General features: G+C 31.8%; 1 long non-coding RNA gene across 1 annotated transcript; it reads right to left on the bottom strand.

Annotated features, from left to right (window-relative positions):
• Positions 1–17,879: 17,879 nt before the first annotated feature.
• LOC145293362 (uncharacterized) lies at positions 17,880–78,865 on the bottom strand. The gene is made up of 2 exons (XR_013869722.1): positions 78,476–78,865; positions 17,880–18,293 (listed from the first exon to the last, which is right to left on the bottom strand). It is a non-coding gene; the product is annotated as an uncharacterized LOC145293362 (long non-coding RNA).
• Between the last annotated feature and the right edge of the window lie 65,314 nt (positions 78,866–144,179).

Consider the following 144,179-nt stretch of genomic DNA (forward strand, 5'->3'; position numbering starts at 1 on the left):
TGTCCATAGAAACCTTTGAAGCAAATGCAACAATTTAATACTAGTGAGTCGACAAAAAACACTATGTTAGTCGTTCATTATACATATATGGTTTCTTCATAAAATAATGAATATAAAGAATCAGGGAAAGTTGCATCTTTAAATAGGTCTCCGACGAGAAAATAATGCAATGTAGATAAGGTGAGAAAAATATCTCATGCCAACTATATATATATATATATATATATATATATATATATATATATATATATATATATATATGTACATATATATATATACATATATATTTCTACATATATCTACATATATATACATATATATGCATATATATACATATATATATACATATATACATATACATATATACATATATATACACATATATATACATATATATACATATATATATATACATATATATACACATATATATATATATATATATATATATATATATATATATATATGTATGCAAGGTGTCCACAAAGTCTGGCTACATAATCTACACGTTGTCCACAAAGTCTGGCTGCATAATGTAGCCAGACTTTGTGGACACCCTGTATATATATGCATATATATTACTTGCAAATTTAATATCTTCAAATAAGAAGGTATATGTATTGATTCACCCAATATGGATGCCAAGTATATTTATTAAAAAAACATCTAGTGTTTAGAAAAATCATTCCTTTACGAAAGATATTTCGATATTTCCTTGATTCAAGACATTTTGCCAGAATAACTTTTATCGATTACGAATATTTGCTTTTAATTTTTTTAAACTAAAATGCACAAGCACAAGTATACGTTAATCTCTCTCCCTCTCTCCCTCTCCCACACTCTCTCTCTCTTAATCTCTGCATGTATACATATATGCATATATTATTAGCAGTTCCGCCAAGTTTTACTTGGGCCTACTGTACTGTACATAATTTGTGTACATATATATATATATATATATATATATATATATATATACACATATATATACATATATATATATATATATTAAAAATGTGACTCATGTCCTGGTAACCTAAATCTAAAATTTCAACTGTTTAGACCCAAAACTGGCGGAGGAGTTTGGTAGACTATGCAAAGGTCAACTCTTTCAACTTTGACCACTTGGCACGCGGAGTTTCGCCCCCAAACTGATTAAAAATCTTGCTGCATGTCTGAATATCATTTGTGTAAATTTTTAAATGTTTTGCCTAAAAATTTGTTGAATAGTTAGCTAGAGACCGAAACAGTCAAATCTTTGGAACTTTGTACCCTTGGCAGCCAAATTTCCGGCCAAAAACCGATTATAAATATAGCCTTTTGTACTCAATACACCTTATGTAAAATTACCAATGTTTAGACCAAAAACTGGCTGAGTATTTTAGTAGAGAACCCAGAGGTCAATTTTCATGCTAGTCACAATTTTGATCCCTTAACATTTAGTAATTTGGGCTCGAAAATGTTAGATCATGTCCGAGTAATGTACATCTAAAGTTTCCAGTGTTTAGCCCCAAAATTAGCGGAGGAGTTTGGTAGAGTTTTCAAAGGTCAAATTGTTAAACTTTGACTCCTTAACAGCAAAATTTCTGGCCGAAAACCGATTAAAAAGATTTTCCCAAGTTCCAATATCCCTTATGTCAAATATTGAGTCTGTAGACTGAAAATTGATTGTTCGGTCAGAAAATGTACAACACACTGAAACACGCACGCACAGAGACAGACACTCTCACTTTAATAGATATATAGATTTCAATATATGAATATATGAATATATATATATATATATATTATTTCAACATATGAATATATATGTATTTTAATATATATTAAAAACAATTCCATGATGAAGGTCACTGAACACTTATATTACAAAAAATTGCTTAAGCCGATTCTTTTATGCTGCGAGCTGAACTATTTAACGTTCAGAAAATATCTGCGCAGACTAAATATGTTGAATTATGCAACAGTTCCTCTTCTTACATGGTAATATAATTTCCAGGATAATTTCAAGAATGGAATTTTCATTATATTTCTAATTTCAACACAGTCACCGACTTTTACAACGATTTTATACTCATTCTTTCCAAAAACAAGTGTTAATAAAATTAACATTATTCATGAAACAGATATGAATCGTCCAAATATAATTTTACATTTTGCAATAATGAATAATGTATATCAAATTCTAACATCGACGTTGTTTTTTTGTTTTGCTAAAGCAATGTCATTGTTCATAATTACACAGATCGTGCAGCAGTCTCTGACAACTTAGAAAGCAGATTTCAACTATATTCATCAGCATGGTTTCTTTCTAAAGACATACAATATTTCCAAACTGTCTCTAATTATCTGAAGGTTTGTTTTGTAGAACGGTTTTTCTCATACCTCGGAAGAACCCCTCATGTTGTGGTTTCACATCTTTATTGAATGCAAGATGTCTTTATTAGCTCAATCTTTTAAGTTGTTCTTCAAACGGAAAATATTAAATGTAAATCATATCTGGAGGATAAGGTTCGTGCGGATATTTATATAGTTTTGAAATTGTTGCGCAAAAACTCAAGTTTTAGAATAATCATGGTTGCAAACAACGCCCTGAGATGTCGACTCGTTATTGTTGTTGAGGGATCGTGTAAAATGTTATAAACCTTTGAATACAGTATTTTCATTGATAAATGTCTACAATAAACATGTATACACCGTCGTCTAGTATCGTCGACTCTTGCGCTATTTCCCGCAGAATAATTTCTCATTTATTTTTCAGGATATCTTCATAATTTCGCTTTCTCGGATATTAACCATCATTTCGAGTATGTGCGACCGCATATAAACCTATGATACAAACTCTGAATCATTGTTTCCGACAGAGCAGTATTCGAATAGCACATAATAAGGCTTAGATATCTCACAAAACTATCAATATATATATATATATATATATATATATATATATATATATATATATATACACTGTATAAACAAAACCAAGATTTCTAAAAAGGTGTTGATAGCAACAGAAAGTGTATTTTTTTAAAAGTTACAATTGTTTCCATACCAGTTCGATAATTTCAACATTATGGCGTTTGAAAATTTTCACAATCAGCATTTCTTCAGACTTCTTGAATATACTTCTTGAATATACTTCTTGAATATATTTCTTCAGACTTCTTGAATATACACTCTTGGCTATAGAACATTGTTTAAAAAATCCCCTTAACGGAATAGAAGCATGTGAAGAAAAAAATAAAATTTACCCGTGAAAAAAAAACCATTAAAATATTAATATATCACCTAATTTTTTTTTATCCTTATTTAAAGTCATCTCTCTTTGGCTTAAAACTTATTGGTACGTGAAAATTTACTGAATTACACGAACCTAGTAAAACTCAGTATATTACATACAAGTCTATATATATATATATATATATATATATATATATATATATATATAGAGAGAGAGAGAGAGAGAGAAGGAGAGAGACAGACAGAGACAGAGACAGACAGATAGATAGATAGATATTGTTAATTATGAGGCAAATATAAAAAGAGGCAATTTTTAGAGTGTAATAAACTTATTGAATTGATAATTACAAATATTATTCGCTTATTTAAAAATTTCCACATATATTCATGGGTGGTCATATAATATTTTTTAATCCCCTGATCTTTTTTTATGCTTTTAATTAATAGGAACTAGAATTACATAAATACAGTAATTAACTTTCGTTTCGGAATAGAGTTGAAATACTCGTATATATTTCTACAAGAAGCCCTGAAAATTGTTTCTGCCTTGTATTTCATCTCATACATAAAGTACTTCAATAGCTTTTATATCAAACGGCAGAGAAAAATGTGAGGGAAAATATAGTCTGCATATTAAACAAATTCTTTTCTAAACCGATTTTCAAAAATGCATATTCAGCTTTGATTATATTATTATTTCAAAATCCATTTGATTGTAGAATGAATGTGCATCACTATTGAAAATTAAACACAAAGAAGCATTAATAAAACACGATTTTTTATTAGGGGAAAAATGTTATTTTTTCTTAATTCATGTAGTTTACTATGATGACCTCAGTTTAAAATATCTTAAACGATTTTGTTTTGATTTTTTTTATTACAATTTCTAATCATATGGAGCAAAGTAATGTTCATAGACAATATGTTGGTTTATTCTGCGCAGGAAAAAATCACTTAATATGTTGCCAACCATTCCCATGCTCTGTAAGTAAATAATTCTACGAATATATCCCGAGGATATCGGGAAAACATGCCGATAAGAGAATCGCAGATTCAAAAGATATGAATAAATGGCAGTAATATTTATTAAATTGCTAAGTTATCGTTTTGGAAGCAGCAAACTGAAGCTGAAATTATAGATCATGTATGCCAGATAATTATCAATCCTAGGGGGCAGATTTGTTTTGTGTGGTCTTTAATGAAAACGGGATATAGGTTGATTATTTTACGCCTAGGCATGAGACGTTAACGAGTTTAGTGCGCGTTTCCATACTAATAGAAGCATAATAAATGGCGATGAAGAAGTAGAAACCATGCGAGAAAAAAATGATATATAAAAACCAGAAACGAAACCAAGCTTATCAAGTAACAAAATACAATTAATCCACGTTATTTCATCTTAAATTACCATAAGCGCTTACTGAAATTTAAGAGAATAAAACAGAAATGGCATTGTGGGCACGTTACAGGAAAGGAACGATGTCTTGGAATATCTAATGATACTGTGAACCAAGGTAAGAAAACGTTGTTTTCTGATCGATTATCGAGGAAAAAACATTGCGCTGTGTTAAAAGGTTTAGCTGATCATCGACTGGAAGGGAAAGCATTTGATAAATTTGTTGAGCTCATACAAAGACATTAAACCAACACTTAATGTAATTTATGTAAGATCTTTGTTCACCGCGAAGAACAAAAGAGAGTAAATATCTATAAATTGCTTTGTAAATACAGTAATAGAAGATCCCGAATGCTGCAAGTTTGAATGTGAGGACGGTAAATGCATGCATTATTGATAAATCACTGGAAGATAAAAACCGAGGACTGAAATTTATCTAACTTTAAAGCAAGCTGTTAGAGTCACAGTATCAATGAATCAACCCTGAAATATTACAAATGAAAGCAGAAAGCAATTATTCGTAATGAATACGCCATACACAAAAGTACCCACTAAAGTGGAATGCTTTTAATGTGAGAAGCATTTAGATATAAATAGAAATATACATTTATATATAGCACGTAGTTCTATAACATCCCCGAATGCAGGAGTGTTTTTTTTTATCGCAGTCACCTTTGAACTCTAGAAAGGATATTGCTGTCAACAACTTGAGTTTACAAGTAATAAAACTCCCTGAAGACTACTTCCTGAATGTGTAATCGATTATATGCCCGTATCGTCGTCGGTAACCCGGAGTTTTTCGTGTTGGTAGATATAATAACACAGGCGCTGAAGTTAATTTTTAAAATAATGATTTATTACAAAGAGAATAAAAGTCATCGAAATATCAGAAAGACATGTTACTTTCATTCGCTTGCAAAGTAGAAACACATATACATGGATGGGTGTGTCTTCTAAATAGAGATAATTACATAATGTCCTCTCAATAGGGATCAGTATTTCCAGATTGCTTTCGCCAGCTTGGAGAAAAAATATGTCCGTCTGAAACCACGTGGTTTAATTGATTTCCAATAAGCAGTCATCGTTGTCTTTTTAGGATTTATTTATACTGTTCAATCAAAATAGCGATCCTTGTTGTGTAACCACCATTTTACAAGTATTTAGTCTTGAAGGATGCATCTTAGGATGCATTGTGGCTGCATCAGTCCGGGTAGATGCTTACTTAACGAGCTTCAGTAACAGTATTGTTAAAGTATTTGTCATGATTAGGTATAGTAAAATGATAGGCTGGATAAAATAGCACAAGATACTTTTCAATTGATCACCGAATACTGGCTCTAAAGAAATCATATTTTAATTTTCACGGATTAATTTCAGCGATTCTAATTAATTAGAATATCAATTGTCGAAGTCATCTTACTGATCATATTAACAAATAAAATTGGATATTATATTTAGATAACTATAACAAAGAACGTCATCAGCTTATTTGCTGTCCAGGCATCAAGACGTGTATCATCTGTGCATTTTTGCAATATCTTCGACTGCCTACTCTCTTTCTCTATGCCTGTCTGTCTGTCTCTTTCTCTCTCTCTCTCTCTCTCTCTCTCTCTCTCTCTCTCTCTTTCTGGTTATGCGGTGTTTCATTATTGTGTGGTGTAATTCAACGTGCATTCTTATTACCTAGTTATGTTATGAAGGATAGCGACATCTCTAAGTAGCATGAAAATATATGACCAGATAAAAAGTGCATTAGGACAAAATAACAAAATAAAATGATAACGAATAGGAAACATTCGCAGATTCGTAGTATTATATGTATAAACAAATAGAAATGTTATTATGATTATAATTAATACTGACAAAACTAGACTCTGCTAATGAATCGTCCACACAATATATATATATATATATATATATATATATATATATATATATATATAGTAAGTTATAAAATATATATGGCGATTAAGCTACACTGAATATTCCGCGTTTGATCCACTCTAGGATTCTCCAGGCTTTTCTAAAGCCTGAAGCCTGAAGTATCCTAGAGTGGATGAAACGCGGAATATTCAGTGTAGCTTAATCACCCATATTTTATAACTTACTCACTAGTTCTACTTACGTATTGAGCACTGTTGAAGTAAATACTTTACGCATAAATAATAAGTTTACGCATAAATCTATACTTTCGTATATTAATTTATGTGAGTAAATGAAGTTGTTTATATATATATATATATATATATATATATATATAGTTATAAAAGAAAGTTGTAAAATAAAGTTATAAATGAAAATCTGCTACGATTAGTTTTAGCATGCGCTTACAATTAAAAAGTATGACATTTCTATTGGTATGCGCATGCGTAAACTAATCATAGCTAAAACGGTTTTTTTATAACTGCCTTATCTATCTATAAGGTTATCTTAAACCGTAACAAACGCGACCTGAGGGCTAAATATTTTGTTAAATTCTAGCTAATTGCAAGCAAGTAATTTTAAAACCTTTTAAATCAGTAGACACACACACACACACACACACGCACACACACACACACACACATATATATATATATATATATATATAGAGAGAGAGAGAGAGTGTGTGTGTGTGTGTGTGTGTGTGTATCAAAAAAGTTTGCAATCTTTGCTTTCGTATAAGCCGTATCGCCTTAAGAGCTCTTTAGTTACTAGTAGCTAGATGAGCGAAACATGCACATGACTGTGTAGAAACATATTACATATTATGTAAAAACATATAAAGAATATACCTTGCTTTTCCTCGGCATTAAGCACTCTCGTATTGACCTTGTTACACGACATTTAAACTTAACCTCTGGAAAACAACAACCTCATATTATATATATATATGTGTGTGTGTGTGTGTGTGTGTGTGTGTGTAATAGAGAACTAATTCTATAATAATATACATATACGAACTCTGCATGCTAAGTTTATGACATACAAATAATCAAATGTTATTTTTATATAATGGATACATATACAAAAGTGACCAAACTAAATATTTCACACAACATATTAGCACAAAAAAATGCGTTTCGTGATTATAAATGTTCTAATTAATATCAGAGACTTATAAAGTGTATTAAGCTAATTCAATAATGACATTCCATAAATTAGCGATGCAAAGTTGCAGCAAAATATTTTTATCCTGAAAAATGTAAAAATTGAATTAACCATCTTTAATTCCAAAGAAAACTAATTTAATCAAGCAACGCCTTTATCGATTTCAAAATCTAGAATTTTTTAAAAAATTACCATTTTTTTTTCTGATTGTTACCTGCCATGTATTAATTTGGCAATATCTGCATGTGCTTGTATCAGGTTTTCCACAACATAAAATAAATAAAAAAACAGTACTACCGTCCTTGATATCAGGTCATGGGTGAATAAATAATTTTTATTTGTATAGTAAAGATGGCTATAAACCCACCAAGAAATATAATAATTCTCTAATGAATGATAAATTCTACTCCTGAGTAAACAACATAAAATAATGGTACTTTAGCATAATTCTGACATTTTCCAGCAACTAATCTAACAAACCTTATAATGGGGACAAAAATGATGGTCATATTTAATGCTGCCAAGACTAAGCTTCTTCCCTTTAATAACTACAAGAAACCTGCTCCACCATTAAAAGCGATGGCTAATGATGCATTACCTGAAAGTACTTCGTTCTAACCCCTTGACGTTACGTTCACTGTGAGGACATTACCAATGCTGCTGCAAAGTTGAGCTATCTCTACCGTGTTTGAAAGTAATCCACGCCGAAGAGTATACTGCAAATCTACAAGACCAACATTTGCTCGTCTATGTAGTAGTTGTGCTACATTTGGGCCGGTGCATCTGCTACTAGTCTTTCGATCTGAAAGAGGGTTCAAAAGAAATTCGCCATCCTGATAAATACCGTATTATCAGCTGTCCCATCGACGAAATGTTTCATCCCTAATCTCGTTTTACAAGTATTTTAATCGTAAGTACTCCCACAAACTATAAGACCTCGTCTCCTCTCGACGTCAATACACCTGACAGACGCGACGAGCAGCAAAACCTCATCCATACTCACTAAAAATTTCTAGATGTAAGAAAAAATGTCTACTTTGATAGTTTCTTCTCAAGGACTGCTAGACTTTAGAATTCTCAGGATGTGGATTGGTTATTTGTATTATTATTCATCGGACAACTATTCTCATCTTGAGTTTGATTTTCACAACGTTTCGGTCGATATAATCCTCAGTGTGCGCGACCGAAATATACATTTGCGAATTACTTAGGACCTCTATCCAGTAATGCCTTACGGAACAAGAGCACCTACCCCCGCGAAGTAAATAATAAAGTGTTTCGCTCGAAATTCCGTCCAAATTCCCGAGTTTAACAAGATACACCTGAAGAAGGTCGGAGGTTATATCTACCGAAACGTTGTGAAAATCACACTCGAGTTTAGAATTCTTCTCCGGTTTTCTGTTACACTGACACTATTGACATGCCGAAGTCTAAGTGTAATGTAAAAGGACATTTTGCTGCTAAACTCCCTCCAAAGTACCCCTTCAAACTATGCCCCAGATAGTAAACCGAAGTAACATCGAAGTGGCTCTTAGCAGGATTTGGGGTGAAAATGCAAAAAATATTTAGGCTTCATATTTGAAACTGTGAAAATTATTCTGACGCTAACTTAGCTTAGCATCACTTGTTGAAAAAAAAAAGGATTTGTCTGAAAAATCTTAATTAGTTAAGATTCTAATAAATTGATAAGATTTAATTCAATTATGAGATGAATCTGATTGAAATTATTTCTAAATCGACATGCATAATATTCTATTCATGGTGATTGCATTTGAAAGATCATCTTCCATACTACGGTTACCGCGAGCCTTCGACCTTTAACAAGATAGTTTAAAATATATGATTTAACAATGACACGCTAACAACTGTGAATATAGAGCTTAACATAGATTGTTTGTATTTCTTATATACGAATCAGATATTAACGAAAATAATTATTGATTTTGACAAGTATCAACCATTTGATTTTCATGATCATTTTCCTAAAAGCTGAAGTTTGAACAATCAATAAATGATTTTATGAAAATAAGTTTATGTTCAAGACTTGAAAAGATTCTAAGAATATGTTTTCTATATTTGATGAATGTAACAGTCTGTCAGCTAATACAAACGCGTGTTAATTCGTAAAAAACAACTAACTTAATATTCGGAGCCTATAATGAAAACACCAACTTTTGTTAAAAAGTGTTTTCCATAAACCAGCCAATCAAATAGGTAGAAAACTATAAGGCGAATTTGAATTTATGAGAGAATCACAAACCTCGACGCAAATGAAAGCTCACAATGAAAGCACTAACATTTTGAGAAATCGTATACGGCTTCAATCAGTTCAGTAAGAAATACAGACTCAGTAAATGATCAAGTGTGCGACCGATCAAAATGATAATTAAAAAAAATAATTAATAATTTTCAAATTCAACATTCTCTCATGGCTAAAACACAAGGAAAATGAAAGTCAATCATATTACTCAATCTGCCTTTCTCCCCAACAAAAATAAAATAACATATGCATATTAATGATTTATATTGATCTACGTTCCGATAAATGTTGCCATTGTTCACAGCGAGTTGTTTGTATTTTGATATTTCCAACATAACCTCAGTTCAGGATATAGTATAATCCACACCAAAAGTTCCGTGCATCTTTAACACAGCGTGATTGAAAAGTGTTTGACAAATCAGGAAATAAGAATATATGTGACACTCATGACCTAAGCTATTATTAATGCAAAGTGACCTAGAATACAACGGGGTTGATTCTGCTGACTCATGATAGTATACTTCCTAGTCAAGATTTAGTTCCGTAACGCAACACTTGGCGTATTTGTCATGACATCCGGAGACTAGGAGACAAATGATGAATTAAGACGTGTGTTCGATTATATGCCTGCTAATTGATTAAAATATCAATTACTTTGTCGATATAACCTCCGACCTTCTTCAGGTATATCTTGTCAAACTCGGGAATGTGCTTGTCGAACTCGGGAATTTGGACGGAATTTCGAGCGGAATGAGATGTTTTCGTTATATATATATATATATATATATATATATATATATATATATATATATATATATATATATATATATAATTCGATGGGATGTTTATGTTTAATGGCAATAAGTCAGGCACCTGCAGATGATTCTCTCCAACTGACGTTTTCGAAAAAATACGGACTCTGTATCCACTGGTTGAAATATTGCACTAGCTATCCAATTAGAATTAAGAATATAACTGTTTAAATGTAGCATGTAGAGAATGAGAGAAACGAGTGTGAATATTTAAAGCGTCTTCAGTAGTTGAGGAAAAACTGATTAAACTTTCGGCCTCTTGGGATTATGCAAATATTTCAGTTTCGATCATATTTATATTACGGTATTTTGTTCAACTTAAATACTGTCGACTTAATTATTGATTCAAGAGTGTTTAAACTTTAAAATAATGTGTTATTCGTGTTATTTAAAAAAATATATATTGTAAATCCAAACCTCTTAATAAGAATTTAAAGTGTATTTATTGGGCGGCAGTAGATTTATTAAGGAAGAATGTGTACATTTTACTATAGTTTCAACAGCATTTATAGCATTTGTATGGATTATATAAAGTTAAATTGCACAGTTTCTATGATTTCTGTAAATATTTCATTAGGAGTAAATATTAGCATAAAGGGTGCTTTTTCACTTGAAACACATTTTAAATTGGATTGTTATGCTGTTATTTAAGATAAGCAAACACAGTCCTATAAACTTGATCTCAATTTAAAAACTTATCTATTCCATTAATGTATTTTAACTGTTAATTCGCTAGTTGCTGGTGACCAGGACTCTTATTATATCTGAAACAAGATGCATTATAAATATGAAAACTAGTAGGAAGACTTTGAATAGAGTGATTTAGACAGTAAACCTACCATTTATAGAACAGTTAAAATTTAGCGTGCCAATAATTGTGTGTGGGGGGGAGGGTAAGAAAATAATATGTGTATTAATTATTTCTTTTGTCATGTCAATTAGGAAAGTTTACATAGTAAACATGTATAGTTTACATGGTATTCCCATTTACCATTCATTACAAGACAAGTAATTGACCTGTTCATAACGTGTCATTATCTTTCCTTGACGTACAAATAGATGATCGAAATGTTCAGTTGACGAACCTAGTAATGCAGATTTCAATGCAAATATCAGCACGCAGTTGGCCAAGTTGTACGATCAGGAGACGCTAAGCGATTTGATCAAAGACGTGAAACTACTATAGAATCATTAAAGATTCTGGTTGGATAGAAAAATCTATTGCAAAATGAAGCAAAATGACATTTTTTTGTTATGGGAGGACAATTTTATTAGCATATAAATATATAGGAAAATACATTTATATTTCAAATCGCATAATACAAAGCGGCGTAAACGAAAACAAATATAAAAAATTGCGACACTTTTCGAGCACCTGCAAACAGAGTAAATCTGTTGGTAGAAACATTAGGGTAAAGCAAAATATTTTTGTGTTTTTGTGCTTGTGGAGAAATAATAAAACGTGCATCAATTGCTGAGACTATATTGTCGTATTAGAGAAACGTAAGAATTAGTGATCTTAGCTTTATTAATGAAACACGTATTGAAAAAATGAAATCATATAACCGCCTGTTCATATCAAATTCTGATCGAGTAAACGACACGTTGTCATATATAGGAAATATTTTAAATCTAAAGTCGTGCAAATTTTATAACTGAGATATTTGGTCGACATATAGCATCGACATCCATCATTAATCGACATTTATCATTTAATGCCATTTATCATTCATCAACATTTATCATTCATCGACATTTATCATTAATCGACATTTATAATTCATCAACATTTATCATTAATCGACATTTATCATTCATCGACATTTATCATTCATCAACATTTATAATTCATCGACATTTATCATTAATCGACATTTATAATTCATCGACATTTATCATTCATCGACATTTATCATTCATCGACATTTATCATTCATCAACATTTATAATTCATCGACATTTATCACTCATCGACATTTATCACTCATCGACATTTATCATTTATCAACGTCAATTATTCATCGACATTTATCATTCATCGACATTTATAATTCATCGACATTTATCACTCATCGACATTTATCACTCATCGACATTTATCATTTATCAACGTCAATTATTCATCGACATTTATCATTCATCGACATTTATAATTCATCGACATTTATCACTCATCGACATTTATCATTCATCGACATTTATCATTCATCGACATTTATCATTTATCAACGTCAATTATTCATCGACATTTATAATTCATCGACGTTTATAATTCATCGACATTTATCACTCATCGACATTTATCATTCATCAACGTTTATTATTCATCGACATTTATAATTCATCAACATTTATAATTCATCAACATTTATAATTCATCGACATTTATCATTCATCGATATTTATCATTCATCGACATTTATAATTCATCAACATTTATAATTCATCGACATTTATAATTCATCAACATTTATCATTCATCGACATTTATCATTCATCGACATTTATAATTCATCGACATTTATCATTCATCAACATTTATCATTCATCAACATTTATAATTCATCGACATTTATAATTCATCGACATTTATCATTCATCAACATTTATCATTCATCAACATTTATAATTCATCGACATTTATAATTCATCGACATTTATCATTCATCAACATTTATCATTCATCAACATTTATAATTCATCGACATTTATAATTCATCGACATTTATAATTCATCAACATTTATCATTCATCGACATTTATCATTCATCAACGTTTATTATTCATCGACATTTATAATTCATCGACGTTTATTATTCATCGACATTTATCATTTATCAACGTCAATTATAGATCGACATTTATAATTCATCGACATTTATCACTCATCGACATTTATCACTCATCGACATTTATCATTCATCGACATTTATCATTTATCAACGTCAATTATTCATCGACATTTATCATTCATCGACATTTATAATTCATCGACATTTATAATTCATCGACATTTATCATTCATCAACATTTATCATTCATCAACATTTATAATTCATCGACATTTATAATTCATCGACATTTATAATTCATCAACATTTATCATTCATCGACATTTATCATTCATCGACATTTATCATTCATCGACATTTATCATTCATCGACATTTATCATTTATCGACATTTATCATTCATCAACGTTTATTATTCATCGACATTTATCATTCATCGACATTTATCATTCATCGACATTTATCATTCATCAACGTTTATTATTCATCGACATTTATAATTCATCGACGTTTATTATTCATCGACATTTATCATTTATCAACGTTTATTATTCATCGACATTTATAATTCATCGACATTTATCACTCATCGACATTTATCATTAATCAACATTTATAATTCATCGACATTTATAATTCATCGACATTTATCATTCATCGACATTTTTCACTCATCGACATTTATCACTCATCGACATTTATCATTTATCAACGTTTATTATTCATCGACATTTATCATTTATCAACGTTTATTATTCACCGACATTTATCATTCATCAACGTTTATTATTCATCGACATTTATCATTTATCAACGTTTATTATTCACCGACATTTATCATTCATCAACGTTTATTATTCATCGACATTTATCATTTATCAACGTTTATTATTCATCGACGTTTATTATTCATCGACGTTTATTATTCATCGACATTTATAATTCATCGACATTTATAATTCATCGACATTTATCACTCATCGACATTTATCATTCACCGACATTTATCATTCATCAACGTTTATTATTCATCGACGTTTATTATTCATCGACGTTTATTATTCATCGACATTTATCATTCATCGACATTTATAATTCATCGACATTTATCACTCATCGACATTTATCATTCACCGACATTTATCATTCATCAACGTTTATTATTCATCGACATTTATCATTTATTAACATTTATTATTCATCGACGTTTATTATTCATCGACATTTATCATTCATCGACATTTATAATTCATCGACATTTATCACTCATCGACATTTATAATTCACCGACATTTATCATTCATCAACGTTTATTATTCATCGACATTTATGATTCATCGACATTTATGATTCATCGACATTTATAATTCATCGACATTTATCATTCATAAACATTTTTCATTCACCGATATTTATCATTTATCGACATTTATCATTTATCGACATTTATCATTCATCAACGTTTATTATTCATCGACATTTATAATTCATCGACATTTATCATTCATCGACATTTATCACTCATCGACATTTATCATTCATCGACATTTATCATTCACCGACATTTATCATTTATCGACATTTATCATTCATCGACATTTATCATTCACCGACATTTATCATTCACTGACATTTATCATTTATCGACATTTATCATTCATCGACATTTATCATTAACCGACATTTATCATTTATCGACATTTATCATTCATCGACATTTATCATTCACCGACATTTATCATTCATCGACATTTATCATTCACCGACATTTATCATTTATCGACATTTATCATTCATCGACATTTATCATTCACCGACATTTATCATTCATCGACATTTATAGACATTTATCATTCATCGACATTTATCATTCATCGACGTTTATTATTCATCGACATTTATAATTCACCGACATTTATCATTCATCGACATTTATCATTCATCGAAATTTATCATTCATCAACGTTTATTATTCATCGACATTTATCATTCATCGACGTTTATTATTCATCGACATTTATAATTCACCGACATTTATCATTCATCGACATTTATCATTCATCGAAATTTATCATTCATGAAGTCAACGACTGATATCAAATCTTTTGGTTGGAGATCATTTCTGAATGTTGCCCAAACCACAGAGCACATGACTATTAAGATTAAGGAACGTAGCTAGATTTAACCCTTACGGGACGAATACATTATCTATAGCAGAACGTTTCGAAATATAATTCCCCTCCCAGTTAGACTACTTAACACTACTTATTACATTTCTTGACAATTTATTAATTTTCTTACTTTAATATTCACACATGCAAACAGTTGTCTCCACGAAAAACAGGAGTTGGTCTATAAATTTACATAAATTAACATAAATTATGAGTATTATTTACTCCCATCAGCGAAAATTGCATTGGAGGAAATATAAATTGATGCAGTTTAGTGTCTTTGGAAATGCATAAAATAATAAATAATTATATTTCTTATAAGTCAAACATATACCAGGATCAAAGTTTTGAATAAGGCGTGTACAAATTACCCAATTATTTTATCAGTTACCTGATATGAATGTTAATTAATTACTGTAATATTAAACTATATTGAACTTTTAATTGGCTTTTTTCAAATTTTAAAGCAAAAAAAAATCCGATTAAATTGTAAAATGATGCCAGTAAAATATTATCAATATCTATTTTGTTTATTTCAAATTATTTAAGCTATATACTTTCCATATTTGCTAAACACCAACGTGTTTGCGTTTAGGTTGTTGAGTATCAGTTAAAGCAAATTTTGAATTTTTACTTCTCCACAAGCATAACACGCAAAAGTGCTTTGCATTACGCTAATGTTTCTACAAAAAATTACTTTTTACAAGTGTCCGAAAGGAGTCACAATCTTCCCGTTTGCATTCATTTACACCGCTTCGCATAATTAATTTTTTAATATAAATAGATTTTCCTCCCATTTAAATATGCTAATAAACTTTGCCATCATAGATGTATCACGGATCAGCTTTGTTATATATGAAATAAGCCATCATAAACTCAATTTTTTTACCGTTGTATGTGAAATAATAATAATTATAACAATAACAATAATAATACTACTAATAATAATCATAATAATAATAAGACGTGTGACTAGAAGATAATACTTACTGATCTTATTGTAAACAAGGAGAACATATTTGAATTTATATTCAGACAATCTGAATTCCATGTTTTACAGTTGTAAATTGATATATAGACGTCTTTGGTAGGGCGGATATTATTTGTACATACAATAAATTTACTTAGCTAATGCTATTAATTCAAACTCATATTTATTAAAAAGAGATGCGTGTAAAAAGTTAAAATATTAAAAGTTTATCTTGTTTTTATTATGCAAATTCATATTTAGAAAATCATTTTAAATATCTCTATTACATTTATATAGGCAGGAAAATGTGAAATAAATATAAATATCTAAAATAAACGTGTTTGCTAAAAATATTTAATTCATTTAAATCGTGGATACGTTACTTTGCAAGGATTGCATGCCAATACTAACTTTGATATCATGTTATATATCATATTATAAGGATTTTTAATAAAGTGTGTATTTAATTAGATGTTCGTGGTTTTATATTGAATGTTTATTTTAACAAATGTATCTTTAAGAAAATAAAGCCAAAACTCTTAACAGAAAATGTTTTAAAAACGACGTCCAAGGTTTCTATGCATATATCAGATCTTTATTATAATAGAGTTATAATAGTGTTAACAAAACGATTTTAATATGAAAGTGACTAATTTTCTAGTAAAACAAATTTAGAAAATAAATACATCTAATAGAATGCAAAATGATGTCTAGGTCCTTTTTAAATTCACATTTATGGGGGATACAAGTACTTTATTTTCTATGTTGTGTTTATACGAGTTTGTAAAATGGTGGGTTAAAGTTGATGTGTGGCGAGGCAATTTTATATATAGATAAACACGAAAGATTAATATATGCTTGGTTGGTTTCTTTGACAAACTTACATAAAATATATTTGTTGTTGGATGTGTTTCATCCTAGATTTTAATGACAGTATACGTAAAATAATTTAATAACATAAGTTGTTTGCACACTCTCCTAAACGGGACTAGCCAGAACCAACATTTGTCTATGAAAATGGTAAGTTATTACTCACGTCCATAGAATGGATCCTGCGTAGAATATCCTCGTTATCTCCTGCATATTATTTTATTTATTAATAGCGCAGAAAAAAAAACTGTATACATTAAATGAGAATCATTGTTCGATTTTATCTTTCAATATTTTTTTTATTTAAATAAGGCAATTTTATATATGGATAAATTTACATGAGACTCGTGAAAATCAGGAGGGCATTTTATAAAACTGATAATCCTTCGTATGATTAAAGTATTTTATTATTTGTCTTTCTGTTTCATAGAAAACATATTTATTAGTTCTGTCAGTAAACGCTGAAACGTAAAAATGCATTTTTGCTTGATGTTGGTTTATTAATGAGTGATTGATTTGTGTTTTATTTTTATATAGCTTTATTTCGGCCGTCCTCTCCACGAAGTGAAAGAGAAGATTGAGATGATGCGCTTCAAAATTGTGTTCGATTCGCCTTTGTTTTCGGATACGGCCGTGCTCAGGATTGAAGATTTAGACGCACACGCTGAGGAATCGTCCTCTTCCAAAGATTCCTGAAAGATAAAATAAAGAAAATACAACATTCTTTTAGAAATTCAACAAACTCAACAGATTATATTTCAGCCATGTGATTGTGAATACTAAACACAACAAATATCGGGATAACAAAACAAGCGTCTTTATCACAATATATAATTAAGTGAATAAGCCCCTTTTATTATTAATGCTATTTATATTGTATATCCTGGTTCCTGTATAGTCACGTAATGAAGTTAACTTTCGTACACTACTCATTGTCTGCCAGTGTAATGTTCAGTTCCAGAGGCAATTCAGGACTTATTGATAATCTTACAATGCGGCAAATAGTGGAACATGTTGCTTGTAATCTATTAATTTGTGTGTGCCATATGTAAAATGTTTATATGCTCATTCGCATACTAACTGGGAGCTAAGCAAAAAATAAAACTACTTCGTTATTCTATTTTTTTTATTTTGGGGGAAAATTTGCATCAAAATTTCACTATTTGTAGCACAGTATACAAGAAAATGTTATTCTCCAAATTCATATTCTTAAACATATATTCGGTGATTAATAAATTGAGAGCAATTAAGAAAGTCAATTGTTGGTCATACTTAAGGTAATCTACAAAGTCTTAGTTTTTCAGTTGTTCGTCGCGATTGATTCTTGTAAGAAAATTATATTATAATAGTATGGAGGCTACACATACGTAAGTGCATTTAACAATATTCGAAAATTTAATAAATATACAAGATACGGCCATTAAATAACATGCCACATTATGACTATGATTACCCTATTGGTAGAATGTTCTAATGACTATTAGTAGAATGTTTTGATGTTAATGTTAATAAAATTATGACTATTAATAGAATGTTCTAATGTGAATGTTAATTAACTATGACTATTAATAGAATATTCTAATGTGAATGTTAATTAAACTATGACTGTGAGTAGAATTTTCTAATGTAAATATCAATTGAACTATGATTGTGAATATTGATTAAACTATGACTATTAATAAAATGTTCTAATATAAATGCTAATAAATCTTTGACTATTAGTAGAATGTGTTGATGTAAATGTTAACTAAACTATGACTATTATTAGAATGTTCTCATGTGAATGTTTTTTAAACTAGGACTATAAGTAGAATGTTCTAATGTGAATGTTAATTAAACTATGACTATTAGTAGAATGTTCTAATGTAAATGTTAATTAATCTATGACTATTAGTAGAACGTTCTAATGTGAATGTTAATTAATCTATGACGATTAGTAGAATGTTCTAATGTAAATATTTATAAATCTATGACCATTAGTAGAATGTTTGATGTAAATCTTAACTAAACTATGACTATTATTAGAATGTTCTTATGTGAATGTTTATTAAACTAGGACTATAAGTAGAATGTTCTAATGTGAATGTAAATTGAACTGTTACTATTTATTGAATGTTTTAATGTAAATAATTATTGAACTATGACTATTAATATAATGTTCTTATGTGAATGTTGATTAAACTATGCCTATTAGTAGAATGTTCTAATGTAAATGTTAATTAATGTATGACTATTAGTAGAATGTGCTAATGTAAATGTTGATTAAACTATGACTATTAGTAGAATGTTCTAATGTAAATGTTAATTAATGTATGACTATTAGTAGAATGTGCTAATGTAAATGTTGATTAAACTATGACTATTAGTAGAATGTTCTAATGTAAATGATAATAAATCTATGACTATTTGTAGAATGTTCTACTTGAAATGTAAATGGAACTATGGTTATCAACAGAACGTTCTAATGTAAATGTAAATTAATCCATGACAATTAGTAGAATGTTCTAATGTAAATGGTAATAAATCTATGACTATTAGTAGAATGTTCTAATGGAAATGTTAATTAACCCATGACAATGAGTAGGATGTTCTAATGCAAATGTTAATTAATCTATGCCTATTAATAGAATGGTTTGATGTAAATGTTAACTATACTATGACTATTTTTAGAATGCTTTAATGTGAATGTTTATTAAACTATGACTATAAGAATAATGTTCTAATGAGAATGTTTATTAATCTATGACTATTAATAGAATGTTATAATGTAAATGTTAATTGTACTATGACTATTAATAGAATGTTCTAATGTGAATGTTAATTAAGCTATTACTATTAGTAGAATGTTTTATTTAAATGTTAATTAATGTATGATTATTAGTAGAATGTTCTAATGTAAATGTTAATTATTCTTTGACTATTTGTAGAAGGTTCTTTTGTGAATGTTGATTGAACTATGACTATCAATAGAATTTTCTAATATCAATATTAATTTAACTATGACTATTAGCGGAATGTTCTAATGTCAATGTTTATAAATCTATGAATATTAGTAGAATTTTTTCATGTAAATGTTAACTAAACTATGGCTATTATTAGAATGTTCGTATGTGAATGTTTATTAAACTAGGATTATTAAAAGAATGTTCTAATGTGAATGCTAATTAAACTATGACTATTAGTAGAATGGTCTAATGTAAATGTCATTAAACTATGACTATAAATAGAATGTCCTAATCTGAATTGTCATTAACCTTCATGACAGCAAAAGTGAAAACAGTCGTCTATAATTCCATCGTTTATTATTTTGTTGATAACCATGTTTTACATTTTGAAAGATTTGCACACGTATTATCTTTCTGAAATTTTTAGATAAGGATTAACAATCTGTGTGGTTTTAATTATTCGGACTAGTGTCCGACTAAAGTGTTATATTTGTAAGGTTTCAATCAATGTGACGTCGGACCTTCTTTTGTCGAACCCAGGAACCATTCTGTCGAATTCCAGAATCTACACAAAATTTTAAACAACATTTTTTTTTAATTAACGAGAATCACATGCTCTGATTTTGTTAGTCCTGACTGGGTCGACGTTCTAAGTTATTTGCAAGTCGTCAAACGACCCCTGGTGTAGTGAATAAAGTAATTAGTAAATTCAGTATTAATAAAATGCTTCACATCATCATCATCATCATCATCATCTGGACGGGCTCCTTGCCCGGACCAATGTCATTCTTCCTCTCCAGAGTTTCCTGTCTTCCATCAGTTCCCTCAGATCTTCAGGTTCACAGTTGGCGTCGTGTGCTATTTGTTGGATTACGTGGATCTAGATCGTCCTCTGCTTGCTCGTCCGTGTCGTGGAGTCCATAGCAATACATCACTCACCAATTCATGCTTGCTCCTCAGACAATGACCGGAAAATCGTAGGCGTCTTTCTCTGGTGGTATTAGATATAGCAGGTAGATTGCCATAAAGTTGCTGCTTCGTGGGATGATTTTCCCAAGATATATTTAATATTGTTCTTAGCATACGGGTGTGTGTGCCGTCTAGTTTTCTGTCCAATCTTTTGGTGAGTGTCTAGGTTGTAGCACCGTAAACAAGGACATACTCTACCACTGCCCTGAGAACTGCCTTTTCAGTTTGTAATCCAGTCTCGAAGTCCATACCGAATGTAGGCCATCCATTGCGGTCCATGCTTTTGAGATGCTTTACGTACAATTGCGAATTGCTTAGACAATTCGTTCGAGTCACAGCGATGGAAGAAGAGCATGTTGACTCGGTGGATTAAATAAAAGATCACGTTCGAGCCATCGTGCAATTCTCAAGTTCGAAAGAAAAAACTCGAGTTCATCACGATACACCTGAAGATAGACGGAGGTAACATCGGCCGAAACGTTGTTTAATCATATTGAAGGTGAAAAGAGTATAGCGAATAATCCACAGAAATACGAAAAACAGATTTACACATTTTTATACTATCTTACTTCCATATTTTATAAAAGTCCCCACAACTTAAAATTTCAATTAATCTTTGCTCCAAGCTAATAAAGTATTGATTATTTAGCTTAGATAATTGTTATCCCCTGGAGACATCAGAAGAAAAGAAATAATTACTTTTTTCCATAAAACACCTTTCATTTGCGATCGATTCCTATATTTACTATTCCATTGATCATTTATATTTGTTTTTTTTTTAAAGTGTTTAGAAGTTATTAAGTGCAGCATTATTGAATAGTTTTATCATCAAAAAATAATCGATAAAAAAGAAAAGGCTATAAAATATTTATACAAATCAATGATTAAATTGTTCCTCATTTATTTCTCTCTTCCCATTTCTTTCATTCACTCTCTGTCTCAATGTGGTTGTAAAATTTACATTCATTATATATATATATATATATATATATATATATATATATATATATACACATATATATATTTATGCCCATGTTACATATATATATATATATATATATATATATTTAAATTTTAAAGATAATATCAAAATACTGTGACAATCTAAGATCGTTATCACCCAAAATAGGAAAAGGGGACCATTCTAAGGAAGGAGGACCAGTGGCCAATCAGGTTAGGTTAAATAAAAACTAACCTGCTCTGGCGCCAAAGATAAAAGCAACCATCATTCTGGGCATCAGTCAGTCAGTTGCTCTTAAGATCCCGTCCAGTTCACATATATGACATGATTTTGTGACTCCGTTATCAACTAGCGATTGTCAATGTAGAGAAAAGAAGAGACATTTCGAAATTCCTCCAATGAACAGGCTTTAGTGTGCTTGTAAAATCTACAGTCATGAACCATCTTTAAAAAGACTCTCTATTGTTTTATTTTGTTTCTATTGCTTGATGTTGGAATTTAAATTGACGTCGACTCGTATATATTATGAGTTAAAAAAAAAAGATTATGCTAACGTTTTTTTTTTAACCAACGGTGTCGTCTTTACCTTTCTTTAGTTAGACGTTGTCATGCGAACTCTGTTTAAATGCACCGATAATTGACGTAACCCTTCTAAAGTTTATAGGAAGCATTTAAAAGTAAAAATCGTGATATAACTAGACTACCCGTGACCCGTTGGGTCGATATGTTATATTAGCTATGGAATTCATGTATGAGTGTGACACTTGTGACGTAAAGAAAATAGTGTTTTTTGACATAATAGAAACATTTCTATGAAAGTATATTAAAATGAAAAAAGAATATAGATAGATTTCTATGAGTCGGTCTGTTTATTATAATTGATTATTTAAAAAAAAATACAGTTACTGAATTATAAGTTGTTGCCCATACTTATCGGTAAATGTGCACTGAACAGATACCATAACACTTATAGTTAAATTCGAATTTTGATATATCTGCTTTTTTTACGTCGTTCATTTCTGTATTACGTTTAAGTTATTTCAAATCCCACTCTTCCCATGTTAAATAATAATTTCGAAATAATAACGTTAATATCTCAGCGTCCCAATGGTTCTTTTGTTTTTCGCGTTTAAATTATCCAAATAAACAATTGTTAATACGGTCTGCTTTTTTTTTATATCGTTCATTTCTGTATTACGTTTGAGTCATTTTAAAACCCACTCTTCCCATGTTGAATACTAATTTCGAAATAATAACGTTAATATTTCAGTGCTCAGGTCATGCGCGCATGCGCAACCGGATGTCGTAAACCTAAAAGTGAGTTACATACATCGTTACAATGTCATTTGAGTTTTATAATGATATAGATTAAACTTTCTTAGAATATTTAGAACTAGACCCCAAGGGAGGACGTACCGATAAATACTAGATATGTTTATGCATGCTTACATCTAAATGATAACTTTAGTGTAAGGAAAAGTAGTATAGAAAATCCAATCTAGTATACCTATAGTAAAATTTTAGAAATAAATCTAAATGTTAACTTTTACAAAACCTAATTCTCTAACAAAATAAGATTCAATTACTATCAAGTTGATCGCCTTGAAAACCTGACAGGTAAAAAAAAACACTATACTATTTTACAAATTATAGTACGGAATTAGTTTACAATACACATCTAACATTGATTGATTCGTTCCCTCCTAACTATTCTAGCATTTAACGATTTAATTTATTTTTTTGTGAAAATACTTAGAAGAAATTTACAGTAAAATAATATTAAGTGTATATGTTAATGCTGACTTCGTAGACTTGTTTAATAAAATAAATTAGAAAGTTTTGGAAGTACGCATATGCTTGTAAGGATTGTTCGCAAGAAACAGAATAGAAATTGCTAAACACTTATTGAAAAGAAAATGTAACACATGTTCAATAAACAAAGTTATAACTTTCTATTGCGTGTTTATTTCGAAGCATCAAACGATTGTTTCGAGTTTACATGTTTGCATATATTTTACATTTCTCTTTCAAGTGAAATTACAATGAAAGCAACAAATAAACGGAAATTTGATATCATTTATATATATATATATATATCTATATATATATATATATATATATATATATATATTTACAAAATATAATGCAGAAATATAGAAACCTATTTTCGTATATCATACTGGAAAATTGATGTTGTTTCGTAATAAATGTTGAGGTATTAATATTTTATTGAATTTCGCTTTGAAGTTTCGTTCAAAGGATGACTTATATACTGTGCAAATTAAAGAAATAAAAACAGTGAAAGGAAATCCACACTTTATTACAGTAATATTAATCTTTTACAATACACAGCAGATTTTATCTTATTGATCAACGTTGTTTATTGGAATCACTCCTGATTCTAACTGAAATATTAAACAAAACTTATTTAAAGTTAGTAATATTTCGTTATGTTATCATATATCTACGTTTGCTTGCATATTCTATAATCTAGGATACCTAGATAAGATGTTCAATTAAACTATTTATCTCATATTTGGAAGCAAAGATAAATCAATGTATGCTATATCATCATCATCATCATCATCATCATCATCATCATCATCATCATCATCATCATGCAGTCCGTCAGTCTTGACGATGACTAGTGCTTTATCCCTCGGTGTTGGCTTAGTCTCACTACATCAACACAGGACTTTCCACATTGGCTTCAAACTTGCTTGCGCAGCTTAGGTGCAGTATCTGTTGCGCACCAGATAGACACCCTCTGAACCTCCAATGCTCATGCCCAGTGGAGCGAACCCGCGACGACTGGCAGCAGAAGAGGCCGCAGCTTCTGACCGAAAGTAATCTCAGCGAGGTAAACAGTCGCCCTATAGTGTAGCTACTATGTCTTTTCTTTCTAGATAAGGTTCCATAGCCTTTTAACCTTTTTTGTACCAATGTTCCTTAAATGGAACATAGTTTTCAACATACTATAGAAATTGTAATTTTGCTTTAAATTCAATTTTTATAAGTTATTTCTATTAAAGTAGCTTCATTTTACTCCAGATTTATGAAAACTTTTATAAATTATTCTTATAGTTAAAATAAATAGAATTTTAAATAGAGCTATAATCACTGTTTTTTCTGGATGAAAATTGGAAGGCCTGAAATAACCATAAAGCAACCTGAGAGAAGTTTTTGATCAAGAGGATATCCTTCAGCAGCAATCAAGGTGTGTATGTATGCTGTTAAAAATATAATACACCTAACAAAAAATTTGATATGAGAAAAATAAAAGAATGTTCCATTTATAAAACATTGGGAGGTTACTGCTCCAAAGGTAGCAACATATATCTTGTATTGTATTACCTAATACTGCACGTTTTATAAGGTATGCACTAAATATTTTTCAAATCATAGATATAAATTTTATATTTCTGACAATATTCATCCTTTTTTTTCATAGATAGATCCTCATAAATTTTATGGAAGAAAGACGCCAAGAGTTTCTACACTTGCTGAAGCTCGTGAGGTAATTGAGCAATCATCAGATCATGCAGCCATTGTTGTGCTGCCTCCTACTGCAGGAGATGCAGCAGATCAAGGAAGTGATATCGACGAAATTCACGAAGACCCGGAAGTTGAGTATGAGCCGGCTGGAGAAATTGAAATAGAAGAAAATACGGAAAGCGAGTCTGATCACGAAATCCTGCCACTTCAAAAAAAAAAAAAGGAAACAGAATAGTAACATTGTTTGGAAGAAGATTGCTATATTGAGCAAACCAATGCAAGTTGGAAATGCCGTTATAGATCAGAAGCTTGACAAACTTGAAGGAATGACACCTTATGAAATTTGGAAGCTAATATTTTCTACCGAAATGTTGCAACATATAGTTTTTCAAACTAACCTGTATGCTAATAGGGATAAAAACATTGAAAAATTCATAATATTAGAACATGAAATGGAACAATTTTTAGGGATCATCTTGTTATCAGGATATCATCTTGTACCACAAGAGAAGCTGTATTGGTCAACCAAGCCTGATTTTCGTGTAGAAATTGTTGCTAAAACTATGAGTAGAAACAGGTATCTTGAAATAAAAAAGTACTCACACTTTGCTGATAATCTGAAGCTTACTGCAGGTAATAAAATGAGTAAAATTTCACCATTATATGATATGATGAATGAAAATCTTGTGTAATTTGGTGTTTTTCACAAACTGCTCAGTATAGATGAGTCAATGGTTCCATATTATGGACGTCACAATGCTAAAATGTTCATCAGAGGGAAGCCAATACGTTTCGGATATAAAATCTGGTGTATTTGCGGCAATGATGGCTTTCCTTATCATATAAACATCTACCAGGGAAAGGAGGATAACCCTGAAAACTTGCCCCTTGGTACTAGGGTAATCAACCGCATGGTAGATGTTATAATGTCGAATACGGATATTACTTGCCACGAATTGTACTTTGATAACATTTTTACAAGCTACAACCTACTGTCTGAACTAGGTGATAAAAGTGTTAGAGCAACTGGAACAGTAAGAGAAACAAGAACATCTAATGCAACGAAAAAGCTCATCTGCAGCAATATTCTCAAGAAAAAGGAAAGGGGAGCTTTTGATTATTGTGATGATGGAAAAGTTTATGTTGCAAAATGGCATGACAACTCAATTGTAACAATCGCAAGCAATTGGGAAAACCATAAGTCTGTTCATAAGGTAAGACGTCGTGTCAAAGGGGGAGAAAAGCAGGTTCCGCAGCCGCATCTTGTACACTCTTACAATAAAGGAATGGGTGATGTCGACCTAATGGATATACTAGCTGAATCTTATCGACCTAGTATACGGGGTAAAAAGTGGTACTGGCCACTCTTCATCAATGTAATAAATTTGTCAGTGATAGCAGCATGGAGGTTTCACTGCAAAACCGATCAAAAAATACTATCTCATTTGGAATTTCGCTGTCAAATCACACTGTGTTTGCTAAAGGCAGGACCACAACGTGGAAGAATATCTATGTCGGCTGGAACATTGCCCGCCAATGTAAGATTTGATGGAATGGATCATACATTAGGGTCCACAACACAAGGGAGATGCAAAGTGTGCAGCAAAAATACTAAACATATGTGCAGAAAGTGTAATATTCGGTTACATGCGGAGAGGGGAAATTGTGTTTTGAAAAATATCATAAGAAACAATGAAAACATATAAAATAAACACTTCTTTTCTTATATTTTAGATCTAGTATATTATACATGGAATTTTATTTTTATAGCTTTATAAGAGATCACTTATTTTACAAAGGAATAAATTGTCAGAATTTCAATGTCGTTCACCTGTAACCTCCCAATGTTCCTTAAATGGAGCACACAATAAAATAAAAAATTGATATTGTATAAAGTTCAAATTTTATATATAAAGTCATTAAGCTATGGTGAACTCATATTTTAAAAATGACCGAAATCGTAAAGCAAATGATATGGTCGGTCCAAAAAAGGTTAAGGAAAACTGCAAGGCAGCAGTAGGATTTTAAGTCAGAGTTCCCATCTCTTAGCCTTTTGCTGTGATAAGGCCCACAAGGCTGTGCTATATAATGCATGTCTTATTATTGTTATATAGTCTTATAATCAGTTACCCTTATTATTCAGCAACGAGTCAATACAATGGAAAAGTTCTTGATAACAAAAATAAAATCGTAAATTTAATGGTAATAGAAATTATAACGACATACAGAATAAACACTATATAAAACTTATATGAAAAGTTCTGAAGAAAAAATGATATATAGTGCTATATTAATGTTTTCTAAGGGAGGTAATTTAAATCAGCGAAGCATACCAAAATTAACAGATTAATATTCTAACTAAATCTTAAGGTTAATATAGACATAATGCAGATTTGTCCATATATGTGCGTGTTTATTTTTTATGTAAGAATGTATTTATTTCTGTATTTTGGTATGTTTGCATGTATAAATGCATTCATGTATTAATATATACGCGTTTTAATCTAATTGTGTATATTTACTTGTACGTGTATATGTATTGTTGTATGTATTCCGAAACAATTTTAGCAATTTATTGAAGGGGCATAATTTGTGTGCGCCTGATTGGCAATAGGGCCTTTTCACAGAATGCAATTACGGCCTTGCTTCATTTTTAACGCGATCAAATGACAGTCAACAGAAATAAATACTTTGTTGCTGAATATATATTTCAATTCAATATATTCGGAATTTTATTACATAATTATTACCCAGTTTTTCATTATTTATTTTTAACATCATAGTCATATGCCTACTTTGGGTAGATTTGTATATAATATTAGAACCATTGCAGATATTTTGCTTATGTGTAGAAACGTTTTATGATATCTTCTTTTATGATATTTCGTTCTTTAAGTAGACCCTAACAAAATATACGATTGCACAAAACGTTTAAAATCAAGCTACATTCTCATATGCCTGGCTATATACTGGCTAAGATAAGTAATAGACGACCTGCTGCTAGAGATTCTACCTTAAATAGTAGCACTAAATTGGATACTTCACAAAATCCGGTGGATTTCTGTACTGTAATCCAGTAAAACCAAGACAATATATTATAATATATATTCGATCTAATTAAGCACTTATAGTTTATTTTTGCTTGCGACCTTGTCTTTACCAAAACTAAATTTACAGTAGTAAAATTAGTGTGACACAAGAGAAATTTAGAGGAACGCTAAGATATCTCGATCGATGCCTCAGTTCAGTCTCGAAAGACAAAGGATACCCCTAGTAGCGACAGCTGCGCGTGTAATTGTTAGGCAAGGGCTGCGCAATCCCCAACCATACCTCTCCTGAAAACGCAATGTTTGAGTCTAGTGGCAAGGCAATATTCAGGACGACTGGAAACAATTCCAATATAAGCGGAGAGCAAATAAAATACTTGGAAGCCCCAAATGGTCACCCATTTAGCACTGACCAGGTTTAATGATGCTTAACTTCGGTGATCCAGCGGGAACCGGTGTGTCAACGTGATTATGCTGTATAATATGCTAAGATATCTACATATCTCTGAAAGAAAATAGTCTCAGTCATAAACAGGAAATATTTGTTGGTTAAGGAATAATTGAGCAAAAAACAAAAGTTAGAGCAAATATAACAAATACTTCTGTACAACTGAAAAATGTATTATCAATATTGTCGTAATTTATTCTCTTCTCAAAAATAACTATGATACTTTTGAAGAATAACAACTAGCGAACTGAGAAAACTATATATATATATAATATACACACGTTAGAGTGATGCGATCGATATTTTGTTACTCGAATCAATACTCATATTTCAGCTACTCTAAAATACTTCCGAACAAGAGCTGCTACCTTTATGATTAGCACGTTTAAACTGTAAGTAAACCGTATTAATTTATTTCTATTTTAAAAGATTCAACCAATGAAAGCATTTATAGATTATGGATTTCTTACTATTTGATTTTACATTCCACATATTAATTACGTTTAAAAGCATGAAATAGTGTGTGATTCTTAAGTAAGTTTACTACGTCTACATCAAAATATATTTTCCATACTCTAGCGATAATTCCAAGGGGCTCCTTGAATTGTTTCTTTCATTAAATATTATATTTATATACATATATATATATATATTTCTACTCTTTAAGTCTTGTGTATAGTCCATTTCATTCGGCTACACTCATATTAATTATTTTTCTTCTCTACATATACTATAAATATCAGGCGTGATACTTCTACTCTCGCTCTCTTTCATAAGTATTATTATGTCATTGGAATTGCCTGGTTTATTCTTTTCAAGCTTTATTCAAGCTCGGTTGACTTTACATCAATATTAATCAATTAGCCTGTCTAACCCAATAAACTCTTCTTTTTGTTGGCTCTTTTCCTTCAGCATATCTCCTTAGTATTTTCAATATTAAGGTCAATGATCATCTTCTGTTTTTACTATAATAATTTTTCTTTCATTTCACCCCCTTCATCTAGTAAAGTCAAACGTTTTCTATTACAGCAAAAGAAAGCCTAATAGAACCGTTAATCTTACTTACATATTCCTGCTAATAATACCTGTTTATGAAGTAGTATTTTACACGGATCACGTTTTCGTATTGATATCAGGTTGACAAGAAAGTTCTTCCAGTTTTCTTTTTACTTTTAAATTCAGATGAGCATATCATGGCTGAAACAACAATGTATTGATCGAAATACGCATAATCAGAACGAACATACTTTTGCCAACGCAAAACGCGTGTATTTATGCCATTAATGTAAAACTGTTGCGCTCTGGAGACAATGAAGTCGTTACAGACTTTTTTGATATCGCTTAGGTTTTTAAAACATTTGCCACGCAGAAAGTTGTCGAAATGTTTGAAAAATCGGTAATCCGTAGGTGAGAGGTGGTGAATAAGGCAAAGTTTCCTAGCTCAAGTTGTTCAATTTCTGCAGGGTCAGTTTAACAAGGTGCGATCGGGCATTGTCATAGAGGATAATTTGGCATTTTCTGTTCTTTCTTGGTGTGGTTGTCGAATTTCTGATGCATTTTCCTCATCTTTTGATAGTACTTTTTCGCCGTAATGGTTTTGCCTGCATTTTAAAAAAAGCTGTAATGAATACGACTGGTTGCAGATCATCAAACGGTTATCCTGACCTTTTTTGATGCAACTCTGGCTTAGGGAATTGTTGTGGAGCTTCATCGGCGTTTACCCACTAAACTAAGCGTCACCTGTTGTTGTAAAAACTCCACTTTTCATTGCAAGTCACAATCTGGTCGAGAAACGGGTCGTTTTGTTGCGTAAAAGAATAGCAATACGGCACTTCATAACGGCTTTTTTTTTATTGTCATTCAATTCGTGAGGCATCTATTTATCAAGTTTTTTTCTGTCTGTCCAATCTCTGGCGAGTGGTCAGAAATCACCGTAACTTTACGTCTAATTCAGGAGTAAGTTGTCAAAGAGTTGTGCGTGGGGTGGCATGGAATAAGACTCTTAATTAATCGTTGTCACCATTGACCACTACGCTCATCACATTTAAGACTCTTTTCGTCGCACGAAATTTCTAAAATACCTATTGTGTTGTGTGTTCAGAGGTGGTTCCTGTGCCAAACGCTTCGTTTATATCGTGAACTGTTTCAGCAGCTTTTCGGCCTAGCTTAAATTGAAATAAGTAAATTGAGCGAATTTGTTTTTTTTTTCATTTAGTATTCAACATTCTGAGAAGATAGCATAATTGTTTTAAACGATTATAATTTAAACGATTAGAGCGATTAACGTTCTTTAAAGTGAAAGTATTATGACGAAAACTTATTTGAAAATACGTAATTTGAAAAAAAAGGTAAAATTCCGCAAGAAAATTCTTATGAACCTTATAAAAGAGAAAGGTTAGAGTTATATATGCATTTATCTATTGAAATCACCGTCAATAAACAGAAACTACTTTAACTGTTTTGAAATAGTAAAAGTAACTGTTTTCATCGTAAAGAGATTTCGAAATGATTTATCGTAATTAAACAAACTGTCAATATTGCCAACACAATTATGAAAAAAGCACTTAAGAGTGAACTTATAAATATTAGGTTTTTCACCACAGCGTCTGTAAATATTTATAGCAAGTCGATGAAAGTAGTAATAAAGAACATGAAGAGAAAACTCTTTCATACTTTTTGCCTTAACCATAATTGTAAAATGCCTGAGCTTGTGAATAAAACTGACATTTATGAATAGATAAATCCATCAACTTCTCCTTTAATCATAATATCTCTAAATGACTTTTGCCAAAATGCGTGTACAATGAATAAAAACTTAATAAAAATAATAATTAAATCATATCTGACATTTTTAAGAGATCAGTAAGTGTACGAACATAGAAAAATTATGATCATTCATCATTTGGTGAAAAGCGTAACTTCGGAACCATTTTATATGTAGATTAATCTAAATGAAAATGGTGTTGTTTTTTTTTTTTGTTTTTTTTTTTGTTATTTACTGCTTACTGTCAACATTTGATCAGTTCATTGATCGTTTAGATACTATACATAAAATAGACGAGTATAAGAGATGATTCGATAGAAATTGAATTATTTAAAATATAAAAACTGATATAAAGACCATGTTTAGATGAGATGAATGAAGGTAGAAAAATGAGTAGTTAAAAGCAGAAAAATTGAAGAGAATGAAATACAGAATATCCATCACGGTGTGTTCCGATGTCAATTAAACCTTAAAGTTAGAAAAGTAACAAGAAGAAAATACAAAAGAAACACGAAAGATTAAATGTAGTAAAGAGAGAAAGAGAACTAAGGGCGAGAAGAGACAGTGGGGAAGGGGTATAGTGTTTTTTTAAAATTACATTGCATTAAGAAATATGTAGACATTTAAAAATACAAGGTGAATTTAGAATAATGTTGGCTTTTTTTTTACATAGGCATAACCACTTATCAGGGCCAGCGACCACTCTAGGATAAGGGTTAAGAGTGTACAGTAGTCAATTGGACATTATAGTAATCGTTAGTAATTGAATTCGGTAAATTTGTTAACTTAAGTCGAACGGCTCATCAAAGAACTTGTTTACATTAGACTTGAAGAAAGTCGGATTGTAGTCAGCTGGAAAGCAGGCAATCAGAAGACAATTCCACTGGCGTGCAGTTCTATGAAAGAAGCTTTGTTCATGGAATTTACGCTTAGGTTTAGGCATAGAGAAAGTGTGGGGGAAATTATTGATGGTGTTTCTTGTGAAAGTTTGGCGAGGGGGCCATAGATTGAAGCTCAGTCGGGCACTTGCCATGAAAATAACAATAAAGCAGAGACAAACTCGCATCATCTCTTCTGTGAGATAGAGGTTGCAGGAAAGAGAAAAGGGCATCTCCTACGAGGCTACGAAATCTATTCTGAACTCTATGAAGGCAGAACAAGTCCTTTCTAGCAGCTCCTGCCCAGATGTGGCAACAGTACTCCATCCTTGGACGTCCCTGGCTCTTATATAAATACAGAATTGCATCAACGGTGAGATATTTACTGGATCGATAGAAGGATCCCACCATTTTTTGTAGGAATTAAGTTCTGAGGTACGAACGGCCACCAATTTGTATGGTTACAATCTTGTTTCTGTATCCATACAACTTTTATGGTTACAATCTTGTTTCTGTATCCATACAACTTTTTGAGTCAATAAATATGATGCCTTATATTGTAAAACTACCCTCATACAATCTCGAAATTCAAAACGGTTTCATTTGCTTTGATCAATTTCTAGAAGTCGAAGGTCAAAAATGCCGCGTCACTTGGTAGACGTACTTGCTTTAAACAACAATAATGGTTGCCTTCCACAAGTTCAGATTAGGGTAAAGTGAGTTCAAATATTATTTTACGAAACAGCCTAGATTAGAAATGTTATATGTTTGGTGTCAGGATTTGGGATCAGTCGAATTGTTTGTCCTGAACATTACTTAATATGTTTCTTGCAACAGCTTTCAGTCAGATTGGTTGGCGATTTGTTTGGAGTAAAAATAAAATATGGCACCAAATTAAAACTGATAAATTTAATTGTTTAATCTTTCATCATGATCGATGACTATTTAGTCTCAACCAATGAAATCGCAACAGACATGACTAATGAAAGCTCCTGGCATCTCCCTTGTCTCTTAAATTTACAGATATTCACCGGAGCTATGGCATAAACTATTTCATCCTACCTGTTACAGATTCAACTGTCGGTGTGTAAACGTCGAACTAAATCCAGACCTAACAGTGAAAACGATTGATGACTTGAAACATCAGCTTCCTATGTCCCGTAGTTTTTTCACTGAGAATTTCAAAGATTATCTATCAAAACCGTTCTCTTATACAGAGTCAACCTTTTGCGTCTAGGATTCGCAATTTTCTGGCACTTTTTAGGGATGTCGGCCTTTCTACTTTATCACTGCTTACATAACGTGTTTGGTGCAAATTGATTTACTCTTGGATGTTCCTGACTGCCCATGTCGTATCTACGCGTTTTAAACCGATTTGCGACACACTGTAGATGCTTGAAGATATCGTTGTTGGAAAAAAAAACAGACAGCGTCGTCTGGACTTCGTCAGATCTACTGAAGATCATGACTCTTCATATTGGTCAAAAGTGCTTTTTTAGGAACAAAAGCAAGTTCAATAGGCCAAGCAGTGATATTAGGCAGTAAGTCCGTCGGAGGAAAGACGGAGAATTAAATCCTAGGTGCTCAGATTCAACGCGGCAAGGTGATGGAGGTTCAGTTTTTGTGTGTGGTATTATTAGTACCAATGGATCAGGGTCTATAGTTTGCTTGCAAGGTCGAATTAACTCGACCAAGTACATAATGTGTTGACTGAGCATTTTCTACTCTATTTGGTCAGAATTTGGATGATAATCCCATCTTAATGTAGGATAATGCTCCCATTTAGACATCTTGCAATGTCAAGAGGTTTCTGGAAGAGCATGACATTCCGTGTTTGGATTGGCCTGCAAAATCTCCAGACTTCAATCCTTTCGAAAATGTATGGCATTACATTAAGTCACAGTTACACAATGATAACATTTCAAATTTGGAAGACTTTGGACAAAAATTAAAGAAAAGTTGAATACCCTTTCCCCTGATTATGGCTGCGGTCTAATTCAAGGAATTCCCACAGGTTTACAGGCTGTCAAATTGCAGAAGGTATAAGCTACTAAATATTAGCTAGTTCATTGTGTTCCTGTGGTATTTGTGTTGCGTTAATGTCCTAGAGTTACATTAAAATAAAAATTTTCCATTGTGCGGACTTTCTTTTCGCCTCCTCAATTTGAACTTATTTTTTAAATTGATGTGAACACTCGAATATTTCAATTAAAAGTCAAATCTCTAATTCCACTCAAAAACTGACGCTCGATTCATGCAAAATTGTCTAAAAGTAGTCCGAAGCATTCAATACGTTTCTTTTTGAATTTTCTAAGTTCAAAACGAGATTTTATTGAATGCCCTTCTTTCCTAATGTTTCACGGCCAAATTCCATTCTTAACATTCACAAGTAAAGACAATCAAGCTTTAGTAAGGTGCATTCAAATTCTTATTGTAGCTGCTTATTTAAACTTTTGATCATAAAATATGGTCAATAATATTATATGATATATAGCAATAAACTACTGAATTCTCCAGAGTCTACGACTATTTTAAATGTCTGTACAAAAAAAATTCTGGAAACTTTTTGAAGGCACTTCGTATATATATATATATATATATATATATATATATATATATATATATATATATATATATATATATACACCGATGAAGACTGAAGGATCGGTCGAAAATTATGTACTTATAAAAAAAGTTTTTTAAATTTTTTTCATAATATTATTTTGTATTCCTGCACGTCACCAACTGAAAACGAATAAAGAAAAGTTATAAGCTTTTCGTATTCTTTTTTATTCATATATATATATATATATATATATATAAATATATATATATATATATAAGAACGCCGCCCGACTTTACTCGGTCATAAAATACGCTTAACTATTAATTTTTAATTTATTTAGGTTACGTACTTATTATTATAGAGAAATGTTTTTCATTATTTAACCGAATATGTAGTCGTGACTTTTGAAAAAATACGCTAAAACATGATAGTTTAATTCATGCAGATATCATATATTTTATTATTGTTCATTATATTGAACTTAAAATACAAGTGAGCTCAAATTTAAAAAAACTCCTATGTCCAAATAGCCAAAACTTGAAAAAAAAAAACTGTAGATCTTCGACCTTTTGCATTACTAGTTTAATATATAATTTTATAGATGATATATATTAGATATGAAAATGTGTATAGATAACATATATATAGATATTAAATATAGATAATTTTATAGATAATATATATATATATATATATATATATAGATAGATAGATAGATAGATAGATAGATATTAAAGTTTGTATTACGTAAGCAGATGTTTTGTTAACCTTATAGTATATATTTTTTATAACATTATGAAAAAAGATTCAACCAGTGTTGCTAGCTGAAACATATTAATTGGACGTTATCTGACCTAATTGTATTGAATTATTGATTTTGCATATTGTAAATTAAGAAAAGGTTTTAAGATAATTATTTTAGTCTGACATTTATATTCGAAAGTAATTTTGAAAGATTTAACTTTTCATTTAGTTATTACTTACTGGATATAATGAAAGCTTCTAAACAAATACACGATTAACAATCGAGAACACTTTAATATTTCTATTAAAATTTTACAAAATTTTTGCTAGTATTCAATCATTTATTTCTTTTCAACGATGTCATTTATTTCTGATCGATATTATAACGGGGGAAGCCTAACAGCAAATTAGATGTATTACTTATTTGTGTACATTTGCTATAAAACCAGAAATTATCGCCGCATTCATGATTAAAATATCGGAAATATAATAATGACCCATATAATATTACGCTTGTCGCTTCGATCGTTTTCATCGTAATTGTATACATATTTAAAATAAAAATGGAATATTCAAAATCGCGCCAACCATTTTTATATTAAATTCTTTTATGAAAATGGAATAATGCCAATCAGCATCTTGTACGTAGAGATCAGAATACTCATAAGTTATTTATCGCCAGCGAATTTATGTTGGGTATGAATACCAGTACTCAAAATTTATTTATCCCCAGCCAGTGTATGGTCGTACAGGTCATAATACTAATAAGTTATTCATCGCTAGCCAGTGTATGGGGGATACAGGTCATCGCCAGCTATTAATCAAATATTACGAATATATAAAATCATGTTTCTTAGGCAATATACATATATATCATAGAGACGAACAAATATGAAAAGAAAAAACAAAAATACAAAGCAAGTTCAATATAATATCTGTTAACACCTGTAGTCCGAACTATTTTATAATTCTCTCCCCTTCTTTAAACAGTGTCTGTTTAAACCAAAGGATTTTCTTTCATTCTTTCTCTTATCAGTCGCTCTGTGCTATTTTTTTCATTTAATTCACTGCCAGTTTAATTGATGCATTGCAAAAAAAAAACACACAATTAGAAGGTCTATGCCTGCTAATATACGATGTATAGCCAATAGCAATATGCGTATCAATATGCTTCAATTCATGAAAATTTAATTTATTTGCATGATTTTTACATGTTTTAACAATTATATTTTTCTTTCTGAAACTTAATAATTCAGTTGTCAATCACGGTAAAAAGGACGATCTGCAGAAAACCATCATCACCACAACCACCATTCATTTCTTGTTTGACCTTTGAAAAATATATAGTACAAAATTTTGTTTAAATTCAAAAATGTACTTTTTTGCTTTTTTTAATTTTTACTTTTTTAAATTTTTACTTACATTTTTTTTTACTTTTTATACTTCTTGCTTATTTCACCTTGGGTATCTTCATTGCAGCCGTTTCGTTATTTAAATGACAATTCTATGATTTTATGTTTTCATAGAATTTTTCTTCTCACCAACTCGTCAGATGCAATTTCTATCCGATGTTATCAACAAAATGTTAATTTATACAAGAAAAACCTAAAATGGCCGACTTGTAACAATGTGATAGGATTTCTTTTCGCCAAACGAACGCACCAGGTTTATCATGTACAAATCAACTTCCTGTAGATAACATCGGATGTAAATCGTATCTGACGAGTTGATGGGAGCAAAATTTCTATGAAAACATAAAATCATAGATGGGCCATCCCATTAATAAAACAGCTGTAATGAAGAGATCTAAAGTGAAATAAACAAGACTAATATACAAGAAAAAATGTAAGTTAATGAATTTAAACAAAATCTTATACTATTTATGCCCTGCCTTTATAAAATAGATATATTAAGCTTTACTCCAAAGTAATGGTGATTCAGTTTTTATCATAACAAGCTCAGCCCGTTGAATCGAAACGGTTTATATTGAAACTAACAATATTTAAAAAAAAATAAAAAATAATAATAATAATAATATATACATATATACATATATATACATATATATATATATATATATGTTTATATTTTTCAGAGGTGAAACAACCAATGAATTTTACGAGGTTATACAAAATTTCAATGCTTAAGTAGGGCAAGATCTACTTTTTATTGGGTTTTCGATAATCATTTATATGTCGCTGGATATCTATAAGCATGTTTCAGTCAGCCAGTTACAAGTAACTAGCGATATCTTCAGGCTGTATATTACCTATAAAAAATTAGTCTATAACCTAATGTGTATCGACATAAATACGCATATGTAAAACAAATACAAAGCATATATATATATATATATACAATATATATATGTGTGTGTGTGTGTGTGTGTGTGTGTGTGTGTGGTAGGAGTGTATGATGATAATGGTATTTAATGGTATCAGACTATCAGACTCTAGTCAGCTGGAAAGCAGGCAATCGGAAGAGAGTTCTACAGACGTGCAGTTCTAAGAAAGAAGTTTTCTGCATGGAATCTGCATTTAGGTGTAGGCACAGATAAAGAGTGTGGGAAATTATTAATTGTGGTTTTGTACTAGACGAGTGTTTTACGTGAAAGTTTGCTGAGGGGGGAACCATAGATTGAAGCCCAGATAGGCACTTGCCATGAAAATAACGATCAAACAGAGACAGGTTCTCAAGGTATGTTCTGCGGGAACGAGGTTGCAGGGAAAAGAAAAGGGCATTCCCCACTAAGCTACAAAGTATGCTTTTAACGTTGTCAATGTAGGATAAGCTGCTTCTAGCTATTTGAGAGGTACAGTCTTGGAAAAAAAAAACAATACCCAACTTATCCCTGCATAACACCAAACAGGAATCATCGATGAAGGGAAGTGTCACAAAAACCAATCGACGCAAAACAGTTTGCTCGTTACTTTAGCTAATAGTTATTAGGGAGCCAAGGCAAAGCCGCTAGGCCTGTCAGCTATAGCGCTGTGCTACTCGACCGCAGATACAGCGCAACGACATACGCGCTTTCTGATCACTAGGGCTGTGACAAGCATATTATTTTGCAAAAGAATATTATTTGCATATATTTCGTTAGAGAATATTCTTTTAACAAAAAGCATATTCTTTTTTTTTAAGAATATTCCTTTAACAAAAAGTATATTCTCTTAAAAAAAAGAATATGCAAAATATTTATGGAATAAGTTGTGTCGAAAATATGTTGAAATAAATATTTGCATACGAGTCTTAATTTTACGAAGTTTTCTTTTTTATATAAATTAAATTAAACATGGTAAAACCGTAGTTGTGAATTTACAATAACCTTTGGTTCCTAATGAGAGTTATTCTATTAGAGGATTATATTAGGGACGAAATATCCGCGTATCCTTTTTTTTGCCCTACGTCTCCAGGGCCGATATATCGGCCCCAAAGTGACCAAAGGATTGTAACTACAATTTGTATCGAAAAATAGCCAGGTTTAAATATGGTCCAGTAATCTCCTACGATTGGAACGAGTTTTTTTTTTCATTATAAGGCTATTTCAGCGAACAACCAAAGAAGCTTTAATTTAAGAAGCTTTGATAATTTAAAGACTAATTTAATTATAAAATGCAATAAATAAAATATTTAAGCTCCATAGAGTGTTCAATTGTTCACAGTATATAAACAGTATATACATTAATGAGTAGGGCAATGTCAAGAATATTCTTTAATAAAAAACAATTCTTTACATATATTGGGTTAGAGAATATTCTTTTGATAAAAAGCATATTCCTTAAAAAAAAGAATATGCTTTTTAAAAAAGAATATGCAAAATATTTATGGAATAAGTTTTGTTTTGCCAAAAATATGCTGAAAGAGAATATTTGGATAAGAGTTTTTAATTTATTCATTTTTTTAGATGAATTAAACGTGGTATAACCATAACGGATGTGAATTTACATAAAAAAGGGTATAAAATTTGGTCTGTTGAAAAAGAGTGATATTATAGGCATATATATAAATATGTACCGACATCTCGTCCTTGTAGATACTCAAAGCGTGTTAGTACCCAGGACGAATTTACAAGATCTAAAAAAAACTAAACAAAAAATGCCGAAAATAATTAGCACTCCTGCTGAACGGATGGCAAGATATGCCGATGAATTTGAAGATTACCAGTTAACTGGCAATTGCTTAACCTGCAAATACTGCAATATCCAGGTAGGAACAAACTTTAATACATAAAATTTGCAATATAGCTGACTAATAGATTGGCGTTGTTATAGTAGTTTTGTTTTTGAAATTCTATAACGGTAAATCTAGCTGTATTAAACTTTGATTGAACGTTGAAATTTACAATTTATTTTATCAATTTTTGCGTTAATTAATAAATTTTAATCGGCTTCAAATAACTTTTTCCACCCGTCCTTTAAACGTATATATTACCATTAAATAATTGATTTTTATTTTTACAGATCAAAAGTTGTAAAAAATCTCTAAAGCAGCTTTAAAAACCAACGCACATCTGGCAAAAAAGACCTACACGGCAACGTTAGGCGAAGTTCCTACTGCAGCAACTGATTTAGGAGCCAGTACGAATAATTTGTTCAACGCTGACTTATGCAAAGCGTTGATTGCAGCGGATATTCCGTTTCATAAACTGAGCAATAATGTGTTCAAAGACTTTCTTCATAGGTACACACATAGAAATATTCCAAATCAGACTACACAAAGAAAATATTAGGTTAGTGAAGTGTACGAAGCAAAAGTGAAGTCACTCAGAGAAAATGCTGCTGGAATGAAACCGTGGGCCTCGATTGATGAAACCACTGATGTAGAGCAGCGTTTTATTGCTTGCTTTGTGTTTGGCATTCTTGGGGTAGAAGAGGAACGCAGCAAGTTCTATTTGGGAAATATTACATGTCTGCCAAAAGTTAATCATTCTACAATTGCTGCTTTTTTAACGATTCGTTGCAGTTTTTGTGGACGCAGCAAGTCCTTTATAATAATGTGCTCCTTGTAACCACTGGTGCAGCTGCATATATGTCCAAAGCTAAGAATGCTCTTCAGGTTTTATACCCGAAAATGGTGCACGTAACTTGTTTGGCCCATGGCTTGCACAGGGTTGCGGAATTAGTCAGGCAGGCGCACCCAAAAGTAAATAAACTGATTTCAACTGTAAACAGTATATTTTTAAAAGCACCCAATCGGATCGAAAAGTTCAGGAGACTAGCCCCAGGAGTGCCCCTTCCACCGAATCCCATTGTAACAAGATGGGGTACGTGGTTAGATGCAGCACATTATTACGCCAAACATTTGCCCGAAATTACTCCTGTCATAATGTCTCTAGATTCAACAGAGGCCCAAAGTATATTGAAGTCCAAAAAACTGTTGGATGAGGAATCACTGCCATTTGATCTCGGCTTTATCGCCAACAGTTTTTCCATTTTAACAAAAAAATATTTTAAAGTTGGAGACTAAAGGGCTGAGTCTTTCAGAATCTATTGAATTAATTAGAGAGGTCGAAATGACACTTGAGGAGATGGATGACTCCCAATTTCGTAAAAAGCTGAAGAATGTCATTTCAAAGAACAAAGGTTTTGCTACTTTAAAACGTCTCGATGCACTTATTAGTGGGAAGGCTTTTGAAAATGAAGGAAATTTGGATGACATAGATCATTTAAAAGTTTTAAGTGCCGAAGAAATGGCCAGCTTGAAATATGCCCCAGTAGTCTTATGCGACGTGGAACGAGTTTTTTCCCAGTATAAGACCGTTTTAGCAGACAACCGCAGAAGTTTCAATTTTGAGAACTTAAAAACGCATTTTATTGTAAAATGCAATGAATAAAATATTTGTTTAAGCTTGATAGTTTTTAATTGTTAGAAGTATTTATAGCATAAAAATAAACGTTTTTTCTATATATTTTCTTGCGTTTTCGGCATTAACTGAAGCTTTTACAAAATCATCAATAGAATTTATAAAAAAAACAAATAATTAACCCTTTCGATCCTAACATTGCAAAATTACCAACTACTCAACTATACCCGTTCTATTAAAATACTATAGTAAGGCCGAAATATATGTAGGTCTTCTTTTACCTTAAATCCCCATGGCCGATATATCGGCCCATTGGAATCAAAAGGATTAATATTGTTGCAAACGTAAATCTAAGGTACCTAGCATAAATATATTCGCTTGAAGTACAGTGAAAATATGCGATTTATAAAAATAAATATACGGTAGCCAAAGAGAATATTCCGTCTCAAAGCAGCATATTCTTTTTAAAAAGAATATTCCTATGCAAAAAGCATATTCTTTTTAAAAAAGAATGTACCCGTGTAAAAAAAAGCATATTCTCGAGCATATTCTTAAAGAATATTCCCGGCATATAAAAAGAATATAGACCATATTTGAAAGAATATTGTCACAGCCCTACTGATCACACTACAATTTGGCGACATCTAGCTCAACAAATGATAGAGGCCGATCACCGGAAACATAAATCGACAAAACTTCAACTGATAGGTTGAGGGGTAAAGCATGACAAAAGAGACAGGAAAATACTCATCCCCTATATGAACACCATAAGTACCGCAGTGAGTAATATCCCGCAAGAATTTTCCCACTGTCACAAGCTTTATACAAAATAAAACATCAGCGTCTTTTCTTCTTCGTTGGTAGGATAAATCAGTCAAGTATAACCACAACGCTCTTCTCACGCCGACAGAGGGCCTCTTAGCAGGCTATGAACTCCCTCGTAGAGAGTGGGTAACACTCAATCGAAATATATATATATATATATATATATATATATATATACACACTAGCATTTCCACCCGGCTTTGCTCGGGCCCTATATACTGTTCATAAGGTTATGTGCATATGTATATATTAAAATATATTATGCAATATATAATAATGATTTAAAAAGTATGAAATTAGACTCATGCGCCACCACCGAGAATCGAAACTAAAACGTTCAGCTCACGATTTATTCTGGCTCTGCTGTTGATGAATGGGCTATGTTTACTGCAAGGCTAAAAATTAAAACATGAACAATAGCTACTACGTTATGCATTTGTAATGCCGACGTTCGACCTTCACCAGGCAAATTCAAGTTTTTTTTTTATTTTCACACTTTTGCACCGATTTTTCCGGGCTAAAACCCCAAATATACAGTTTTGTATGGATTCAAATACCTTATATATGTAATTTCATGTCAGTAGACCAAAAACTCTAGCAGGAGTTTGGTAGGCAAAATTTGTTAAACAAAAATATATACGTATACATATATATGGACAAAATTATGTGTTTACTATAAACTTTTTACGCAAATATTATGCAAGTATAAATCATGTAGAATATCGGCATGAATACAATTACACGTAACAGTTAACTAAAGATGAATATCCCATTAAAAAACCGAAGCAACTAATAGGGAATTAATTAAAATGAATGTTTAAAAGTATATGCAAATTAGCTAGATCTTTTGCTAGTGAATGCAATTCCACAACTCATATATGAGAATATTGTATTTTCTTTTGGAATAAAGAGAAAAGAGGGTTTTAATATGAATATAAAAAGAAAAACGAATTCATAGGAAAGTATATATATATATATATATATATATATATATATATATATATATATTAAAACCCCGTGATACGGCATAATGATATTAGTAAGGAAACACAGTACAGTATATAATACACTTGCATATAATCAAATAACTTTTTAAATAACACCGTAAGGCGGGGTAAATAACGTTCTCAGGGGCTAGGACAACATCGTATTCCACATCGTAATTTGAAAACAAAATGTATCCTCGCACCATCGTATCCTGGGGTTCTAACAATCAAAAATCTAGTGTGTTTTAATTTGATCGATATTTTCAAATTGACAGACCTATGATTAATGCTCTGCTCGAGTATGAAATGGAGTTCATCATATCCTCAAACGTTATCGATTCTCATGAATCCCTGTCAGGGCAGGATAGGTTAGAAAATTACTCATACTGATTTATTGAAAACGTTGATTAAGAGTATTTCAAAAGAATGTAAGTATACCCTTTCTTCTACAGTTAATTGTAGTTTTTTTTTTTACTCGAATGAATAAGGCTTCGATGATAGTGAGACTATGGTTACAATTTTAGGGGACTTTGCTTGTATATGGCCACATTTAAATTCAGTACTGAATTTTAATATGGAAAGGTGCAAAGAAAGTTCTTTCGTAGACACTTGATTTTAAGGGGTTTTTACCCCAGAAACGTTAAAAAAAAGTATGATATAACAAGATAGATCTTTACCCTTATGACTTTAAAGAGTTTTTTTTTTATTTCTACCAATTTCCTATCCTAGTCAAATTTAAGGAAAATGTTAAACTGTTATAATACTGCGAAACATAAATCTGTATTTTATGAGTCATTTTGTGAATTTCCATTATTCCATGAACCAGGTTTTAGATAGATTATACAAAAAACAAAGGTGTGATGTATATGCATCGTCGGTTCAGTATGTTATTTTCGATATATTGGCTCTGAAAGTTTAAATTTATTTTTATTGGGTTTAATCAATTGTGACATTATGGAAAAACGTTTCTTTTTTTTTAAAATAGACATTAAATGTATTTAATTCTTTATAATCAAGCTAAACATATCTAAAACATTGTTGTCGAAACCAGCTGGTATTTAATAAATTCTACACGCTTTTCTGCAGTCCAACCATACTGAGGACAAATAACTTTAGTTTTGCTTAACTTGTGGAGAGAGTTTCAATTATAACACTATGTTTTGTTGTGTTTTGGTTTCGGTTTCGATTTTAGCTTGTGGCACACAAATAATTGTTACTTTTGAAATCATGACTATATATTGAGTTCACTCTATTATATATATAAAAGTGAACGTGTCTGTGTGTGCGTGTGTGTGTGTATGTGCCTGTGTACATTTTCCTACGTAATAACATTGTCAATTTTAAGTGTACACACTCGAAATTTAAGATATAGAGTATTGAGATTTGGGAAAATCTTTGTAATCGGTTTCGGACAGAAATTTGTCTGTTAAGGGGTCAAAGTCCAACGATTTGACCTTTGAGAACTCTACCAAACCCCTCCACCAATTTTGGGTCTAAGCACTTGAAATTTTAAATATAGGTTCCTTGGACATGGATCTTACTTAATAACTGTAATTGAGCCCAAAACAATAAATATTAAGGGTCATAATAGGGGACAAATAAAAAAAATGACCGCTTCTTTTTGCTTAACATACACCTCCAAACACCCGGGCAACGCCGGTCTGAAATGCTAGTGTAAGATAAAAAAATGTACTTTATAATAATAAATACCGAATCTACGTAAATTAACTTATTATATGTCAGTGTATTTTACGGCGGGGACCCAGCCACCATATATATATATATATATATATATATATATATATATATATATATATATATATATATATATATATATATATATGCTAGCAGAAGTACCCGTCGTTGACCGGGTTCAAAAACAGCCTACAGAAAATGGGCTGTAACTGATAAAAGTATGATAGGTTATGAAAAGGACGGGGTTGTAAAGAGATAGGTTTTGATACTCTAAAATTTTACCCTAAGCAAAATATGATGAAAGTAAAGATAATTTTCGCGAAAATATATATTTTTTATATCAACTTTGTTTCCATTCGTAGCCAAGAGTGACCAACAAAATGATGTTTCCTTACAAAGAGAAAATGTTATATATATATATATATATATATATATATATATATATATATATATATATATATATATAATAATAATAATATACAATATATAAAAGTTACTTTTCTGGTAGAAAAGTTCATTTGTTTGTATTTTTAAGTAGTTTGTAAAAAAATGTTTTTTTGTTTTTTTACTTCACGAATCGGTTTCAACAAAATCAAAATGGCAGCGACGTTTAAATGGAGAGCCCCGTTTTCAATTTGAAGGAGGGGCACCTGAGCATTCTGTGTAAACAATTTAAGAGAGTTCCATCAACGTAAGGAATCTTTAAAAAACATATTTTAATGTTTTCCGTTATTTTGTGTTTGAAGAATATTCGATTATGGCATGCGTAGTTTATATAAAAATCCATTTAATTCGTTATCGCCTCAAATTGCGTTTTAATTTCGGTTCGCTGAAATGATTTCAAGTAAAGAGCATTACAAACTATTTCATAATAGAAAAACATGAACTGAACTTTTATTGACTATGGTAACATTTATTTCTTGTATATTTATTTTTTCGGGTATTCGTTTGTTGGCTTTTCTGCTGGACACTCTTACTAAATAATATCGACGAAATATCGAAAAACAAAGAAACAAAAAATCATCAGAAACATCAAAATGGGATATTAAAAATCAAACACGATATCAATATGGTATATTAAAAAAGTAAACACGCTATAAATATGAATAAGAAGAAAATCACGCCCTTTTCAAACAGGACAGCTTCGTTTCAGTTTTACAGTATTGAAGTGTGTAGTATAGCGCCGTGGGATTCAGGGTTGTACTATTGTAATGTAAAGAACATGAAGAACGGGTTGTAATCAACTGAATTCCTTCTAGTACACTGACAAAAAAGCTTAAAGAGATATATAAATAAAAATAACAATGTTATATAAATGTTTTTAAAAAGACACGTAATCACGTAAGCAGGATTTTTCCTTCTTTTGATACGATAACAAGTAACGTTCTTATTTTTTATTATTTATCTATTTTCGAAAGAGTGTCACGTGCAAACGGAAAAGGAAAAATAGTTATGCAAAATTTGTGTCGAGAATTGTCTAAAGACCCGATTTCTTTTTTTTTGGGGGGGGGGAGGCTTTCACTTTAATAAGAACGTGAATTTATAAGGTTATTGTGGGCCCTCACCGCTTTTAAAAAACCTTGTTAAACTTTGTGACATATTTACATTCTATGGAGTCAGGCGCGAACAAACACCCCATAATTGTATTATACCATATTTCTTTAAACTGAAACATAATTATCAAAGTATACTTTCACAAATAGATATGAAAAGTCTTTATTAAAGTTTATGCCATATTTCCAGGGAGTAAAGGCGCGAACGCAGACCCCACAATTTTATTATGCCATCCCTATTTAAGTTAAAACATACTTATCAAAGTATTCTTATGTACATCCATATCAAAAACACTTGTAAACGTTTTATTTTCTTTTTTATTTCCATACTTTGTGGGCCAGGCGCGAACGCCGACCCCGCAATTTTTATGAACCACCGTTCTGCCTGATCAAACATACCAATCCTGATCCTCGATACATCTTCTATCAGTATATCTAATCAGTTTTTGTTTTTAAATAGTCAATCATATAGGAGCCTATTCGTGACCACACACAACCACACACAGACGTGCAGCTTTATATATATATATATATATATATATATATATATATATATATATATATATATATATGTGTGTGTGTGTGTGTAATTATTTAGTATAATAATTAATAAATACCTACAGACACTAATGTTTTATACTTTTGGAAATCATCAGTGTAGGGCGTCACGATTAACATCAGTCGATACTCAAACCCGGCAACAGAAGCAATCTCTGGCTTCATTACCAAGGGCGTAATCCATTCGGTTACCGTAAATCGCGAGAAATACAGTTGAAATTTAGACATCTATTTTTAAAATGCTTTTTGCGTCTGTCAGAGTGATCTAATCATTATATGATAATCTGCACGTAGCTTAATTGACCGATTTTTATTTCAACTGAAAATGCTCAGCGATAAGAAACGAGTTCCGTAAATTAAAATACAATATCAAGTGTATCTTACGACGGGAGCCCTGCTAACACACACACACACACACACAATCATATATATATATATATATATATATATATATATATATATATATATATATATATATATACATAGTACAGGCTTAAATCATCACAAATTTTAAAAAAATAGTGATAGACATGCGGACTAGTCCAACTAATGCATTGTAGAAGTATCATTATATCTACTATTCGTAGAGATCAAATATCTAATACATTTTTTGTAGTATCGATGAATTATTTGTATACAACATCATCATGATTGGTCTACATATTGATCTCACCTTTTATATCCAGTGCTTTGCCTGACCCATCAGTCTTTTATCAGTTGCAAGGTTGAGTCAAAGGTGTAATAACATTCGAATACAACGAATTCCCCAGTGCGTATATTACACGACTGCAATGTTTCACAATTGTGAAAGTTACAGGTTGTTATTGATTAGAGAGTGGTAGTAGATACCATGACTCGCCATATATTATTTTTCTAAGGCGTGATTTTTAGGCTAGCATGACTGAGAGCATTTAATACCTCAGCGTTGAAAACACAATTTTGAATTCAATAGGTTTCACATTAATTGCAAAGCTGCAACCCCTGATGCATTTCCGCAGTGTTGCATCAATTGGGTTTCATCTCTAAGACCTCCCAGAGAACAGAAATTTACAGCGTAAATCCACGCAATCCATTTCGAATAGAACTAAAGTCGCACTCTTTTAGAGGTCCAGACATACCGGAATACATTCTACTCTCCTAGCGTCTTATATCTTTGGAATAATCTTTCTGGTACATTTTATTTTGACTACGCCAACATTCACAAATTTAAATGTAATGTGAAAAAACATCTTCCTATTCTAAGTTTGTTCATATAAATTAAATTATATGCTTGTGTAGGCCTTACACTTTAATGATAAACTGCTTGGTTTTAACCCCACACTCAATTTTTAATTAATATATAATGTAATCTGATTAAACAATTACTAAACGTAATCATAATAGCAATGTGTTTGACATAAACTCGCAGAAATGCCAAAAACATTTTCTTTATAAATTAATAAGATTTATGTTTGTTTATAGCAGACATGATTTTAAGTATTTTGGTGTTGGTTTAGATTATATACTAATTTACAAATAACTGTATTAAACTAGCTATAAAAATTGTTAGCACGTGTTTGATGACCAGTAATTACAACGATGGTTTTTATATCTTGCAGACTGACAGGTCAACAGAGCATACTTAATTCTAATAATGCAAACTCCTTTCTCTCAAACATGTAACTTTGTCATGCATTCCGGATAGCAGTTTTACGATTGGTATTTTTTGTCTTTTCTAAGTAGAAGACGACTTACACCATCGCAACTTCTTTTTATTTTCTAATTATCACGCTTGAAGAAGTCATTTAAATATTTTTGAATAATCAATATTCTGAACGACTGAGCATGTTATAACAGAAACACGAAAATAGGCTTCTGACTTATTCATGAGTACTGATGAAGTTCATCAGTGTTGCCCTAAGCACGTTTAAGCAAGAGAAAACGCATATAACAAAGAACATTGTTTACACAAAATGTTCAGTCTCTCTCGCTTTCATATATATATATATATATATACATATATATATATATATATATATATATATATATATATATATATGAAATAAAAATGACAATTAAATTTACCAAAATGATCCAAGATGGTAAAATTAAAGAATTAATATTTATAAAGTTATCTCAGCCAGATTTAAAAGCTCGATAAAACCAAATAGGAGATAGAGCTTTCTTGGAGTTTACTGGTGAAAATGGAAATTCAATTAACTTTCTTGAATTTATATATTCGGATTTTACTGTCAATGGATTATTTACCTTCCACCAGACCATCCATTCACGTTTAATCACCTTTTTCTTCCTCATATTCTCTCTGCTTCACTTTTTTGTTATCAAGTAAAATCTTTGACTTACTTGTTGCTTGATCACATACTTTTGCATGCAAATTCCGATCCTGCATTTTGCTAAGTCCTACCCTCTGATGAGAAGGAAAGTATTTCTTCGAAACTCCGCGGATAAAGGACTATCCACTTATCAAGTGTTTCCTTTTCAGATTAAATATGTTTTTAACTCTTTTTCAAAGTTTTTTTAACATGTTTAATTAACTGTTTGCTCATATATATATATATATATATATATATATATATATATATATATATATATATATATATATGCGTTCATGTCATATCAATGAAACTATTATTAATTTATATGCTGGACTTTACTAGCGATGCGGTGATAATGGCTTGAAGTTTAGTGTAAAATTTAAAAAAATCAAGTATCGTGGCGTCATTGTGCTTTAAATAGAAGCATTCATTTCGAATGCGCCCCTGTTATATCAAAGGGTCTACTGTTGATTTTATGCCACGTTTTACAACATGTGTGGTAATAAAAACACTAAAATTCGCTTCTGATGTTAGGTTGTATAAGGTGTTATCTTTGGCTCAAATCGCCTGTTCCTTCTTTCATCGAATTATTTCCATTAGCAATTATTATACTTCTCGAATACATTCCGATACAAACTTTATTTAACAACAGTTCCAGGCTCATAAGATCATTCGATTTGAAATTTCATAAAAACCGGTCCAGGCGTCTTAGGGAACGAACTCATACAGACACGCACATCGACAATCACACACAGAGTTTTTTATATAATAGTAGACAGATAGATTGCCTGATTTGAACTCTCTTCCAACCTCCCAGATATACTGCATAAGTGTTTAATGATATTATCACTTGTTATGATGCAATGTTTTAACGTACACTTAATGCCAATTACATGTACTGATGTAAAGACCTAATGTCAATATAAACCAATATCATTACATTGTATATAAAGTCGTTGGTTTTGTATTTTAGCGCGTACGTAAATAATTGTTTCATGAATTTACTTAACTCGTATCAATAATATACATATATATATATACATACATATATATATATATATCATATATATATATATATATATTAGCAGTTCAGCCCAGCTTTGCTCGGGCCCTATCTACTTTTAATAACATTATGGGCATATATATATATATATATATATATATGTATATATATATAAAAGTTTGACTCATGTGCAGGTAACCTACATCTAAGATTTCAAGTGTTAAGATCCGAAATTGGTGGAGGAGTTTGGTAGAGTCTGAAAAGGTCAACTCTTTCAACTTTGATTTCTCAGCAGCCAAATTCTCACCAAATCTGATGAAAAAACTTTACACATGTCTGAATACCCTTGATGTAAAATTTCAAATGTATTGACCTAAAATTTACTGAATAGTTATCTAGAGACCGCATAGGTCAAATATTTTGAAATTGACCTCTTGGGCGTCAAATTTTCAGCAAAGAAAATCGATTAAAAAACTCGCCATGGGTTAAATCTTTTGAACTTTGATCATTTGCTAGCCAAATTTTCAATTAAAAACTGATCAAAACGCTTTTCTTATGTCTGAATACACTTTATGTAAAATTTCAAATGCTTAGAACAAAAATTTTGACTTCTTAACATTTATTGTTTTGGGCTCAAATCAAGTTAAATAGTCTGATCCATGTCCAAGGAATCTATATCTAAAAAGTGTTTAGACCAATAAATTAGCCGAGGAGTTTGGTAGAGATTTTAAAGGTCAGATCGTTGACTCTTGACCCTTTGACAGAAAAATTTCTGACCGAAAACCGATTAAAAATATTTTAACAAAACACTATAGCCCTTATGTCAAATTCCTAGTCCGTAGAGTCAAAATTGACCGAGTAATTCGGTAGGGAAATGTACACAGACGGACAGACAATTGACACACAGGCAAATTTATATATATATATATATATATATATATATATATATATATATATATATATAGTGTCATCAACATACAATGCTGTATCAACTGAGCAGTTCGACTACACTAGCAGCTTTGAACATGCAACCATCGCGTTGATAGTCGCCAGTTCTACCTATGGGCCCATGGGATCGGTTTTCGTAAATAACCTTAAAAATGGCTAATTAAATACACACTTTCCCATTGCTTTTAATATGCTTGAACTGTTTTTTTTATTAACAAACAAACTGCGAGTCTCGCTTTATAGGTTATTAAGTAGCAGGTGACATATATTTACGATAGTGCTCTACTGAGAAAGGGTGGGGCTTAAATATATAGTCACCCACATACTGTAATGTCTTGATGTATATATATGTATATATATATACATATTTTGTTGTACACACACACATATATATATATATATATATATATATATATATATATATATATATATATATATATATATATACGTGTATGGGTTTGCAAGTGTAGGTCTGAAATAAAATAATATGAAATTATTTCATACATAGATTATTATCTGAATGTGATTGAACTTCACAATGAAGCTAAACATTCAAGCTCTCAGCAGTTCTGGTATGAAACTCTTTGTAATAGAAGATATTATTCCCACAAGCGGTAGTGTTTGTTTACTCTGTCAAGTGACAGGATCAGCAGAGGAAAAGAAAGAATACAAAAAGTTAAATTTGTAGATGGATTCTTTATGTAGACGTGACTTTAATGTGTATATAAAGAGGAATAAAAACTATAAGAAACACAGAAAAAACAAATGTGTGTATATATATATATATATATATATATATATATATACACACATTTGTTTTTTCTGTGTATATCTCATGCATATATATATATATATATATATATATATATATATATATATATGCGTGAGATATACCATTGAGGTTGAGAGCTGGTGTTTTGAATACAGTTCACATAAAGAGAATTTGGTATGATGTGCGATGTTAATGAGAAATAATTCTGGCCAATATTTTATTACATTTTTTAAGTCAGTTTAGAGGAAGAATCAAAATATAATTAACATAATAACACTCTATTCAAAATCACAATTACGACACAGATTTCTCGCCAGATCACCTTAGTGATGAAACGTTGAGCCGGGCCAGATGGGTTACCATTTGGTAAGGCGGGGCGTTGTACGTTACGCGAAGTAAAATACCAGGTTGGGAAATTGTCACTGTCTATCCTTCTCCCGAGGGTATATGGGGCGTTTTAAGCCGTGGTAGGTACCCCATTTAGTGATGGCGCCATGATGAAAGAAAATGCCCTTGATAGACCCGGCGAAGCATCAAGTATTCATCTATCGACAAGATCTGAATCACACTACAAACTCGTATAGTAAGTTCACGCTCAGCTGCGGCCGCGCCGGTTGGATCAAAAGATCTGTCTATTGGATGATGTTGTCAGATGAAGAATTACGGCATCAAATCTAAGCATCGTGCTGAATTTTTAAATGTCAACGAAGATAACATTAAAAAAGAAATAGCGGAATTATGCTGGCACATTTCAAAAGAGACTTCAAATTAGAGAAAACATAGATTTAAATGTAAGAGAAACATGACCATTTACATATTCAAAACCCCACTGCATGGATTCTTAGAACTAAAAAAAAAATCACAGCTAGAATAACCGAAAAATAACCAAAATTATTTTGTTTACATTTAGCACACTATACTCATTACCTCTGTATGTTCGGTAGAGTATTGAATTCGAATTTACAAGCGAAAACATTCTTGCAACCTCCCCTTTAAATGATGTTGTTGAGAGAAGCATCATAAATTGAAAAAAGGTATATCAGATCTTGAAAACGAATGTATATTTTCTGGGAAGTCGCACCAGTATTTTAATTAGTTTATAGCCTAAGATATTGGCATACAAAGTCTTAGTTCAAAATTAATGAATAATTAAATATACTAAAATGACTTTGATTATATAGAAATATCAGGGTGAGTGACGAAAGGATTGCCTATTAGGCAGTTAAGATTCAGTTAGCCATACTGAGAAGTATGTAATATAAGGAAACTGTATGTTTGTAAATGAATTGACGTGTTAATTTTCTTGCAAAAGATACATTAATAAACGCATTCGACAACTGCATCATTCGGAAAATAGTTCGGTGCTTTACTCATATTCGAATAGATAATATAGGATACAGTAAACCTGCTTGTGTAAGCTACACACATACCCACATTATATATATATATATATATTTAGTAATGTGATTGATAATTTAAAGATCAAATTATAATTAAATGAAAAATCAGTTTCATAAGAAGAAACAACAACAAAATCAATAATTTGTACGATCGTTTCGGAAAACAATGTTTTTTTATTGTGGTAGACATCAAGTTACGGACAATAATTTTTACATATAGTGTTTTTAACAAACAAAGTTTCCTCATCAGCAAAATATTGGGAAGGGTTTTTATTATATGTAAAAGACACCATAAATAAACCTAGCATTAAAAGTAAGGCAGATGTATCTGGAAAAAATTAAAATAAAGGTATGGATTTAACTCGATAAGAAAATTAATATGGGTTAAAGATAGAAATAAAATAGAGTAAAATTATAAATCTAAATTTGGTTTAAGTACAATATTATAATAATATTTTTTCTGATAAATCTCATAGACACATATGCACACATATACGTATATGTACAAACATATACATGTATATATATACATATAGACATATAAACATATACATAGACATACATATATATATGTATAAAAATACACACATATATACATATACATACATATACATATATATATATACATAAAAATATACATACAAATATTTACCTTTTAATTTTTCGCCTTTTATAAATCGGGAATTAAGGTAAAAAACTCATATAGATGTTTGTTATAGCTATTCAGCTTATGAAATGATAAATTTTCATAAGGAAACGCTTGTGGAATATTTTATATCCGTTAGCATGCTTTTGATTAAAAAACGCTAAAATTTAAAATTCGAAAGAAAGGGGAGGATAATCTTATTTGTATAATTAAATAATGCAAGGGGAATAATTAGTTCAATTTCTTTAATTAAAGAATGAAAGGGAGAAAATTAGTCTAACTTAATTTATTACAGAATGATAAAAAATATTATAATCTATTTTTACTAATAAGTAATTTTTAATGATTTAAAGTGGTTTATATTTATTAAATTTAAACCAACGTTTATGACTGCATGTGAAGATTAGTTCCTCTCTTGAATTTAAAAGGGTGGTTTTATTTTTATATCTTCATATTTCCAAATATTTAGGGTATGTTTTGTACATAGTGCACAGAATTTATATCCTGGTTTATATGGTTTGCAAGATTCAATTACTTGCCATTTCAACTTGAAAGAAATATTGTTATTCTTGAGTTGCCAAATATACTTGGATAGAGTAGCTTGGTTTGACAAAGAGGCATTTTTAAAAGAATATTTGTGCGTTGAAATTCTATCTTTTATTAGGCCAGATGTGGAACCAAAATATATTGCCTCATGTTTATTGTGATTATTTTCCGTTAGGTCTGGTACTGGATTTTTATATGGTAGGTTGGTTTGTAATGGATTGGTAGATTGGTTAAAGTTGGTGTCATTATTTAATCTGGTGGCTGAGTTATGGTTGCTAATAGATTCATGTAGATTTGGGGGTTTTGATACTGTGCAGCTATAGATTACATTTTTTTATTTTACATGAGCCTTGTAGGGGACATTTATTTTTTCTTCTACAGTTACAGTCTGCTATATTTTGTATAATTGTATTTTGTAGGTTATTAATTTTTTTACTAAGGTAAATATTTGTATGTATATTTTTATGTATGTATATGTATGTATATGTATATATGTGTGTATTTTTATACATATATATATATATGTATGTGTATTTATGTACATGTGTATATGTCCATATGTATATATATATATGTGTATGTGTGTATATATATATGTATATGTATGTGTATGTGTCTATGAGTTTTATTAGAAAAATACTATTATAATATTGTACTTAAACCAAATTTAGATTTATAATTTTACTCTATTTTATTTCTATCTTTTACCTATATTAATTTTCTTATCAAGTTAAATCCCTACCTTTATTTTAATTTTTTCCAGATACATCTGCCTTACTTCTAATGATAGGTTTATTTATGGTGTCTTTTACATATAATAAACACCCTTCCCAATATTTTGCTGATGAGGAAACTTTGTTTCTTAAAAACACTATATGTAAAAATTATTGTCCGTAACTTGATGTCTACCACAATAAAAAACATTGTTTTCCGAAACGATCGTACAAATTATTGATTTTGTTGTTGTTCCTTCTTATGAAACTGATTTTTCATTTAATTATAATTTGATCTTTAAATTATCAATCACATTACTAAATATTAAATTAGCTCTAGGATATTTACCTATCGAGCTTATTATATATCTAAATTACAACGAGCACTTTTTCTTTCCCTGTATTTTAATTAAACTAGTAATTTTACTATTACATTAAAATACACTCTGCTCTTTAGACTATTGTTCTAATTTCCTTTAAATTATATATATATATATATATATATATATACACTCATGAGCAAATAAAATAGGTCAAGAGTGAAAGAAGGATGAAATAAATTTTACAATAATTTTCCAATTTTACATGAATTTTTAACTGAAAATTCCTATTTTGTAGATCAATATTATTATAGCATATAATAATAAGTGGAAAATGAATCCTACACATGGTAAGATCGCATCCTCGCGAGGCTGTACAAAACCGAATTGCAGGATTAAGGCAGTCCAAAATGACTTACAAGCAGATTTTTTTTTTATATTTTAAGAAAAGAAAATGTAAAAAAAATCTCTTTCTATAGTGAAGCGAATTGGTCAAAGATTCGAAGGCGAACGCTTGGAAAAAGAGGAAATCTGGATCTACTCGCCCTAGAGAATTCACTTTGAAGGACAACAACAGGCTTAAAATAACTTTTTTAGTAAGGATCAAGAGGAAACCCATGTTGATATAAAAAAAAATTCAAGATAGGCGCTGGAAATTCTCTTTCTAGTGATACAGTATCTAGACGAATGAAAGAAATGGGATGTTCCTCTAAAAGCTGTGCATAGAAGACACTTTTATCTAAGAAGCACATCAAGTATACATACAGACTAGTTCTGGAATGTTTTCTGGTTAGATGAATCAAGATTTTATTTTGTTAGTTATGCTCCCGATGCTCCTGAACGGTGCAATCGCAGAACTGGAGAAAGATTTTCGCCAATTTTCATAACATCGACACGGGAATGGAAGGATAATGGTATGAGGAACTTTTACTGCAGCAGGAGTTGGGGAACTTATTACATGTGAGAAGTCAATCAATACGAAGGAATACATTCGAATATTAGAAACAGGACTGTCACCAAGTATCCAGAATCTTGGAATATCCCAGAACATTATTTTTCAACATGATAATTCCCCTGCACACACTACTAAAGTCATCGAAAAATGGTTTTCTGATAATTCAATTGATGTGATATTTTGGTCAAGTCAAAGCCCCGGTTTAAACCCAATCTAGAATATTTGATCCATAATTTCTCGTGCATTGGCGGAAAGAACTTTTTAAAACAATGACAAACTGTTGGAAGCTGTGCAAAGCGAATGGAATAGCGTCTCCTCTTCACAGTGTTCCACGTTGGTTGAGAGCATGTCTAAAATGCGATTTTATCCTAAGCATTTATTAAAGTAAATGTGTTGTTCTGTGTTATTAGTCTCGTTTTATTATTATTTGTTTAATATAGCTTTTAGTGCAATAAAATGTATAAAATTTGTTTGGCCCATTTTTTTTTTTGCTCAGGAGTATATATATATATATATATATATATATATATATATATATATATATATATACATAAATCTATATTTCAAAGTTCATCTGTAAATAACTTAGAATAGGTTTCCATAACGCCATTTTGAATTAAGTGCAAGAACTGTTATAATTTTAGCAGAACTTATTAGTACAAATAAGGCATTTACAGCTTCTTTTCCAATTTTCGGATTTAAATCATGTCAAAATGCACTTTATTTCAGTTTGATGTATTTATTGTTCCTATTTCCTCTGACGAGTTAAGGGCAAAATAGATTCACTGGTTTATATAATAATTGATTAATTCTGCGCTACGAAACAGATACTGTCAAAAATTCTTAATGCCAACTGAATTAAAGATCGTGAACATCATGAACTTTGGAATATATACTTTTGTTATTCATTCACTATATTGTTCTGTAATTACATTTAGCTTCTTAAATAAGTATTGGTATATCTTATAAGGAAATAAGATATATTTCCACAGAAATACACATATATATATATATATATATATATATATATATCGTCATCCACATACAGTACTGTTTCACTGTATCACATTTCATCAGAGCGGCTAGACAGGCAACTACGCCAAGCCACGTTCGAAACCCGACCATCCGTACGAAAGGCAAAGCTTCTAACCATTACGCTAATCGGCGGGTAGTTAATTAACGATGTTTTGACATCGTTCGAATACCTAAGCTCGATTTGTTTACACAAAGAGCATCGCTTAATACGCTTATGGTAAAAGGTGTATCACTTCCCAATATGCTCACCTCAAGATAAGGAGCGTTATAGTCATCCACATGCAGTACTGTTTGGCTTTATCACAGCTCATCAGTTTGGCTAGACATGCAACTACCTCAAGCCAGGATCGAAACCCGACCGTCCGTACGACAGTCAAAGCTTCTAACTATCTCGCCACCTTTCTTCGTGTTAGAAATGCCTCCAAAACTTAAGCGATAAAAAAAAACGCCTAGAAAGATTTCATCGTCATCAGAACGCAAGGTTTTTACGTTACTAGCATAAATACCTTTCTTTTACGCTGGCCACAGTGTGTTGAGTTTGATCGTGCTTATTTTGATTAATAAATTTGTTTGGACCGAGATATGTTCACCAGAAGTTAAAAGTTAATAGTAGCAAGAACTTTCTTGTCAGTAACTGACACATTAAATCATCGCCCATTAGCCTCCTCCCGCTTTTCGTCAAAATATTTGAGTCCATAATAACCCAAGATCTAGTCCATCAACTTACAGCTGCTAAACTTCTGATCGACCAACAATATAGATTTAGGCAAGCACGTTCTACAGCAGATATCCTAACTGTAATCTTTGAACGTATATACCATTCATTGGACAAAGTATGGAATGATAGAGTGATAACCCTAGGTATATCTAGAGATTTTGCTAGGGTATAACACGATGGTTTTCTCAGTAACTTCAGATCATACAGTACCATTGGACTATCTTCCTTAAATAAGAAAATAATCCAGGTTGTCCTCGACGGTCGTACATCTAAACAATATGATATAAATGCGGGTGTATCATTAGACTTTTATTATTCCTAATATTCATAAATGACCTCTCTGATAAAATTGTCACTGAGATGGGTATATTTGCTGATGAAACCACGCTCTATAACCTCACGAGGGGAAAAATGAGCACATATCTAAGGAAAAGCCAGAAACACTTGAGGATCTCTAATCTATAGGACACTGGAGACAAAAATGGATAATCACATCTTATGCTGACAAGACTAAGCTTCTTTCCTTCAATAATTACAAGAAACCTTCTCAACCACTAATAGCAGTGGCTAAAGATACATTACCTGAAAGTATTTTTTCAAACTCCTTGACTTAACGTTCGCAGGGAACATGAGTTGGAACAGGTATATGGAGAGCATTGCTAGAGCAGCTGCGAGGAATGTGGGATCTCTCTTCCGTGTACGAACTACAAGTCGTTGTACCCCCTCAACGTAAATACCCCCAACAAACTCGACAAGCAGCCAAGTCTCATCTCTACACCGTAGAGATCCCTAAATATAAGAAGGTTTCTACTCTATTAGTTTCTTCCCCAGAACTGCTAGATTCTGGAACTCCCTTCCGGGTTCATGTTTTCCCATCTGTACTAGCATGCAAACGTTCAATTGTAATGTAAATAGACATCTAGCTGCTCGAATCCCTATATAGTGTCCCTGCGACTACTGTCCCCGATAGTAACTCCCTACATCAAGGTGGGACTGTGCCTTGTTTGGGTAGAAATTGGAATTAATATATATATATATATATATATATATATATATATATATATATGTATATATATATGTGGGGGGTGTATATATATATATATATAGAGAGAGAGATAGATAGATGGATAGAAGGTGCGTATATAAAAACGACAGACAACCACAAAATTCGCGTATAAGCCTGAAGAGTTCTAGAATGGATGAAACACGGACTATTCTGTGTACCTTAATCACCATATATATTTTCTAACGTACTAACTAGCTCTACCTACGTTAATTTTGAAGTAAATACTCTAAGTTTACGCATAAATTTATACTGTCGTATATTAATTTTATATGAGTAAATGAAGTAGTTATATATATATATATGCATATATGTATATATATATATATATATATATTAAATTACTCTAAAAACGAAATCTTGAAAATATGTCTGCAATTCTTTTTTAAGCAAATGTAGCAGGACTTTTCCAACGTGTGTTTTGAAATTAATATTTTGTAAAGATGTCCATCTACATTAATGTTGTCTTTATTTTTGTGTTTGCAAAGTTTACACATATTCATTGCGATTTTTTTTTTACTTTTCTCCGGTAAATTCTTTTTGATTTGATACAGAAATCCTCTTAGGAGTTTTTGAAAATTATCAATTCGACTCTAAGAAGTTGGTAGGTAGTTTTGTTCTGCTTCAGGATACACGTGTAAGCATACAATAAGAAAATAATAAAGCATCTGTATGTATAAAATAAACCTCTTCTAATTGTGATTAATTATTTAGTTTACTTTTTGGAATAGAACATATGTCTGTGAGTGGTTCGTTTCCCGTTTGTTTAGAAACGGTTGGGCTGATATTTTAGAAATTTCATACAAACGTACGTTATATGTCGTTTTTTGTCAGAATCGATAACATAATAAATTCAATTAAAAGAACGACATCAGATTTAGACCAAAATCAACACTTTTATACAAACTAAAATCAAAAGTACATTTGAGAAGTTTTATCACCACACAAGCAGAAAAACTCAACTCGTAAAATCCATTGGAGAATGCTTTATATGTCAAGAGTACGTTCGACATGAAATATTCTTTCCCAAATACAATTCCCCCATGAAAATTTCCTTTTGTCCGTTTAACTCTAATTTCACTGATAATGTAAAATGAATTTCTTTAAAATAAACAGTTGGTTCTTTGATAAGACAGGAGCCCATTCGAAATGAAAGTTTCTTTGTAGAACCCAATTTAACAATACTTGAAAAAAAGTGAATGCATTATTTGAAGAAATTTTATGAAATCAAAACTAGATTTTCTACAATGTAATGTAGACAATAATGTATTGTGGACTATGTCACTACGGGTCGGCATGTGAAGCTTCGTTCTGGGTCACTGCAGAAACAGGACATCCCTATCTCGGACATGCAGTTAATCTATTTGATTAAAAAATGGACTATTTCGCCGATTTCGGTTACAACAATAGTGGCACATTTGTTTATTTTTGCTTGGTTCTGGAAAACGTCAGAATCACCATGCTAGTATATATATATATATATATATATATATATATATATATATATATATATATATATATATATATATATATATTGAGTAAAATAGTAGATAATTTATAATTCAAATTAAAAATCAAAATTAAAAATCGGTTTCACAAGGAAGAAGAAACAAAATCAATAAATTGCACGATCGTTTCAGAAACGATGTTTTTATTGAGACAGACTATACGTCTATAAATAATAGTTTTATTTTTGGTGTCTTTAAACCCCCATCCATTCTTTTTGCTTATAAGGAGACTTTTTTTATGAAATCAAATGATAAAATTATTGTTCAAGACGTATTTTCTGTCTCAATAAAAACATCGTTTCCGAAACGATCGTACAATTTATTGATTTTGTTTGTTCTTCCTTGTGAAACTGATTTTTGATTTTAACTTTAATTATAAATTATCAATCATTTTACTCAATATTAAAATAAATCTGGGATACCTATGCCTATCGAACCCATTATATACCTACATTACAACTGTTTTCTTTTAATTGTATTAATGCATTTACTAATACATTAAAATAAACTCTGCTCTTTAGACTGTTGTTCTAATCCCTATATATATATATATATATATATATATATATATATATAACTGGATACAATCTGATATGATTAGTGTAGTATTTCGTCAGTATTACAGAGATATACTGAACAGATAAAGAAAATGAAGAATACAATAAATCCGGAAAAAATATTCTAATGGTTTCAGATATGAGATAACCGGTTTACCAGAAAATATGTCATGGCAAACATGATAAAAAATATATTATATATGTTCATATATCTTACGCTCATCAAATTGTCATATATGATCTAAAGGCATTTTTTCACATATAAGATTTCAAACGCGTGTGTCATTTTATTCAAGATTAGCCTGGTTGCCCGGCGTTGCCTGGCGTTGCCCGGCGTTGCCCGGCGTTGCCCGGGTATTTGGTGATGTGTGTTGAGCAAAAAAAAAGTGGTAATAGGCAGGCTCGAACCCGTGAATATGGAGAGAGGTGTTATATAAATGGCAATAGCGTGTGGAGGGATTAAAAACAACAGTATGCAGCCAGGGTGAAGAAAGGTGTTTAAAAAGTGTTATTAGGCAGGTAGGCTCAAACCTCTGACGCGAAGGCGGAAAAGAAAGTGAAAGACAATCTGACGTCCTAGCCGATTTCTCCATGACGCGACCGGAAGTCAAAAGCGTTTAAATTAACCGAAGTCAATCTAACAGTTCCAATGCCTTGCTGAAATGTCGCCGAAAAAATTCGATCCCTCCTTCTACAAAACGGCTATGTTTATGGTGAAGGATTACTGTTTTGGGTCAATTTGTTCGATATGTGTTGTCCGACATATCGAGCTTACAAATACTCCCGATCTTGTTAGGATTCGTCGCCTCTGTCGGAAGGTTTTGCAAGACATCCAAATATACATACATTCATTTAAACATAAAGGTGGCATTTATATTATAGACCATCCTGGGTGGTAGTAGCCAAGCAGGCTGTAACTCGTACCGCAAAGGAGGAAATGAACGTGAAAAAACGTGACGTTTTTGCTGTTGGGCCCATCGCCAAACCGGATGTGACGATGTTTAAATTAAGACTAGTCAATCAAAAAGAGGGGATGACTATCGAAAATTGCTGTGCAAAAAGCGACCACTCTTTGTAGAGAAATGTGCCCAGTTGAGACTGAAGGAATTAATGTTTTTAGTCAAGTATTCGATATTTGTCGTCTAAAGTGTTGCGCTTCAAAACGATACTCATCTCGTGAAAATCCGTCGCCTCTGTCGTAAGTGTTAGGCAGACATACAAACATACATTTAAACAGACAGGTAAGATTGTTATTATAGATTAATAAATAGTCTAATTTGCAATAAAAATCATAGTTTTATATAGTAAAGCGATTATAATTGTCTAAGGTTACTCACATTATTAAACCAACGTAATCAAAAATTATGATCAACACGAAGTAACATAAAGTTACATATTTTAGAAAATGAAACCTGGCTTTATAACCTCAAACAATAATAAAATATATAAAGCAAGTCCATTGTAAATACGTTGTACACTTGCCATAAAATCAGGGTTAACTATTTCTCATTCCCAAGTGGTACCAAAAATTATTAATTCATTTATGTAACTTAGTCATGATTAAGCTATTTTTTAAATTTTATTAATAGTAATGTATTTGTTACTTCATTGATGCACACCTTTAAAAATTGGCTCCAAGAAACGAAAAATAATTTAAATATTAACCTTCCTGATAACGTAATTAATATTAAGCATAGTTCTTAAATTAGATACGACCAATCAGAACAATAATGGAATTGATAAAGCTGTATTTATTAATCATATCAAAATGGTCACTGTACAACCAATTATATAAAAGACACATGTGCGTCTATCTAAATATAAAACACAGGAACCACACAGGTCCAATTGAAACAGCTGGCATTTTCTGTTTTAGTATTGCTTATTATTAGGGTAAGGACAACAGCATATTCTTTTCATTGTTTTGAATCTCCAGTGTGTATCCATTGATATCTTGTATTCTTTTATATAGAGTGATGTGGTTTGCAGTTGATTAACTGTGTCTATCTGTGTCGGATATATACTCGAAAGTCAAAATAATGCTAAAAATATTGTTGCCATAGATTTACTTATTATAAAACATAAACGCTTTTTGTGATACCCATTCTTTCAGTTCTCACCAAGTTTAAGTATTTAGAATGATTTTTTTTTTATGGAACATTAAATACTGTCTCGCTCTCTGACTATAACGATTGCGTATTGTATGTTATATTGGTTTTCAAAGGAGGTTAACTTATTATTGAATTCTAAGAAAGAGAGAGAGAAAGAGAGAGAGAGAGAGGCGAGCAGAAAGGAATAAGGAAAATGTTAAGTTATATTGAAGGTAGAACAAAGAATAAAAATGCAAAATTGATGAGGGAGTAAGAATAAGTCAGGGGAAAGGCGAAAGGAAATGTACAGAAAAGGGAGATAGGAAAATGTATATAGAGCGAAGTTTTGGCAGCTAAATAATATACACACTTTTGAACTCTCCTATAGTATCACATATAAAATAGAGCGCTATTTCCAACTACACTAGAAACAACAACTGTTTAAATCATAACCTTGATATGAGAGATGTATTTCTCTATATGATGGTCTTCACGTAAAAGTAGATACTTTCTAAAATCGATAGAAGCGTAGAACGTCAATTTTTTTTTTTTTTGCGTGTATTAAAAATCCAGCTCGTATTAAAAATAATTTGAAACAAAAATAACAATTCCTTTACTTCTGGGCTGAGAGAACCAATATATTATTACCTTTATCCCAGCTCTAAATGCGGAAAATCAATATGAGCAAAGAAACTAAAGTGACCAATTTTCTTTGCGCTAAAAATAAATCAAAAGTTTACACTTTTCTACATTTTCATGTGGGCTTTTCTTGATTGGTTATGTTTTCTATTTTTCTTCTCTTTTATTTCCAAGTAAATGTAAATAGATAAAAACTGCTGAACTGGTAAGTCTTCCACACATAACGCTTACACACTAACACATGCACATACAAAACCATTATATATATAGCAAGTAGTCTAGACTGCTAAATTTAACCCTGATCAACAATGAAAGTTTACACATGATAAAATTACTAATGTGGTGAACACAAATATTATCTTATGTTTTAGAAGCTTTGATCTTTTATCATGGATGCAAATAAAATGAGCATGTAGTTTTTTTTAGGTGATAGTGCATATACAGGGCTTGTGGGCTGAATTTTACTTGTATTCGACTTACCGTAAGAATAAGCATATATTCAGAAATCCGAAATCTCTTTCCAATATATTATGAAGACAACATTGAAACTTGATTTCATAAATAAAATTATTCAACCTATTATTATGCTATACAAATAATTGCCGAAGATTATTGTCTCATACTTATCAAAATTAATATAATTATTTATTATAACGTGACAAAGTATGAGATATGAAAAAATCACATTGCAACATGGATTAATCACGTAAAACGCTAATCGATTTAAGATAAAACATAAAAAAATAAACCTTTGTTGAAAATGTACTAATACAAACTGCAATTTTTTGTAAAAAGAAGTGTTAACCAGGACACAATGAAAAATTTGCATTTCAAAACGGAGCATTGATGTTGTACAGCAGAGATATTTATGATAAATTTCGTAATGTGGACGGTCTTATATTTGTATATTAGATAAGGCGATCCTTCCAAAGACATACACACCCATTGCACGACAGTACTAATAGTCAAACCGGAATTTTCTCAATTTGTACAGATAACATACACATGCACATATATCTACATATAATGAACTATATGGAATTACATTAATCTATATATTTTGTAATATCAAGCACAAGTGTACAACTATTCTTTAGTGTAAAATATTATAGGTTTTCCTCTACATTAGTTTTTTGTTAGGAATTTTTCTTTATACAGTTTCTCTCTTTTAACTCTCTCTGGCCGCTACCCAGTTTAAAATTATAGGTGTCGATATAGATTTGCTACTAGAAAAAATTTCTGGTTTAGACGTGGGGCACTAAATAGTGGTGTTTGTTCCTAAATTCTTTTTCATTCCCTATGTGTTATATGTTTTACCTATCTCTGATGTAGTTATGGTAAAAGGGCTGACGCTTGAAGGTTGCTTCACATATATTCTGTGGATGAATTGTAAAATTGTCTTTCGCTTTATAATCTAATACTTCCATTTTCTCTGAAGTATTAGCCTGTTGAAAATTGCGTACAAATTGCAGTTATTTATTTCCTTTTCTACGATATTTTTTAAATAGGAACAACTTTTAATGTTTCTGATATGTTAGGTTGGTTGTTTTCAATTGATTTATTGAATAAGATCACCTAATGCGAATATATATAATATTTAAATATTCCATTTGCGCACTAGCTCGATTAGACTTTAATATTGTGTACATTAAACTCTGGATACTTTGATTCAGCAAAATATATTTGTAGGAGTAGAATGATTTTATATTTAAATATAAAGCTTTATCAATTATTTAGTAATCATATGCATATTGTTAAGTAAACTATAAACGTATATCTGATAACTAGTATTTCATATTCTTCTTTTCATATGTATAATATATTATGTAATAATTAAACAGACGTATAACTTGTGTAATTAGTAAATAGTGTGTCCGATATATTATTAAATTTAAGAAAGAAAATAAATACATAAGGCTTTTATAAACCTTATGTGTATATTGATTGCTATATGTATGTTTGCATGTTTGTATATATATATATATATATATATATATATATATATATATATATATGTCAGCTGATGTCATATGCTACTAGTACCATGTAACCCAGTACTACCTGCCTCATGGTCGGATCACTGGCGACTAAACTGGTTCCGCCACCAGACTTGTTTGGTGAGTAAGGTTGCTAGTCTAGCTGAAGGATTAAAAACAAGACCTTCCAAAGGGGGAATACACCCTTTTTCGGGTCAACGGCCAACTAGCATCGTGTGTGTTTGTGTGTATGTATGCGTGTGTTGGGGTGGAGAGTGATGCCGTAAGCCGTGTCGAAGGCAATCTTTCTAGGAGAAGCAAATCTCTGATTTAAAAAACCATAAAGCGGGAGACCAGTGCCCGCATTAAGCTGGTCTACAGTTTAACTTGTTGCTGGCTATCTGGCACTTGCTTGTTGCTGGATGTCAACATTTTGAACAGAGAGAGAAACTTAGCTGTCGTACAAAGCTAAGACTCTGTAACATCATCTGTGTATAGATACTCCTTCAGGCATTTGTCTATAGAAATAGGCCTGTGGCGATGGAAAAGTTGTGACACGTGAGGGCTTGAAATTGTGGAAGCATGTAATAATTGATTTCAATGGCCGTCTTTAGTGTCATGCCTGCTTGAACGTGTGAATTCACCGGTAGGACTAAAAAAAAAGTCATTTTTGAGCTCATTGACTTTAAGTGTCTGAGGGAGTGGCACTTGTCTGACAAGACGGTGCAATCATCATATATATATATATATATATATATATATATATATATATATATATATATATATACAGGGTGTCCAAAAAAAAAACAGAGGACATTCGATTGTTTTTCTAAGCATTTTACAGTCAACGGAGAAAAAAAGGCCAAAGACCCTAGTGTTTTGATGTGATGTTTTTAATATAATAAACTAGTTATGACCAAAGTTTCATTTCATTCGGACAAAACACTAAGAAACGGGGCCTTATTAGAGTTGGGGCTCGTTGTTTTAGGTCACCCTGTATATATAAGTGTTGATCAGAGTCGGAATCAGAAATCGAAAATGGAAAAAATTGGAGATTTTGCGGTATCGGAATCGGAAAAATTTGTGTTCCTATTTTCCGATGCCAACAACGATTCTTTTAATTTGTTTTTTGTTTGATTTTGTTTAAAGAAAAATATACTAATGCTGATAGAAATACTGAAATATCGATTATCTGTTGATTTTAATCTATTAGTAAAACTACAACCGATAGATCATCCCTTACATGTGTATCCTTACGTTTAAGAAAATATCTACACATTAAACATGTGTTTTGACGGTAATCGTGAAAAATAATAACTTTATAGTTAAATATGTAGAGATTTAGAAAGAATCGGAATCAAAATCGGTAATTGTATCGGAATCGGGAATTTAATACGGAATCGTTATTTGTATCGTATCGGTAAAAAAATATTGGTATGGCCCCATCCCTAATATATATATATATATATATATATATATGGGGGGGGGTTAATTGTCAGTGTTAATATGAGTTAAAATACTTTGATATATATAATCAATTTTTGTTGTTTTACTGTATTGCAGCACATGACACTTTTTCCAATGTAAAATTTGTTAAACAATAGATTCCTGCTGTTAATTTTGGACAAAAAAAAGCGAATATCTTAATATATCTTCCGATCAATAAACGTGAATTTACGCATGCATGGTGATCAATCGTTCGTAAAATATGTAAAATAAAGTTCAATAATGGGTCTCAATTTATATAAGCGCAAACGTTTATCCAATATTTACATTGAAGCAAGCATATATATATATATATATATATATATATATATATATATATCGCTCTATTTCTTTCTATCTCTCTCCCTTTTTACATATATTTATATTTATATATATATATATATATATGATTTTGTATGCGTGTGTAGCTCATATATATATATATATATATATATATATATATGTGTGTGTGAGAGAGAGATGTTATTGGTTTTTGTTTTTTGCGATATGTTTTGAATGAATGCGAATATTTACGAAAGTGCATTTTTACCTAAATACGAGTTGGGAATAATTTTCCCTTTAATCAACTTTGGTACCCCCACATGGGTAGCTGCATACATATTGTATTTTTTTTAAATATAATTATCCACTGACACGTGTTTCGTTGTCTACGATTCATCTGCGTGGCTGAATCTAGCGAGATTTGAAATCGGGACCCCGCGGTAATGAGACTAAACCCCTTACCCGCGCGTCCATCTCGCTCGTCTGTCTGAATGTATCGCGATTTATGCACATCTTATTTCTTTTCATACGTTTTGAATGAATTCAAATATTTACGAAAATGCATTTTTACCTAAATGCGAGTTAAAAATAATTTTCCCTTTAACCAACTCGGTACCCCCACATGGGGAGCGGCATACATATTTTTTTTAAACATAATTATCCACTGACACGTGTTTCGTCGTCTACGACTAATCAGCGGGCTGAATCTAGCGAGATTTGAAATCGGGACTCCGCGGTAATGAGACTAAACCTCTTAACCGCGCGTCAGATATATATAAATGAACGGAAGTTTCACTTTCTCTTAAATTCATCATCGTTGGAAGATATTGAGAAATTCCAACCGGACACTACTTTCTGTGGAGGTTTTTGTCTTGATATTAGTAGGAAATATGTATCGCTTATACAAATATTAACATTCATTTATATTTTTTTTTTTATTTACGATACTGCTGGTCACATTTACTGAATTATTGTTTTAATGCTTGCTGGAAACGATCTTCGCCAATGTGATGTCACAATATGAATTCAAATATCAGATATATTTAGAATCATTCATATATTTTTCTGTCTTTTTGACTCACGGTGTTAAAATTATCGTAAACGTAAGTTCAAGATTATGTTTATATGTGTAAAGACTTACTTTGTAGTCGTTGCTTTTGTAAGAACATTTTTTTTAATAGACTAATTTTGTTTGATGCATTTTGCCCGTTCTGAGTTCATTGTTTTCTATTCGTCATATACAATGTGGAACGATAAAGTTGTCGTCCTAGAAAAGACGACATGATCCTATGAGGACAACAGGTTTTTTTTTAATTAATTTATTTTTTTTTTTGCAACCTATCACCGCTGTAGGCTATAGCTCAATCAAGTTTCCGGTTATGATCTCTGGTCTGGTTTCAAGTGAGGGCAACATCATGCTACGTCAAATCTCTGAAGTCGGCTTGAAAGTCAGCATCGAAGCGTACCTGTATGTGATGAAAACTGTTGTGATCCCCTGGTAGAATCAGATGGCCGCTGACAGATCCTGAGTGTGGCAGTAGGATTCGGCGCCGTACCAAAAGTCCAAAGAAACCCAGACTTGGCTTCGCAAGGAGTGCTACGATGTTGTACCCTTCTTCCTCCGGCAGCGTTTTTCCCCCAACCTTAACGCGCTGGACTACTTCGTTTGATCATACATCGAAGCCATCACTAACATGGCACCTCACAACACTAAGACCAGCCTGATATCCACCATTCACTGGGTATTTGCCGAGCCCCTGCCTGCGCTATTAAAGGAATGCTCCCAGTTCTGGACATATATCGGGGCAGTGACTGAGGCTGAATGCGGCTACATTGAATAGATGTCAGCTTTATTCCAAAAACAAGTTACCTGAATTGATTTTTGCAATAACATTTTTAAAAATTTAATCTGTAGTAGTGTTTTTGTTAGTGCGACACTGTATCGGTACACTCTGTATATTTACTTACATTCGGCTTGTTGTATTACACTCTTAAAAACCAAATTTGTTGCATGCATTTTTCCAGTTGATTAAGGACGGATCAGCTAAGCTTTAGCAAGAAATAACATTGGTTTTGCTCAATGAAGCCAACTTGTTGAGCTGTGGTAACATGCTGTTTTTTACATTTTTTTCTTCACATGTATGAAGGATTTTAGAATATGTTGGGAGAGATAAAATGGCATGTCGAATATTTTTGGAGATGGAATGATTATTTTAATGACAAAATTATTCAGGTTTGACTGATTATGATTCCATAAAACTTTGAAATCTTCCAGAATTAGCGTGGCACCATGCTGAGGACTAAATAAAAGGGCAAGCTTTTGTGTGAGAAATTGGTGCCTTGCAAAGAAAGCAACGTCATGACCTACCCACTGGTGCACAGAAGTAGAATACTCTTTTCACCATTGCATATCAAGCCAGAACACCTAAATTGGCATCTTTGATAGCTTTCAGATTCGGGAGCTCATCAGAGATCCAAAGTTCCAAACTTAATAAACAAATTTTAAGTAGAAGCGTAGGAATCATTTATTTTGGCAGTGAGGAACTTTTTTTTTGGGGGGGGGGCAAAATAATACCAGAAATTGTCAACAACCTGCTGGCTGTTTTCAAATCCCTGGACGTCAAGATGCGCTACCCGTTTTGTCATACGGACCGGGTTTCTGAGACCCAGGGTTTTATGAATAACGAGTTAGCGAAGATATTCAATCAAGACCGGAAAGAGAAGAAAACCAGGTATCAGGGTTGCTGAGGCGCAGTCATGATGGTTGGCTACTGTGTATATTTAATCCTCTACCCTCTGCCGTTGAGCATTCCAGGAGTTCAGGGAAACGGATATTCAAGCACTGACGTTTGAACAAAAGTGGAGCAATATGCAATTTACGTGTATTTATCTTTATAAATACTGGTTATTTAGTTTACAGTAATCAATGTTTCTATCAGGAAATCTATATGTTGCTGGCAAACTATTTTTCATCTAAAAGCACATAATGTGTTCATAAAAATTAGCTGATAATGCCAAAACCATGTAATCGACTTTAAAATAACATCTGGGTTTTTTTTCAAATAATCTTAAAATTATAATTAGAAACGGATGTCATTTCCAGATTCAGCGGTTCTAAATTACTCTAAATCAGTTTAAGAAATGTAGACACCATAGAAAACTAAAATTATTGTTTTCACGCGTTAATTTTATGTGAAATTTGAAAGATGCAAATCGGTTCCATATTGACTATCAGAGCAAGTTTATATGCTTATATGGTTCTAATAGGTTTGCTCGAAATCATTCCATAGTTTGTTTTTTATGTATGTGTCAGTAGTGGATGCTGGTTGACATTTTCTGTGATGTTAAATCGGTGGTTTTGTCATAGGGATGATATTTATGTAACCCATATGTAGAAATGTTTTGCATTATCATCTACTTGTATGGTTCAGTTTGAAAGTTAAAATAAAAGCTGATAATTTGGATTTTATCTAATGCAATCTTTAGTAAGCTCATGTATATAAGTAGTTTTCGTTTTTTTACATATATAAAACATTCGCAGCATATAACGTTGCTTTCTCAAACATTATATATATATATATATATATATATATATATATATATATATATATATGTGTGTGTGTGTGTGTGTGTGTGTGTGTGTGTATACCAAATTAAAGAAAACAACATCAAATAAGAGCGAATATGACAATATAAGGGGTGATATTATTAAGTAAAAAACAATTGCACGCCAGTACGAACAAATAACACAATGTCAAAATTATTTATAAGAAAACGGACTATTTCTTCATTTCATCTCAACTAAATACACATTTCCCGTTCCAAACTAACGATATATCCCATTTCCGTTTTTTTTTTTTCAAAATTATTTTTAACATTGTTTTTAGGTCTTTTTAAATCTAAAAAAGAAATTATATTCTCGAAATATCAAAGACTTCTAGCAATCCGGATATTTCAATCAGTAAGCCTATTTTATTGCTTTGTATCTATGCTTGATCTGAAAAAATGGATATATATAGATATATAAAACAAGCGCCGCAAGAAATCATTTCGTTTGTCCATACATCACCTCATTTTAATACCCAGCTATAGCCATCTCATACTCATCCTCGGTAACTAGAGAACCAGTTGTCATCATGGCTGTGTTCGAATCTTATGACCGGCAGAATTTGTTACCCTATACTGATGCGTAGCTCTGTCAAATTTTACTTATTTCGTAAGCATAAAACATAAGTGTCTGTAGGTAAAAATAATATATTTCATATTATACACACACGCACACATATATGTATGTATATATATATATATATATATATATATATATATATATATATATATATGGTAATAAAATATGTAATTGTATATAAAGATTGGAAGCAATGAAGCATACCGGGGTATACACAAACGAAGTTTATATATACATATATATTATATAGAAATATATTAATTATACATACATTATGTGTATATATATATATATATATATATATATGTAGAGAGAGAGAGAGAGAGAGAAAGAAAGAGAGGGAGAGAGAGAGGTAACAACAGAAATGTACACATAAGTCACTTTTTCTTTTAAAATATTTTTAATGAGTGCATTATTTTTTTTTCATTGCATGTATTCAAGATTGGAATTATTATTTTGTGTTTTGTATGAAAAATAATGTAATGTAAACGGCGTCTATCTATTTTCAGCCTCACAAACACGAGCTACTAGTAAGAGAAAGTCACTTGTGCATTACTATATATATATATATATATATATATATATATATATATATATATATATATATATATATATATATATATATATATGCATTTGTGTGAGCGGATATGTGTGTACGCATTATGTAGAGGGAAAGGGAAAGGGGGAGGTAAAATGAATTCTGTAAGTCTAAACTAATATTTAAAACATGTTTGAAATACAAACACATCCTACCAATATGCATATTATCTTTTTAGTTTTTCTGAACCTGATGTTCATGTTGTTTTTTCTCGTACATCCGTGAATATATATTTAATTATGATTTATGAAAATTGATTTTACACGTTGTTCATTAAAACAATGCTGGCCTTAAAATATGCATGTGTTATAAGTGCCTCCCAATCATCTAAATATATAACATTAATCCAAATGTGCTATTTGAAATCGTCACGTAATATTAGATATATGCACACATATACATGTATATAACTAGTTGTATCTATGTAGTACATAAGAGCAAAACACAAACACACACACAAACGCGCATATATATATATATATATATATATATATATATATATATATTTAATAGTACAGAAGTTCAGAAAAGCATTGGTACCGTCGGTTTCAAGCCAACATAAAGGGGACTAGTTCATGGTAAAACGTAAATGATGTTAGGCTCTCGTCAACCATGTTGTTTACGTTTTACCATTAACTGGTCCTCCTTATGTTGGGCTTGAAACCGACGGTACCAATGTTTTTTCTGAACGTCTGTACAATTAAATCAATATTAAGCTCTTAAAAAAAAAGTGTTTTCTTTGTAATCAAGCACTTTGTTGGAATTCTTTCCCCCCAAAACAGTAAATATATATATATATATATATATATATATATATATATATATATATATATATATATATATATATATATATGACGAGGAGCGAATTTTCTCGGGCGTAAAATACGCTTAAATATGATTTTTGTGCCTAGATTTCGTATATTCAGAGCTGGTGACGTTACCACCGTACCAACGAGATACGCATATGAACCGATTAAAATTCGAATTAAAAATAAACTAAAATGAATGTACAAAATGTCTAATTATGTGTTCAGTTATGACCCATTTTGATCTCCGGAAAAATGTTTAACCCGCTAAATCTATTTAACCGGATAAAAAAAAAACGGTCCGTAAAAAATCCAATCATATGGGACCTTTAGCGTATTTTATTTCCGGAGGAGATAGAGTTTTAAAATATGGAGACAGACAGACATATAGCCGTTTATATATTAGATTTTCGTAAAAGGCTATCTGTCTGTCTGTTTTCCTGTCTCTATATACTCAAAGTCTAACTCCTTTGAAACTAATATGGCGCTAGGGGTCTCAAATCATTGGACTTTTTCCGGGTCGTTCATTTATAGGTCTTTAGCTAGTAAAAATAGTTTTCAGGATTAAAAAATGGGTCCAAATTGAAAAACCATTATATATTTTGTATATTAATTTTAATTTTTAACTTTAATGTGTATCACGTTAATACAGTGGTAACATCACAAGCTTTGAATGCTACAGTTTTGCTTTCGGTTTCGATTCTAGATGATGTCACCCACATACTTTTTATTTTACTTTTAAAATCACACCTCTATAATAATATATACGAAATCTGCACAAAATAAAATATCAAATTAAAGCGTAGTTTACGCCTGGGCAAAGCCAAGCGCCCTCCTCCTACGTATTATTTAATAATTATTATAAGTTTAATGATTATATATATATATACATATATATATATATATTGTGAAATAATTATTTTACATAATTATTTATTATAATAATTTTTAAACATTATTATTTATTATAATATAATAATTATTAAATACCTATAGCGTGCCAAGATTAACACCAGTCGATAGATTTGAACCCGACGACAAAAGACATCCACAGCTCCATTAGCAACGACGCAATCCATTCGGCTACCGTTAACTGAAACACGTTAGTTATTACGCATACCAAAAGTTCAAAAACAACGTTGCTTAACCTATGGATGTATACTTGCGCACATATGAGAGCACTTCACGTCGACTTGCACGATTTTTTCAAGTTTTAACTCTTATCTATCCACAGTTCTAAATCTCTAGTATATCAGGTTTCACGTCAGTAGACGAAAGATTGACAGAGAAGTTTGAAAGAGACCATTATCATACAGGCAGATAAGGTCACACACACGCACACTCACACACGCGCGTGCGTGCACACACACACACACCCACACACACACACACATATATATATATATATATATATATATATATTATCGGCTTAATCGAATTTGAACGTATATGGATATATGCAGTATAGTTTGTTGTAATTGTTAAAATGTCCGGTCTTCACGATATATATATATATATATATATATATATATATATATATATATATCGATTCCTTAACGAAACGACACAGTTTATATGATAAACTAGTCTCGCGAAGACCGTACATTTGTAACCGCCGCTTTGAACAATTATAGCAGACTATACTGCATATATATACATACATATGTACATATATATATATATATATATATATATATATACATATATATATATGTGTGTGTGTGTGTGTGGGTGTGTGGGTGTGTGTGTGTGTGTGTATGAATGTATATTTAATCCGTGGTTTAAATAATTAATCTGTGGTTTATATATTTTAGTAGGCAAGGATATAAAATCTCCTTAAGCGCTCGTCTTTTTCGATAAACCCAGTATTACACTAATCGTCCTGGAATGAAAATTCAGTGGAGATGATATTTCGTAATTACTAAGTCTTGTATCATATCATGCAGTTATCAAAGTCAAATTTCTCGGTAAACGAGAGTCCAATAAAAATAAAAAAATATGAGTTTAATTAATAGTTACAAGTATTAAAATAGTAATATTCATTTTATATAAAGTTATTTTTGTTTTTAAAATAGGGTCGCGTTGCTAGTATTAAACATCAAAAATTGAATTACCTCATTTCAAAAATAACTGAATGAAAACATTATCAGTAATATGAAATTTAGAAATAAGGCATGGCTACGAATGCTTGCAAATAATTTTTTATTTTTAAGAAGCGTGTTCCAGAAGTGCACACACACACACTATATATATATATATATATATATATATATTTATATATATATATATATATATATATATATATATATACTACGCATAGATAATATACGTATACGTCGCACAAACATACGTATTTCTAACTTATATAAATAAGGATAGGCCCTGTATGCAAAATTATGCAATGGTAACGACTTCCGCTCGTGCGAACACTCTAGATTGTCATTGTATGTGCATGAATGCGTCGTTAAATAGTTCTTAACCCCCCCACTCCATTTTCATGACAATTCCTTATTAGAATTGTGTAGAACCTATGCAAATGGAACAAAATGTGGATTTGTGGATGGGTTTGAATTTCATGACCGGCAGGAATTGTTATCCTATACTAATGATTGCGTAAGTATGAAATACTAAAGTCTGTGGGTATAAAAGAAAATCATTATTTCCTTATATATTATATAATTATTATTATAATCATTATTATTATTATTATTATTATTATTATTATTATTATATTATATTATTAATGTTATCATATATATATAAATATATATTTTAAGATATATATATATATATATATATATATATATATATATATATAGAGAGAGAGAGAGAGAGAGAGAAATATGGAGGGAGAGATAGAGAGAGATATATAGATTGATTCATAAATAGATGAATAGATAGCCATTATATTGTATCAAGCGCATTTTAACATTACCACGTGTGCATGCGTAGATGTGTGTGCGTGTATTTTGCTATTTAGTTTATATGTGCATCCGTGTTTCGTTTAAATGCAACATGCATGTGTAGAGATAGTAACTACATTAAAAAATCCTATAGACCTGTCTTCCCTATTATTGCAAATTTAGGCACAAAATCCTTTTTTTTTTTCTTGTAGAGAAAATATGGCTCTCCATCAGTGACACTCGGATTGGAACAAAAACAAACTCCGGTCTAAAAGTATTTTTTCCTGGTCGAGTTAAGATTTAATTTTATGTAACATTAGAACAGATAACAAACGTTGAAATATTTATTTCGAGAAATAAAAAAAAAAATAAAAAAATTTACAACAAATTAAGCACGAGACGATTACTACACTTTGATCATAACCAAATGGAATTTGTTTAGTTAATTCTCGGAATGATAACATATAACTGATGTTTATAACTTTTTTTTATTTTATATAACTTGTTATTTTCATACACAGCATGATTCTGATATTTCTATAGTGGCATTAGGTACACAGCGTGTTGCTTTACTGTTCAATAGTCAGAGAATTCTAACGATTAGAATAGCTGCGGTAAGGTTAGGATTATTATAACTGTAGAGGGTGTGTATCTATAACAATTCCGATTTTTACAACAATTCAAGAATAAATATAAGATAATAAAAATATGAATATAAAGCCTTTGATAAATTTCGTCGAATACATGCAAAAGTTTCTCTAGTTTTAAGTTTGTGCGTGCATATTTTTTAGCATAAATAATACAACAGAAAACCAGTCCAACGCAAAGTAAAGAAAAGTATTCGGAGAGTGCAGATTTCCGCCAACGTTACATAAAATGTAATGTTTCTTTTATAAATACACGTTTAATGTTCACTGTACTATTTTACTAGGGTAACATGATTGAATAATCAATATTTGATGAATGAAATCAATTAAATGTTTTATGTCGGCAAAATAAGCTTCTTTTTTTTTAGGATCAGCACCTTTGGCTTATATTAAGATTAGACAAAAAAACGTAAAAGCCACTCATAGTAAGGAACAGAGATGGAATTAAATAGCTATAGTAAATAGTACATGATCGGACATCTAATTATAAAAAAAATAAACTGTTCTTAAGAGAAAGAAAGCTTACCGGTGCTTGATCTGTAAATATATAATCAACCGCTTGCCTGCCTTTGTTTTCTTCGACTTTGTCGGAAGACGCTGCAGTGGTACAGTAATTATCCCCCATGAACAAATTATGAACAGCCTAACGGCCGAGTTACTTTAAAAGTAATGTATATTATATATATGTACAGATCTATTACAAGGGAAAAGAAAAATGAGAGAAAGAGACAGAGAGATAGAGAGGTATTAGAAATAGATATTGAACGACAGAAAGAATAAGAGAGTTCGAGTGAACGAAGGAAAACTCCGAGCTTAGAAAGTCCGTGCTTGTTGTGTTGACGTTGGAGCAACAGTGAGACTGACACCGGCGGAGTGGATCTTTCTCTCTGCCGACATCAGCTAACAATCAGCAACTAGTTCTTCTACCCTTACCTATTCTGTTGGCCGTCACTCTGCCGTCCAAATAACAAGAATAGCAGAAAGATGGGGGAAAGAAAATGAAACAGGCGCAAAAGGGGGAGGATAGAAAAGGCCCGGTGCATGTTTATTTTATTTTTTTATTGCATTACACAGACTGTTTTTCTACACTAAATCGTAGGTTCAGAATAACTTAAGCCCATGGCTTACTGCACTTTTTGTCGATAAGAAAAATATTTAGCAAACAACATACAAACAATAAACTTCTATCAACTACAGACGCACTGACCAAAAGTAAAATACTATATACTGACTCACACAAGTTCATATATATTCACACAACAAATCAACGTAGGCAAAATACATATAAAATCCAACGCTGTTTATCACTTGCACGCGTATGAACCCCTTTAATTTTCAATAGTAATAATATTTCCTTTGTGCTAGGTAACCTTGTATATTACCCCTGTTTCTATGTACGAACGTTTAGTTAAAGTAATTAGAATGTCGGTAACGCTGAAGACAATGTCCATCTTCATATGATAATAGACGTTAAATTGGAAAATTAAATAATAAAATAATACAAATACGGATGAAATGTCATTATATGTTTCAGTAAATAACGTAAAACAAAAAAAAATGTCATAATCTTAATAGTTTAAGAAAAATGAAGAAAATTAAAGGAAGTGAACAAAAAGGGAAATTGAATTTTGTCACCAAGCAAAAATATCTATGTACGAGAAAACTAAGGAAGGAATCAATTTGAGTGAAGAAAAGAATGTGAAAAATATTCTAGTATCGATCCTCCAATCTCTCTCTCATATATATATATATATATATATATATATATATATATATATATATATATATATATATATATATGCTCCCTAATCTAAGGTTGAACATTTGGGAAGTGATATACAAATCACCATTGGCGTATGAAGCAATGCTCTTTGTGTAAACAAATTGAGCTTAGGTACTGTGGACAGACAAAACATTGTTGGTTTCGATTCTGGATTGAGGTAGTTGCTTTTCTATCCGCACTGATGAGCTGTGAAATAACGAAGCAGTACCGTATCGGATGACATATATATATATATATATATATATATATATATATATATATATATATATATATATATATATATATATATGTGTGTGTGTGTGTGTGGGTGTGTGTGTGTGTGTGTATATATTTTCCCTGAATTGGGACTCCATTGAAACATGTATGCACATATGTAACAAATAATGTTTTTATAATAAACAGACTAAACAGACTATATATATATATATATATATATATATATATATATATATATATATATATATATATATATACTAGCATGGGTGCCCGGCGTTTCCCGGGTGTTTGGTGTGAGTTGAGCAAAAAAAGTGGTAGAAGGAAAGCAGGCTGGAACCCGTATCATGAACGAGGAAAAGAATAGGGAAAAAACGTGACGTCTTTGCTGTTACGACCGCCGTCAAAACGGGAGTGACGTAGGTTTTAATTAAGGTTAGACAATCGAAAAGAGGGGATGGCTTTCGGAAATATCGGCGAAAAAAGCGCGCCCCTAGTAGAAAAGTGCCCAGTTGGGGGTGAAGAAATTAATGTTTTTAGCCATTTTTTTGTATTCGTCGTGTGAAGGGTCGAGCTTTAAAACTATACTGATCTTGTGAAAATTCGTCGCCTTTTTCGAAAGTTTTAGGCAGACATGCAAACGTACATATATACATTTATATATTGGTAGCTCAAATTTTCGACCCAAACCGATTAAAATCTTGCCTTATCTCTGAATACCTTTTATGTAAAATTTCAAATGTTGAGACAATAAATTGTCTGAGTAATTTTGTAGAGACCGCAGAGGTCGATGTTTTTTAACTTTGACCCCTATTATGACTCAAATCAAGTTATTAAGTTAGATCCATGTTCAAGGAACCTATATCTAACATTTAAATTGTTTATACCCAGAATTGTCGGAGGAGTTTCGTAGAGTTCTCAAAGGTCCAATCGTTGAACTCTGACCCCTTAACAGCCAAATTTTTGGCCGAATACGGATTACAAAGATTTTCCCGAATCTCAATACCCTGTATATCAAATTTCGTGTCTGTAGACTGTAAATTGACAGAGTTATTGTACACATACAGACACACACACAGACACACACACATACAGGCCGACACTTTCACTTTTATATATATACTAGCATTTCAGCCCGGCGTTGCCTGGGTGTTTGAATGTGTATGTTGAGCAAAAAAAAAAAAAAGTGGGAGTAGGAAGGCAGGTTCGAACCCGTACCGCAAAGGAGGAAAAGAACGGGAAGAAATCTTTAATTGTGTTTTCACAAATCATGCGTACATAACAGCCTCGTTTAAAAACAAACATTACGTTTATTCCGAAAAGACTGCCTTTCTTAAATAAAGAAGCAAAGAGTTTTGCTAATCATTATTTAGGTCCTCTTATTGTTCGCGTGTAGTTTCCTTAGCTATATAATTTTATAGGCCATAATTTATTATTTTATATTGTTTCAACCTTAATAAGTCCAAAATGTTGGATTAATTTTAAAAAGATAATAATAATAATGACGGCTTCACCAATTTAACTTAGAATCGAAATGGCGTACTGAATGTATTCGGCCAATGAATTAATATCAGAATACTTGGTCTTGAGTACTGCTCTCTGCATACACTATTAATTATTCCTGAGAATCCCTAAACAGATTAACGAGCACATAGAAAAATTCGAGTTGTCCTCGATGGGAGTACGTCAAAACAACATGATATAAATTCCTTATATTTATAATTGATCTTCCTTGTATAATTGTCTCCGAGATGTGTATATTATCTGGTGATCCAATACTCTATCACAGGGGCGATAGGAAAACGAATACTCACATATCTATGCAAATAGCAAAAACTTTAGGGGAAGATGTTTAGTTTGTAGCGTAGTAAATTGTTGGAAACATTAAATACTGACAAAGCTAAGCTTATTTCCATTTAATAATTACGAGATAACTTCTCAACCACTGATATCCCGGGCTAATGATACATTATCTAAACGCTCTTACAATTAAACCTCTCACCTAAACGTTCACATAGAACATGATTTCGAACAAATACATCGAGAGCATTGCCAAGGCTGCTCTGAAGAATGTTGGTTCTCTCTACCGTAGTAAAAGCTCACTTACGTTTGAGTGCATTCTATACCAAAGGCGACTATTCGCCCATGAATACATACGTGCTGCCACATTTGGACTGGTGTATCTTTTACTTCCTTCTAAATGCTAGACTTGGTTCTAGAAATATTCGCCAACTTAATAGGTCTAGTATTGGCAACCAAATTTCCAACTTGTTCCCATTTTGTAAATCACATTAAGGTGTTTTAAATACATATAAAATAAACACTTTTTAAATATATATATATATATATATATATATATATATATATATACATACAAAGACATACAGATATAATTCTATTCCTATGCATATACATACAAATATAATCCTATTCAAATACACACACACATACATACATATATATATATATATATATATATATATATATATATATATATATATATATATATATATGTTCAGTAGAACCGTCTATAAAATTTACACACGAATCCGACAAGACCACTCCCTAGCTTTTCTAGATATACTCCTCATCAGATCAGAAACCGATCTGAGTTTCAAAGTACATAGAAAGACCACACACAAAAACGATTATATTTACTACTACTCGCACCACAATGATAAAATAAAGACTGGCATGATTATTGGGGTTTTCTTGCGTGCCTTTAGAATATGCAGCCCCCAATATCTTAATGATGAAATTCAATACATTACGAATGTTTAAAAAAAACTACAGTACCCATCCTATTTCATTTCTTAAGCAAAGAAAAAAGCTATGAAAACACACTATAATATAAACAGACCGAAAACTAAAATAAATTCATCACTATTAAAAGACGTCTTTTCATTCCCACCCACACAAAAAATACAAAAATCTACGACACTCTTCACAGATTTGGTTTTCACTTTATACAAACAACTTCCACAACAATAAAACAGATATTTAAAATTACCAAGTACTCTCCCAAAACCCTCACATCCGACGCCGGTATATATTCCATCCCATGTAACAATTGCCAACAAGCATACATAGGTGAGACACAGCGTAAATTGAAACTAAGACTTTACGAACACTGAAGAGATATAAGGAATGGTAACGCCTTAAATGCACTCTCGTGCCATTGTGCAGAACACGATGATTCATTTAATTTATATCATGCGAAAATTTTAAAATACGTGATTGATAGAGCTAAAAGAAGACTTTTAGAGTCAGCACTAATATTAAACACTAATACTATTACGCAAAGAAAGGGCTTCTACCATTTAGCTACTAGTATAGGGAAAATAATAATCAAAGAAAAAAATATCAAAACAGATCTTGGTTAACCGTTTTTCCTTAATCCTTAAATAATTCAACAAAATGAATAAGTTTACAGAGAAAAAAAGCGTACATATTTATTTAACGTATTTTTAAAAGTGTGTATATAGACATTGAACAACCCAACCTTCCCATACACACACATAGTTTTCTTCCCGATATGGGTAGGATTCTAACACTGTTTCCTTTTCATTTTCGTATGGTCTATGATCGTTTTCTTTTTTTTTTTTTACCTTTTTCCTTTTAATATACTGAAGATGTCCTCTGCAATAGGGATGAAACGTTGATCATTTCATAAATTCATTCGGTTTTTCTCTTCTTTTTTTTTCAAAACAATATAACGTCAACCATCTCTGGTATTTTAATTTTATTTTTATCCATATATATATATATATATATATATATATATATATATATATATATATATATATATATATATATATATATACAAAGGCAAATATACATTTGGAAACATTCTGTTACATATTAGATGGTTAATTTAGTTAGCAAGATAAAAATGGTCGCAGTTTAACGTTGTACCCGGGATAATTTACAATCTATTATTTAATTAAGTTGTGTGTGTGTGTGTGTGTGTGTGTGAGAGAGAGAGAGAGAGAGAGAGAGAGAGATAGAGAGAGTTCGACTGTTAATGCTTCTCTTTTTGGGTTTCTGAAAATAGATTTATTCCTGATTAGATTCCTAAAAGTTTGTCTATAAAATGTTTTTATTTCATCCTTTTCATAGGTTTAGTGAAAATGTCTCAGATGTTACATAACTAATAGTAATAGATGTATTACTTATTTCATTCCTTATGAAATGATATCTGATATCAATATGCTTTGACGTTTCATGAATCATAAAATTATTTCATAATAAGATACTACTCTGGTTGTCACAATGAATTACGATAGGTTATTTTTACTTGGATCTGGTTTTAAAATAGATTTTAGAAGGAGTTCAGAAAATTGCCTCCTTCGCGGAATGGGGGAGGGCCACAAATTCTGCTTCATAAGTAGAAAGGGCAACAATTTGTTGTTTTTTAGTTTTCCAGATCGTATATCCAGTCTCTGACAGTCTAAAACAGTATCCCGTTATACTTTTTCTATTGTCAGAGTTACCCCAATCTGAATCTGAACATCCTTCTAGATTTAGAGGATATGTTGGTTTATTAAATATTAAAGATTGTTTCTTTGTTCCTTTTAGTATACGAATAATTTATTTTGCATGATTAAGGTCCTTACTTGTCAGTCTTGATAGGTTTGGAGCTTTGTTATAGTGTAACATATATCGAGTCTAGCGGTGGTCATCAAAAAGATGAGACTTCCAATCATTTCTCTGTATAATCTGTCGTCTATAAATTTTGTTTAGGTCTTTACATTTTTATTTATATTCATCTCAACGGAAGTTGTACGCGGTTTGCAATCTTGCATTTCAAACTTGAGCAGAATTTTTTCAATGGACTGTGATTTGTTCACTGTTATATTTTCATTTTCACAGGTAAATTTTATACCGAGGAACCATGACAATTGTCCAAGATCGGCCATTTTAAACTTTTTATGTAATTTATTTTTAACATCTTTTAAAATGTTGTCACAATTTGAGGCGAGTAATATATCGTCAACCAAAAAAAAAAAAAATCAACAATTTATTACCTATATTTTTGGCATATATGCACACGTCAACGGAGCATTGCTTGAATTATTGTTTTCTCTATCTATCTTCTTCTTCTATTTCTTCTTCTCTTCTCTTCTCTTCTTCTTCTCTATATAAATAAAATGAACTCATTTTTTCCCGTCTGATTTTGAAATTAATAGGATTAAAAATCAAGATATTTCATGCAAATATAATATGCACAAACGGCAGAACAATATCTGAGGTGTGTTATAGGCTTATTATTTCTCAAATTCCTCGATAATCTTAGATTTCTATACTTTTTCTTCTGAGAAGTCACGGCCAAAATCGGTTAAGATCAATGGAAGTGGTAAAATATTTTCTCTCTAATAAATTCCTCCTCCCCCTGCCACCACTTAACACCGTTTGGGGATAGTTCACAAGGAACAGTTGAGAAGAGAACACCGGTTTGGCTTCGTAGTTCTTTCATGTGAAGTTATTTAAAATCACTAAACTAAGCTCTGTGGCGTAGTGGTTAGCGTGCTGGAGAATTCACATTATATTTTCACGTTCGCGCCGACCTACCGTAGTCGTTTTTTTTTCCTAAACAACTGGAATGGACTTTTCTTGGTGGCCGAACTGTTAACGTTGCAGATGTTTTTTTTTTGTTTTTTTTTTTCACACTTTATTTTCCTACTTTTACTCATGACTCCGGGTTTGATCCTTCCTACTTACCTACCATAACATTTTTTAAAACTCCCCCCCGTCCCGGAAACAAACACTCGGGCAACGCCGGGTACCCCCGCTAGTATTAAATAATTATGGATTGTTAAAACCAATTGTGAACGCGTTGTCTGTATAAATTGTGATCGCTTTGTTTTGTATAACAAATATTCAGTTCTCACACGAACTTTTTTTGTTCATTTTAAATCCCTCTGGAGGATAAATACAGATTTAACAGTCGATCGGACCGTTTAAAAAGCATTTTGTTACATCTATTTAATGCATTTTTAAATCGTATTGAGCGGCAAATTGTAATAAAATTCTAATCGTCGTTAAATTTGTTGTTGGTGAAAATGTGGCAAAATATTCCACTCCAGAAATTTGTGAAAAAAATCTTTGCAACAAATCTTGCTTTAGAAGTTTCATTGACAGAAGATGTGATTTTTTTTTGGGGGGGTGCCACTATTTCCTATGTGTTATTTTCAGATAAAGCTTCCAATTCGGATTTCATAGCTTTTTCCCATTCATGATGAATTAATTGCCTTATTATAACTTTCCGGTGCGTTTTCAACGAGCAACAGTAATCCACTTTTAAATTTTTACGTCAGTAATTCTCCTGCAATTGTCGTCATTATTAATATTTTCATTATAATCGATTAAGATACTTGGTAATATTTCCTCATGTTTTCCGTCCAATGGCTCGTCATTTTTTAAATCTAATGTATCATTGAATTTTACACACCTAACCCATTTTATGCTATTTTTGTCTGGAAAGTAGATTAAATATGTTGAACTGTTTTTATCGTAACCTATGAAAATATCTATTTTGCTTTTAGTGTTTAGTTGTACTGGTATTTTCTATAAATACAAAGAAATTTGAACCAAATATATGCATTCGGTTCATTTTTGGTTTTACTCCGCAAAACGCTTTATGCGGTGTTTTTCCCAATCTTCTATTGAACGATCTATTTCTAATATATGCTGCTGCCTTTAAAGCGTACATCTATAAACTATACGCTGATTTTGATTTGATAAGTAGACACCTTGCCATCTCAGAAAGGGTCCGCCATGTTCTTTCAGCGGTGCCATTTTGAAATGAGGAATACGGCGCCGATTTGTCGTGTTTAATACTATGGTTGATTAATAGAAGTTCAAGGTATTTATTAGTAAATTCAGTCCCATTGCCTGAGCAAATACAGTTTACTGAGCCGTTCGGGGCAATATCAGTTAAATATTTCTTAGTGGCGAAGATAGTGTCGGATTTGTTTTTTAGAAAATAAACTATAATTAAACCTGTATAATCATCAACAAAGTTCAAAACGTACCTTAGATTGTTTCTCCTTAATGGGCTGATTGGGCCTGCCAACTCACAGTGCATAAGGGAGAGAATTCTCATGACCTTTTTGTCTGGTGTTTTGCTTATATATTTTGTCCTTTTCCTCTGCACAAACATCACAATTTGGAAAATCGTCTGAAGCTATTATTTTCATGCCTTCGACTAAATTTGGTATTTTTTTCAGCTGTATTGTAGTGCCCTAGAATTTTTTTGCCATGTTTCCAAGTCGTGGCAGGCAGTTATTTGAGGGAACCATACTTTTTTTAATAATATAGTCGGCCATTTTCTTTAATGTCAAATACATTTCCATTAGGGTATATCAATTGTTACTTGTTTTGGCCAAACATTGTATTCGCGCCTTGTTTTATGGCAGCCTGTACGGAAAATATGTATTGCTTAAATGTACCTATGAAAAGAGCATATTTAGAATACAGATAAAAATTGTAGCAGAGCGTAGTTCCGATCTACAGAAATTAATAAACATTAAAAAACAAAGTGTAGTTCGGATCTACGGAAATTAATAAACTAAACAGGTGTTCTTTTTTTTCAAGAAACATATTTCAGACTAAAACTCCCTTGTTAATCTTTTGTGTGTTTTACTCTTTTTCTTAGTCCACGTAATGTTAACTGCGGTGTTTTTAAACACTACAGTCAACATCACGTGGACTCTGCATCCAACTTTTTTCAACTCGACATCATGGCGAAGAAAAAGAGAAAAAAAACACCAGATTGACAAGGGAGTTTTACTCCGAAGTATATTTCTTAAAACATAAACACTTCTTTATTTTATTAATTTCGCGTTGCAATTTTGGCTTTAAACGTATTCAATACGTATTTTATTCTTAAAATTTCAGTCAGCACTTCTAACGGATATAAAAAAAACTACCCAGATTATATATCTATATCTATATATATCTATATCTATATATATCTATCTATCTATATATATATATATATATATATATATATATATATATACTTTGGTGCAATAATTTTTGCCTGCAGATAAAGAACATATTTAAGATATAGCTTCAGTTTAGAAGAAGCCCAAGATAATACTTAAAAACAACCAGAATACCAATATATGACAAACGTTTCTTCCGGATACATAAATAGCATATCAAATCTTACATATACGAAATCAGGTTACTTGGTATACTAATTTGTATATCTAGGCAGTTTATTCCTGAGATAAATTCCTCAATTCAAAAATAGTATTAGGAATGAAATGGTAATTAAAAATATTGGTAGTCTTGAAATAATCTGTCAAATGAATAATCATCATCAAAATGAAGTGTATGCGAATTATATTAATTCCACAATGGACACGTAAAGCCCCTAGAGAGGTTCTACTAAACATGTCTCAGGAGGATCATAAAGATTAATTGGCAATCAGCATTTATTGCTATTTATCGGCATTTCTCTTTTAACAGTTGCCTGCTATGCGTTGGTTTTACACAAATCTTGTTTGTTTGAAAGATGACAGATTCCTTATGTTTTATTGTGCACGTTTAAAACGTGGTGTCATCAACGACCATATGAAGGTAGTCATCATGATTGTGGAGAACTGAAAGAAGACAGCTGCAAAATGATATATTTGTAAGAAGCACAAGTATATTAGCTATGACGTTTTAGGTTTAGCAACTAGACTGCTCCAGTTTCAGATGTGTTCTACTGACGAGGCATTTGTCAAATATCAATACATCTTTCAGATTGACTATGCATATTGGGGCAGAGCATTTTAGCAGATATGTTGTTAATTCAGCCTTTCTAGTTACAATAGGAGATCCAATTTACAACGGAAAAGCGAAAAAAAACATAGGTATATACTAAGGCAAGCAAGTTGTCTTCCATGCAATATTTTGAAAAGACGAACTTTGGCCCTGGTTCAGTGTACCTGCTAACAATCGTAAGTATATATATATATATATATATATATATATATATATATATATATATATATATATATATATATATATAACATTTGTTGTAGATGTCCACATCGGTAGCCACACATATGCACGACAATGCGTTATCCTACTCAGTCAAGGCTACGACATTCTACCTTAATTCATTAGGAATTAGTGGAGAAGATTTAATGGCATGACCACCTTGTTCCCCAGATATAAACCCAATTAATATACATAATATATATATATATATGTGTGTGTGTGTGTGTGTGTGTGTGTGTGTGCGTGTGTGTGTGATATTGGGGTATAAAGATTATCACAAAAGCATTTAAGTAATAGAAATGTTGATAGGAAGTAGATTCTATAAAGCATTATTTAATCTGCATTATATAATGTATCAATGCTTGACGCTGTGAACAAATAAGGGTAAAACGGATATATGAAATGTTTAATTTAATGTGTTGAATAGGTTATCAGCATTGCCATAACTTAATTTAAACGTAATAAGCATTCAAATATAAATATATGTATGCCTATCTATCTATCTATCTATCTATATATATATATCTATCTATATATCTATCCGTCTGCTTCTGTATATACATATACATATACATACATATATACATATAACTACTTAATTTACTCACATAAAATTAATATACGAAAGCATAGATTTATGCGTAAACTACAAGTATTTACTTCAAAAGTGCTCAATACGTCACACATATATGCATATATATATATGTATATGTATGTGCATGTATGTGTGTACAGATATATATATATTTATATATAAACTAACATTAATTTTTAAAAAAACACTAACCTAGATTTAAAACAGATCAAGAAGCTAAATATCCAGGCTAAATAGAGCACACACAAAGGAACAGGTCAACCAGAGGTCAAATAGACCTTTGTCCGATAAATGCGTTCTCATTGGCTGATAGGAAGGGCGCGGTGGATACTAGAAAGCTGATTGGCTAACTAAAATTTCAATAGAAGATGCGCATATAAAAACAACAAACAACCACAGAATTCGCACATAAGCCTGAAGAATCCTAGAGTGGATGAAACGCGAAATATTCAGTGTAGCTTAATCGCCATATATACATTTACATTTTATGGAAAGTGTTCGTAACAAGGCATAAGCAACCTGTATGCTCGCAGTTAAAGAGGATACTATTCCAACATAAAAAATCTACCCAATTATAAGTATGAGATAGATTTCAACTCAGAAAATAGTAATTATTGTCAGGAATATTACTTAAAGCAGGTGAGAACTAACGCAGAACATCATAGGAACAAGAAGGTCGACGCTGACAAAAGCAAACCCAAGAGATGATATCACATAATTTGCTAATAATATTTGAAAAATTGAATTGTGTTAAACATTATTTTAAACAATCGACTTTTCGCTAAAAAGAAATTTTGTTTGTCATATAGGATAAAAACATGTGTGCAAAGTAAAAAACAACAACAAATAAACAAAAATATGACAGAAACAACAGCAAAAAGAGCAACAACGATGTTATGATAAAATGCACCCAAATTTAGTTAACCTTCATAGTGGATTACCCATAATTTATTGCATTCATATAGAATTATGCAAAAATATTTTTCTTTTTGTTTAAGTAAGCATATATGAATTCAACAAATACACACACACATACACACACACACATATATATATATATACGATTTTAGTAACTTATAATTCAACTAAACCTTTACAATTTAGAACGTACAGAGTTATCTCCCTTTCTACATCTAAAATATCCGATAATCGTAGTTCTTAATAAGAACGAAAGAAAATAAAAAAATAAATTCAGATCCTTAATTTTAAATGAAGAATGAGAATGAACTAAGTATAAAGTAATGTTAAACTTTATTTCCTTATTGAATAAGTTTTATACAAAACCTTTTCTTAAATCACATAAATAGGTTAGCCGATATTTTTGTAAATAAACAAAGCAAATCCCGATACGAAACTAACATAGAATTGCAACAATATAACTTAGTTGATTAGTCCGAATTTAAAAAATAAGTTAAATTAAATACAGAAATAAAGAAATTTTATTCAAGAAATCAATAAATAGTATTAATAAAACATATTAAGTTCGTATAGGTAATTAGTGGTAACATTGTATGATATTTTGTTTGAATTTTTTTTAAATGTAGATATGAAAATAGGTAAATATATAAATCTTTAAAAAAACACTGTGCAAAGATGCGAAATAGGTAAAATATTTCTGCTTTTTTTCTTTTCCTTATAAGGGAAATGTTTTATTGTTAAAGTGTTTCTTATTCAATAAGTCTGAAGAAAGGCTGTTCCTGTGAACAATTTTCAAACGACATAATGTTTGGATTCGTCCGAATAGACTTGAAACAATTGTAACTAACGATGAAAGACACTATTTGTTGCTATCAACCCATTCTTTGAAGTCTTGGTGCTTGTTAAAACAATATATATATATATATATATATATATATATATATATATATATATATATATATATATTAGCTGTATATCCCCGGCGTCGCATGGTTGAATCATATTGCGAGGTGGAGAGCTAAGTCACATACTATTGAAGATACATTAAATATTGCAACTTCTTACAATTGTCCAGAAATTTGACAACGCGTTAGATTTATTGAAGCGTAAAATACATCTATTGTCTTTCTATGAATATTAACCGGAAATCTACGCTTACAACTTAAATAGATAAACTTTCTTGTACTTTAAAAGCGGTCGATGTCCGCTAATAATAATTGAAAGTCAAGTAAATTAAATATGAATTAAATTAAAAATAAATTAAATGAATAAACTCTAAATAAATTTCAAAATAGAACAAATTGAAGCCCATTATACTAAACAATTACTAACATATTAAATGTATTTTCTTCATTGCCATATGCAAATGAGGTTACGTGTGGATATTACATATCATTTGTATAAATAGTATATATATATATATATATATATATATATAAATATATATATATATAAATCGTGCTGTGATGAAATGTGTAAACGTACGTTTACAATCTGAAAAAAAATAATTTTGTGAAATAGTGTACTTTTTGCGCATATTATTAGACATTAACACCAACAAACAGACAGGGACACGACTAATGTGTGTGTGTGTGTGTGGGTGTGTGTGTGTGTGTGCGTGTATTCAGAAAGAAGTGATCCATAATCGAATGTTAAAAACTAATACATAAATCGACTAAAAAAAATCACAAAGTGTAATTCAACCCAAGAAAAAAGTGAACACTTTCGGAATGTTATAAAATAAATAAGTCCATTCAGAAAAAAAATCACGAAATGTAAAAAAAGAAAAAACGAAACACAAAGCGATTTTGGTACGGACAGATTTTTCAAACATATACGTCTGTAAGGAGGAATATATTTTTTGTGTAGAATTGTTGTAAAAAAGGACCTTTGATGGAATGTGCCCCGCGAAATAGTTCCAACTGCCAGCGAAGGTTTCTATGCTTGCACAAAGTAGGGGGGGGCTAAAACTTATGGCAAGCTCCTCGAGGACAGACAGGTGGAACTTGGTGCATCCTCTTTGTAAAACAGAAAACAATATTGGCTAGAGTTGAACCCGGGGGGGGGGCACATCGATATACCGTCAACCCAGCGATACATAACGTTGTTGAAACTGAAAGCATCAGACTTAGTAGCCAATTCCATACGTTCGACAAATATACCCTCAGGAAACGAATGGGGGTGGTCGAGGACTCTATATACAATATCAGCACAAATATTATGACATCGTCAAGAGGGGCATTTGTAAATAAATTATTAATGTAAAAAGAGACTAGCTAACAAGAATTACTAGTAAGAGGCAACTCCTTCCTTGCCAAAGCAAAATGAAGAGTCAGGAGTGCAATAAGTTGAATAAAAAGAACAGATCGGTTCAAGAATTTCAACCAACCATTTGGCCAAATTGTGTTGGGCCGAGCCTACCATCGACAAGAGTGATCTCATTGGAGGATCCAACTTGTGAACTTTAGGGAAACCATAATTCATAATCAGTCTATTTCCAGGAGTTCCCAATTAGTAGAATCGGCTATTGGACAACACTTAGTAGATTAAAAAGATTGTGCTTCTACATTCTCTTCGGGTTGTTTTTTTTTACACAGAGGACGCACTAAGTTCAACCTGTCTGTCCTCGAGGAGCTGTCCATAAGTTTTAGCCCTCCCCCCTACTTTGTGTGAGCATAGAAACCTTTGGTGGCAGTTGGAACTATTTCGCGGGACACAATCAATCTATGATCCTTTTTTTTTTAAACAATTCTACAAAAAAATATATTCCTCCTTACAGACGTATATGTTTGATAAATCCGAAAAGCACTTTGGGTTTCGTTATTTTTTGCATCTCATGGTTTTTTTTCTTAACAGACTTATTTATTTTATAACATTCCGAATACTGCTCACTTTTTTCTTGGATTGTAATACACTCTGTGATTTTTTTTAATCGACTTATGTATTATTTTTTAACATTTGATTATGGTTCACATCTTTCTGATTATTATAAAATGTTGCTATTCCAATAATATTAATAATAATAATAATAATAATAATAATAATAATAATAATAATTACAATAATAGTAATAATAGTATATCTATATATCTATCTATCTATCTATATATATATATATGTTTTTTTTTTTTATTACCGTTCTATCTGTTTGGTTATATATGTTTCAGATATTGGACCATGTTTACGATCTAACAGCCTCGTCAGACCTTATAGAAGTGGCTGCTAGTATTAGGAAGAATTGTTTTAGAAGAAATACGAAAAAAAGTTGGGGGGGAGATAATAAGCGGGAGGGAGACGTGTATTGACAATATTTCAGTTTTAGTGGTTAAGATATATTAGATTGTATTGTGTGGGTGGTAGCAGATCAAGGTAGGTGTGGATATAGGAAGGGCGAGGTGGAGAGAGGATGGAATGAAAAGAAAAGGGGAGCAGGTAAGGAGGGGAGGTGAGGGAGATTTAAATTTTTAGGTTTTACATTTTACCTGCCTTTTGCTTGTTCCGTAAGGTATATAAAGTAGATGAGAGAGGGAGAGAAGGAGATCAAGAGGGAAAGAGAGGGAGAGCGAGAGGGAAAGCGAGGGAGAGAGAGAGGAAAGGGTTAGTTTATATGTCATGTCTTTTGACAGGTACAGAGTTCATTTAAAATTTTCGTAGTCGCTATACGTCGACTTGTCCATTTCAGTTTACAGTGGGTTGTTTTTTTTATAATACATACGTCACCGCACGCAAATACGTATACATACATATATATGTACATTTCTACATACCCATATACAGACACATACGCACACACACACACACATATATAAACAATGTATATGCAGACATACATGGACCCATATGCAGACATACATACACATACACATACACACAACTCTCATACATATATATACACTTACAAATATATATAGACGCACATACATATACATACATGATGAGATATATATCTCCAGTAAGAAGTAGATGTACATATACATACCTACATACGCATATATACGCATCTACCCCTATACACGTATATACAATTACATAAATATGGATATTAATAAAAAATATAAACATACAGATATATAGATATATACACACATATATACACATACACAGATATATATATATATATATATATATATATATATACATGCATATATATGCATACAGAGACATGTATGTATTTTCATACTAAGAAAACAAGGTAAAGGTAGGGTAAATAAGTAATAATAAGTAAGTAAATATGTAAATACAGGGGTGTAGTTAATAATGTGGGGTACGATAGACGCATCTTTAAGTTCACATATATACGGGGTGAGCTTCTAACCTGGTGCTTTGGGCATATATATATATATATATATATATATATAGTAATTTATAAAATATATATGGCGATTAAGCTACACTGAATATTCCGCGTTTCATCCACTCTAGGATTCTTCAGGCTTATGCACATAAGCCTGACGAGTCCTAGAGTGGATGAAACGCGGAATATTCAGTGTAGCTTTATCGCCATATATATTTTATAAATTACTAACTAGCTCTCCCTACGTATTGAGCACTTTTGAAGTAAATACTTAAAGTTTACGCATAAATCTATACTTTCGTATATTAATTTTATGTGAATAAATTAAGTAGTTATATATATATATATATATAGAGAGAGAGAGGGGGAGAGAGAGAAAGAGAGAGAGAGAGAGACATGTATATATTTATACCAAGTAAATAAAAAAAACAAGATTGTTAAAATACACCCGAAGCGCTTTTCGTTCAGACTAACTTTTACAGGGTATAACTCTGAAAATTGTTATTTTTTTTAGAATATTTGGTAGTGGATTGGAGTAAGAGCGGAGTGTATTTTAACGATCTTGTGTTTGATCGACTTATTTATTTTACTGAATTGTACATTTGTTACATGTAACTTCCTCCATTTTTTTTTCATTTTCCTCACCCCGTTTTCCATCTTTTAGTTGACTGAATTTCCGCTATGGTCCACTTTTTTACAAATACATATACTTATATATATATATATATATATATATATATATATATATATGTATATATATATATAAACATATTCGATCCATGTATTGTACGTTTTCTGTCAATTACTATATTTGAGTTTTACTTTTTTTTTTAATCTAACAAATCTAAAGGTTTTATATTCCAAAGTTGTAACGGATTTTGATTTTGTATATTTTTCCACTGATGTCATCCATATCTTTTTGTTTTTCTTGGTTCAGTTTGTGATTGATCGATTATTTTATCGCAAAGAATTATATTTCAAAATAAGTGTATTCACTTGTGTTTTCTTGTGATCGAATTTATATTTTTATTTCTTTCAATCTTTAAATTCTTTACATGAATTATTATCATATAAATCTCACCTGTCTGTTTAAATGTATGTATATATGTATGTCTGCCTAAAACTTTATATAAATATAAGCTTTCTGTTTAAATGTATGTATGTATGTATGTATGTATGTATGCATAAAAGAATGAAGGTATGTATGTATATTTGTATGTCTGCCTAAAACTTTCGACAGAGCCGATGGATTTTCATGAGATCGGTATCATTTTGTAGCTCGACAGACGACAAATATCGAAAAATTGACCAAAAATATTAACTCCTTCATCGTGACCTGTGTAGTTTTCTACAGCTAGGGTCGATTTTTTCGCTGAGAATGTTTTGCAAGTCATTTAACCCTCGCGTTAACGACGTCGCTTATTTTGACCGTTCCTGACGTCACAACCACGAAAGGCACATGGGTAAAACCGTTTTTTTTTCTGTTTTTTTTTTTTTTACTTATTTTTCTTCCACCGCGTTACGGTTTCGACCATACTTATTACTACTATTTTTTTGCGTTCGCAATTTTCCATTTTTTTCTTGTTTTTTGCTCAACCAACACCCTTACACGCACCTCCACCTTCTTTTCCGCCTTTCCGTCACGGGTTCGAGCCTGCCTGTCTACTACAACTTTTGTTTTGCTCAACATATATCTGCTAACACCCGGGTAATGCCGGACACCGTTGTCTTCTATAAAAATTGACAATTTCATACGAATAAATGATATTTAGATAGATTATTTACTAAAAAAAAATCGAACAGAAGTTTTACAAGTTTTATTTGTCAGACAATCTTTAATTTTTTTTTCATTTAAATTAACTATTTTAAATAAAGTATTACTTAATCGGCTTTTACTATTTTTTTAACCTTTATCTGATTTTACACATAAATGCAGTATTCGATCGGAAAAAAAATATTAAAAAAAATGTAATTATACTTTTTACAAAGTTTTACTTACATTTAACGCTTCTCACACATATGTATTTTAGGAAATAATCATTCCAAATACATCACGCTTCGACAAAATAAAAATGAAATCCACGATGAAAATTGATATTTATGTAATATCCATCAGATATGAATATGCATGAAAAGTAAAGATGATTTACACCAGGAAACAGACAGATGAACGTACACGACGTTGTCCTGTGTCATGCACAGCATTAGTTTAATAGCGAGTGGAAGTAAACTAACATACACGCACACACTTTATACAAAACTAGAACTAGAAAAGAGATCCTAAAAATAAATCAGCATTATCATGAAAAATATACGATTAATCTATAGTAAATTTGTAGACAGCACAGATGACCAACTGAGTCAGCGGGTGTCTAATATACTAATAACTATAGACCTTGCATGCCTGTTTTCTTAGTTGCTTGTTTGTTTTCGTCACGAAAGGCTAATCTCACGAAAATCAAAATAAATTAATTAAAAGACAAATTGCTAAGAGAAGTAATATGTCCAAGGGGAATAGTAGGAAGAACGAGAAAGGTGAAGTGAGAGAAAAGTAAAACAAAAACATGAGGAAATAGAAAGAGTAGAAACACTTATTATTATCAAGATATAATCTAATATATAAATCTCATTATGTATGTGTGTGTGTCAGTCTCCATCTTTTTAATTTTTATCTCCTCCTAGACGGATGATCGTTAGATGATGTGCAATAACTCAAAAGATTACATTTTTGGTGCAGAATTTTATTACGGGCGTTTAATTGATTAAAATAATTGCGAAGGGCTTCAGAAAAGGGCTCAAACAAAGCAATAACACCTTGACGAGCGTAGCACAATGGCGTCATTATGCGCATGCGTTACATCGAGTCAAAGATAAATATAGTTATTAAGATATCTCACAATGTTTTGCAAGCGATTTTCTCTTTGGTCCAACAAGTAACGTGACCGATTACTAGCACGAGTATTGCGGTTTCGATCCGCATCATTTCATTTTTTTATATATATATTCCGATATTCTTGATTTTTAAATGTTATATGATGATTACACAATAACAGTTTTATTAAAAAAATACATTGCTTTACGTAACGAAAATGTCATTGCCAAATATGTATGCGATATATCGGCTTATTGGTTTTATTCGAAAAGCACGTAAATAGATCAAGCAATGGCATTTTTTATTGGATTTACTCTTAAACTAATTAACTGATCATTAAGAATATTAATTATATGTATATGTTTATATATTCCTATGTCTGGGATTCATTCGTAAACAAATTGACAGATCATTATGAATTTTAAATATGTTTATATGATTATACACTTGTGTGTATTGGACCGATCATTATTAGTTTTAATTATGTGTACATGTTTATATATTTTAATGTATTTGATCCACTCCTAAACTAATTAACTGATCATTATGAATTTTAATTATGTGTATATGTGTATATATTTAATGTATTGGAGCCACTCTTAAACTAATTAACCGATCATCATAAATTTTAATTATGTGTATAGGTTTATATGTTTTTATATATTGGATTCACTCCTAAACTAATTAAGCGATCATTGTGCATTTTAATTATGCTTATATGTTTATATATTTCAGTGGATTCACTCCTAAATTAATTAACCGATCATTATGAATGATTAGTATACGTGTATACTTATATATTTGTATGTATTGGATCCACTCCTTAACTAATTAACCGATCATTATTGATTTTAATCATGTATATATCATATACACATAGTAATGTACAATTATGTATGTCATATACACATAGACGTATATAATCGTATACATTGTATTGTCTTTATATTTCTATGTATTAGAATCACTCCTAAACTAATTAACCGGTCATTATCCATTATAATTATGTTTATATATTTCTATAGATTCAGCCCCCTAAACTAATTAACCGATCATTCTGAATGATTAGTATACGTATATACTTATATATTCGTATGTATTGGATTAACTCCTATACTAATTAACTGATTATTATAAATTTAATGTATTATATATGTTTGTATAATTGTATAGTCATATTCCAAAAATCACATGCAATGATCACTTTTTAAAGTCTATCAAAATAACAAGGCACTTGTGTAGTATAGTACTCATATGAAACAACAAAGAAAATCTTACATGTGACATACATGACAGTTATTAAAACCGAAAATCCCGTTTAATATTCGAGTAGTATGCCTTATATATGAGAAATGAGGGGCTTCTTCACGATAGAACCCAGGTAACAAAATAATCAAATTCTTACCCCTGGCGTACAGAAAATATAACCCAACAGAAAATTACATAAACGTATCAGGCTCTTTCATTTTTACATTAGAAAAAAGGTACTTGTACAGTATCCTAACCGAGAAATAAGGTACATGTACAGTATAGTACCCATATGAAAAACAAAGAAAATCTATACCTGTGGCCTACATAGAAGTAATCCAAACTGAAAATTATATAATATATTCGAGTAGTATGATATTTATATAAGAAATAAGGTGCTTCTTTATTATAGCACTCTATTATAAAAACAAAATCTCACCTATGACATACGGAAAAGTTCGCACAACAGAAAACTATGTACAATCATCGAGTAGTTTCATCTCTATATTAGATATAAAGTACGTGTACATTATTCTATCCAAGAAACAAGGTACTTGTACAGTATAGTATTCATATGAAAAAACAATGAAAGTGGGTAATTGTTACGGCTTCATCATGTGCTACAAAAATGTATTGTCTTGTTTTCTCTTACTTTCTCTCTCTGTCCTTCTCCAACCAAGTCTATCGACATGTTCCACAAATCCCAAAACCTCAACATGACAAATCTCCAGAAAAAAACACTCCAATAAACCTAGAATCCTATCCTCCAACGTAGACTCCTACTACCAGGTCTCCTTCTCCAACATCAGGGGTAAACGTTCCGACCTTCCAGAGGTGGAAACACAATTATAGGAGACGAAACCGGACATATTCTTTCTAAGTGAAACTGGAATAGGGGCAACCAGTTCCCTAGACGAATTCATAATTAAAGGATACTCTAACGTAACATCTAAATCTGACCACCAAGATCGCCATGGGCATGGGATATGTGCCTACATTAAAGATGGCTTTCCATGTGGTAGGGATATCTCCAGAGAAGACCCTAATTTACCTTATATGTGCTTTCGGGTTGCATTAGCTTACACCATTGCATTTATATTTGCCCTCTATCGCTTCTACAACAGGGGGTTACTATCTTTAAGATCATGTCTGAGGACATTGACAACATCCTCTCTATCATCCTTCGGCTTACATTAACATTAGCGATGACATCAATGTCGATAATATGGAATGTCTGACCAACTCAAACGAGACTGATGACGAGAGGAGGTTCTGTCATGATTTTGCCACTGCCTATGACCTCACTCAGAGTGTTCACGAACCCACACGTGTGCCCGTACTACCAGTCAGTATGCAAGTCTTCTAGACCTTTTCCTCACAACTTCCTTTGTGCTATCTTCATGTTCCGTTCTATCTCCCCTGGGATCTTCCGACCACTCCGTCGTAGAAGTTAAGATTAAAATGAAATGTAATAAGTCCTCAGACGTACCTCTCCACCGTACTGTATATCGATACTCTATGGCTGACTGGGATAGCTTCCGTACATTCATATCTGATCTACCTCTGCATTCCATGTTTAAAAAGGATGTGTCCTCTATAGTATCAGATCTGACCGCATGGTTACTTGTAGGCATAGACCGATTCATACCATCCAAAAAATTCCAACAAAAACCTTACAGCCAGCCATGGTTCTCCCCAGAAAGTGCTGCTGCCATCGCGCACAGTATCACTTTTTCCATAGCTACCAACGTAATACATGTACTGAAACTAAAGCTTCTTTTAGGACTGGCAGCAACCACTGTAAAAGAGTAATAAAAAATGCAAGAGAACTATATGCTCAGTTCGTCATCCAAAATAGCTGATCAGCGGTTTGGTTCCCACTAGTTTTGGCAAATAGCAAACAGGATACTGAACAGAAGTGTGCGTTCTATCCCAACCATCATCAATGGACCTGAGGTCATCTCGTCAGCATCAGACAAGGCCAAACTATTTGCCAAGAACTTTGCAGCTAATTCTACCCTATGAGACGAAGGCCATCAACTCCCCGTATTTCCTCCTATAACAGACAACACGCTATGCAACATACAAATATCTATGCGTGATGTCGCCAAGCTAATCAAGAACTTTGATTCCAGTAAAGTAACTGGCCCTGAAGGCATTTCAGTTATAGTGCTGAAAAAGCTCCAACCATAACTTGCCCCCATACTTACAAAACTGTTAAAGCGTTGCCTTAAGGAAAAGTGCTTTCCAGCACCCTGGAAAACCCCATCAGCATGCCCTGTATTTAAGAATTCAGGTAATAAGTCATCTCCCTCTCAGTACAGACCAATAAGTCCCCAGTGTGTCATGAGTACGTTGTTGGAATCCATATTAAATAAAGAAGTAGTCAACCACCTCAGCAGAAACAACCTTCTTAGTGACATGCAATATGGCTTCCGCTCTGCAAGATCTACCGCAGATGTGCTAACGATTATATCTCATAGGATTAGTGGATTTCTTGACAAAGACTTCATTCCAGAGCAATTGCTCTTGACATATCGAAGGCCTTCGATAAGGTTTGGCATAAGGGCCTACTTCATAAGATTTCCAGCTACGGGATCACTGGAAATGTTTTCTCAATCATTAACTCATTTCTCTCCGATAGGTTCATAAGAGTAGTGGTTGGTGGGCAGAAATCAGAGGCCCACAGCATTAATGCTGGAGTCCCTCAGGGGTCCATCCTGGGCCCAACTCTATTCCTGATCTAAATCAATGATCCCCAAAGACACACTTAAATCATTCGTTGATACCTATGCTGATGACACGACCATCTATAGCAACTCATCAAAGGCTGTAAATGAGAAAGTTATCTCTAATTCTCTCTCCTCTGATGAGCGCGTAGAACAGTGGGGGAAGAGGTGGCTAGTTACTTTTAATGCATCCAAAACCAAGCTTCTATCTTTACATAATCAACGCTCTGATCCCCATCTGGCATCAATAGAAAGGGATAGCTCTCGTTTGGGAAGGTGCCATGTTTTGACAAGCTTCTGGGTTTGACCTTTACTCCTGATCTGAAATGGAACACGTACATCAGGTATGTTGCCAAGGACACAGGGAAAATGGTGGAATCCTTCTCCCGCTCCAGAAGATATCTCACTACTGATGCAATTATCTATCTGTATAAAAGCCAAGTACGTCCAAGGATGGAGTACTGCTGACATATCTGGGCAGGAGCTGCTATAAACAGCCTATCCCGCCTTGACAGAGTACAAAATAGACTCTGTAGCTTAGTGAGGGATGCCCTTTTCTCTTCTCTGCAGCCTCTCTCCCACAGAAGAGACATTGCGAGACTCTCTTTGTTTTATCGTTATTTCCATGGCAAGAGTTCGTCTGAGCTCCAATCTCTTGCCCCCCTCGCCAATCTTTCCCGAGAAACACCCCTTTGGCTTAAACTACTGTCAATAATTTTCCCCACTCTTCATCTGTGAAATAAATCCAAACGTAGATTCCATGAGCAGAGCTTCTTTCTCAGAAGTGCACGACTGTGGAACGTTTGCCTGTTTCCCACCTGACTACAACTTGGATGTCTTCAAGTCCAACATAAACAAATTCCTGACAAACCGCCCTCTTAAGTAAGACACTCTATCAACTCTTATGAGTACTACAATATTATCTCATTGATTACTGTTCATGCAATAACTCTTATCCCTGAGTGGTCTCCGGGCCTTGAGACTTGGTGACCTCCATGTAAAAAAAAAACCCTGTGACAACCATAAAATTTATTAAAACCGAAAATCACGTTAAATATTCGAATAGCATGACTTTTAAATAAGAAATAAGGTGCTTCTTCACTATAACACCCAGAGGAAAAAAAAACAAATTCTTACTCTGGATGCACAGAAAATTACTGAAAAATATCGAGGTATTTCGTTTTTACCTTAGAAAAAAGGTACTTCTACAGTATCCTACCTCGGAAATAACGAAGTACCCATATGAAAAACAAAAAAAAATCTTATCTGTGACGTACATAAGTTATCAACATCGAAATTTATATAATATATTCGAGTAGTATAACATTTATATAAAAATCCGGTGCTTATTCACTACAGCACTCTGATGTAAAAACAAACAATCTTTTACTTGTGACATACCGAAAATTTATTACAACAGAAAATTATGTAAATAATTGAAAATATATGTTGTACATTACCCGCCCTAGGTAAGAATTTTTCTTCATACAGTGTAATTAATCCATACATATGTTGTGTAATACCCGTCCTAGGGTAGGTAAAATATTATTTTGCACAAGATGCCAAATGATACTTAAACATAAAAAACTTCCTCTGTTCTAAGAATACCAGGCATGTTGAAAATATTTCTCATTGTCTTATACGATCCCGAGCAACGTCGGGTGACCTTGCTAGTTTTTTTTATAGAATTATATGGAAATGGATGGAATCATAAAAGAATGAATGGCAGTATTTCGCAAGCAAATATACCGACTAGAAGATTTAACGTATGTTACAATTATTATTATTATTATTTTTATTATTATTATTATTATTATTATTATTATTATTATTATTATTATTATTATTATTATTTCTATTATTATCGATAGTAGTAGTAGTAATTATAATAGCAGTTTACGGATATGAGTTTTCACAGAAAATACTACCAATAATCTCTCTAATACTGAAAATAAACAGTTCCTTGGAATCTGATTAACAACAAGCCATCTCAAGATTTAAATTGTCTTTTCCTGATCTACATTAATGATCTTCCAAATCACATCCTTACATCATTCGTAGACATTTTTGCTGACGACACTACCATCTATGGTAGCACATCTAAGACAGTAAACGACCAAGTTCTCTCCGATTCTGTCTCCTCTGATCTTGATCACGTTATATAATGGGGAAAGGAGTGACCGGTTACTTTTAATGCATCTAAAACCAAGCTTCTATCTTTACATCATCAATGTTCTAATCCCCATCTGGCATCAATTAAAATGAATGGCTCTCATCTTGGAGAGGCCTCAAGTTTTGACAGGCTTCTGGGCTTGAACTTTACTCCTGATCTTAAATGGAATACGTACATCAAATCTGTTGCCAAGGCCGCTGGAAAAATGGTCGGATCCTTCTATCGATCCAGTAGATATCTCACTGGTGATGCAATTCTCTATCTATATAAGAGCCAGATACGTCCAAGGATGAAATACTGTTGCCACATATGGGCAGGAGCTGCTAGAAAAGACGTGTCCTGCCTTGATAGGGTTCCAAATAGACTTCGTGGCCTGGTGGGAGATGTCCTTTTCTCTTCGCTGCAACCTCTGTCTCACAGAAGAGATGTTGCGAGTTTGTCTCTGCTTTATCGTTAGTTTCATGGAAAGTGTTCGACTGAGCTTCAATCTATTGTCCCCCTCGCCAAACTTTCACAAAAAACACTAGACTAGCTGAAAACATTATCAATAATTTTCCTCACTCTTTATATGTGCCTAAACCTAAACATAGATTCCATGATCAAAGCTTCTTTCTTAGAACTGCACGTCTGTGGAATTGTCTTCCGTTTTCCTGCTTTCCAGCCGTCTATAATATTGTCTTCAAGTCCAACGTGAACAAGTTTCTGATGAGCCGTTCCACTTAAGTTAACAAATTTTCCGAACTTCCATTACTATGGATTACTATATTGTCCTTTTGACTACTCTACACTCTTTAACCCTTATCCTTGATTGGCCTATCGGCCTTGATAAGTGGTGACGCCTATGTAAAAAAAAAGCTGTTGGAAGTTTACCATTGATGACTCTCATATAGGCATCGCTGGTTTTACTTAAAAGTCACGTGGTAGTAAACTTCTTCACGATTCTGTTCTATCTGACCCTTTCTATGTATGCGCCTGGATTTTACTCTACTCCTTAATCTTTCCATTCTCAAGGAGATTTCATTTTTTTTTTCTGTAGCAACAATTAAAAACTACAATTGCTGTGGTTCATGTGATTATATTTATCTAATCTTGTGGGTTTAGTTTGTATGGATCATGTATTATTCATTCCTGTTTTTTCTAGTTGTGTTTGTTCAGTTTCAATCTCAATTTTAACGATTTTTCTTTGATATTTGCTGTTGTTTTCATTAGTGCTGTGATTTACATAGTATCAAGCCTCTTTCAGTTTCCTATTCCTCCTAAACTCCTCCTCCTTTCCATGTAGAATGTACCTAGTTTCATACCCTTGTTAATATTACAGTGATCTCTGACAAGATTCATTCACTCTTCACTCACATTAACGTCAGTAAATTTTGTTAAAGATTCAATGCAGTACTTTAATAGTTAGACTTATTCGACCAAATTGATACAGTGCCGTGTGATACTAGAACAATCATTAATATTTTAATATGCAATCTACGTCACACTCTGTCAATGCTAAAACACATTTTAATTGTGTCCATTTTTATCGATTAAATTCTTTCAAGATATACAACACACTTCCCCTTTTGTTGGCACCAACCCGTCTAACGTGAAAATGGACTTCTGAATTTTAGATTAGTCTATTGCCGAATTGCAGCATTTTCTGTGACTGTGCAAGCTTCGTCGACAAGCTTTGTTACAAATGCCACGGATGTAGGTGGTGTCTGGTAGCGAGAGAACTATTACATCTTTCTGCCATCTATTTCCTTCCACTGCTTATCTCTCCTCTCCTCACACCTCCTAAGTCATGCTTAAATTTGTTTCCGGCGATTGCATTAATACATACGCCCACTCGCCTGTTGGGTCAATATCACCTGCTCTCATATCGCATAGGGCAAGTGTTTCTGATAATCTGCAGCCGGTTGCAAGTATTCATCAGACATCGTCAATTTCCCAGAATCGTGTTTTAGTCACAACGGCGAATATACTCGGAATGTTTGCTTGATTAATGACAGTCTTGTTTGAGATATAGTTCTACCAAGTAATCAATAGGGTTGCACATGTGGTGGCGGTTGTAGATATGTTATTTTGGTGGCTGAAGACGCCCGAGAGAGCTTTATTATGGCACTAGTAGCTAGGATCTTCTTGGTGCAGACTTTCTTGATCAATCGACTAACGGTCCGCATCTATTGTAATATATACTTTGTCATGAACGTACTATAAGTTACCACACTTTTAGGTTTTACCTTTTTAAACAATTTTCATTTATAATAACGATTAATTTTTATGCGATAAAAAGTGATTTATAATTGTGTTCATTTTGAAACCAGCAATGCTAATGTTATTTATTATAATTTGATCTGATGAAACATGTTCCACATATGCTGATCGTTAAAGTGATGGAATCTTTTACAAACACTTCAGACGGCTACTTCCATTAGGGATAATATCAAAAACGTTGTGTACGATTAAAGTAATAATCACTTTTATTCCATTACCTCATGCACGCTATATTCACAAAATTATGGCGCATTGCCGATTACCTTTACTCTTTCTCTCGCTTTCTCTAACTACTTTTGCAGCTCTCTTGCACTAACTTGCAAATTTTGATTCGCTTTATCCCTACCCCACCCAGGACACACTAGTCTTCAAATCTTACGTTACACTCTGTCCAACTGTATTTCTGTAATAAGCTAATGTCTGTCTAGGGTTTAATACCATTATCGGAGATTATTTGATACCGACATCTTGTGATATGAAAGTCACGGGTTGGAGTATTTCATTGTGAGAATATGAGAAAAGATCTTCGTTCAATTAGAGCATAAATAATAATAATAATAATAATAATAATTATTATTATTATTATTATTATTATTATTATTATTATTATTATTATTGAAGCGAGAAACACAGAAAAAAAACAACAAAGCAGAAAACAGAAAGACAAATGACAAAACGAAAAAAGAGAAGTGGGAAGAGAAACAACTCCACGGAAGATTCGTAAGAATGACAAAAGATGAGAATAACGAAAATACATGGACATAGATGCGAAAGGGACATATAAACAGAGAAACTGAATCTCTAATAACTGCAGCACAAGATAACTCAATAGAACCAACCATATCAAAACAAGAATCGATAAAACACAAGAAAACAGCAAATGCAGATTCTGTGGACAAAGAGACGAAACGATAAACCATATAGTAAGCGAATGCAGCAAACTGTCCCAAAAGGAATACAAAAACAGCATGATCAAGTGGGGAGGGCGGTGCACTGGGAATTGTGCAAACGATTGCATTTTGAGCGTACAGACAAATGGTACAAGTATAAACCCGCAACAGCACTTGAAAACGAGAACCACAAAATCCTATGGGATATGGACATATAGACGGACAAACCCATCCAAGCAAGAAGACCAGATGTCATAATAATTAACAAGAAAGAAAAATCCTGTCAAATCGTGGACTTTGCTGTCCCAGCTGATCACAGGGTGAGTATGAAAGAACAGGAGAAACGAAGCAAATGCACAGAGCTAGCCAGAGAGTTAATGGGATTTGGATGATGAAGAAAGTCCAAATAGTACCGATAATTGTAGGAGCACTAGGAACAATTCCGAAAAACTTCGAAAAAAGAATTTCAGAAATTGGAATCAGAGGAATAACTGAAAAAGTACAACGACTAACGATAATGAAAACGACTGAAATATTAAGGAAAACACTTGAATGCGGAGAATAATGCAAGAAGACAATATAACGAATAAACGTTACAGGGAATGAAGAACACCGAAGCTACATATCGACAAGTTCTACACCCCCATCATGCATCCCCCCATAGTTTCACCACAGCTCCTCCCAATAAAAAAGTGACACCAAAGAGCTGAGAAGGATGAAGAAGGACTGAAAGACCGAGGAGAGAGCGCCAGCCAGACCTTTGTTGGGCAAGCGCAAAGAAAACTCGGACTTTGGGGAGGCTTAGTTCCACTCAAATTCTAGTAGAAACCAATTGCCACTGCCGGCGAGAAATCAATGGTAAGAGGATGTTGCGATGATGCAAATTCATTTGCAAATGCTACCGAAGGAGGAGAAGAGAACTGGACGTCTGGGGAGACTTGTTGTCACTCAACCGCCAGAGAATACCACAGGTGTCCAATCAAATCGTTTGTTGACTTGTGTGAAAGCTCCATGTGAGCCAATTATAATAATAATAATGAGGAAATTGGAAAGGAAAACCTAAGAAGAACAAAGCAACTTTTAGAAATAGAATTATTCGGTAGAAATTTAGGTAATAGAATAAAAAACGCGGTATAACTAATAAGATACTCTGAAGCGTTTATAGACCGAATAAGACAATAACTTATAGACATCTTCCCGGGAAGACAAAAAAAAACTAATGAGTATGCACAATGCTTTATACCTGGAAGGTGTTAGTGGCCGACTGTAAATGAAAAGTATCGAAAGAGAGTGGGCTGGTAAGTAAAGAAAAATTTGTGGAACTAAAAAAATAATAGTAAAATACATAACTCAGAACACAAAAACGCTAATCAGCGCAGCAAGAGATATTGTGAAAATTAACAACACGTGAAGCAACAAAAACAGAAACAAAAATAAATAAAAAGAAACATGAGAGACAGCTACAGGGACGAATCATTTGAATAACAAGAGGAGAAATCACGGAAACACTTGGACATGCCCAATAAAAAGTCATTTGAATAGAGAAGAATGCGCTTTGAACTGACTACATCAATGCCAAAATAGATGAATAGCAAGAAAACAGTAATTGAAGATCATGTAGACAAAGAAACAAGACAGCAATCAAATAATAGATGACTGCAACAAAAAAAAAACTTCAAGGTAAAAACGAAGGAAAACGAAAAAAAAGGAAGACAGCATACACACAGAATGTTTGGCCGGACTAAAAGGAATATTTTAAATGAAGAAAATCAATATAATATTGCCAATCATAGTAGCAGTATAAACAGTTTCGAAAACACGTGGAAATAAACAGAGTTTACAATCAAATTTAATACTTACACTATACAACCGAGACCGATGACGAAAACAGCTTAACAATACAGACATAAACTACGAACACTCACCAACCACATGCAAATTTCAACAGAAGTATAAAAAGCATGGAAAGGACAGCACGTTTAACCAAAGAAACTGAAACTAATAAAAGTATTATAAATTGTGTTCCTCGCGCACCAAAACGAATCAGCATAGGCTTATACAATACAACATATCTGTTAAGGTTCTATAAGGATGTAAATACTATGAAGGAAACATAAAACAGACTTTCACTGGGTGTGTGAAAAACTACCGGGATCTTGTGTAAGTCTTATTGCTACCCAGATCGCAAAGACAAATATGTTTTTTTTGTTTTTTGTTTTCAATTCAGAAAGTAATGGTAGGCGACTCTTAAGATAATGTTATGTCACTCGAAAAAGTTTTTGAAAAAGGTTAAGTGTTGAGACATTATGTTGAACAAAGGTGGCGGTAGTAAATCAAATCAGCGAAGAATCAATGCCGTCACGATTTCGACTGTTGAGTAATTCTTAGTAACAAACACGGCAACGAAGAATCAATTCAGTCTAGATCTTGAGTCATTTCGAGACAGAGACAGACGGCGAACCGATTGAATCCAAAATTCGAGATTTTTTATAATAATTTTTGAAGCTTCTAATTGGTTGATTATTATAACTGTGGTTATAAAAACGATCGTGGAAATCATTGGATTCATACCCCTATTATACACCCAAAACATTTATAAAACAAATGACGACGTGTCAAAATGAGTAAAAATATTAAAGAATTGATATCTAAGAAACTGTTGTAATAGGGCAATATCCGTGCAGAGACCACAAAGCATTGATCAAGCAGACAAATAATGAACAAATGTGTTGTATTTTCCAGAAAACTGAAAAATTATGGAATAGGAAGAAAGTCAAAGGAAGGTTCAAATTAGAAATAAAACAAAACTATGGAAAAACAGCATCACATAAACTTAAATGGAACCGAAATTACAAGAATTCTTACAAACTGCAGCTCCTTCACCAAATTAAGTACATAAGATCGAACCAGCTTCTTCGAGTATCACACGAAATAGTCGTTAAGAGCAAACGAAGATGAAAAACTATAACTTGACAAAAGATGCGTGGAGAATACTTGAATCTGTGGGAGACCTACTGCCAGCCAACTTATTGAGAAGTTGAAAATATTCATTGTTCGTGAGAACTCTAAATCTGGAATGATTTGTAGTCTAGACTTCCACAAACACCATTATAACAGTCTAGGCAGTTATCTCCCTTTACTAGGCTTATAGTGGCATATTCTACTCACAGAGTGTTTCACTAGCAAAGGTTAAACACTGTAAATAATTTACCTAAGGGGAAAAGTCTGGTAAGTTTTTTTTATCGTACGTCTCCTTAGAGTTTCCATGTAGTTAATGTGTCTTATGTATTTTGTAATAAATAAAAAAGAGCTACTTATTCACGAAGTAACATGGATCCAGGATAACAAACTAACATACAATTCATGATTTACAATGGGTTCTGATGAGTATGCGATACGTATACATCGTGGGAGTGTGGCATACAACTTGAAGAGTTTATATGCGTAGATAAAAATACAAATCCCGGCGAAAATAGAATCCGTGCAGTTGAGAACGTGTGCACTTAGATATCTTATGACTTTACCTCGCGCTTTGTTTGGATCTTCATATGAAAACTGTGATAGACGACATCTTATATCGATTCAAATCTAGCGGAGCACAACAGAAATTAATCTTTAACAGGAAATATTGATATATGCTCTGTGTGACTTACAAAGTTACACCACATATATATTGGAGTTTAACGTTATGTTTGGATATATTTATAATAGTGCAAGGTGTTTTTATGTGTTTATCGCCAATCAGATTTTATCAAACAACAAAATAAAAAAAAGATATATACAAGTGCGCATTAATTGAAATATGTAAAATCAAAAAAGAACCACCCGATTATGCTTTGCGTGCACGCACTGTATATGAACTACTAAAAGCTAATTTCCTTCGCTGAATCCAATATCCTATAAGATAAAGAAGTTATGTTTTAACATTATATTATAATAAAATGAATTAATTATAGTGATTCATATGTAAGAAATGTACAAGTTCACTAAATTGAAGTAAACTAAGCAAGTGGTATATTTGCAGAAATCCTCAGACTTTATCAGATCACCATAACAGTATTTAAGCGATTTTTTTAAGTATCTGTTGAGCCCAAAACAAAGTTGCAACAAAACTTCGACGGAAATATATTCGGTATTCTAATAATACAAATGGAATCATTCAGTAATAAAATTAATGCTTTTCAATTAGAAAAACGCTATCAACACTCTTAGATAAAGTCCGAAAAAGAGTTGTCAATTTAATCGGTCCCAGTTTATAAACTAAGCTCCACCCCTGTCCCATCATTGCAATGTTGCATCACTGTGCCTGTTTTACAACTATTTTAATGGAATGTGTCCTGATGAACTTGTTTCACTTGTATTCCCTCGACGTACATATCCCCAAAAAAACCCGTTTAGCAATAAGATCTCGCCCCTTCACTATTGTTGTCCCTAAATGCTAGAAAGTTTTTTTATTCTAATATTTTCTTCCCTCGAACAGCTAGACTTTGGAATTCCCTTCCTGCTGCCTGCTTCCCTGGCTGTGCTGATATACAGAAGTTGAAATGTAACATAAACAAATATCGTGTTAATATTTCCTAGACAGGGCACCAAATAGTAACCATTTACGTCACAGTGGTGATATGCTTTGTAATGAGTAAAAAAACAAATTTAATATTTAAAAAAAAAAACATAATTTAATATTTAAACAAAATAATTTAATATTAAAAAAAATAATTTAATATTAAAAAAAACATTTAATATTAAAAAAAAACAATTTAATATTAAAAAAAACACTTTTATAATTAAAAAAAAATTAATATTTAAAAAAAGCAATTTTATATTTAAGAAAACAATTTAATATTAAAAACACATTTAATATTGAAAAATAATAATTTAATATTAAAAAAAAAATAATATTTAAAAAAATAATTTAATATTTAAAAAAAACAATTTTATATTAAAAAAATAATATAAAAAACAATTTAATATTTAAAAAAACAATTTAATATTTAAAAAATAATTTAATATTTAAAACAAATAATTTAATATTTAAAAAAATAATTTAATATTGAAAAAAAAAACAATTTAATATTTAAAAAATAATTTAATATTTAAAAAATAATATTAAAAAAAATAATTTAATATTAAAAAAAACATAATTTAATATTTTAAAAAATAATGTAATATTTAAAAAACATAATTTAATATTAAAAAAAATAATTTAATATTTAAAAAATAATTTGATATTTAAAGAAATAATTTAATATTTAAAAAAAAACAATTTAATATTTTAAAAAATAATGCTTTTGTTATGAGTAAAAAACACAATTATACGACATTAAAACTGAATAAATGGAATATGTTTTCGAATAAAAATGCATTAACGGTTAGAGAGCGTTTAACATAATTAACACTCCTCACACCTGTGAAGCGCCATATTATCATTACGAAAAGACAGCACATGATCCATCTAATTATGAAGAAATTTCATGAAACGTTACACCCTCGATTTACAAGTAGGCCATCAATATAATCATACGCAAAAATATTTGTAGTTTAGCATGTAGTAACGAGTTGTCATTCCTCAACTAATAGTACTTCCAATACGGAAAGTTGAGAAGGAATAACTAAAATCAACGTATTGCTGAAGTGGGAACGCAAATAATAGAAACCTCTACTATTTATTTGTAGAGGCATGGATGGTTTAGCCATTATTATATGAAAGAAACAGGATAAAAAATATATGGGATGTTGTTGTTTATGTACACGTGTTCAAAGGATACATCTATTAAAGCGGTAGACGATCTGACTACTCAAACCTATTGTTTCATATAATAACGTGACATTATCGGTCAACTCCATTGTGATCAAGGTACTAATCTTACAGTGCTAAAAAGAGTTTCAGTCATAAATTATAATGCAAAACCAGGGCTGTAAAAAAGAAACTTGGGTGTACATTTATTATGAATACGTCTGCTCTCAGCTACACGAGAGTTGATGGGGCGACGTAAATTGGAGCAGTAATAATATTCAAATAGCATTTTCATTCAGAGTGATATGATATAAACCTAGATAGTTTATTTCAAAACTTTCCTATACAAAGCTAGGCTAATTGTGCATAACCGGCCTTTACATGCAACGGGTATTAATGATCCTACGAAACTAGAAACTCTCACATCTAACTATGCGCTCTCAAATTAATAGTCAATTATTGGATCGCCACCTGGTGAGTTTCTAATAGAATATGAATAAATGCGGAAAAGATGGAAGTGAGTGTAATAATTGCTTAGAAACAGGAATATCTAATGGATGTACCACAGAAACAACTGTGTCAAAACATAAAGGTATATAAAGATTGGTAATAGAGTGTTACTAAAAGGCAATACTCTCTCAAGAAATCAGTGAAAATTGGCAATGATAATAGACGTGTTTTAGAAAAAAAATGATGTCAATATCAGACGCATAAAGCTGCTAGTTATAAAGAAAACATCAGGTGGCAAGGATAAACGAATGGACAAACCAGTTTTGTCTCAAAAGACAAGTATGCAAAATTGTTGCTCGAAACTTTAAAAGAAAAGCCCAGCGCAGGTTAAAGACGGGAAATAATTTACCGCAATGAAAAGAGAAAAATATAGTATTTCTTTATTTTGTGTCGGTCGATTTTCCATGTTTTTATATATTTTGTTCTATGTATGGTATCGTCCTTGTGTAAAATTGCCCGTAATATATAGGAGCCAAACAGGTTTTAGACTCAGTCACAAAAAAGACAAAGAGTCGAATAGAATAGTTTCAGGTTAAAAAAAAAAAAAAATTCATTGCTTGTTCCCCCTCCATGCTGGCGTCTTGTTACGGATGTGACGTCACCCACGTATCTAACGTGCTCATCTTTCCTAACGTGCTATCTGTCCTGTTTATAGTTTCTTTCCCTTTTCTTACCATGACGTCATTTCGCACACATGCTGGTATTTGCATATAACCACCATACGCGCGTTAGCGCTCTCTTACAAATATTAGGCTTATTTTATGATTTATTTACGATTTTAGTTTACGATGACGCCCATGTATTTAAAAAGATAGGAAAGAGATACAAGGAAAAACCCCTTTTGATTAATTAAAAAAAATTGTTTTTTTTTTATATTTCACTGGTTCATGAATACGGAAAATTAAAGGAATGTTGTTATCACTTAGACTCCAGAAAATACTATCGACTATTATCAGTGAGCAAATGATATTACTGATAATTGTGAGAAAGCCTAATGAGTAAAGAGCAACTACAACAACAACAACAACAATATTAATATTAATAATAATAATAATAATAATAATAATAATAATAATAATAATAATAATAGACTTAGGTCACTCAAAATTTATGGAGTACCATAAGATATTTTCATTGAGGAATTACAGGAAATGACTCAGATGTTTAATTCTTGTATGGAAATAATAATAATAATAATAATAATAATAAGCATCTATATATCTATAAAAGTGAAAATGTCTGTGTGTGTATGTGTCTGTGTACATTTCCTTACCAAATTACTCTGTCAATTTTCAGTGACAGACACGAGATTTGACATAAGGAGTATTTAGATAATCGGTTTTCGGTCGGAAATTTGGCTGTCAATGGGTCAAAGTTCAACTATATGACCTTTGAAAACTCCTCTGCCAATTTTGGATCGAAACACTTAAAATGTTAAATGCAGGTTACTTGGACATAGATCAAACTTTTTAATTTGATTTGAGCCTCCCAAAAATAAATGTTAAATGGTAAAAATTGTGAATATATATTTAATTATGATTTATGAAAATTGATTTTACACGTTGTTCATTAAAACAATGCTGGCCTTAAAATATGCATGTGTTATAAGTGCCTCCCAATCATCTAAATATATAACATTAATCCAAATGTGCTATTTGAAATCGTCACGTAATATTAGATATATGCACACATATACATGTATATAACTAGTTGTATCTATGTAGTACATAAGAGCAAAACACAAACACACACACAAACGCGCATATATATATATATATATATATATATATATATATATATATATATTTAATAGTACAGAAGTTCAGAAAAGCATTGGTACCGTCGGTTTCAAGCCAACATAAAGGGGACTAGTTCATGGTAAAACGTAAATGATGTTAGGCTCTCGTCAACCATGTTGTTTACGTTTTACCATTAACTGGTCCTCCTTATGTTGGGCTTGAAACCGACGGTACCAATGTTTTTTCTGAACGTCTGTACAATTAAATCAATATTAAGCTCTTAAAAAAAAAGTGTTTTCTTTGTAATCAAGCACTTTGTTGGAATTCTTTCCCCCCAAAACAGTAAATATATATATATATATATATATATATATATATATATATATATATATATATATATATATATATATATATGACGAGGAGCGAATTTTCTCGGGCGTAAAATACGCTTAAATATGATTTTTGTGCCTAGATTTCGTATATTCAGAGCTGGTGACGTTACCACCGTACCAACGAGATACGCATATGAACCGATTAAAATTCGAATTAAAAATAAACTAAAATGAATGTACAAAATGTCTAATTATGTGTTCAGTTATGACCCATTTTGATCTCCGGAAAAATGTTTAACCCGCTAAATCTATTTAACCGGATAAAAAAAAAAACGGTCCGTAAAAAATCCAATCATATGGGACCTTTAGCGTATTTTATTTCCGGAGGAGATAGAGTTTTAAAATATGGAGAAAGACAGACATATAGCCGTTTATATATTAGATTTTCGTAAAAGGCTATCTGTCTGTCTGTTTTCCTGTCTCTATATACTCAAAGTCTAACTCCTTTGAAACTAATATGGCGCTAGGGGTCTCAAATCATTGGACTTTTTCCGGGTCGTTCATTTATAGGTCTTTAGCTAGTAAAAATAGTTTTCAGGATTAAAAAATGGGTCCAAATTGAAAAACCATTATATATTTTGTATATTAATTTTAATTTTTAACTTTAATGTGTATCACGTTAATACAGTGGTAACATCACAAGCTTTGAATGCTACAGTTTTGCTTTCGGTTTCGATTCTAGATGATGTCACCCACATACTTTTTATTTTACTTTTAAAATCACACCTCTATAATAATATATACGAAATCTGCACAAAATAAAATATCAAATTAAAGCGTAGTTTACGCCTGGGCAAAGCCAAGCGCCCTCCTCCTACGTATTATTTAATAATTATTATAAGTTTAATGATTATATATATATATACATATATATATATATATTGTGAAATAATTATTTTACATAATTATTTATTATAATAATTTTTAAACATTATTATTTATTATAATATAATAATTATTAAATACCTATAGCGTGCCAAGATTAACACCAGTCGATAGATTTGAACCCGACGACAAAAGACATCCACAGCTCCATTAGCAACGACGCAATCCATTCGGCTACCGTTAACTGAAACACGTTAGTTATTACGCATACCAAAAGTTCAAAAACAACGTTGCTTAACCTATGGATGTATACTTGCGCACATATGAGAGCACTTCACGTCGACTTGCACGATTTTTTCAAGTTTTAACTCTTATCTATCCACAGTTCTAAATCTCTAGTATATCAGGTTTCACGTCAGTAGACGAAAGATTGACAGAGAAGTTTGAAAGAGACCATTATCATACAGGCAGATAAGGTCACACACACGCACACTCACACACGCGCGTGCGTGCACACACACACACACCCACACACACACACATATATATATATATATATATATATATATATATATATATATATATATATTATCGGCTTAATCGAATTTGAACGTATATGGATATATGCAGTATAGTTTGTTGTAATTGTTAAAATGTCCGGTCTTCACGATATATATATATATATATATATATATATATATATATGTATATATCGATTCCTTAACGAAACGACACAGTTTATATGATAAACTAGTCTCGCGAAGACCGTACATTTGTAACCGCCGCTTTGAACAATTATAGCAGACTATACTGCATATATATACATACATATGTACATATATATATATATATATATACATATATATATATGTGTGTGTGTGTGTGTGGGTGTGTGGGTGTGTGTGGGTGTGTGTATGAATGTATATTTAATCCGTGGTTTAAATAATTAATCTGTGGTTTATATATTTTAGTAGGCAAGGATATAAAATCTCCTTAAGCGCTCGTCTTTTTCGATAAACCCAGTATTACACTAATCGTCCTGGAATGAAAATTCAGTGGAGATGATATTTCGTAATTACTAAGTCTTGTATCATATCATGCAGTTATCAAAGTCAAATTTCTCGGTAAACGAGAGTCCAATAAAAATAAAAAAATATGAGTTTAATTAATAGTTACAAGTATTAAAATAGTAATATTCATTTTATATAAAGTTATTTTTGTTTTTAAAATAGGGTCGCGTTGCTAGTATTAAACATCAAAAATTGAATTACCTCATTTCAAAAATAACTGAATGAAAACATTATCAGTAATATGAAATTTAGAAATAAGGCATGGCTACGAATGCTTGCAAATAATTTTTTATTTTTAAGAAGCGTGTTCCAGAAGTGCACACACACACACTATATATATATATATATATATATATATATATATATATATATATATATATATATATATACTACGCATAGATAATATACGTATACGTCGCACAAACATACGTATTTCTAACTTATATAAATAAGGATAGGCCCTGTATGCAAAATTATGCAATGGTAACGACTTCCGCTCGTGCGAACACTCTAGATTGTCATTGTATGTGCATGAATGCGTCGTTAAATAGTTCTTAACCCCCCCACTCCATTTTCATGACAATTCCTTATTAGAATTGTGTAGAACCTATGCAAATGGAACAAAATGTGGATTTGTGGATGGGTTTGAATTTCATGACCGGCAGGAATTGTTATCCTATACTAATGATTGCGTAAGTATGAAATACTAAAGTCTGTGGGTATAAAAGAAAATCATTATTTCCTTATATATTATATAATTATTATTATAATCATTATTATTATTATTATTATTATATTATATTATTAATGTTATCATATATATATAAATATATATTTTAAGATATATATATATATATATATATATATATATATATATATATATATAGAGAGAGAGAGAGAGAGAGAGAGAGAGAAATATGGAGGGAGAAAGATAGAGAGAGATATATAGATTGATTCATAAATAGATGAATAGATAGCCATTATATTGTATCAAGCGCATTTTAACATTACCACGTGTGCATGCGTAGATGTGTGTGCGTGTATTTTGCTATTTAGTTTATATGTGCATCCGTGTTTCGTTTAAATGCAACATGCATGTGTAGAGATAGTAACTACATTAAAAAATCCTATAGACCTGTCTTCCCTATTATTGCAAATTTAGGCACAAAATCCTTTTTTTTTTTCTTGTAGAGAAAATATGGCTCTCCATCAGTGACACTCGGATTGGAACAAAAACAAACTCCGGTCTAAAAGTATTTTTTCCTGGTCGAGTTAAGATTTAATTTTATGTAACATTAGAACAGATAACAAACGTTGAAATATTTATTTCGAGAAATAAAAAAAAAATAAAAAAATTTACAACAAATTAAGCACGAGACGATTACTACACTTTGATCATAACCAAATGGAATTTGTTTAGTTAATTCTCGGAATGATAACATATAACTGATGTTTATAACTTTTTTTTATTTTATATAACTTGTTATTTTCATACACAGCATGATTCTGATATTTCTATAGTGGCATTAGGTACACAGCGTGTTGCTTTACTGTTCAATAGTCAGAGAATTCTAACGATTAGAATAGCTGCGGTAAGGTTAGGATTATTATAACTGTAGAGGGTGTGTATCTATAACAATTCCGATTTTTACAACAATTCAAGAATAAATATAAGATAATAAAAATATGAATATAAAGCCTTTGATAAATTTCGTCGAATACATGCAAAAGTTTCTCTAGTTTTAAGTTTGTGCGTGCATATTTTTTAGCATAAATAATACAACAGAAAACCAGTCCAACGCAAAGTAAAGAAAAGTATTCGGAGAGTGCAGATTTCCGCCAACGTTACATAAAATGTAATGTTTCTTTTATAAATACACGTTTAATGTTCACTGTACTATTTTACTAGGGTAACATGATTGAATAATCAATATTTGATGAATGAAATCAATTAAATGTTTTATGTCGGCAAAATAAGCTTCTTTTTTTTTAGGATCAGCACCTTTGGCTTATATTAAGATTAGACAAAAAAACGTAAAAGCCACTCATAGTAAGGAACAGAGATGGAATTAAATAGCTATAGTAAATAGTACATGATCGGACATCTAATTATAAAAAAAATAAACTGTTCTTAAGAGAAAGAAAGCTTACCGGTGCTTGATCTGTAAATATATAATCAACCGCTTGCCTGCCTTTGTTTTCTTCGACTTTGTCGGAAGACGCTGCAGTGGTACAGTAATTATCCCCCATGAACAAATTATGAACAGCCTAACGGCCGAGTTACTTTAAAAGTAATGTATATTATATATATGTACAGATCTATTACAAGGGAAAAGAAAAATGAGAGAAAGAGACAGAGAGATAGAGAGGTATTAGAAATAGATATTGAACGACAGAAAGAATAAGAGAGTTCGAGTGAACGAAGGAAAACTCCGAGCTTAGAAAGTCCGTGCTTGTTGTGTTGACGTTGGAGCAACAGTGAGACTGACACCGGCGGAGTGGATCTTTCTCTCTGCCGACATCAGCTAACAATCAGCAACTAGTTCTTCTACCCTTACCTATTCTGTTGGCCGTCACTCTGCCGTCCAAATAACAAGAATAGCAGAAAGATGGGGGAAAGAAAATGAAACAGGCGCAAAAGGGGGAGGATAGAAAAGGCCCGGTGCATGTTTATTTTATTTTTTTATTGCATTACACAGACTGTTTTTCTACACTAAATCGTAGGTTCAGAATAACTTAAGCCCATGGCTTACTGCACTTTTTGTCGATAAGAAAAATATTTAGCAAACAACATACAAACAATAAACTTCTATCAACTACAGACGCACTGACCAAAAGTAAAATACTATATACTGACTCACACAAGTTCATATATATTCACACAACAAATCAACGTAGGCAAAATACATATAAAATCCAACGCTGTTTATCACTTGCACGCGTATGAACCCCTTTAATTTTCAATAGTAATAATATTTCCTTTGTGCTAGGTAACCTTGTATATTACCCCTGTTTCTATGTACGAACGTTTAGTTAAAGTAATTAGAATGTCGGTAACGCTGAAGACAATGTCCATCTTCATATGATAATAGACGTTAAATTGGAAAATTAAATAATAAAATAATACAAATACGGATGAAATGTCATTATATGTTTCAGTAAATAACGTAAAACAAAAAAAAATGTCATAATCTTAATAGTTTAAGAAAAATGAAGAAAATTAAAGGAAGTGAACAAAAAGGGAAATTGAATTTTGTCACCAAGCAAAAATATCTATGTACGAGAAAACTAAGGAAGGAATCAATTTGAGTGAAGAAAAGAATGTGAAAAATATTCTAGTATCGATCCTCCAATCTCTCTCTCATATATATATATATATATATATATATATATATATATATATATATATATATATATATATATATATATGCTCCCTAATCTAAGGTTGAACATTTGGGAAGTGATATACAAATCACCATTGGCGTATGAAGCAATGCTCTTTGTGTAAACAAATTGAGCTTAGGTACTGTGGACAGACAAAACATTGTTGGTTTCGATTCTGGATTGAGGTAGTTGCTTTTCTATCCGCACTGATGAGCTGTGAAATAACGAAGCAGTACCGTATCGGATGACATATATATATATATATATATATATATATATATATATATATATATATATATATATATATATATATGTGTGTGTGTGTGTGTGGGTGTGTGTGTGTGTGTGTGTATATTTTCCCTGAATTGGGACTCCATTGAAACATGTATGCACATATGTAACAAATAATGTTTTTATAATAAACAGACTAAACAGACTATATATATATATATATATATATATATATATATATATATATATATATATATATATATATACTAGCATGGGTGCCCGGCGTTTCCTGGGTGTTTGGTGTGAGTTGAGCAAAAAAAGTGGTAGAAGGAAAGCAGGCTGGAACCCGTATCATGAACGAGGAAAAGAATAGGGAAAAAACGTGACGTCTTTGCTGTTACGACCGCCGTCAAAACGGGAGTGACGTAGGTTTTAATTAAGGTTAGACAATCGAAAAGAGGGGATGGCTTTCGGAAATATCGGCGAAAAAAGCGCGCCCCTAGTAGAAAAGTGCCCAGTTGGGGGTGAAGAAATTAATGTTTTTAGCCATTTTTTTGTATTCGTCGTGTGAAGGGTCGAGCTTTAAAACTATACTGATCTTGTGAAAATTCGTCGCCTTTTTCGAAAGTTTTAGGCAGACATGCAAACGTACATATATACATTTATATATTGGTAGCTCAAATTTTCGACCCAAACCGATTAAAATCTTGCCTTATCTCTGAATACCTTTTATGTAAAATTTCAAATGTTGAGACAATAAATTGTCTGAGTAATTTTGTAGAGACCGCAGAGGTCGATGTTTTTTAACTTTGACCCCTATTATGACTCAAATCAAGTTATTAAGTTAGATCCATGTTCAAGGAACCTATATCTAACATTTAAATTGTTTATACCCAGAATTGTCGGAGGAGTTTCGTAGAGTTCTCAAAGGTCCAATCGTTGAACTCTGACCCCTTAACAGCCAAATTTTTGGCCGAATACGGATTACAAAGATTTTCCCGAATCTCAATACCCTGTATATCAAATTTCGTGTCTGTAGACTGTAAATTGACAGAGTTATTGTACACATACAGACACACACACAGACACACACACATACAGGCCGACACTTTCACTTTTATATATATACTAGCATTTCAGCCCGGCGTTGCCTGGGTGTTTGAATGTGTATGTTGAGCAAAAAAAAAAAAAAAGTGGGAGTAGGAAGGCAGGTTCGAACCCGTACCGCAAAGGAGGAAAAGAACGGGAAGAAATCTTTAATTGTGTTTTCACAAATCATGCGTACATAACAGCCTCGTTTAAAAACAAACATTACGTTTATTCCGAAAAGACTGCCTTTCTTAAATAAAGAAGCAAAGAGTTTTGCTAATCATTATTTAGGTCCTCTTATTGTTCGCGTGTAGTTTCCTTAGCTATATAATTTTATAGGCCATAATTTATTATTTTATATTGTTTCAACCTTAATAAGTCCAACATGTTGGATTAATTTTAAAAAGATAATAATAATAATGACGGCTTCACCAATTTAACTTAGAATCGAAATGGCGTACTGAATGTATTCGGCCAATGAATTAATATCAGAATACTTGGTCTTGAGTACTGCTCTCTGCATACACTATTAATTATTCCTGAGAATCCCTAAACAGATTAACGAGCACATAGAAAAATTCGAGTTGTCCTCGATGGGAGTACGTCAAAACAACATGATATAAATTCCTTATATTTATAATTGATCTTCCTTGTATAATTGTCTCCGAGATGTGTATATTATCTGGTGATCCAATACTCTATCACAGGGGCGATAGGAAAACGAATACTCACATATCTATGCAAATAGCAAAAACTTTAGGGGAAGATGTTTAGTTTGTAGCGTAGTAAATTGTTGGAAACATTAAATACTGACAAAGCTAAGCTTATTTCCATTTAATAATTACGAGATAACTTCTCAACCACTGATATCCCGGGCTAATGATACATTATCTAAACGCTCTTACAATTAAACCTCTCACCTAAACGTTCACATAGAACATGATTTCGAACAAATACATCGAGAGCATTGCCAAGGCTGCTCTGAAGAATGTTGGTTCTCTCTACCGTAGTAAAAGCTCACTTACGTTTGAGTGCATTCTATACCAAAGGCGACTATTCGCCCATGAATACATACGTGCTGCCACATTTGGACTGGTGTATCTTTTACTTCCTTCTAAATGCTAGACTTGGTTCTAGAAATATTCGCCAACTTAATAGGTCTAGTATTGGCAACCAAATTTCCAACTTGTTCCCATTTTGTAAATCACATTAAGGTGTTTTAAATACATATAAAATAAACACTTTTTAAATATATATATATATATATATATATATATATATATATATATATACATACAAAGACATACAGATATAATTCTATTCCTATGCATATACATACAAATATAATCCTATTCAAATACACACACACATACATACATATATATATATATATATATATATATATATATATATATATATATATATATATATATATATATATATGTTCAGTAGAACCGTCTATAAAATTTACACACGAATCCGACAAGACCACTCCCTAGCTTTTCTAGATATACTCCTCATCAGATCAGAAACCGATCTGAGTTTCAAAGTACATAGAAAGACCACACACAAAAACGATTATATTTACTACTACTCGCACCACAATGATAAAATAAAGACTGGCATGATTATTGGGGTTTTCTTGCGTGCCTTTAGAATATGCAGCCCCCAATATCTTAATGATGAAATTCAATACATTACGAATGTTTAAAAAAAACTACAGTACCCATCCTATTTCATTTCTTAAGCAAAGAAAAAAGCTATGAAAACACACTATAATATAAACAGACCGAAAACTAAAATAAATTCATCACTATTAAAAGACGTCTTTTCATTCCCACCCACACAAAAAATACAAAAATCTACGACACTCTTCACAGATTTGGTTTTCACTTTATACAAACAACTTCCACAACAATAAAACAGATATTTAAAATTACCAAGTACTCTCCCAAAACCCTCACATCCGACGCCGGTATATATTCCATCCCATGTAACAATTGCCAACAAGCATACATAGGTGAGACACAGCGTAAATTGAAACTAAGACTTTACGAACACTGAAGAGATATAAGGAATGGTAACGCCTTAAATGCACTCTCGTGCCATTGTGCAGAACACGATGATTCATTTAATTTATATCATGCGAAAATTTTAAAATACGTGATTGATAGAGCTAAAAGAAGACTTTTAGAGTCAGCACTAATATTAAACACTAATACTATTACGCAAAGAAAGGGCTTCTACCATTTAGCCACTAGTATAGGGAAAATAATAATCAAAGAAAAAAATATCAAAACAGATCTTGGTTAACCGTTTTTCCTTAATCCTTAAATAATTCAACAAAATGAATAAGTTTACAGAGAAAAAAAGCGTACATATTTATTTAACGTATTTTTAAAAGTGTGTATATAGACATTGAACAACCCAACCTTCCCATACACACACATAGTTTTCTTCCCGATATGGGTAGGATTCTAACACTGTTTCCTTTTCATTTTCGTATGGTCTATGATCGTTTTCTTTTTTTTTTTTACCTTTTTCCTTTTAATATACTGAAGATGTCCTCTGCAATAGGGATGAAACGTTGATCATTTCATAAATTCATTCGGTTTTTCTCTTCTTTTTTTTTCAAAACAATATAACGTCAACCATCTCTGGTATTTTAATTTTATTTTTATCCATATATATATATATATATATATATATATATATATACAAAGGCAAATATACATTTGGAAACATTCTGTTACATATTAGATGGTTAATTTAGTTAGCAAGATAAAAATGGTCGCAGTTTAACGTTGTACCCGGGATAATTTACAATCTATTATTTAATTAAGTTGTGTGTGTGTGTGTGTGTGTGTGAGAGAGAGAGAGAGAGAGAGAGAGAGAGAGAGAGAGAGAGAGAGAGAGAGTTCGACTGTTAATGCTTCTCTTTTTGGGTTTCTGAAAATAGATTTATTCCTGATTAGATTCCTAAAAGTGTGTCTATAAAATGTTTTTATTTCATCCTTTTCATAGGTTTAGTTAAAATGTCTCAGATGTTACATAACTAATAGTAATAGATGTATTACTTATTTCATTCCTTATGAAATGATATCTGATATCAATATGCTTTGACGTTTCATGAATCATAAAATTATTTCATAATAAGATACTACTCTGGTTGTCACAATGAATCACGATAGGTTATTTTTACTTGGATCTGGTTTTAAAATAGATTTTAGAAGGAGTTCAGAAAATTGCCTCCTTCGCGGAATGGGGGAGGGCCACAAATTCTGCTTCATAAGTTGAAAGGGCAACAATTTGTTGTTTTTTAGTTTTCCAGATCGTAAATCCAGTCTCTGACAGTCTAAAACAGTATCCCGTTATACTTTTTCTATTGTCAGAGTTACCCCAATCTGAATCTGAACATCCTTCTAGATTTAGAGGATATGTTGGTTTATTAAATATTAAAGATTGTTTCTTTGTTCCTTTTAGTATACGAATAATTTATTTTGCCTGATTAAGGTCCTTACTTGTCAGTCTTGATAGGTTTGGAGCTTTGTTACAGTGTAACATATATCGAGTCTAGCGGCCGTCATCAAAAAGATGAGACTTCCAATCATTTCTCTGTATAATCTGTCGTCTATAAATTTTGTTTCGGTCTTTATATTTTTATTTATATTCATCTCAACGGAAGTTGTACGCGGTTTGCAATCTTGCATTCCAAACTTGAGCAGAATTTTTTCAATGGACTGTGATTTGTTCACTGTTATATTTTCATTTTCACAGGTAAATTTTATACCGAGGAACCATGACAATTTTCCAAGATCGGCCATTTTAAACTTTTTATGTAATTTATTTTTAACATCTTTTAAAATGTTGTCACAATTTGAGGCGAGTAATATATCGTCAACCAAAAAAAAAAAAATCAACAATTAATTACCTATATTTTTGGCATATATGCACACGTCAACGGAGCATTGCTTGAATTATTGTTTTCTCTATCTATCTTCTTCTTCTATTTCTTCTTCTCTTCTCTTCTCTTCTTCTCTATATAAATAAAATGAACTCATTTTTTCCCGTCTGATTTTGACCTTAATGGGATTAAAAATCAAGATATTTCATGCAAATATAATATGCACAAACGGCAGAACAATATCTGAGGTGTGTTATAGGCTTATTATTTCTCAAATTCCTCGATAATCTTAGATTTCTATACTTTTTCTGCTGAGAAGTCACGGCCAAAATCGGTTAAGATCAATGGAAGTGGTAAAATATTTTCTCTCTAATAAATTCCTCCCCCCCCCTGCCACCACTTAACACCGTTTGGGGATAGTTCACAAGGAACAGTTGAGAAGAGAACACCGGTTTGGCTTCGTAGTTCTTTCATGTGAAGTTATTTAAAATCACTAAACTAAGCTCTGTGGCGTAGTGGTTAGCGTGCTGGAGAATTCACATTATATTTTCACGTTCGCGCCGACCTACCGTAGTCGTTTTTTTTTTTTTTCCTAAACAACTGGAATGGACTTTTCTTGGTGGCCGAACTGTTAACGTTGCAGATGGTTTTTTTTTTTTTTTTTTTTCACACTTTATTTTCCTACTTTTACTCATGACTCCGGGTTTGATCCTTCCTACTTACCTACCATAACATTTTTTAAAACTCCTCCCCCGTCCCGGAAACAAACACTCGGGCAACGCCGGGTACCCCCGCTAGTATTACATAATTATGGATTGTTAAAACCAATTGTGAACGCGTTGTCTGTATAAATTGTGATCGCTTTGTTTTGTATAACAAATATTCAGTTCTCACACGAACTTTTTTTTTTCATTTTAAATCCCTCTGGAGGATAAATACAGATTTAACAGTCGACCGGAGCATTTAAAAAGCATTTTGTTACATCTATTTAATGCATTTTTAAATCGTATTGAGCGGCACATTGTAATAAAATTCTAATCGTCGTTAAATTTGTTGTTGGTGAAAATGTGGCAAAATATTCCACTCCAGAAATTTGTGAAAAAAATCTTTGCAACAAATCTTGCTTTAGAAGTTTCATTGACAGAAGCTGTGATTTTTTTTTTTTGGGGGGGGGGGTGCCACTATTTCCTATGTGTTATTTTCAGATAAAGCTTCCAATTCGGATTTCATAGCTTTTTCCCATTCATGATGAATTAATTGTCTTATTATAACTTTCCGGTGCGTTTTCAACGAGTAACAGTAATCCACTTTTAAATTTTTACGTCAGTAATTCTCCTGCAATTGTCGTCATTATTAATATTTTCATTATAATCGATTAAGATACTTGGTAATATTTCCTCATGTTTTCCGTCCAATGGCTCGTCATTTTTTAAATCTAATGTATCATTGAATTTTACACACCTAACCCATTTTATGCTATTTTTGTCTGGAAAGTAGATTAAATATGTTGAACTGTTTTTATCGTAACCTATGAAAATATCTATTTTGCTTTTAGTGTTTAGTTGTACTGGTATTTTCTATAAATACAAAGAAATTTGAACCAAATATATGCATTCGGTTCATTTTTGGTTTTACTCCGCAAAACGCTTTATGCGGTGTTTTTCCCAATCTTCTATTGAACGATCTATTTCTAATATATGCTGATGCCTTTAAAGCGTACATCTATAAACTATACGCTGATTTTGATTCGATAAGTAGACACCTTGCCATCTCAGAAAGGGTCCGCCATGTTCTTTCAGCGGTGCCATTTTGAAATGAGGAATACGGCGCCGATTTGTCGTGTTTAATACTACGGTTGATTAACAGAAGTTCAAGGTATTTATTAGTAAATTCAGTCCCATTGCCTGAGCAAATACAGTTTACTGAGCCGTTCGGGGCAATATCAGTTAAATATTTCTTAGTGGCGAAGATATTGTCGGATTTATTTTTTAGAAAATAAACTATAATTAAACCTGTATAATCATCAACAAAGTTCAAAACGTACCTTAGATTGTTTCTCCTTAATGGGCTGATTGGGCCTGCCAACTCACAGTGCATAAGGGAGAGAATTCTCATGACCTTTTTGTCTGGTGTTTTGCTTATATATTTTGTCCTTTTCCTCTGCACAAACATCACAATTTGGAAAATCGTCTGAAGCTATTATTTTCATGCCTTCGACTAAATTTGGTATTTTTTTTCAGCTGTATTGTAGTGCCCTAGAATTTTTTTGCCATGTTTCCAAGTCGTTGAGGGAACCATACTTTTTTTAATAATATAGTCGGCCATTTTCTTTAATGTCAAATACATTTCCATTAGGGTATATCAATTGTTACTTGTTTTGGCCAAACATTGTATTCGCGCCTTGTTTTATGGCAGCCTGTACGGAAAATATGTATTGCTTAAATGTACCTATGAAAAGAGCATATTTAGAATACAGATAAAAATTGTAGCAGAGCGTAGTTCCGATCTACAGAAATTAATAAACATTAAAAAACAAAGTGTAGTTCGGATCTACGGAAATTAATAAACTAAACAGGTGTTCTTTTTTTTCAAGAAACATATTTCAGACTAAAACTCCCTTGTTAATCTTTTGTGTGTTTTACTCTTTTTCTTAGTCCACGTAATGTTAACTGCGGTGTTTTTAAACACTACAGTCAACATCACGTGGACTCTGCATCCAACTTTTTTCAACTCGACATCATGGCGAAGAAAAAGAGAAAAAAAACACCAGATTGACAAGGGAGTTTTACTCCGAAGTATATTTCTTAAAACATAAACACTTCTTTATTTTATTAATTTCGCGTTGCAATTTTGGCTTTAAACGTATTCAATACGTATTTTATTCTTAAAATTTCAGTCAGCACTTCTAACGGATATAAAAAAAACTACCCAGATTATATATCTATATCTATATATATCTATATATATCTATCTATCTATATATATATATATATCTATATATATATATATATATATATATATATATATATATATATATATATATATATATATACTTTGGTGCAATAATTTTTGCCTGCAGATAAAGAACATATTTAAGATATAGCTTCAGTTTAGAAGAAGCCCAAGATAATACTTAAAAACAACCAGAATACCAATATATGACAAACGTTTCTTCCGGATACATAAATAGCATATCAAATCTTACATATACGAAATCAGGTTACTTGGTATACTAATTTGTATATCTAGGCAGTTTATTCCTGAAGTAAATTCCTCAATTCAAAAATAGTATTAGGAATGAAATGGTAATTAAAAATATTGGTAGTCTTGAAATAATCTGTCAAATGAATAATCATCATCAAAATGAAGTGTATGCGAATTATATTAATTCCACAATGGACACGTAAAGCCCCTAAAGAGGTTCTACTAAACATGTCTCAGGAGGATCATAAAGATTAATTGGCAATCAGCATTTATCGCTTTTTATCGGTATTTCTCTTATAACAGTTGCCTGCTATGCGTTGGTTTTACACAAATCTTGTTTGTTTGAAAGATGACAGATTCCTTATGTTTTATTGTGCACGTTTAAAACGTGGTGTCATCAACGACCATATGAAGGTAGTCATCATGATTGTGGAGAACTGAAAGAAGGCAGCTGCAAAATGATATATTTGTAAGAAGCACAAGTATATTAGCTATGACGTTTTAGGTTTAGCAACTAGACTGCTCCTGTTTAAGATGTGTTCTACTGACGAGGCATTTGTCAAATATCAATACATCTTTCAGATTGACTATGCATGTTGGGGCAGAGCATTTTAGCAGATATGTTGTTAATTCAGCCTTTCTAGTTACGATAGGAGATCCAATTTACAACGGAAAAGCGAAAAAAACATAGGTATATACTAAGGTAAGCAAGTTGTCTTCCATGCAATATTTTGAAAAGACGAACTTTGGCCCTGGTTCAATGTACCTGCTAACAATCGTAAGTATATATATATATATATATATATATATATATATATATATATATATAACATTTGTTGTAGATGTCCACATCGGTAGACACACATATGCACGACAATGCGTTATCCTACTCAGTCAAGGCTACGACATTCTACCTTAATTCATTAGGCATTAGTGGAGAAGATTTGATGGCATGACCACCTTGTTCTCCAGATATAAACCCAACTAATATACATAATATATAGATATGTGTGTGTGCATGTGCGTGTGTGTGTGCCTCTGTGTGTGTGTGTGTGTGTGTGATATTGGGGTATACAGATTATCACAAAAGCATTTAAGTAATAGAAATGTTGATAGGAAGTAGATTCTATAAAGCATTATTTAATCTGCATGATATAATGTATCAATGCTTGACGCTGTGAACAAATAAGGGTAAAACGGATATATGAAATGTTTAATTTAATGTTTTGAATAGGTTATCAGCATTGCCATAACTTAATTTAAACGTAATAAACATTCAAATATAAATATATGTATGCCTATCTATCTATCTATCTATCTATCTATCTATCCGTCTGCTTCTGTATATACATATACATATACATACATATATACATATAACTACTTAATTTACTCACATAAAATTAATATACGGAAGCATAGATTTATGCGTAAACTTCAAGTATTTATTTCAAAAGTGCTCAATACGTCATGCATATATGTATGTATATATATATATATATATATATATATATATATATATGTGCATATATGTGTGTACAGATATATATATATATATATATTTATATATAAACTAACATTAATTTAAAAAAAAACACTAACCTAGATTTAAAACAGATCAAGAAGCTAAATATCCAGGCTAAATAGAGCACACACAAAGGAACAGGTCAACCAGCGGTCAAATAGACCTTTGTCCGATAAATGCGTTCTCATTGGCTGATAGGAAGGGCGCGGTGGATACTAGAAAGCTGATTGGCTAACTAAAATTTCAATAGAAGACGCGCATATAAAAACAACAAACAACCACAGAATTCGCGCATAAGCCTGAAGAATCCTAGAGTGGATGAAACGCGAAATATTCAGTGTAGCTTAATCGCCATATATACATTTACATTTCATGGAAAGTGTTCGTAACAAGGCATAAGCAACCTGTATGCTCGCAGTTAAAGAGGATACTATTCCAACATAAAAAATCTACCCAATTATAAGTATGAGATAGATTTTAACTCAGAAAATAGTAATTTTTGTCAGGAATATCACTTAAAGCAGGTGAGAACTAACGCAGAACATCATAGGAACAAGAAGGTCGACGCTGACAAAAGCAAACCCAAGAGATATCACATAATTTTCTAATAATATTTGAAAAATTGAATTGTGTTAAACATTATTTTAAACAATCGACTTTTCGCTAAAAAGAAATTTTGCTTGTCATATAGGACACACACATGTGTGGAAAGTAAAAAACAACAACCAATAAACAAAAAATATAACAGAAACAACAGCAAAAACAGCAACAACCATGTTATGATAAAATGCACCCATATTTCTTTAACCTTCATAGTGGATTACCCATAATTTATTGCATTCATATATAATTGTGCAAAAAATATTTTTCTTTTTGTTTAAGTAAGCATATATGAATTCAAAAAATACACACACACATACACACATATATATATACGATTTTAGTAACTTATAATTCAACTAAACCTTTACAATTTAGAACGTACAGAGTTATCTCCCTTTCTACATCTAAAATATCCGATAATCGTAGTTCTTAATAAGAACGAAAGAAAATAAAAAAATAAATTCAGATCCTTAATTTTAAATGAAGAATGAGAATGAACTAAGTATAAAGTAATGTTAAACTTTATTTCCTTATTGAATAAGTTTTATACAAAACCTTTTCTTAAATCGCATAAATAGGTTAGCCGATATTTTTGTAAATAAACAAAGCAAATCCCGATACGAAACTAACATAGAATTGCAACAATATAACTTAGTTGATTAGTCCGAATTTAAAAAATAAGTTAAATTAAATACAGAAATAAAGAAATTTTATTCAAGAAATCAATAAATAGTATTAATAAAACATATTAAGTTCGTATAGGTAATTAGTGGTAACATTGTATGATATTTTGTTTGAATTTTTTTTAAATGTAGATATGAAAATAGGTAAATATATAAATCTTTAAAAAAACACTGTGCAAAGATGCGAAATAGGTAAAATATTTCTGCTTGTTTTCTTTTCCTTATAAGGGAAATGTTTTATTGTTAAAGTGTTTCTTATTCAATAAGTCTGAAGAAAGGCTGTTCCTGTGAACAATTTTCAAACGACATAATGTTTGGATTCGTCCGAATAGACTTGAAACAATAGTAACTAACGATGAAAGACACTATTTGTTGCTATCAACCCATTCTTTGAAGTCTTGGTGCTTGTTAAAACAATATATATATATATATATATATATATATATATATATATATATATATATATATATATATATATATATATATATATATACTGGTTGTATATCCCCGGCGTCGTATGGTTGAATCATATTGCGAGGTGGAGAGCTAAGTCACATACTATTGAAGATACATTAAATATTGCAACTTCTTACAATTGTCCAGAAATTTGACAACGCGTTAGATTTATTGAAGCGTAAAATACATCTATTGTCTGTCTATGAATATTAAACGGAAATCTACGCTTACAACTTAAATAGATAAACTTTCTTGTACTTTAAAAGCGGTCGATGTCCGCTAATAATAATTGAAAGTCAAGTAAATTAAATATAAATTAAATTAAAAATAAATTAAATGAATAAACTCTAAATAAATTTCGAAATAGAACAAATTGAAACCCATTACACTAAACAATTACTAACATATTAAATATATTTTCTTGACTGCCATATGCAAATGAGGTTACGTGTGGAAATTACATATCATTTGTATAAATAGTATATATATATATATATATATATATATATATATATATATATATATATATATAAATCGTGCTGTGATGAAATGTGTAAACGTACGTTTACAATCTGAAAAAAAAATAATTTTGTGAAATAGTGTACTTTTTGCGCATATTATTAGACATTAACACCAACAAACAGACAGGGACACGACTAATGTGTGTGTGTGTGTGTGTGTGTGTGTGTGTGTGTGTGTGTGTGTGTGTGTGTGGGTGTGTGTGTGTGCGTGTATTCAGAAAGAAGTGATCCATAATCGAATGTTAAAAACTAATACATAAATCGACTAAAAAAAATCACAAAGTGTAATTCAACCCAAGAAAAAAGTGAACACTTTCGGAATGTTATAAAATAAATAAGTCCATTCAGAAAAAAAATCACGAAATGTAAAAAAAGAAAAAAACGAAACACAAAGCGATTTTGGTACGGACAGATTTTTCAAACATATACGTCTGTAAGGAGGAATATATTTTTTTGTGTAGAATTGTTGTAAAAAAGGACCTTTGATGGAATGTGCCCCGCGAAATAGTTCCAACTGCCAGCGAAGGTTTCTACGCTTGCACAAAGTAGGGGGGGGCTAAAACTTATGGCAAGCTCCTCGAGGACAGACAGGTGGAACTTAGTGCATCCTCTTTGTAAAACAGAAAACAATATTGGCTAGAGTTGAACCCGGGGGGGGGGGCACATCGATATACCGTCAACCCAGCGATACATAACGTTGTTGAAACTGAAAGCATCAGACTTAGTAGCCAATTCCATACGTTCGACAAATATACCCCCAGGAAACGAATGGGGGTGGTCGAGGACTCTATATACAATATCAGCACAAATATTATAACATCTTCAAGAGGGGCATTTGTAAATAAATTATTAATGTAAAAAGAGACTAGCTAACAAGAATTACTAGTAAGAGGCAACTCCTTCCTTGCCAAAGCAAAATGAAGAGTCAGGAGTGCAATAAGTTGAATAAAAAGAACAGATCGGTTCAAGAATTTCAACCAACCATTTGGCCAAATTGTGTTGGGCCGAGCCTACCATCGACAAGAGTGATCTCATTGGAGGATCCAACTTGTGAACTTTAGGGAAACCATAATTCATAATCAGTCTATTTCCAGGAGTTCCCAATTAGTAGAATCGGCTATTGGACAACACTTAGTAGATTAAAAAGATTGTGCTTCTACATTCTCTTCGGGTTGTTTTTTTTTTACACAGAGGACGCACTAAGTTCAACCTGTCTGTCCTCGAGGAGCTGTCCATAAGTTTTAGCCCTCCCCCCTACTTTGTGTGAGCATAGAAACCTTTGCTGGCAGTTGGAACTATTTCGCGGGACACAATCCATCTATGATCCTTTTTTTTAAACAATTCTACAAAAAAATATATTCCTCCTTACAGACGTATATGTTTGATAAATCCGAAAAGCACTTTGGGTTTCGTTATTTTTTGCATCTCATGGTTTTTTTTCTTAACAGACTTATTTATTTTATAACATTCCGAATACTGCTCACTTTTTTCTTGGATTGTAATACACTCTGTGATTTTTTTTAATCGATTTATGTATTATTTTTTAACATTTGATTATGGTTCACATCTTTCTGATTATTATAAAATGTTGCTATTCCAATAATAATAATAATAATAATTACAATAATAGTAATAATAGTATATCTATATATCTATCTATCTATCTATATATATATGTTTTTTTTTATTACCGTTCTATCTGTTTGGTTATATATGTTTCAGATATTGGACCATGTTTACGATCTAACAGCCTCGTCAGACCTTATAGAAGTGGCTGTTAGTATTAAGAAGAATTGTTTTAAAAGAAATACGAAAAAAAGTTGGGGGGGAGATAATAAGCGGGAGGGAGACGTGTATTGACAATATTTCAGTTTTAGTGGTTAAAATATATTAGATTGCATTGTGTGGGAGTAGCAGATCAAGGTAGGTGTGGATATAGGAAGGGCGAGGTGGAGAGAGGATGGTAATGAAAAAAAAAGGGAGCAGGTAAGGAGGGGAGGTGAGGGAGATTTAAATTTTTAGGTTTTACATTTTACCTGCCTTTTGCTTGTTCCGTAAGGTATATAAAGTAGATGAGAGAGGGAGAGAAGGAGATCAAGAGGGAAAGAGAGGGAGAGCGAGAGGGAAAGCGAGGGACAGATAGAGGGAAAGGGTTAGTTTATATGTCATGTCTTTTGACAGGTACAGAGTGCATTTAAAATTTTCGTAGTCGCTATACGTCGACTTGTCCATTTCAGTTTACAGTGGGTTGTTTTTTTTATAATACATACGTCACCGCACGCAAATACGTATACATACATATATATGTACATTTCTACATACCCATATACAGACACATACGCACACACACACACATATATATAAACAATGTATATGCAGACATACATGGACCCATATGCAGACATACATACACATACACATACACACAACTCTCATACATATATATACACTTACAAATATATATAGACGCACATACATATACATACATGATGAGATATATATCTCCAGTAAGAAGTAGATGTACATATACATACCTACATACGCATATATACGCATCTACCCCTATACACGTATATACAATTACATAAATATAGATATTAATAAAAAATATAAACATACAGATATATAGATATATACACACATATATACACATACACAGATATATATATATATATATATACATGCATATATATGCATACAGAGACATGTATATATTTTCATACTAAGAAAACAAGGTAAAGGTAGGGTAAATAAGTAATAATAAGTAAGTAAATATGTAAATACAGGGGTGTAGTTAATAATGTGTGCTACGATAGACGCATCTTTAAGTTCACATATATACGGGGTGAGCTTCTAACCTGGTGCTTTGGGCATATATATATATATATATATATATATATATATATATATATATATGTATATATATATATATATATATATATATATATATATATATAGTAATTTATAAAATATATATGGCGATTAAGCTACACTGAATATTCCGCGTTTCATCCACTCTAGGACTCTTCAGGCTTATGCACATAAGCCTGACGAGTCCTAGAGTGGATGAAACGCGGAATATTCAGTGTAGCTTAATCGCTATATATATTTTATAAATTACTAACTAGCTCTCCCTACGTATTGAGCACTTTTGAAGTAAATACTTAAAGTTTACGCATAAATCTATACTTTCGTATATTAATTTTATGTGAATAAATTTAGTAGTTATATATATATATATATATATATATATATATATATATATATAGAGAGAGAGAGAGAGAGAGAGAGAGAGAGGCATGTATATATTTATACCAAGTAAATAAAAAAAAAACAAGATTGTTAAAATACACCCGAAGCGCTTTTCGTTCAGACTAACTTTTACAGGGTATAAGTCTGAAAATTGTTGTTTTTTTTTAGAATATTTGGTAGTGGATTTGAGTAAGAGCGGAGTGTATTTTAACGATATTGTGTTTAATCGACTTATTTATTTTACTGAATTGTACATTTGTTACATGTAACTTCCTCCATTTTTTTTCCTTTTCCTCACCCCGTTTTCCATCTTTTAGTTGACTGAATTTCCGCTATGGTCCACTTTTTTACAAATACATATATATATATATATATATATATATATATATATATATATATATATATATATATATATATATAAACATATTCGATCCATGTATTGTACGTTTTCTGTCAATTACTATATTTGAGTTTTACTTTTTTTTTAATCTAACAAATCTAAAGGTTTTATATTCCAAAGTTGTAACGGATTTTGATTTTGTATATTTTTCCACTGATGTCATCCATATCTTTTTGTTTTTCTTGGTTCAGTTTGTGATTGATCGAGTATTTTATCGCAAAGAATTATATTTCAAAATAAGTGTATTCACTTGTGTTTTCTTGTGATCGAATTTATATTTTTATTTCTTTCAATCTTTAAATTCTTTACATGAATTATTATCATATAAATCTCACCTGTCTGTTTAAATGTATGTATATATGTATGTCTGCCTAAAACTTTATATAAATATAAGCTTTCTGTTTAAATGTATGTATGTATGTATGTATGTATGTATGTATGTATGTATGTATGTATGTATGCATAAAAGAATGAAGGTATGCATGTATATTTGTATGTCTGCCTAAAACTTTCGACAGAGCCGATGGATTTTCATGAGATCGGTATCATTTTGTAGCTCGACAGACGACAAATATCGAAAAATTGACCAAAAATATTAACTCCTTCATCGTGACCTGTGTAGTTTTCTACAGCTAGGGTCGATTTTTTCGCTGAGAATGTTTTGCAAGTCATTTAACCCTCGCGTTAACGACGTCGCTTATTTTGACCGTTCCTGACGTCACAACCACGAAAGGCACATGGGTAAAACCGTTTTTTTTTTCCGTTTTTTTTTTGTTTACTTATTTTTCTTCCACCGCGTTACGGTTTCGACCATACTTATTACTACTATTTTTTTGCGTTCGCAATTTTCCATTTTTTTCTTGTTTTTTGCTCAACCAACACCCTTACACGCACCTCCACCTTCTTTTCCGCCTTTCCGTCACGGATTCGAGCCTGCCTGTCTACTACAACTTGTGTTTTGCTGAACACATACCTACAAACACCCGGGTAATGCCGGACACCCTAGTCCTCTATAAAACTTGACACTTTAATACGAGTAAATGATATTTAGATAGATTATTTTCTAAAAAAAATCGAACAGAAGTTTTACAAGTTTTATTTGTCAGACAATCTTCAAAAAATTTTCATTTAAATTAACTATTTTAAATAAATTATTACTTAATCAGCTTTTACTATTTTTTTTTTACCTTTATCTGATTTTACACACAAATGCAGTGTTCGATCGAAAAAAAATATTTTAATAAATGTAATTATACTTTTTACAAAATTTTACTCACATTTAACGCTTCTCACACATATGTATTTTGGGAAATAATCATTCCAAATAGATCGCGCTTCGACAAAATAAAAATGAAATCCACGATGAAAATTGATATTTATGTAATATCCATCAGATATGAATATGCATGAAAAGTAAAGATGATTTACACCAGGAAACAGACAGATGAACGTACACGACGTTGCCCTGTGCCATGCACAGCATTAGTTTAATAGCGAGTGGAAGTAAAATAACATACACGCACACACTTTATACAAAACTAGAACTAGAAAAGAGATCCTAAAAATAAATCAGCATTATCATGAAAAACATACGATTAATCTATAGTAAATTTGTAGACAGCACAGATGACCAACTGAGTCAGCGGGTGTCTAATATACTAATAACTATAGACCTTGCATGCCTGTTTTCTTAGTTGCTTGTTTGCTTTCGTCACGAAAGGCTAATCTCACGAAAATCAAAATAAATTAATTAAAAGACAAATTGCTAAGAGAAGTAATATGTCCAAGGGGAATAGTAGGAAGAACGAGAAAGGTAAAGTTAGAGAAAAGTAAAATAAAAACATGAGGAAACAGAAAGTGTAGAAACACTAATTATTATCAAGATATAATCTAATATATAAATCTCATTATGTATGTGTGTGTGTCAGTCTCCGTTTTTTAATTTTTATCTCCTCCTAGACGGATGATCGTTAGATGATGTGCAATAGCTCAAAAGATTGCATTTTTGGTGCAGAATTTTATTAGGGGCGTTTAATTGATTAAAATAATTGCGAAGGGCTTCAGAAAATGGGTCAAACAAAGCAATAACACCTTGAGGAGCGTAGCACAATGGCGTCATTATGCGCATGCGTTACATCGAGTCAAACATAAATATAGTTATTAAGATATCTCACAATGTTTTGCCAGCGATTTTCTCTTTGGTCCAACAAGTAACGTGACCGATTACTAGCACGAGTGTTGCGTTTTCGATCCGCATCATTTTTTTTATATATATTCCGATATTCTTGATTTTTAAATGTTATATGATGATTACACAATAACAGTTTTATTAAAAAAATACATTGCTTTACGTAACGAAAATGTCATTGCCAAATATGTATGCGATATATCGGCTTATTGGTTTTATTCAAAAACCACGTAAATAGATCAAGCAATGGCATTTTTATTGGATTTACTCTTAAACTAATTAACTGATCATTAAGAATATTAATTATATGTATATGTTTATATATTCCTATGTCTGGGATTCATTCGTAAACAAATTGACAGATCATTATGAATTTTAAATATGATTATACATTTGTGTGTATTGGACCGATCATTATTAGTTTTAATTATGTGTACATGTTTATATATTTTAATGTATTTTGATCCACTCCTAAACTAATTAACTGATCATTATGAATTTTAATTATGTGTATATGTTTATATATTTAATGTATTGGAGCCACTCTTAAACTAATTAACCGATCATCATAAATTTTAATTATGTGTATAGGTTTATATGTGTTTATATATTGGATTCACTCCTAAACTAATTCAGCGACCATTGTGCATTTTAATTATGCTTATATGTTTATATATTTCAGTGGATTAACTCCTAAATTAATTAACCGATCATTATGAATGATTAGTATACGTATATACCTATATATTTGTATGTATTGGATCCACTCCTTAACTAATTAACCGATCATTATTGATTTTAATCATGTATATATCATATACACATAGCAATGTACAAGTATGTATGCCATATACACATAGACGTATATAATCGTATACATTGTATTGTTTTTATATTTCTATGTATTAGAATCACTCCTAAACTAATTAACCGGCCATTATCCATTATAATTATGTTTATATGTTTATATATTTCTATAGATTCAGCCCCCTAAACTAATTAACCGATCATTCTGAATGATTAGTATACGTATATACTTATATATTTGTATGTATTGGATTAACTCCTATACTAATTAACTGATTATTATAAATTTAATGTATTATATATGTTTGTATAATTGTATAGTCATATTCCAAAAATCACATGCAATGATCACTTTTTAAAGTCTATCAAAATAACAAGGCACTTGTGTAGTATAGTACTCATATGAAACAACAAAGAAAATCTAACATGTGACATACATGACAGTTATTAAAACCGAAATCCCGTTTAATATTCGAGTAGTATGCCTTATATATGAGAAATGAGGGGCTTCTTCTCTATAGAAACCAGATAACAAAATAATCAAATTCTTACCCCTGGCGTACAGAAAATATAACAAAACAGAAAATTACATAAACGTATCGAGCTCTTTCATTTTTACATTCGAAAAAAGGTACTTGTACAGTATCCTTACCGAGAAATAAGGTACATATACAGTATAGTACCCATATGAAAAACAAAGAAAATCTATACCTGTGGCGTACATAAAAGTAATCTAAACTGAAAATTATATAATATATTCGAGTAGTATGATATTTATATGAGAAATAAGGTGCTTCTTTATTATAGCACTCTATTATAAAAACAAAATCTCACCTATGACATACGGAAAAGTTCGCACAACAGAAAACTATGTAAAATCATCGAGTAGTTTCATCTCTATATTAGATACAACGTATGTGTGCATTATCCTATCCAAGAAACAAGGTACTTGCGTAGTATAGTATTCATATGAAAAAACAAAGAAAGTGGGTAATTGTAACGGCTACATCATGTGCTACAAAAATGTATTGTCCTTTTCTCTCTTACTTTCCCTCTCTGTCCTGCTCCAACCAAGTCTATCGACCTGTTCCACAAATCCCAAAACCTCAACATGACAAATCTCCAGAAAAAAACGCTCAAATAAACCTAGAATCCCATCCTCCAACGTAGACCCCTACTACCAGGTCTCCTTCTCCAACATCAGGGGTCAACGTTCCGACCTTCCAGAGGCGGAAACACAATTATAGGAGAGGAAACCGGACATATTCTTTCTAAGTGAAACTGGAAAAGGGCCAACCAGTTACCTAGACGAATTCATAATTAAAGGATACTCTAACGTAACATCTAAATCTGACCACTAAGATCGCCATGGGCATGGAATATGTGCCTACATTAAAGATGGCTTTCCATGTGGTAGGGATATCTCCAGAGAAGACCCTAATTTACCTTATATGTGCTTTCGGGTTGCATTAGCTTACACCACTGCATTTATATTTGCCCTCTATCGCTTCCACAACAGGGGGTTACTATCTTTAAGAGCATATCTGAGAACATTGACCACATCCTGTCTATAATCCTTCGCCTTACATTCACATTAGCGATGACATCAATGTCGAAAATATGGAATATCTGACCAACTTAAAAGAGACTGATGACGAGAGGAGGTTCTGTCATGATTTTGCCACTGCGTATGACCTCATTCAGAGTGTTCACGAACCCACCCGTGTGCCCGATACTACCGGTCAGTATGCAAGTCTTCTAGACCTTTTCCTCACAACTTCCCTTGTGCTATGTGCATGTTCCGTTCTATCTGGGATCTTCCGACCACTCCGTCGTAGAAGTTAAGATGAAAATGAAATGTAATAAGTCCTCAGACGTAAATATCCACCGTACTGTATATCGATACTCTATGGCTGACTGGGATAGCTTCCGTACATTCATATCTGATCTACCTCTGCATTCCATGTTTAAAAAGGATGTGTCCTCTGTAGTATCAGACCTCACCGAATGGTTACTTGTAGGCATAGACCGATTCATACCATCCAAAAAATTTCAACAAAAACCTTATAGCCAGCCATGATTCTCCCTAGAAAGTGCTGCTGCCATCGCGCGCAGAAATCACTTTTTCCATAGCTACCAACGTAATAGATGTACTGAAACTAGAGCTTCTTTCAGGACTGCCAGGAACCACTGTAAAAGAGTAATAAAAAATGCTAGAGAGCTATATGCTCAGTCCGTCAAGTCCAAAGTAGCTGATCAGCGGTTTGGTTCCCACTAGTTTTGGCAAATAGCAAACAGGATCCTGAACAGAAGCTTGCGTTCTATCCCAACCATAATCAATGGACCTGAGGTCATCTCGTCAGCATCAGACAAGGCCAAACTATTTGCCAAGAACTTTGCAGTTAATTCTACCCTATGCGATGAAGGCCATCAACTCCCCGTATTTCCTCCTATAACAGACAACACGCTATGCAACATGCACATATCTATGCGTGAGGTCGCCAAGCTAATCAAGAACTTTGATTCCAGTAAAGAAACTGGCCCTGCCGGCATTTCAGTTATAGTGCTGAAAAAACTCCAACCATAGCTTGCCCCCATACTTACAAAACTGTTTAAGCGTTTCCTTTAGGAAAAGTGCTTTCCCGCACCCTGGAAAACCTCATCAGAATGCTCTGTATTTAAGAATTCTGGTGATAAGTCATCTCCCTCTCAGTACAGACCAATAAGTCCCCAGTGTGTCATGAGTAAGTTGTTGGAATCCATATTAAATAAAGAAGTAGTCAACCACCTCAGCAGAAACAACCTTCTTAGTGGCATGCAATATGGTTTACGCTCCGCAAGATCTACCGCAGATGTGCAAACGATTATATCTCATAGGATTAATGAATCTCTTGACAAAGACTTAATTCCAGAGCAATTGCTCTTGACATATCGAGGGCCTTCGATAAGGTTTGGCATAAGGGCCTACTTCACAAGATTTCCAGTTACGGGATCACTGGAAATGTTTTCTCAATCATTAACTCATTTCTCTCCGATAGGTTCATAAGAGTAGTGGTTGATGGGCAGAAATCAGACGCCCACAGTATTAATGCTGGAGTCCCTCAGGGGTCCATCCTGGGCCCAACTCTCTTCCTGATCTACATCAATGATCCCCAAAAACACACACTTTAATCATTCGTTGATATCTATGCTGATGACATGACCATCTATGGCAACTCATCAAAGGCTGTAAATGAGAAAGTTATCTCTAATTCTCTCTCCTCTGATGAGCGCGTAGAACAGTGGGGAAGAGGTGGCTAGTTACTTTTAATGCATCCAAAACCAAGCTTCTATCTTTACATCATCAACGCTCTGATCCCCATCTGGCATCAATATAAATTGATAGCTCTCGTTTGGGGAGGTGCCATGTTTTGACAAGCTTCTGGGTTTGACCTTTACTCCTGATCTGAAATGGAACACGTACATCAGGTACGTTGCCAAGGACGCAGGGAAAATGGTGGGATCCTTCTCCCGCTCCAGAAGATATCTCACTACTGATGCAATTCTCTATCTGTATAAAAGCCAAGTACGTCCAATGATGGTGTACTGCTGGCATATCTGGGCAGGAGCTACTATAAACAGCCTATCCCGCCTTGACAGAGTACAAAATAGACTTCGTAGCTTAGTGAGGGGTGCTCTTTTCTCTTCTCTGCAGCCTCTCTCCCACAGAAGAGACATTGCGAGACTCTCTTTGTTTTATCGTTATTTCCATAGCAAGAGTTCGTCTGAGCTCCAATCTCTTCCCCCCCTCGCCAATCTTTCCCGAGAAACACCCCTTTGGCTTAAACTACTGTCAATAATTTCCCCACTCTTCATCTATGAAATAAATCCAAACGTAGATTCCATGAGCAGATCTTCTTTCTCAGAAGTGCACGACTGTGGAACGTTTGCCTGTTTCCCACCTGACTACAACTTGGATGTCTTCAAGTCCAACATAAACAAATTCCTGACAAACCGCCCTCTTAAGTAAGACACTATCAACTCTTATGATTATCTCATTGATTACTGTTCATGCAATAACTCCTATCCCTGAGTGGTTTCCGGGCCTTGATACTTGGTGACCTCCATGTAAAAAAATCCCTGCGACAAGCATAAAATTTATTAAAACCGAAAATAACGTTAAATATTCGAATAGCATAACTTTTAAATAAGAAATAAGGTGCTTCTTCATTATAACACCCAGAGGAAAAAAAACAAATTCTTACTCTGGATGGACAGAAAATTACTGAAAAGTATTGAGGTCTTTCGTTTTTACCTTAGAAAAAAAGGTACTTCTACAATATCCTACCTCGGAAATAACGAAGTACCCATATGAAAAACAAAAAAAAATCTTATCTGTGACGTACATAAGTTATCAACATCGAAAATAATATAATATATTCTAGTAGTATAACGTTTATATAAAAATCCGGTGCTTCTTCACTATAGCACTCTGATGTAAAAACAAACAATCTTTTACTTGTGACATACCGAAAATTTATTACAACAGAAAATTATATAAATAATTGAAAATATATGTTGTACATTACCAGCCATAGGTAAGGATTTTTTCTTCATACAGTGTAATTAATCCATACATATGTTATGTAATACCCGTCCTAGGGTAGGTAAAATATTATTTTGCTCAAGATGCCAAATGATACATAAACATAAAAACTTCCTCTGTTCTAAGAATAACAGGTATGTTGAAAATATTTCTCATT

This window comes from Euprymna scolopes, chromosome 14, assembly GCF_053919585.1.
Source record: "Euprymna scolopes isolate OS-2025 chromosome 14, ASM5391958v1, whole genome shotgun sequence".
Lineage (NCBI taxonomy): Eukaryota > Metazoa > Mollusca > Cephalopoda > Sepiida > Sepiolidae > Euprymna > Euprymna scolopes.